The sequence below is a fragment of the Mobula birostris genome, chromosome 12 (genome assembly GCF_030028105.1).
Source record: "Mobula birostris isolate sMobBir1 chromosome 12, sMobBir1.hap1, whole genome shotgun sequence".
Taxonomy (NCBI): domain Eukaryota; kingdom Metazoa; phylum Chordata; class Chondrichthyes; order Myliobatiformes; family Myliobatidae; genus Mobula; species Mobula birostris.
Window position 1 is genome coordinate 20,822,040 of NC_092381.1, and position 144,179 is coordinate 20,966,218.

Here is a 144,179-nt window from a genome sequence, read left to right on the forward strand (position 1 = left end):
GTATCTTTGAAATGCCATAGAAACCATAGAAAAACTACAGCACAGAAACAGGCCTTTTAGCCCTTCTTGGCTGTGCTGAACCATTTTCTGCCTAGTCCCACTGACCTGTACACAGACCATATCCCTCCATACACCTCCCATCCATATATCTGTTCAATTTATTCTTAAATTTTAAAAAAGAACCCACACTTACCACATCTGCCGTCCAAACTCATTTTTGAAATGATTGAAATAGCTGAGTACGCCCACAGGAAAAAGAAACTCAGGGTTGTATGTGGTGACATGTATATATACAGATAATAAATTTTACTTTGAACTTTGATGTGTCTGCCAATACTACTCAAGCAAAAGGAGATGCCTCGGACTACCTATCACCCAACCTTTCCCCTTGAGGGAGGTAATCTAACCGCCAATGGAGAGACCTAATGCAGTCTGGTTACATGAACTCCTATGAAGATAGATTAAAATCCATTTTCGGTGTATTAAAGCGCGTTTGTCATTGTACCTGTAACTCAACATATTTTGTCCATATTGAGAATTAATTCGATTTGGGATTGAATTTCATCATGGAAGTTTTCCGCGAGCCATGGAGAGCGATTTGTATTTTCCAGTGGTGTCGAAGAGTGATGTGTTGGAGTGCGACAGGCAGAGAACCATTTCACCAGATGCCCCAGCGAAGGTGTTCTGATATGAGTTATACAGAGTCCTGGGCGTCGACGCGTGTGCGTAATACAGATGGAGGGGCGTGGCTGCGTCAGTTTCGGCGGGGAGTTTGTTGGCCGAATATTTGCAGGAGCGATGGCGGCGGCTCGCAGGGGTTTCCGAAGCGTGGGTACAGCTCAGTGACGACTTGTGGTTACCGGTAAGGGTCTGGCGGCGCACGGCGGGCTCGGAAAAGTGGGCACAGCTCGGTAACCGGCGGTGGACCGGGGTTTGGCTTTATTGGCCGGCGGCGTTGTTTGGGGTTCAGTATGGCCGCTCCGGTAACAAAGCGCTGGCCCCTCGTTTGTTGTTGGGATGGCGCCAGGTCGTGGGAGGTTCACGTTTAATTTAGATAGGGATTAAAAGTAATGGAGAACAGAAGATCAGCATGTAGCACGGATACACAATGGGCTGCAGGTGCTGGGAATTAGTGTATTAATGGGATTTTATTTGTAAATGTTCTTCTTGGTAACTTAGATGTGTATGACTGTCATGAAACGTCAACATTTTTAGATAAGAGGAACTTATCTATAATTTAAGCAGGTTGTGTTTGTCTATTATTGTGAGTTAGATGAAGAGCAGACCATATTTTATGAGTGGTGAGAACCAGGTAATTCCAAAGGGTTTGTAAACTTTTGCATGCAACTGTAGCTCTTTATGGCTTAAGTACAAAACCCATACTTTAAAGGCCTCTCATTTTTACTATAGTGAAATGTCCTCTTAATCGTCATGTAGCCTTATGGCATAGAAGGAAACCATTTGAGCCTTCTGACCGCTGAGTCTGCTGTCTCAGAGTAATCTCATTAATGACATAATTTCTCTCTGACCCATACCTCCACCTCTACTGTACTCCTGTATGAGTCTGCTCAGTGTGCACTGGATCACATTCTTGCCTCATTCTGCTGAATCCCAACTCCTAAAGAGTTTCTGAACTGTTAATTCAGGCCCAGGAAATTTGTTGAAGCTCGATGGCATTGGCATATTTGTGCGATTTGCTTGCACCACTACTTTCCAGAAAGTAACCTTACTTTTAATATTCAAATTTCAAAGTAAATTTATTATCAAGGTACGTACAGAACTGTGCAAAAGTCTTAGGCACATATAGGGTGCCTAGACGTGCACAGTACTGTATTCATCAATGTGGAGCAAAGAGCAAGTTTGTAAATGTGATGGATGGAAAGGATGGTGGAGCACCGCAGGAAGGATGTGGGACAGGTGGCAGAGAAGGATTGCCAAGGGCGGGAGTGGTATGGGTGCAGACACACCGAACCTTGAGACACTAGGCAAGGTCATTTGATTCCAAACAACTGGTTTACTGATCTTAAAAGAATGTCTCTCTGGTGCTTCCCACTCCCTTCCCCTTTTCCCAGCCATGATTCCCCTCTCCCTGTCACCTTTGGCTCTCAGTCCACAATAGAGACCCAAATCAGAATCAGGTTTATCATCAGTCACATATATCATGAGTTTTTTTTCGCAGTGGCAGTACAGTGCAATACATAAAATTACTACAGTACTAAGTAAAAGTCTTGGGCTATATATATATATACTTTTGCACAGTACTCTATATGTCACCATATAGAACCATGAGATTCATTTTTTTTATGGGCTTTCACAGTAGGTATAAAGAAACACTATAGAATCAATGAAGAACCGCACATAAGCCAGAAAAACAACCCATGTGCAAAATATATTTAAAAAAGCAGTAAATATTGAAAATATGAGATGAAGAGTAGTTAACAGTGAGTCCATCAGTTGTGGGAACATTTCAGAGTTGGGTTGAGTGAATTTCTCTCCTCTGGTTCAAGTGCCTGATGGTTGAGGAGTATTAACTGTTCCTGCACTCTGTGGTGTGGGTCCTGAATCTCCAGTACCTCCTTCCTGATAGTAGCAGTGAGAAGAGGGCATGGCCCAGTTGCTGAGGATTGATGACGGTTGCTGCTTTCCTGTGATCATCATCATCTTCAGGTGCCATGCCCAGATTGAGCTTTGACTGTCATGGCCCACAAACTCCGGTTTCGGGTCAAGTGGATCAATTCATTGGTATTCATTTCCAGTTCTCTGGCTGCTGTCTCCATCATCACAAACATGAGGAAATCTGCAGATGCTGGAATTTCAAGCAACACACATAAAATTTGCTGGTGAACGCTGCAGGCCAGGCAGCATCTCTAGGAAGAGGTACAGTCAACATCTTGGCCCAGAACGTCGACTGTACCTCTTCCTAGAGATGGTGCCTGGCTTGCTGCATTCACCAGCAACTTTTATGTGTGTTGCTTGTCTCCATCATCATTTGTCTTTGCCTTCCTTTTGCTTTCTTCCCTTCAATCTTTCCCATAATTACCATGCATTCTAACTCCTCTTTCCTAATCACATGTCCAATGAAGTTACGTTGCCTTTTCATGATCTCATACATTATTTCTCTTTTTGTGCTTGCTCTGTTCATGACATCCTCGTTAGATATTTGTTTTGTCCATGATATTCTTTGCTTCCTCCTCAAAAACCACATCTCTGCTGCTTTAATTCATTTCCTCATGTTACTAGATATTGTCCAACATTCTGAGCCATATAACGTAACATTTCAGTGCTCTGAGGTGGATTGTCGTGCCTACGTTAGTGTTGGTCAGTATACTCTTCATTCTTGTAAAGGTGTCTTTTGCCATTCCTATTCTTCTTTTGATGTCCATGTCGCACCTGGCATCTGATGTCACCCAGCTTCCTAAGTAGCAGAAGTCCTGTACTTGTTTTATGTCTTCCCTGTTTATTTTCAGCCTGCAGATAGGATTCTCCTTCTTTTTGGATATCACCATACATTCTTCTTTCTGCGATTGATAGACCCATTTTTGCACTTTCTTCAACAACTGTATCAATTAAGTTTTGTAGTTCTTCCTCCGTATTTGTAATTAACACAGTGTCATCCGCATATCTGAAATTATTAATGTTTTCACCACCAACCTTGATTCTCAGGATGTCTCTCTTTTTTTGTAATATTGTTTCACTGTACACATTAAATAAATCAAGGGAGAAAACACACCCTTGTCTAACACCTCTTGATTTTCATAAACTGACTTGACTTCTCCATCTATTCTTACAGCGGCAGTTTGTTCCCAGTACAGATTTCTGATTAGGCGGAGGTCTTTCGAATCTAGATCTAGAGTTTCCTGTAATATTTCAAATAACTTATTGTGCTTTATCAAATGCTTTTGTGTAGTCGATAAAACAAACAAGCAAATCTTTTTGCACTTGAATAGCTCATTCTGATAGTATCCTTAACATCAATATCACGTTTCTTGTACCTTTGTCTTTCACAGAACCACATTGTTCTTTACCTATTTCAGCTTGTATCTTACTCTGAAGCCGTTCAGTGCTAAGTCTGCTCTTTGCTTCAGGGATGTGGTTGGCCAAGTCCATCATGGAAGAGCTGGGCTCGGGCTCGTCCCAAAGGATCCTCAATGGCACAAGGCAACATCAGTGCAGAAGAGGTGGCTCGTGGTGGAGGAGTTGAGAAGACAGGAGGAGGCAGAGCGACACGCCAGGGGCGTCTCATTGGCCAGGCAGGGCCAATGGACTAATTGGTAGAGCTTGGAAAAGAGGAAACTTAGCTGGCGTGACATCTGGGAGATGGAGAGATCTCAGCTAAGTTTGGTCATCAGATCCACTTATGACCTCCTACCCACACCCCAGAACCTGAACCAGTGGTGGGGAGAAGATCCCGTTTGCTTTCTTCGTCAGGCACCTGGATCACTAAGGCACATTTTAACAGGATGCACCACGAGCCTCACCTCACCCAGGGGTGGTACACTTGGCGGCATAACCAAGTTCTCAGACAGCTGGCATCTATCTTGAAACAGAGGCGAATCACCACAAATGCTCTCCCACAAACATCGGCAGGAAATGTCCACATCACATGATTTGTACCAGCAGGCCAACCTCCAGAGCACCATATAACATCAAAAGATGTAAGTATTCTGCAGGTTGCTTGGGATTGGAAAATGGACGCGGACTTGGGGAAAAAAGCTTGTGTTTCCCCCAGACATTACGGCTACAACACTCTGGCCAGACATGGTCCTGTGGTCCACAACAGCCAAGCTGGCATATGTTGTGGAATTGACAGTACCATGGGAAGATGGTGTCGAAGAAGCTTATGAGAGGAAAAAGACCAAGCACCCTGAACTGGCAACTGAAGCTGCCCAGAATGGCTGGAAGACCAAGATTTTCCCTGTAGGACTGGGATGCAGGAGATTCGTTGCTACATCCACGACCAGTCTATTGAAGGAGATGGGGGTGAGGGGTCACTCCCTCCAACAAGCAATCAAGTCCTTGTCAAATGCAGCAGAAGAAAGCAGCAATTGGATTTGGATTAAAAGGAAAGACAGCAACTGGGCTGCAAGATGAAGACTGGAGGATATGGAACTGAGGGGGGTGTATCTGGGATGCCAGGTAGCACCGTTGAGCCCTCTGGAGCGTCGTGGGCTTATCAACGAAACGTCAAAGAAGGAGGGTGCCCACCTGATGACCCCGATGACGTACCTACCATCCCTCCTTGTCACCACTCTAAACCCACTGCCAACATCGAGAGTGCCAACTTACCATAGGGATTGAAACATCAAGGCCTAGTAGCTTTACTATATTACTAACTCTTTACTATATTACTATACTCAAAATTCTTAGAAGTATCTTGGTGATGTGACTCAATAAACTTATGGTCCTATGTAATTCACATTTTATTGCTCCAGGTTTCTTAGGAAGAGTGATAAATACTGATGTTTTTTCATCTCTTCTGGTATTATTCCAGTCTCATAAATGTCATTGATTAAATCAGTAAGTTTTTCAATTCCATAATCTTCAAGGGCAATACCAATTCATCAGGACCTGCTACCTTTCCTTTCTTCATCTTATTTATTGCATGACAAACTTCAGATTTTAAAATACTGTGATACACTTTTTAGATGTGCTCAACAGTGGGGAGGGCTTTACCTGTGACAGACTGGACCATATTCACTACTTTTTGTAGGCTTTTCTGTTCAAGGACATTGGTGTTTCTATATCAGGCTGTAATGCAACTGCACACCTATAGAAGTTGGTCAAAGTTTTAGGTGTCATGCTGAATCTTCTCCAACTTTGAAGAAAGTAAGGGTGCTGGACCCAAGACAGATTCTCTGAACTGAAAATACTGTGGAATTTTAAAGTTGCTGACCCTTACCACCTCTGATTCCCCAATGAGGACTGGTTCATGAAATTCCAGTTTACTACTGTAGTCAATAATCAGCTCCTTGGTCTTGCTGACATTGAGAGGTTATTGTTATGGCACCATGAGCCAGATTTTCAATCTCCCTCCTATAAGCTGATTTTTAACCACCATCAATTTGGCCAATGAGAGTGGTATCATCTGCAAACTTAAATATGGCATTGGAGCTATGCTTAGCCTCAGTTGTAGGTATAAAGTGAGTAGAGCAGGTGGCTGAGCACACAGCCTTGTAGTGCACATGCGCTGATAGTGATTGGCAACAATATCTCCTGCACAATCCAAACTGACTGGGGTCTGCAAATGAGGAAATCAAGGATCCAGATGCACAGGGAGATATTGAGGCCTAGGTCTTGGAGCTTATTAATTAGTTTTGAGGAGATGATAGTATTGAATACAGAGCCGTAGTTAATGAAGAGCATCATGATGTATGCATTTTTACTGTATGCATTTCCATAGTTGAGTAAAGATCCAATGAAATGGTATCTGCTGTTGACCTGTTGTGACAGTTGTGATTCACAACTCTCTCAACTTCAACCCTCTCTTCTTGTGTGCCTGGATCTTGATGAACGTTTCCATGGCCTTGCTTGAACTTTGTTAGAGTAATCTAGCTTTTCATACTCTGAGATTTAGTATAGAAACAGAAAATGGTATTTGCCTATTGTGCCTGTGCCACCATTTTATGGCTTTCAACTAATTGAACTCCTGGCTCTTATAAACATTTGGGTATTGATTATAACTGATGTTTCGATGACAAACCTTGCCATCTTACTCAGGGATGATAGGGTTTATAATCGATACCTGTACCCAGTTGGAAACCCGAGAAGTGTTTATTCATCATATATGCTGGGAATGTACTAGATCCTTTTCATTTGGGTATTTCCTGCTATTCTTCACTTCTAGTATTCTTGATGCTGTACCACATGAACATCTCTTTAAGTAACATTTTTACCAATCTTTCCTCAGTTTTTAATGTCTGTTTTTATCTAGAGGCCTCTCCTTTGAAGGCCACTTCAATCGTCTGGTAGCAATGTATCTGGTTTGTATTCTGTCCATCCCATATTCAAAGTTTGTCTGCTGCTGATGTTTTTCTGTTTGCTGATTGCCTGTAGAGTTAATCTATACATACTTCAGCAAAATCCATCCCTGCTGGCCTACTCCGACACCTCAATTTTCTTTGCTGATTTCACTTGTAAACTTAACTGCATCAAGCCAGCCACAATGCATAAAAACAAGAGCACAATGTAGATATGCTAAACTGAGGCTTTAGGTACACTGATCAAGTGTTTTATCTAATTATTTTTAATAAGTTTACACAATTAGTCATTTATCTGATATAATTAAAAGAAGATTAATGTCTGAATGTTTTTGTTAAGTAGATTTATTAAAAATAATGACACAATAAATCCCTAACATGAGATTGTACAGATGCTGGTCCAAAGTAACACACACAAAATGCCAGAGGAATCCACCGGGTCTGGCAGCAACTCTTGTTACTTGCTGAGTAGTAGTAGTGGTTGGCCAGTGTGTGCTGTGCAAGGCGGCGGCACTTTACATTAGCTCCATTTGTTTGCTTGTCTTAATGTTCTTTCATTTGTTTTTGTACTGGCTGGCAACACTGCGAAATAGCAATGGACATTAATCTGTTTAAGAACATTTTCATTATCCTTCTGGCTCTTGGGATACTTTATTACATCGAGTGCTGTGACTAGTAACGGAGGCAATATTGTATATACGAGAGAGCAGCCACTAGTAGCCTGGAAGTAGCAGAAGCTTGATATTCCAGATGAGCTGAGATGGAGAAACTAAGGCTGCAGATCAGGTAAAAAGCAGCGCAACGAGAGATGGAGATAAAAACCATATCTCCCATCTATCATTGGGGAACATAAGATCACTGGCAAACAAAATGGAGGAACTAGCAATACTCACGAGGACACAGAACGAATATCAGGAATGCAGCATTATATGTTTCACTGAGACATGGCTACATGAGTAATCCCAGATTTCAGCGCTAATATGAATGGGTTTTCAATAATAAGAACAGACAGAGTTAATTTATAGTGCGGTAAGAGGAAGGGAGGTGGGTTTGCTGTGCTTGTGAACAGCAGATGGTGTAATCCTGGTCACATTTCTGTGAAAGAACGAATCTGCGGTCCGGACATCGAATTGCTTGCTGTGAGTTTACGTCTGTATTATCCACCGCGTGAGTTCAGCCACGCCATATTCCTCATTGTTTACATTCTTCCTTCCAGATGAAGTCCTGATGCTGTGTGTGAGGTCTCACACACACTACTATCGCGAGTTCCATACTCTGCACCCCAATGGTTCAGAGAGTATCGGGAGAGTTCAACCATGTTTCTCTCTTGACAACTCTACCTACCTTTGATCAGTTTGTGAAGGATCATACAAGGGAAAATAAAACACTGAACCTCTTGTATGCAGTATTAAAGATGCACACAGCTCTCCCCTCACTTGGAAGATCAGATCACAGCCTGGTTCACCTCATGCCCTTGTATGAGCCCAAAGTATAGCAACAGCTAATTACCACTAAGACAGGAAAGAAATGGTCTCCAGACGCCATCAAGGCTTTGAAGGGCTGCTTTGTGGTTACTGACTGGAATGTGCTTTGTGAACCATATGGGGAGGACATTAACAGACTTGCTGATTGCATCACTGGCTCCAATGTGTGTGGACACTGTAATACCATCAAGGACTGTTTGCTGTTTCCCTAACAACAAACCATGAATCACCAGTGATCTGAAGGCTCTTGTCAACCGCAAAAAGAGAGCCTTTACATCAGGAGACAGGAATTGAAACTTGCAGAGGGAGCTAAAGCAGGAGGTCAAGGTGGCTAAAGGGAAATACAGGAGAGAGCTGGAGAACAAGCTTGGGCAGAGTAGTGCAAGGGTATTGTGGAGAGGCATGAAGAACATCACTGGCTTCAATCAGCCTGGCTCTAGAGCCTTGAAATGCAGCCATGAATGGAGTAATGAGTTAAACCAATTCCTCAGTAGGTTTGAAAATTGCCCTAATGTTCACACCTCCCCCCAGCACACCAGCCCAGGTGCTGAGGCACCCAGTACTTCCTCAGCACCAATGCCTTCCCCTTCTCCCTACTCCCCCCTCATGGATGACACATGGATAAAACATGAATAAACACCACAGGCTACCACTCTCTACACCCTCTCCTTCCCCTACATCTACTATCCACACCTCCACTTACCAACTACTATCATCCCGATCTTCACCTCCCCCAGTCCCCACCTTCCACCAACTGCCCAGTTATCATGGACTTGCCTTCACTGCTGAGCAGGTGGGAAGGGCTCTGGGGAGACTCAGACATGGCAAAGCATTGGGACCAGATGGTGTGACCCCAAGGTCCTGAAGGAGTGTGCTGAGCAGTTGTTTGGAGTTCTCCAGGGCCTCTTCAATCTGAGCCTCAGCCTGGAAAGCGTCCCGACTGCGTAGAAAACATCATGAAGGGCTGACGAAAGTCTTGAATGACTACAGTCTAGTGGCCCTGACCTTACACATCATGAAGACCCCAGAGGGGTGGGTCTGGTTCACCTCTGACCCCTGGTCAGATCAGCCCTCGATTCCCTGCAGTTTGCCTACATTGGAGTTGATGATGCTGTCGTCCACCTGCTGAACAGAGCCTACTCCCATCTGGATAAGCAGGGCAGCACTGTGAGGATCATGTTCTTCGATTTCTCAAGCGCTTTCAATACTATGCAGCCCTCATTGCTGGGGAGAAGGTCTGTTCAATGCAGATTGGCATTTCCTGCATAATGAACTAACTAACTGGCAGACTACAGTTTGAGTGGCTTCAGAGCTATGTTTAAGACATGGCTATGAACAGCACTGGGGTCCCACGGGGGACTGTATTGGCTCCCTTTCTGTTTACCCTTGGTAGCCAGAAGAAACTATAGTATACAATTAATGGATTTGATGAATCCATTAATCAATGGACAGGGTGTTTCTTTCTCCCTCTCTCCCCCATTTTATGGACTCATCTGATTCTTGCTGTGGGCTAATATAATCAGAGCAATTGAATGTGGACACAAGGAGCTTCAGGTGATGACCCATAAACCTGAGACCATTCTCAGATGAGTAGATACTAATGTAAAATGCCAGACGTACCAAAGAGGCAATCTGTAATCTCGTTAGACTATGTCTGGGTCATCTCATTTAACTGGTTTGGATCAGTCAGAGTTGAAAGACCAAATACACAATGCTGGGGTGGGCAGAACCATGAAACAATGTTGGTTGTAGTCCTGGACTAGATAGAACCAGTAAGAAGGTGATCCCTGTAGTCACGTGACCTTGAGCCAATGGGCTGGAGATGAGGAAGACTATAAGAGTTAGGAGCTCCAAATATGCAGGGGTGATAACTCAACAGCGACCCGAGACCAACCATCGCGGATAAGAAGGACCCCATGGACCCGTGGAGATCGGAACCATGAAGAACACGCGGTCAGCGTAGACCCCTTTCCCAGGTAATACCTCTTCTCTTCATTGACTGTTCACGGAGGGTCAGGGGTTCTAGTGGGGTGCACACAGGTGGGTAGTTTGTGAACCCACCTGCTTTTTAGTTGAGACGGTAAAAGCTACTTGTGGGCAAATACAGATTTTCTGTGCCTGAAGCGGTGATTCTTGTAACACCCTGTATACCTCAGACATTAGATACAAAATTGAGTCGTCACCTGCAGAAATTTTCTGATCTCAGCAATAGTTGAGTGTATAAAGGGAGGATGAACACAGGGCCTTGGTGGAGGGCTTTGTCAAATGGTGCAAGCTGGATCATCTGCAGCTCAACATCAGGAAGACAAAGGAGATGCTGATGGATTATAGAAAGACTAAGCCTGCACTGCTCCCTGTTACTATTGATGGTGAGGATGTGGTGAAGACCCACAGGATCCTGGGGCTGCACCTGAATGACAGACATGAGTAGAGCACCAACACAGAGGCTGTGTACAAGAAGGGCCAGAATTACCTCGACTTCCTGAAGAGGCCGAGGTCATTTGGTGTATCCAGGCTTCTCCTTCGCATGTTCTACCAGTCTCGTCGCCAGCGCAGTCTTCTATGCGATGACGTGCTGGGGCAATGGCATCAACTCGGGTGATGCCAACAGGCTCAATAAACTGATTAGAAAGGCTGGCTCTGTTATAGGAGTCAAACTGGGCATACTGGAGACTGTGGTAGAACAAAGGACCCTCGGGAAAATCCTGGCAATTCTGGACAATGTTTCTCACCTTCTGCCTGCCACTTTGGCTGAATAGAGGAACACTTTCAGTAATAAACTAAGGCAACTGCACTGCTCCAAAGAGTGCTGTATGAAGTTATTCTAACCCTCGGCCATTAGTCTCTTTAATGAATCAACCTGCAATGGGGAAAGTGATGACCCCCTCCTGTTTGACTGTTTTTAAGCTCTGTTTACCACACCTTGCTGTGACGGACTCCATGTGCAATACTACCATAACTTTTTATCTGTACAGTGTGAATGTGCCCCCATTACTGTATAATAATATAGTAATTCTTGTACTACCATCTTATCAGTGAGAACTTGGAAATATTGTAAATCCTGCAATATTTGATTTGTAATTCTTGTACATTTCATTTTTAAGGTAACTTATTTTTTATTCTAATTTGTATACCCGTGCACTTGTAATGCTACTGTGACACTGTAATTTCCTTTGGGATCAATAAAGTATCTATAAATCCATCTTTTGGAAGGGAATAGAGTCAATGTTTCAGTTCGAAATACTTCAGGACTGGTAAAGAGTTTGGCCCAAAACATTGACTCTTTATTCCTTTCTATAAATGCTTCCTGACCTGCTGAGTTCCTCCAGCATTTTGTGTGTATTATAATACTTAACATATTGCCCTCTTGATTCTCCAGAAGTAAAGAGTGATGAGCTTTTCGGGGAGTGTAATTTTTAAGAAAGGATACCCTTCATTTCCATAGCCTCGAAGCTGAGAATTTGGAATGGGTAGTTTGAAATGTAAGGTTTAGGACATTCTAAAATTTTTAAATTACATTTTTACCAATCTTTCCTCAGCTTTAATAGAACATAGAAATCTACAGCACATTACAGGCCCTTTGGCCCACGATATTGTGCCAACCATGTAACCTAATCTAGAAACTGCCTCAAACTACCATCCCACATAGCCCTCTATTTTTCTAAGCTCCATGTACCTATCCAAGAATCTCTTAAAAGACCATATTGTATCCAGTTTCACCGCTGTTGCTGGCAGTGTTTTTTTTTATTATACGCACCACACTGTCTGGAAAAACTTGCCCTCTGTCCCTACTTTCAAACGCCATAAACTGTGACTCCTCATATTAGCAATTTCAGCCCTGGGGAAAAAGCCTGACTATCCACATGATCAATGCCTTTCATCATCTTATACACTTCTATCAGCTCACCTCTCATCCTCTGTCACCCCAAGGAGAATAGGCCAAGTTCACTTAACTTAATCTCATAAGGCAACACACATAGAAGTTGCTGGTGAACGCAGCAGGCCAGGCAGCATCTCTAGGAAGAAGTACAGTGACGTTTCGGGCTGAGACCCTTCGTCAGGACTAACTGAAAGAGCTAGTAAGAGATCCACATCCTTCCTGTAGTGAAGTGACCAGAAATGAACACATGCTCTTGAACTCAAATCTCACGGCTGATGAATGCTAACATACCATACGCCTACTTAGCAACACTGTCAACCTGCACGGCAGCTTTGAGTGTCCTGTGGACAGGGACCCCGCGATCTCTCTGATCCTCCACCCTGCCAAGAGTCTTACCATTAATACGATACTGTCTTCAAATTTGACCTACTGAAATGAGCCACTTCACGCTTACCTGTGTTGAACTCCATCTGCCACTTCTCAGCCCAGTTCTGCATCCTATCGATGTCCTGCTGTAACCTCTGACAACCCTCCAGACTATCCACAACACCCCCCAACCTTGTGTCATCGTCAAACTTACTGCCCCCCCCACCTTCTACTTCTTCATCCAGGTTATTTATAAACACAAAGAGGGGACCTAGAACAGATCCCTGTGGAACACCACTGGTCACCGTCCTCCATGCAGAATATGAAACACCTGCAACCACCCTTTGCCTTCTGTGGGCAGGCCAATTCTGAATCCACAAAGCAAGGTCTTCTTGGATCCCATGCTTCCTTGAATGAGCCTTGCATGGTGAATCTTAGCACATGCCTTTCTGAAATCCATTGCCATACCTAATAATTGCCATACCGGAAACCTTGGATGAATTATGAGGTCAAGTCCCTTTTAAAGGCTAGAGCTGCGGCTTTTAGGTCCAGGGATACCAGTGGCTACACGGAATCCAGGCGTGAACTCCAGAAAGTCATTAAGGGCGCCAAGAGGCAATATTGAGCCAAGTTGGAAGCCCAGGCTAACCAAAGGGATGCCAGTAGACTATGACAGGGTCTAAATGAGATCACTGGACACAAAGAAAAGGCTGGAAATATCAATAACTGTGGCGCTTCTCTTCCTGACGAACTTAACATATTCTACACAAGATTTGAACAGAAGAGGAGCGTCCCGCTCCCTCCGGATGAACCGGACCTAGTGGCATTGAGATTCATCGTCACTGAGGAGGACGATAGAAGGGCCTTCCTGAAGATAAATCCAAGGAAGGAGACGGGCCCGGATGGCATCCCAGGACAGGTTCTCTGGGCCTATGCAAGCAAGCTAGCTAGAGTGTTTGCTAACATCTTCAACTGCTCCTTACTTCAGTCTAAGATCCCCTCATGTTTTAAGAAGGCAACGATAATCCCAGTGCTGAAGAAGAGCAAGGTGGCATGCCTGAATGACTATCGACCTGTGGCTCTGACATCAATTGCTATGAAGTGCTTCGAGAGATTGGTTATGGCACACATCAACCACAGCCTACCGGTCAACCTCGACGCTTTGCAATTCGCCTACCGGAGCAACAAGTCAACGTCAGATGCCATCTCTCTGGCCTTACATTCCTCCTTAGAGCACCTGGAGAATAAAGATGCATACATAAGGCTCCTTTTCATTGACTACAGCTCTGCCTTTAATACCATCATTCCCAATAAACTGATTCCTACGCTCCGGAACCCAGGCCTTAGCACTCAGATCTACAGCTGGATCTTCAACTTCCTCACAGACAGGACCCAGGCTGTAAAAATAGGGGACAAGCTGTCCTCTACAATCACTCTGAGCACCGGTGCCCCACAAGGCTGTGTACTCAGCCCCCTGCTGTACTCACTGTACACGCATGATTGTGTAGCCAAGTTTCCATCAAACTCAATATACAAGTTTGCTGATGACAACAACTGTAGGCCATATCTCAGGTAACGATGAGTTTGAGTACAGAGAGGAAATTTAGAACCTGGTGGCATGGTGCGAAGACAGTAACCTATCTCTCAACGTCAGCAAGACGAAGGAATTGGTTGTTGACTTCAGAAGGAGTAGCGGACCGCACGACCCAATTTACATCAGTGGTGCACAAGTGGAACAGGTCAAAAGCTTTAAGTTCCTCAGGGTCATTAGGAGGTAGTGACCATAATATGATAAGTTTTAATCTACAATTCGAGAGGGAGAAGGGAAACTCGGAAGTGTCAGTATTACAGTTGAACAAAGGGAACTATGGTGCTATGAGGGACGAGCTGGCCAAAGTTCAATGGAACAATACCCTAGCAGGGATGACAGTGGAACAGCAATGGCAAGTGTTTCTGGGACTAATGCGGAAGGTGCAGGATCAGTTCATTCCAAAGAGGAAGAAAGATCCTAAGGGGAGTAAGAGGAGGCCGTGGCTGACAAGGGAAGTAATGGACAGTATAAAAATAAAAGAGAAGTAGTATAACATAGCACAGACGAGTGGGAAGCCAGAGGATTGGAAAACTTTTAAAGAGCAACAGAAGGTAACTAAAAAGGCAATACACGGAGAGAAAATGAACATAGAACAGTACAACACAGTACAGGCCCTTCGGCCCACAATGTTGTGCCGACCCTCAAACCCTGCCTCCCATATAAGCCACCACCTTAAATTCCTCCATATACCTGTCTAGTAGTCTCTTAAACTTCACAAGTATATCTGCCTCCACCACTGACTCAGGCAGTGCATTCCACACACCAACCACTCTGAGTAAAAAACCTTCCTCTAATATCGCCCTGGAACTTCCCACCCCTTACCTTAAAGCCATGTCCTCTTGTATTGAGCAGTGGTGCCCTGGGGAAGAGGCGCTGGCTATCCACTCTATCTATTCCTCTTATTATCTTGTACACCTCTATGATGTCTCCTCTCATCCTCCTTCTCTCCAAAGAGTAAAGCCCTAGCTCCCTTAATCTCTGATCACAATGCATACTTTCTGAACCAGGCAGCATCCTGGTAAATCTCCTCTGTACCCTTTCCAATGCTTCCACATCCTTCCTATAGTGAGGCGACCAGAACTGGACACAGTACTCCAAGTGTGGCCTAACCAGAGTTTTATAGAGCTGCATCATTACATCGCGACTCTTAAACTCTATCCCTTGACTTATGAAAGCTAACACCCCATAAGCTTTCTTAACTATCCTATCCACCTGTGGGGCAACTTTCAGGGATCTGTGGACATGTACCCCAAGATCCCTCTGCTCCTCCACTCTACCAAGTATCCTGCCATTTACTTTGTACTCTGCCTTGGAGTTTGTCCTTCCAAAGTGTACCACCTCACACTTCTCCGGGTTGAACTCCATCTGCCACTTCTCAGCCCACTTCTGCATCCTATCAATGTCTCTCTGCAATCTTTGACAATCCTCTACACTATCTACAACACCACCAACCTTTGTGTCATCTGCAAACTTGCCAACCCACCCTTCTACCCCCACATCCAGGTCATTAATAAAAATCACAAAAAGTAGAGGTCCCAGAACAGATCCTTGTGGGACACCACTAGTCACAATCCTCCAATCTGAATGTACTCCCTCCACCGCCGCCCTCTGCCTTCTGCAGGCAAGCCAATTCTGAATCCACCTGGCCAAACTTCCCTGGATCCCATGCCTTCCAACTTTCTGAATAAGCCTACCGTGTGGAACCTTGTCAAATGCCTTACTAAAATCCATATAGATCACATCCACTGCACTACCCTCATCTATATGCCTGGTCACCTCCTCAAAGAACTCTTATCAGGCTTGTTAGAGATGATCTGCCCTTCACAAAGCCATGCTGACTGTCCCTGATCAGACCATGATTCTCTAAATGCCTATAGATCCTATCTCTAAGAATCTTTTCCAACAGCTTTCCCACCACAGACGTAAGGCTCACTGGTCTATAATTACCCGGACTATCCCTACTACCTTTTCTGAACAAGGGAACAACATTCGCCTCCCTCCAATCCTCCGGTACCATTCCCGTGTACAACGAGGACATAAAGATCCTCGCCAGAGGCTCAGCAATCTCTTCTCTCGCCTCGTGGAGCAGCCTGGGGAATATTCCATCAGGCCCCGGGGACTTATCTGTCCTAATGTATTTTAACAACTCCAACACCTCCTCTCCCTTAATATCAACATGCTCCAGAACATCAACCTCACTCATATTGTCCTCACCATCATCAAGTTCCCTCTCATTGGTGAATATTGAAGAGAAATATTCGTTGAGGACCTCACTCACTTCCACAGCCTCCAGGCACATCTTCCCACCTTTATCTCTAATCGGTCCTACCTTCACTCATGTCATCCTTTTTTTCTTCACAAAATTGAAGAATGCCTTGGGGTTTTCCTTTACCCTACTCACCAAGGCCTTCTCATGCCCCCTTCTTGCTCTTCTCAGCCCCTTCTTAAGCTCCTTTCTTGCTTCCCTATATTCCTCAATAGCCCCATCTGATCCTTGCTTCCTAAACCTCATGTATGCTGCCTCCTTCCACCTGACTAGATTTTCCACCTCACTTGTCACCCATGGTTCCTTCACCCTACCATTCTTTATCTTCCTCACTGCGACAAATTTATCCTTTACATCCCGCAAGAGATCTCTAAACATCGACCACATGTCTATAGTACATTTCCCTGCAAAAACATCATTCCAATTCACACCTGCAAGTCCTAGCCCTGTAGCCTCATAATTTGCCTTTCCCCAATTAAAAATTTTCCTGTCCTGTTTGATTCTATCCTTTTATATGATAATTATAAAGGCCAGGGAGTGGTGGTCACTGTCCCCCAGATGCTCACCCACTGAGAGATCTGTGACCTGACCCGGTTCATTACCTAGTACTAGATCTAGTATGGCGTTCCCCCTGGTCGGCCTGTCCACATACTGTGACAGGAATCCATCCTGGACACACTTAAACTCTGCCCCAACTAAACCCTTGGAACTAATCAGGTGCCAATCAGTATTAGGGAAGTTAAAGTCACCCATGATAACAACCCTGTTATTTTTGCACCTTTCCAAAATCTGCCTCCCAATCTGCTCCTCTGTATCTCTGCTGCTACCAGGGGGCCTATAGAATACCCCCAGTAGAGTAACTGCTCCCTTCCTGCTCCTGACTTCCACCCATATTGACTCAAAAGAGGATCCTGCTACATTACCCACCCTTTCTGTAGCTGTAATAGTATCCCTGACCAGTAATGCCACCCCTCCTCCCCTTTTTCTGCCCTCTATCCCTTTTAAAGCACTGAAATCCAGGAATATTGAGAATCCATTTCTGCCCTGGTGCCAGCCAAGTCTCTGTAATGGCCACTACATCATAATTCCATGTATGTATCCAAGCTCTCAGTTCATCACCTTTGTTCCTGATGCTTCTTGCATTGAGGTACACACATTTCAGCCCTTCTCCCTTACTGTCTTTACACTGTTTATTCTGCTTCTCTTTCCTCAAAGCCTCTCTATATGTTAGATCTGGCTTTATTCCATGCACTTCTCTCACTGCTCTATCGCTCTGGGTCCCATCCCCCTCGCAAATTAGTTTAAACGCTCCCAAGCTATGCTAGCAAACCTACCTGCAAGGATATTGCTCCCCCTCGAGTTCAGGTGCAACCCATCCAATCTGTACAGGTCCCACCTTCCCCAGAAGAGATCCCAATGATCTAAAAATCTAAAACCCTGCTCCCTGCACCAACTCCTCAGCCACACATTCAACTGCCATCTCCTCCAATTCTTACCATCTCTGTCACGTAGCACTGGCAGCAATCCTGAGAACGTCACTCTTGAGGTCCTGTTCTTCAGCCTTCTGCCTAATTCCAGAAACTCACACTTCAGGACCTCATCCCTCTTCCTGCCTTTGTCGTTGGTCCCAACATGTATCACGACTTCTAGTTGCTTTCCCTCTCGTACCAGGATGTTGTGCACCCGGTCAGAGACATCCCGGACCCTGGCACCCAGGAGGCAACAAACCACGCGGGTGTCCTTCTCACGTCCACAAAATCTCCTGTCTGCTCCCCTGATTATAGAGTCTCCAATGACGACAGCTCTCCTCTTCTCTGTCCCACCCTTCTGCACTGCAGGGTCAGACTCAGTGCCAGAGGCCCTGCCACCGTGGCTCACACCTGGTCGGTCGTCCCTGCCAACAGTATCCAGGATGGTAAACTATTAACGCAAACACGAGGAATTCTGCAGATGCTGGAAATTCAAGCAACATACATAAAAGTTGCTGGTGAACGCAGCAGGCCAGGCAGCATCTCTAGGAAGAGATGCAGTCAACGTTTCAGGCCGCGACCCTTCGTCAGGACAGCTTCCTAGAGATGCTGCCTGGCCTGCTGCATTCACCAGCAACTTTTATGTGTGTTGGTAAACTTATTATTCAGGGGAATGACTACAGGGGTGCTCTGCACTACCTGTCTGCTCATCTTTGCTTTCCCCCCTCTGACTGTCACCCAACGACCTGCTTCCAACAGCCTAGGTGTGACTACCTCCCTGTAGCTCTCATCTATGGCTGCCTCATTCTCCCTTATGAGTCAAAGGTCATCCAGCTGCTGCTCCAGATTCCTTACACGGTCTTCCAGATCGCCCAGCTGTATGCACTTCTGGCAGATGTGACTCTGCGGGAAAGGGGAGTTCCCCCAAGACTGCCACATCTCACATGAGAGGCACATCACCGTCTCAGGAGACATTGTAAAAACTAACTGCGAGCTAGCTTGCCCTCCACCTCTTCTAAGCCTCTCGAGTCAAAGCTCCACTCCTTCACTGGCTGCTTTGCTTGAGCTATCCCTCTATCTGTTTGAACTTTTCAAAATGTTAGGTCACCTGACCTCGACTGCCCAATCAACTGCCTTCTGCTGAGTCTGAGCTATTCAAATCTTGATTGTCTAATCAACGGCTTTCTGCTGATCTATTCAAATCTTGATTGCACAGACCAACTGCCAAAACTGCTAGAATCTCTCGAGTCAAAGCCTTAAAGCTCCACTCCTTCACTGGCCCACTCACGCTCTCAGGTATGAAGGTAAACTAGCCAAGAATATAAAGGAGGATAGTAAAAGCTTCTTTAGGTATGTGAAAAGGAAAAAAATAGTTAGGACCAAAATTGAGCCCTTGAAGACAGAAGCGGGTGAATTTATTATGGGGAACAAGGAAATGGCAGACGAGTTGAACAGGTACTTTGGATCTATCTTCACTAGGGAAGACACAAACAATCTCCCAGATGTAATAGCGGCCAAAGGACCGAGGGTAATGGATGAATTGAATGAAATTTATATTAGGTAGGACATGGTGTTAGATAGGCTGTTGGGTCTGAAGGCTGATACATCCCCGGGACCTGATGGTCTGCATCCCAGGGTACTTAAGGAGGTGGCTTTAGAAATTGTGGACGCATTGGTAATCATTTTCCAATGTTCTATAGATTCAGGATCAGTTCCTGTGGATTGGAGGGTGGCTAATGTTGTCCCTCTCTTCAAGAAGGGAGGAAGAGAGAAAACAGGGAATTGTAGACCGGTTAGCCTGACGTGGGTGGTGGGAAAGATGCTGGAGTCAATTATAAAAGATGAAATTACGATACATCTGGATAGTAGTAACAGGAGCGGTCCGAGTCAATATGGATTTACGAAGGGGAAATTGTGCTTGACTAATCTTCTGAAATTTTTTGAGGATGTAACTATGAAAATGGACAAGGGAGAGCCAGTGGATGTAGTGTACCTGGACTTTCAGAAAGCCTTTGATAAGGTCCCACATAGGAGATTAGTGGGCAAAATTAGGGGACATGGTATTGGGGGCAGAGTACTGACATGGATTGAAAATTGGCTGGCTGACAGAAAACAAAGAGTAGTGATTAATGGGTCCCTTTCAGAATGGCAGGCGGTGACCAGTGGGGTACCGCAGGGTTCAGTGCTGGGACCGCAGCTGTTTACAATATATAATGATTTAGATGAGGGAATTAAAAGTAACATTAGCAAATTTGCCAATGACACAAAGCTGGGTGGCAGTGTGAAATGTGAGGAGGATGTTATGAGAATGCAGGGTGACTTGGACAGGCTGGGTGAGTGGGCAGATGCAGTTTAATGTGGATAAATGTGAGGTTATACACTTTGGTGGTAAGAACGGGAAGGCAGATTATTATCTAAATGGAGTCAAGTTAGGAAAAGGGGAAGCACAACGAGATCTAGGTGTTCTTGTACATCAGTCACTGAAAGCAAGCATGCAAGTACAGCAGGCAGTGAAGAAAGCTAATGGCATGCTGGCCTTCATAACAAGGGGAATTGAGTATAAGAGCAAAGAGGTTCTTCTGCAGCTGTACAGGGCCCTGGTGAGACCACACCTGGAGTACTGTGCAGTTGTGGTCTCCAAACTTGAGGAAGGACATTCTTGCTATTGAGGGAGTGCAGCGTAGGTTCACAAGGTTAATTCCCGGGATGGCAGGACTGTCATATGTCGAAAGATTGGAGCGACTGGGCTTGTATACTCTGGAATTTAGAAGGATGAGAGGGGATCTGATTGAAACATGTAAGATTATTAAGGGATTGGACACGCTGGAGGCAGGAAGCATGTTCCCGCTGATGGTTGAGTCCAGAACCAGAGGCCACAGTTTAAGAATAAGGGGTAGGCCATTTAGAATGGAGTTGAGGAAAAACTTTTTCACCCAGAGAGTGGTGGATATATGGAATGCTCTGCCCCAGAAGACTGTGGAGGCCAAGTCTCTGGATGCTTTCAAAAAAGAGATGGATAGAGCTCTTAAAGATAGCGGAATCAAAGGTTATGGGGATAAGGCAGGAACTGGATACTGATAGTGGATGATCAACCATGATCACAGTGAATGGCGGTTCTGGCTGGAAAGGCCAAATGGCCTACTCCTGCGTCTATTGTCTATTATCACAAATGACCTGACTTGGTCCGACCAAGCAGAGTTCACCACCAAGAAGGCCCAACAGCGCCTTTACTTCCTGAGAAAACTAAGGAAATTTGGCCTGTCCCCTAAAACCCTCACTAATTTTTATACATGCACTGTAGAAAGCATTCTTGTAGGGTGCATCACAACCTGGTATGGAAGTTGTCCTGTCCAAGACCGAAAGAAGCTGCAGGAAATCGTGAACACGGCGCAGCACATCACACAAACCAATCTTCCGTCCATGGACTCACTTTACACTGCACGCTGTCGGAGCAGTGCTGCCAGGATAATCAAGGACACGACCCACCCAGCCAACACACTTTTCTTCCCTCTTCCCTCTGGGAGAAGGCTCAGGAGGTTGAAGACTTGTACAGCCAGATTTGGGAATAGCTTCTTTCCAACTGTGATAAGACTGCTGAACAGATCCTGACCCGGATCTGGGCCGTACCCTAAGTACCCTCCAAATATCCGGACCTGCCTCTCGTTTTTTTTTTGGCACTACCTTACTTTCCATTTTTCTATTTTCTATTTATGATTTATAATTTAAATTTTTAATATTTACTAATTTTTACTATTTTTAATATTTAATATTTGTAATCCAAGGAGAGTGAAGCGCAGAATCGAATATCGCTGTGATGATTGTACATTTTAGAAGCAATTGTTTGGCGACAATAAAGTATAAAACCAACAGCATAATACAGGCCCTTCAGCCCACAAAGCTGTGCCAAACATGTCCTTACCTCAGAAATTACCTAAGATTACCCATAGCCCTCTATTTTTCTGAGCTCCATTTACCTGTCCAGGTGTCATAAAAGGAGACGTTAAAGCTGAGGAAAGGTTGGTAAAAGTGTAATTAAAAAGCTGTTCATGTGCTACAGAAGTGCTGCGGGGAACTATGGTAGGTGACTTAAAAGGTACTATATGCATAAGGTGCCGTGTAATGAGAACAAGTTGCTTTTTATGTACTTGGCTAAAGAAATACTGGCTTGTTCATGTCACTCGCTTATACATTTTCAAGGTAACAAATAAAGCCAGGGAAAGTGGATCATTATTCAAGGAGAAAAAGCCAGTTCAAATTTATTGTACTCAGCCATGCACATGTACACAGCTAAGCAAAACAAGGTTCCTCTGGGACTAGTTTGCAGGACACAGTACATGTGTCACACACAAAAATAAAGTAATATTAACGCATCTCAGAGGACCTATCCTGGACTCAACACACCAATTCAATCCCAAAGAAGGCTTCGTTAGGAGTTTGGGGAGATTTGGTATGTCACTGAAGACTAAAAATTTCCACATGTACAACGGAGAGTATTCTGACTAGTTGCATCACCTCCTGGTATGGATCCTCCAATGCACAGAATTGCAAGAGACTGCAGAGTGTTGTAGATTCAGCCAGTTCCATTACGGTTACAAGCCTCCCCACAGTTGCTGACATCTTGAAGGGACAGATGGCAGCATTTATCATTGAGGACCGTCACCCTCCATAACAAGCCCTCTTTTTCCTATGATCATGGAGGAGGTATAAGAGTCTGAAAACCCACACTCTGATTTAGAAACTTCATCTTTCCCTCTGGCGTTAGATTTTCAAACCAGTCCACGAAGCCATGAATGTTACTTGGTTATTCCTTTCATTGCACTGTTTATTTTTATAGTTGATTGGGTTTTTTTTTGTCTTTACACTGTTCTGGGGCCACAAAGCTAACTTCACATTGTATGTCACTGATTCTATTCTATTTGGCTGAGTATAGATTTGATGGTCTTTTAATTGTTTTGTACATTCATATGTATACACAGATCTTTCTAAACCCGTACACTTGAATTGATTTGTGAACCGTGTATTAATTTAGTGGTTTCTTATAATCTTAGTTGATGGATTTCTAAGACTCATAATTTCACCTTTGTTCTGAGACAGCCCATCGTGCTGTTCACTGCATCTTCTGGCTTTGTCTTTCCTCAATTCTTATTTTTTTTGTTCTTCAGTTCGCTTTGGTTTTGGTCTCCAAAGTTCCCCCTCTGTAGGTTTCTTCATTCCTCTCTTAAAGGAATCATTGGTGACCGTATTTGCCCAATCTTGTCCCTGTTCCTCTTTCACTCACCCTCATGTCACTGGTATGGTGTCCACTGTTCTATGCCAACTTTTTCTATGTAGTAATTTCTCTAGAAATATAGGTAGCTATCTGATGTGCAGCATTTTAATTAAACTTGTGTATGAACCTGTTGCCAAGATCCAATGTGTGTGGTTTAACCCCTGTTGTGATCCATTCTTTTCCATCTGTATTTTTGGTAGAATTATTCAAAATATTTCATTGAAGAAGAATGAACGAAAGAAGAAACTAGAATTAATCTGTGCTTATACTCTCATTCAATTGGTGATAACATATCCTCCTCGCTGACGATGAACACTGACGCACCTCGGGTGTGTGGTTAGCCCATTGCTCTACTCTGTATATACATATGACTGTGGCTAGGCATAGCTCAAATACCATCTATAAATTTGCTGACAATACAACCGTTGTTGGTAGAATCTCAGATGGTGATGAGAGGGTGTACAGGAGTGAGATGTGCCAACTAGTGGAGTGGTGCCGCAGCAACAACCTGGCACTCAGCGCCAGTAAGATGAAAGAGCTGATTGTAGACTTAAGGAAGGGTAAGACGAAGGAAAGCATACCAGTCCTCATAGAGGTATCAGAAGTGGAGAGAGTGAGCAGCTTCAAGTTCCTGGGTGTCAAGATCTCTGAGGATCTAACCTGGTCCCAACATACCGATGTAGTTATAAAAGAAGGCAAGACAGTGGCTGTACTTCACTAGGAGTTTGAAGAGATTTGGCATGTCAACAAATACACTCAAAAACTCCTATAGTTGTGCTGTGGAGAGCATTCTGACAGGTATGGAGCACTGTCTGGAATGGAGGGGCTACTGTACAGGACCAAAAGAAGCTGCAGAAGGTTGTAAATTTAGTTGGCTCCATCTTGGGTACTAGCCTACAAAGTACCCAGGACATCTTCAGGGAGCGGTGTCTCAGAAAGGCAGTATCTATTATTAAGGACCTCCAGCACCCAGGGCATGCCCTTTTCTCATTGTTACCATCAGGTAGGAGGTACAGAAGCCTGAAGGCACCTACTCAGTGATTCAGGAACAGCTTCTTCCCCTCTGCCATCTGATTCCTAAACGAACATTGCATCTTTGGACACTAACTCACTTTTTTTAATATACAGTATTTCTGTTTTTGCACATTTTGCAAATCTATTCAATATATGTAATTGATTTACTTGTTTATTATTATTTTTATTTTATTTATTATTTTTTCTCTCTGCTAGATTATGTATTGCATTGAACTGCTGCTGCTAAGTTAACAGATTTCACATCACATGCCAGCGATAATAAACCTGATTCTGATTCAACTGCAGCTCTTTTGTCATGAATTTATGCTCCTCTAATCCTCTTCTTTCAACTGAAGGATCTTTTTAAGTTTATCCTTTTGCATTGCTTTTGTTCTGACCTGACTCTAGTCTTTTCCCCATGCTGGAATTTTCTAGTATTGCTCAGCTACTTTTCCATTACTCAGCTTGCACCAGCTTCCTTGTCCCTGTCGATTTTAATTCTTATGATTTTTTTTCAAGGGATGTTGAGAGCTGAACTGGTGTACCACTCCAAGAAAAACCATACATACATACTGGTGTCTTAAGTCACTGCATTTCCTTATGATATGTGGTAGGTTTTTTTTTGTTCAAGATTTCTTTAATCAAACATGTCCAAAGCAGAGTAGATGAAGGCAAGTTTATTTTGTTTTAGAAAAAAAAAGTTGCTTAAGAAGTTCTTTCTTTTCATTGGCACGCATTCAACCTAGTTTCTTGCCAAAGAAAATTGTTCAGAGATGGTATAGGAAGGCAAAAGTTAAGTGTTGAGAATGTGCAATGCTTCTGTTGTTTTTTGGTCTTGAAGGAAAACTTCTCATGGGTTTTGAGGATTTGGATCATTTCCCAAGGAATGTAGAGGAGATATGTTGCACTGTTGCCGTTTTTGAAGGCTGTTCAGTTATCCCAAATCTTGATTTTTGTTTCACAACAAATGCTGTAATTAGGACTTGTGGGAATTTCAGCCACGGTGCTTGGGTAGAATGAATGCGTCATTTTCACTACTATACTATATTATATTCTCTACTATATTCCGCATGCATAACATACATGCCTATGTACATATATCAATAATATGCCTAGAGCAAACTTGATGACATTCTCCATTTCCTAAACCAGTTATTCTGTGGCTTCTGAGTGAGATTATGACATTGGTGGGTTTGAACTGTGGTTTTGAATGCATTAATTAATGAACCAGAGTTATTTTGTGCTGACAGAGTAGTTTAGATTTGATTTCATTTTCTTGTTCTTGTCAACACACACGGATCATGGAGAGCCCCACAATTTTTACTCTGGATTATGGTGATCGTATGTCAGTAGCTCTTTTGAATATAAACTTGCAACAATGCGAGCCAGATGGAGTGTTCAACAGTCCTAAAGGTTTTACTGCTAAGAATTGATTCAGATATGCTCTTCCATCTGTCAGATTGTATGTAAGCAATAAGTAGGTGAAGTAGTTGTATGCTTGTGGAAAAATAACCTTGAGAAACTTTGATTGCAGCCTAATGCTGTTTGGTGCATTTTGTCTCCATTCTCTTAGATCCTCCTATTCATAAAGTTATTGCCACATGAATGATAAGGGAAATTAAAAATCAAATTGAATGGAAAATGATCAATGGAATTATACTATTCTTTATCTTTAGTGGTGTTGTTTCTGTTCTTTTTCCAAACCAAAATTGGTGAGGGTGAACTTCAGCAGTTAATGTATCCTCTGCTATGTGAAAATATTCTTCCTAGACACAGTAGCAAAATCTTAAATATGTAAGAATTCAACATGTTTCTGAATAAATGACTTTCAGAATCATTGGAAAATTAATGCTGCTCATGGGAAGAGAGAGAAGAGGAATGTGTGGGGCAGCATGAATTACAAACAAGAGAAAATCTGCATATGCTGGAAATCCAAGCAACACATACAAAATGCTGGAGGATCTCAGCAGACCAGGCAGTATCCATGGAAAAGAGTACAGTCAACGTTTCGGTCCAAGACCCTTCGGCAGGCCTGGAGAAAAAGAGCTGAGGAGTAGATTTAAAAGGTGCAGGAGGGGAGAGAGAAACACAAGGTGATGGGTGAGACCTGAAGGAGGAGAGATGAATTAAAGAGCTGGGAAGTTGATTGGTGAAGGAGATACAGGGCTGGAGAAGGGGAAGTCTGGTAGGAGAGGACAGAAGGCCATGGAAGAAAGAAAAGGGGGAGGAGCACCAGACGGAGGTGATGGGCAGGCAAAGAGATAAAGGTGAGAGAGGGAAAAGAGCATGGGGAATAGTGAAGGAGAGGTGGGGAGGGCTTTACCGGAAATTCGAGAAATCGATGTTTATGCCTTCAGGTTGGAGGCTTCCCGGTCATGTTGTTCCTCCAACCTAAGTGTGGCCCCATCACAACAGTAGAAGAGGCCATGGATAGACATATCAGATTGGGAATGGGAAGTGGAATTAAAATAGGTGGCTGCTGGGAGATCTTGCTTTTTCTGGTGGACGGAGCTCAGGTGCTCGGCAAAGCGGTCGCTCAATCTACGTTGGGTCTCACCGATATACAGGAGGCCACACAGGGAACACCGAACACAGTATATGACCCCAACAGACTCAGAAGTGAAGTGTTGCCTCACCTGGAAGGACTGTTTGGGGTCCTGAATGCTAGTGAGGGAGGAGGTGTAGGGGCAAGTGTAATACTTGTTCCGCTCGCAAGGATAAGTGCCAGAAAGAAACTCAGTGGGGAGGGACGAATGGACAAGAGAGTCACATACAGAGCGATCACTGTGGAAGGCAGAAAGTGGAGAGGAGGGAAAGATGTGCTTGGTGGTGGGATCCTTTTGGAGATGGCGGAAGTTGTAGAGAATTTTGTGCTGGACATGGAGGCTGGTGGTTGGTAGGTGAGGACAAGAGGAACCCTATTCCTGGTAGGGTGGCAGGAGGGTAGGGTGAGAGCAGACAAGTGAAATGGAAGAGTTGTGGTTGAGGGCAGTGTTGATGGTGGAGGAAGGGAAGCCCTTTTCTTTGAAGGAGGACTTCTCCATTGTTCTGGAATAGAAAGCCTCATCCTGAGAAAATTAATTGTTCTTTCAGGGTCTCTGACTGGAACATAGATCCTCCTATGCTGTAAAACTGTCCAAGACTTTAAAAGAGCAATTCTGGTTTCCTTCTGTATTGATCCATTTGTTTCTAATTGTCAATATGCTTTGCTTTTTTTTTTTGCAGAAGGCTACCATGATGGCAACCTTGGAAAGCTTGTCAAAAGATTCTTTCAGTTTGCATCAAAATGGACAACCGAAGAATGATTCTGGTAAAGAAAACAAACGTGTTTACAAACTTTCAAGTAAGTTATTTCTTCTGCTTTCGGATTCTTTGATGTCTTTCAATTTGCATTAAAGCACAAAACCAGATGATTGGACTGAGCAGGGCACCATGAGTATGTTTATTTGGTATTTACTGTGGCAAGTGATGTTTTAAAAAAAACTAAAGATTCTTGAAATCAGAAATAATATTTCTGTATTGGCTTCCTTCCTGTTTATCCTGTATTAAAAGTAACATTAGCAAATTTGCAGATGACACAAAGCTGGGTGGCAGTGTGAAATGTGAGGAGGATGTTATGAGAATGCAGGGTGACTTGGACAGGTTGGGTGAGTGGGCAGATGCAGTTTAATGTGGATAAATGTGAGGTTAGCCACTTTGGTGGCAAGAACAGGAAGGCCGATTACTATCTGAATGGTGTCAAGTTCGGTAAAGGGGAAGTACAACGAGATCTAGGTGTCCTTGTTCATCAGTCACTGAAAGTAAGCATGCAGGTACAGCAGGCAGTGAAGAAAGCTAATGGCATGCTGGCCTTCATAACAAGGGGAATTGAGTATAGGAGCAAAGAGGTCCTTCTGCAGTTGTACAGGGCCCTGGTGAGACCACACCAGGAATATTGTGTAGAATTTTTGTCTCCAAGTTTGAGGAAGGACATTCTAGTTATTGAGGGAGTGCAGCATAGGTTCATGAGGTTAATTCCCGGGATGGAGGGTCTGTCAAATGTTGAAAGATTGGAGCGACTGGGGTTGTATACACTGGAATTTAGAAGGATGAGAGGGGATCTGATTGAAACATATAAGATTATTAAAGGATTGGACAGATTAGAGTCAGGAAACTTGTTCCCGATGTTGGTGGAGTCCAGAACCAGAGACCACAGTTTAAGAATAAGGGGTAGACAATTTAGAACGGAGTTGAGGAAAAGCTTTTTCACACAGAGGTTTGTAGTTCTGTGGAATGCTTTGCCTCAGAAGACAGTGGAGGCCAATTCTCTGGATTATTTCAAAAAAGAGTTAGATAGAGCTCTTAAAGATAGCGGAGTGAAGAGATATGGGGCGAAGGCAGGAAAAGGGTTCTGATTGTGGATGATCAGCCATGATCACAGTGAATGGTGGTGCTGGCTCGAAGGGCTGAATGGCCTACTGCTGCACCTATTGTCTATTGTCTATAACTTGGACTTTTGATACAACACTGAGTCATGTCATCTGCAGAAACTCACTGATGACTCAGCAATTTTGGTCTATAAAAGGAGGACAGGAAGATGAATACCGGGCCCTAGCAGAGGACTTTGTCAAATGGTGCAAATTGAATCATCTGCAGCTCAACATCTGTAAGACAAAGGAGATGGTGATAGACTTTAAGAAGACTAAGCCTGCACTGGTCCCTGTTACTATTGATGGTGAGGATGTGGATGTGGTGAGGGCGTACAAGTACCTGGGGATGCACCTGGATGACAGACTTGAGTGGATCACCAACAGAGAGGCTGTGTACAAGAAGGGCCAGAATCGCCTCTACTTCCTGAGGAGACCGAGGTCCTTTGGAGTATGCAGGCCTCTCCTTCACATGTTCTACCAGTCTGTTGTCACTAGTACGACTTCCTATACGGTGGTGTGCTGGGGCAGTGGCATCAACACAGGTGATGCCAACAGGCTCAATAAGCTGATTAGAAAGGCTGGCTCTGTTACTGGAGTCAACTGGAATCTGTGGTAGAACAAATGACCCTTGGGAAAATCCTGGCAATTCTGGACAATGTTTCTCACCCTCTGTATCTTACTTTGGCACTTTTAGAAGAGCACTTTTAGTAATAGACTAAGACAAGACAACTGTGCTACTCCAAAGAGTACTATGTGAGGTCATTCTTGCCCTCGGCCATAATGAGACAACCTATAGCTGGGGAAGTGAAGATCCCTTCCTGTTAGACTGCTTGAGGTAACTTATTTTATATTCTTTCTTCTCTTAAAATAGTTGTATATCTGTGCACTTATAATGCTACTGTGACACTGTAATTTCCTTTGGGATCAATAAAGAATCTACAGTGATGCTAGAAAGTTTGTGAACGCTGTAGAATTTTCTCTATTTCTGCTGAAGTGTGACCTAAAATGTGATCAAATCTTCACATAAGTCCTAAAACTAGATGAAGAGAACCCAATTTCATAAATAACACAAAAACATTATGTTTGTTTATTAATTTAGAAAAATGATCCAATATTACATGTATTTGTTGGAAAAAGTATGTGAACCTCTGGGGTAATGCTTTCTACAAAAGCTATTTGGAGTCAGGTGTTCCAATCAATGAGATGAAATTAGAGGTGTAGGTTGAGATGACCTGCCCTATAAAAAAGACACAAAGTCAGGTTACTAACAGAGTCTTCAGTTCTAAGAAAGGATCTGTTTATGTGCACTGTGCCTTGATCGTAACAACTTTCAGAGGACCTTGGAAGAAGAATTGTAGAGGTCAGTCCACAGTAGAGAAATTGTCTATAAATTGATGAAACTTGGTACTGTTGCTATTCTCCCTAGGAGTGGGCATCCTGTAAAGATCACATCAAGAGCATAATGTGCAATGCTGAAGGAGGTGAAAAAGAACCCAAGGGTAACAGCAAAAAGACCAAAAGAAATCTCTAGAATTTGTTAAATTCTCCGTTCATGTGTCCACTATAAGAAAAACACTGAACAGAATGGTGCCCATGGAAAGACACCACTGTGGGAACCACTACTCTCCAAAAAAAAACATCGCCGTATATCTCAAGTTTGCAAAAGACCACTTGGATGTTTTACAATGCTTCTGGGGACAATATTCTGTGGACAGATGAGACAAAACTTGAACCTTTTGGCAGAAATGCACATTGCTATGTTCGAAGGAAAAAAGGCATTGCACACCAACACCAAAACCTCATCCCAGCTGTGAACCATGATGGAAGGAGAATCATTGTTTGGGGCTGCTTTGCTGCCTCAGGGCCTGGACAGCTTGCAATTGTTGAGGAAACAATGAATTCAAAATCGTATCAAAGCATTTTACAGGAGAATGTCAAGGTAGCAGTCCATCACCTGAAGCTTAATAGAAGCTGGATAATGCAACAAGACAATGATCTGAAAGACCAGAGTAAATCAATATCAGAATGGTGTAAAAAGAAGAGAATATGTGTTTTAGAATGGAGGAGTCAAAGTCCTAACCTTAATCCTATAGAAATTTTGTGGGAGGATTTGAAGCAAGCGGTTCATATGAGGAAGCCCACCAACATCCCAGAGTTGAAGCAGTTTTGTAAGGAGGAATGGCCTAAAATTCCTCAAAGCCGATGTGCAGTACTGATCAACAGTTACTGGAAACGTTTGGTTGAAGTTACTGCTGTACGGCGGGGGTGGGGGGGGCAGTCACACCAGTTACTGAAAGCAAAGGTTCACATACTTTTTCCAACAAATACATATAATACTGGATCATTTTTCTGAATGAATAAATGAACAAGTATAATGCTTTTTGTGTTATTTATTTAATTTGGTTCTTTTTACCTAGTTTTAGGACTTGCGCACAGATCTGATCACACTTTAGGTTATATTTATGCAGAAGTGGAGAAAATTCTACGCAATTCACAAACTTTCTAACACCACTGAATCTATCTAAAATCAGAAAATACTTGAGTTAATCAGATCTCACAACGTGCAAGGAGAGAGAAAGAAGTTGATATTTTTGTTGACCGAAAGCATGAGTTTCAAGTCACAAAAAGCAGTTAAGGGTAGAGAGATTGTACAGATTGTTAATCTATGAATAAAAAATTAAGTCATTTGAAAACAGCAGGTGTGTAAATAAAACCCTGATGTATTCATATATGAAATCCATAAGATGTTCTTCACATCAAGGGAATAATTACAATATAATGTATCTAAAGTCACCCATGAATCTTTTGGACATGGTAATCCTGAAATATGAAGGACATGAAGTTGAGATGATTTAAGTCAGTTACAGTAATGTACTTCCAATGTGGAAATGTCATTGAAGTTGGTTTAAACTCCATAGGTGCATACATTGAAGTTCAGTTGAGATAGAAAGCAACTTTAAACTCCAAATGAACCTTCATTGAAGCATCCTGTGGGACCAATTTCTGGTCAAGTAACTCACAGAATGAGAGCTAAGTTCAGTCACTGCTGGCTACTTGATTCAAATATCCTCAACAAATGCTATGATGGACTATAAAAGAACAGAGCTGACATTAAAGATCTGGGAGGAAGTGGTCTAGCTGAAGACATCTTGAATAGATATTTTGTGGAGCAATTTCTGAATGAACTACAGAAATACAACATGCCATTGAAGGACAAGTATCGCTTTGCAAATGTCAATGACCTCTTCTCGATAGCCATTTTTTAAAATGATACCATGTTCCCTGAACAGAGACTTACACATGAATAAATTTTTTTTCTGAAATTATAGAGTCATAGAGCAGTACAGCACAGAATCAGACCCTGTGGCCCAACAAGTGCCCACCCAGCTAATCACAATTTACTATGTTCAGCCCACATCCCTCTAAGTCTTGCCCCTACATGTACCAATCCAAGTGCTCCTTAAATGATACTGTTGCATCTGCCTCAACAATTTTCTCTGCAGTTCTACCCTCATTATCCTCTGTATGGACGAAGTTGCCTCTTAGATGCTTTTAACTTATTTTCTGCTTTACCCTAAATCTATGCTCCATCTTAGTTATGGACTTCCCTACCCTGGGGAAACAACTTTCATTCACCTTATCTATATGCCTCTTATGATTTTATAAACCTCCAGAAGGTAACCCCTCATTCTCATTATACTACACTCTAAGGAATAAAGACTTGGGCTGGCCAGCCTTTCTCAATAATTCAGACTGGCAACATCCAAATTTAGGAGGCACAGTAGCATAGCCGTTAGCATAACTCTTACTGCACCAGCGATCCGGGTTCAATTCTGCCGCCGTCTGTAAGGAGTTTATACGTTTTCCATGTGACTCATGGGTTTCCTCCAATTACTCCAGTTTCCTCCCACCTTCCAAAGACGTACAGATTAGTAGGTTAATTTGTCACATGCTTGTAATGTGTGGCGTGGGCTTATTGGTGTGGAAAGGCTTGTTACTGTGCTGTATCTCTCCCCAAAAAAATCCTTGCAAATCTTTTCTGCACTGGTTCCAACATAACCATGTCTTTACCATATAAGTGTGACCAAAAGTACTGCAAGAGCAGCCTCATCAATGATTTGTACAACTGCAAAACTATGCCCCTATTCCTATCCTCCTTGTCCTGAGTAATGAAGGCCAGCATGCTAAACACCACTTTCACCAGCCTGTCTACCTGTGATACTGTTTTCAACAAACTGCTTTTATATTTCTAGGTTCCTCAGTTCTGTTATACTCCCAAGTGCAACACCATTCACAATATAAATCCTAAACTAGCTTGACTTTCCAAAATTCCATCACCTGAATTCTTTATCGAAATCCATTGGGCATTCCTCAGTCCACTTCCCTGACTGATCAAGATCTTGTAATCTACGATGATTCTTTTCACTATCAACGATATCTCCTAATTTCATGTCCTCCACAAACTTACTGATCAAACCTTATGTATTTGTTTCCAAATTATTTACATTATCAGAGTCCCAGTGCTGACCCTACAGAACACCAGTCACTGGCCTCTATTTTTTGATAAACAACCTTAAACTACTACCCTCTGTAGTTTTTAAATCCACTTAACTAATTCTCTCTGGATTCCATGGAATCTGTCCTCCTTAGACCAGCCTACCATGTGGGACCTTTTTGGTGGCCTTGCTGAAGTCTCACTCCACTGCCCTACTCTTATCTGCCTTTTTGGTTACTCTAAAATGTTCGTCAATTATGATTTCCCAACACAAAGCTATACTGACTCCTCTTAACTGTATTTTGTTGATGCTGATATATCCTGTTTCTCAGAATTCCCTCCAATAAATTTCCCCTTAGCAGATGAATGGCTGACCACCCTGCACCTCCTGGCTTGTCCTTGCCACCCTCAAACATTGGAACAACATTAGCCACCTTCCACTATTCAGGAGCTTCACCAGTGGCTAACGATGAAGCGGATAACTCAGCAAGGAGCTCTGCAGTTTCTTCTCTAGCCTCCCGCAAAGTCTGAGACAAATTCAGTCAGGTCCTGTGGATTTATCCACCTCTATGTACTTTAAAGCTGTAAATACCTATTCCCTGGCAATATGAATGCACTCTGAAACATCTGCACTTACTGCCCTTATTTCTAAAGCAATCATGATTTTCTTCTCGGTAAACACTGAAGAGAAATAGTCATTCAAGATCTCACCTGTGGTTTGAGACATGGTGGCCCTGCTGGTCTCGAAGTGGTCCTACTTTCTCCCTAGCCCACCTGTTACTCTTCATATAGTTAAATATCTTGCTATGGTACAATGTCCTAGAATCGATTCTTGGCCCAGGCGGTCATATCCAAGATGGTAGTTACAGAATACAAAGGTTGGAAAGGTAAAAAAAAAAATGGGAATTGCAAACACAAAGATCCATGACATCAGTTGCAGATCATGGAAATCTCAACTGTATCAGTATAGCTGTAATTACTTGATATACAGATAAAAAATGTGGAGTTCTTCAATGTGTCATCACATATGGTCAATGCAACTCAAGGAGGTATCAATTTGATAATACTCTTTCAACTGAAGAGTACTTGCATTAAACATCTAAATGTAAAACTGGGTCCTCTAAAGATAACATGGAAGAGTTGATGAGGTACTGTGGTTTCTTTAGTCCCACTGTTTATTTACTTATAGTAGAGATCAGTATGGAGCAGTCCTTCCAACCCAACAAGCTGCACCGCCCAGCAATCCACCTATTTAACAGTAGTCTAATCACAGGACAATTTACAATAACCAATTAACTTTCTAACCAGTGTGTCTTTGGACTGTGAGAGGAAACTGGAGTGCCCAGAGGAAGCACATGCAGTTCACGGGGAGAACGTACATACTCCTTACAGATGGCACTGGAATTGAACTCCACAAACTCCAGAATGGCCCAAGCTGTAATAGCGTTGTGCTCAACTGCTATACCACTGTGCCATCCAAACATCACCGAGGACCTTACGTAGTCTGTACACACGAGCTATGTGGTGAAAAAGGCACAACAGCGCCTCTTTCACCTCAGATGGTTGAGGAGGTTTGGTATAGGCCCTCAAACCCTAAGAACTTGCTACAGGGGCACAATTGAGAGCATCCTGACCAGCTGCGTCACTGCCTGGTATGGGAACTGTACCTCCCTTAAACCTCCCTTAATTGCAGGACTCTGCAGAGAGTGGTGCGGACCCAGCGCATGTGTAGTTGTGAACCTTCCATGATTCAGGACATTTACAAGGACAGTTGTGTAAAAAGATTGTAGGATCATTGGGGACCCAAGCCATTCCAATCACAATCTATTCCAGCTGCTACCATCCAGGAAGCGATACTGCAACATAAAAGCCAAGACCAGCAGGCTCCGGGGCAGCTTCTTCCACCAGGCTATTAAATTGATGAACTCACACAGACTTGAATGTACTCTATATTACATTGACTGTTCTATTTATTATAAATTATAAATTACTATGATTGCACATTTAGATGGAGATGTAATGAGGATTTTTACTCATGTATGTAAAGGATGTAAAAACTAAATTCAGTTCAATTCAAATCAAGTCTGCATATGCCTATTCTAAATTTGTTTGTGCATGCTCTGTCCTTTGGTACATGGGCAGATCACTGGGATCCAAAAGGAAGCAAAGTTCCTTGATTTAAATTCAAGAGAGAAAAGTCTGTTTAGGTGGGAAAACCGTCCATTCGGTTGGAGGCTGCTACAAAATAGGCCATTATCTCGGTAGATGAAATGACACCTAGTTTCTTTTGGTGAAAAACTTGAATCCAACTTTCTGTTCCTTACTGTTTTAACCTCACCTTTTCCCTTTGGATATCATTGGTGGTTTCTTGGCTAGAATACATTGTTAGTGTTACTGTTAAAGAACTTTTCTGGTTCGTTGTGGATTGATATGGATAATCTGCATCTTAGCTTGCTGTGCTTTACCCATGAGAGGTCAACACATTGTTCGCATATAATGGAAAGGTGTTTTGGAAGTGGCTGAGGAATGAATTTCTAGGAGGTTTGATTCTGTTATTGTAAGGCCCTAAAATTGTGTTGGACATTACAATAAGTATTCTTTTACTGTTCGGTTCCTGTTCTACAGTATGTTTAAACTTTTCATGTTAATGAGTACATGACCTGTCTAAAATTAAAACTGCTTTAAAGTCAAAGTTGCATTGCATTATTTTCTTAGATTTAGACTGATTACCATATAAAGAAAACTCATTGAAAAGATTAAGATTTTTAAATTGATATTTCAGAGTATTGCAATAACAGTTTAACCACTTTTTTTGAAGCGGAGATTAAAATGGATATCGAGAGACTCTATGAAGCAGTACCACACCTATCAAAATTTTTTTCCATTGAAGACAAAATTGGTGAAGGTATGTTTAAACAATTTCATTACCAATACTTGGAAACAACAGATCCCCTTTCATATTTATGTATTGACCTTTATATCTTTTAATTGCTTTCTGGCATACCGAGATGTGAATCTCGTTCTCTTTAGCTCTTGGCCTTTAATGGGAACTGTTTTCCTTGTGAAGTAATTCAGCATCAGGCTTTAGTAGAAGAGTTACAGACATATTTACTGAGACCCTGACAGACATATCAAGAAAACAGACCTAACATAGTATGATATTTTTTTCCTGATGTATCATGAAATGCCAATAGAACAGATAATTTAATATTTCAGTATGCAGTTCTGGCAGTGCAATGCAGATGAAATTGTGGATAGCCAGTCTTAAATTCTTGTACCAGTAATATAATCTTTGAAACTGATGAATACTCAACACCTGGCATCACCATTATCCCATCCCCATGGCCATCTTTAAATAAATATGCCAAGAAAAGAGCATGGTTAACAGCATTTTATTGCAAATCGTTGTAGTGCAGTCCAAGTCCATTTTGTCTCGAATTGACATATTCTCTTCAACCTGCATTGTAGACTGTTTACTAAAGGCAACTCTTGTACTTTCAGAAAACCATCTGACTGAACAACAGATTTAATTTCAAACACTCGTGAAATTATTATAGTTGTCTTTGTCTAAGAAGTGGTCTTCCATCCTTCAACAATATCTGTTATTCAGAGCTTGATGTTAATGACCCTGCTCCCTCCCCGTTATGTTTTATAACTCCAGAGACTAATTGAAAGAAAAACACAGGAGCCGGCATATGTTTTGTCTACTTAGTTTTTCTTTAGTGAGGTGCTCACTTATGATGTGCGGCGTAATGCCATTCATGTACTTACATGAATTAATAAAGCTTATTTACAATATTACTGAAATAGTGAATGTACTACACTCCTCCCTGCTTAGCTACAACTCAGCAGGTCAGGCAACATCTATGGAAATGAATAAACAAGTCAATGTTTGGGGCCAAGATCTTTCTTCAGGACTGGAAAGGAAGGGGGAAGATGCCAGAATAAAGAGGTGAGGGGAGGGGAGGGGAAGGAGGATAGCTAGAAGGAGATGGGTGAAGCCAGGTGGGAAGGAAAGGTAAAGGGCTGGAGAGGAAGGAATCTGACAGGAGAGGAGCGTGAGCAACAGGAGAAAGAGAAGGAGGAGGGATATACAAAATAGACATCCACAGCATAGTCAATTTTAAATTGTCCCGATCAGGCCTGAAGATTTAATCGCTGTGGAGGATTTCTTACTCTTATGGGATAATGTCTTTCTTGACAAGGGAGGGGGGGGGTGGATCACTCTGCTTGGCAGGGGAGACTTGTAGCTGTGAAACAATCTCAGGTTCTGGGACCTCCTCCGTGGACATTCTAGTAGTTCACTCCAGGACTTCAGGAAGTGGTTCTGACAGCTCTGGATACCTTTCTCCTCTGACAATTGACTCTACTCTCCTCAACTGATCATCAAATGACATGAGACACAATTTCCACTGTGTAGGAGAGTGGTTCAGTTCTGTCCCTAATCTTACCAAGTACCCACTTTTGATCATCTCTGTAGTCCTTTGCTAGGACTGCTTGACAAGAAGTGAAACATTGAACCTCCTTGTTTGAGGAGCCCTCAGTTTGCTTCAGCTGTTTGTTCTGTATCGTCCTTCTGAGACTGGGTTTAAGGAGATCCAAGTGTGAGGTCAAGGGATGACCCAGGAACAGCATAGTTGGTTGTGGAGTTTGCTGCATTACAATATGCAAAGAGGAAATTGGCAAGCCTCTGATTCAGTGTAGTATGTTCTGCTGACATGGCTTGCAGTGTGTTATTTAGATTATGGACAAACCTTTCCATCAAGCCATTTGTAGCTGGGTGGTACAGAGCGGATATAATGTCTTATTCCATTAATTTTCTGTAATGACTGAAACTGTTCTGCAACAAACTGGTCCATTGTCACTGAGTGTCCTGGAGCATCAGTTCTTGAGAAGAGATTTCTCAACATATCAACAGTGTGCGAGTTTGCAATGAAAGCCATTGGGTACAGTTCTGGCCACTTTGTAGCTGTATCCATTACTATCAAGAAATTTGTGCCTGTGAATGGTCTGACAAAATCCACCTGAATCCTCTGCTGAGGCAGTGAAGTTGTTCCCAGGTATACAGAGAAGTAAAAGAGGGGGCTTGGGACACAGAAGTAAAGGAGGGGACACCTGTGTGAAGGTCAGAGGGGCAGAGGTGAGGAAGCCCACTCTTACCACCTGCTGGCGATTTGACAGGAAGTCCAGGATCCAGATGCACAAGATAGGGTGAAGGCTGAGGTCTCTGTGCTTCTTGTCAAGCTTGGAAGGAATTATGGTTTGAATGCTGAACTGTAGTCCAAGAACAGTATTCTCACATAAGTATCTTCTTCTCCAGATGTGTAAGGACGGTGTGTAGAGCCGTGGCTATTGCATCATCTGTCAATTTGTTGTTGGTAGGTGAATTGTGGGGGAGGTCCAGTGTGGATGGTAGCATGCTACAGATATAGTCCTTGACCCGCCTCCAAGCATTTGCTTATTATTGAGGTGAGTGCAACAGGACGCCAGTTGTTCAAACATGTTACCTTGGTCTTTTTAGGTACAGGTGAGAGAAGGAAGAAATTTTAGTACACGGTCGTTATATTTTGGAGTGCACTGGCTGAGAGGGAGGTGGAGACAGACTCGTAACATGTGTGGCAAGGCATAGGAGGCTATGGAATTACTATTGGTGAATGAGATTGGTGAAACAGAAGTGTGGTCCAAAATGCCTCTGTCTTTAATATTCGGACCCTACAATTACATCTGTACAATTTTTGTCGTTTCTTAGCACTACTCAAGACTTCTTTCACCATTCCTTACAGCGTTTCAGTGTCCTAATCAATATTTGTCCCACAGTAAAAATGCATTAAAAAAAATCCAGGCCTTATCACTTTTCTATTCTTCGCATCTTACTGGTTGAATTGGATTTTTTTTTGTTTCCCCAATGAGAAGAGTGATCACATTTTGAAAGTTCATGGTGGGAAGTACTGTGTAATATCTAACTACAGCAGTTGCTTCACCCAGTCCATCACAGATAAAGCTCTCCTCTGCATTGTGTGCACCTACAAGGAACATTGTCACAGGAAAGCAGGATCCATCATTAGGGACCTCCTGCCACCAGCCAGGCCATGTTCCATTCTCATTGCTGCTATCAGGAAGAAGATACAGGAACCTAGGACCCACACCACCTAGTTATTACCCCGCAACGCTCTGGTTCTTGAACCAGAGGGGATGCCTTCACTTGCCCCATCACTGAATTGTTCCCACAACCTATGGACCTCACTTTCAAGGACTCTTTATCTCATGTTCTCAATGTTTACTGTTTATTTATTGTTATTATTATTTATTTTTCTTTTTGTATTTGCACAGTTTGTTGTTTTGCTCATTGAATGTTGGTCCATTCTGTTGGGTGCAGTCTTCCATTGACTCTATTGTGATTCTTGGATCTGGTGTGTATGCTCGCGAGATTGTATATGGTGGCATACATCTACTTTGATAATAAATTTACTTTGAACTTTGAAAAGCAAAAAGTAACATTTTTCTTTCCTTGATTGAATCAAATTTTCATTTACTGTTGTAAATTTCTTTTGTTTCAGCGACTGCATTTTAGTGTGTGGTCTGCCATCCAATGGCAGAATGAGTGTTTTTTTTTATTTTAGCTCTAATTTTATATGTTAATTTAATTTTGAACCTGTACAGCTTCTTCTCGACATCAGTAAACAATGAGCTTTTTTTCTTTGTTGTTAAATAGAACTGCCTTAGTTCAATATAACTTGCTTCTATTGATAGTTTTATTCCATCTGAACACAAGAAACATTGTTATTGCTGGAGGAATTCAGATAGCTTTTAATTTGCATTCTATAGTATGATTTACATTAAGGTATATTGTTTTTAACAAAATCCACCTGCTTTTCTTTTTCTGCTTTATTTCTGGAAGCAACTATCAGATACCTTGGCACCAGCACAGTAAACTGCAGTTTAAATCTCTCCTTTTTTTTAATATGGCATGCCAAATATGTGTTGATGTGCTGCTGATGTGTATAATTTTTACTTTTTGTATTTTATCTACAGTAAAAAATATTTATTGGTATCTAATTGTGTACTGAAAGATTAGCACCAGAATATTTCCACAAGATGTCATTACGTTTTTTTTTAGAAGATTTATTGTTTTTGTCCTTCTGCAGGTACATTCAGTTCTGTCTATTTGGCTACTGCTCAACTGAAGTCGGGTAAAGTAGAGAAGTTTGCGCTAAAACATTTAATTCCCACAAGCCATCCAGTTCGTATTGCTGCTGAACTTCAGTGTCTGACAGTTGCTGGGTCAGTATCAACTCATATACTTAACTCTTCATCTGACTGCTGATATAGTTGGTGCAGAAAACATGACAAAATTTTATTTGCCGTTCGATTACAGCTAATCAACAATTTTGTTGTCCAATAGGTAAATGAAATTTTGGATTAAATTGATAATAGGAAACATCATTTATGTTTATATTAAGGTTTTTTGAACTGATTTATTCAATAATTAATTGTTAAAATAATTGCTTCTCTGTTCAGTTGTAGAATTAACTTGACTAAAGATGGAGGTGTAATTTTAATAAAAATGCACTCTCACTCCTTTAGTTATAGAAGAACCCAAGGTGTAAAGTAAAATGCTACTGGATGTTACTTTGGCTAAAAATACATATAGTTTGCTCTAAGTTGTAAAAAATCAATACCAAAATTACATGAGAAATTTTTTCTGTTTCTCTCAATTTCCTCCCTCTCACTTGAAGGATTAACTTGCACACCTTACAAGACTGGTAATCTTTTCTCCTTCGTTGGTCCTGGACAGACTGGAAGGAGCTTGGCCTCAGTGAAGCCTCAGTTCAGCCAAGTCTCACATATTATGGAGTACTACTTTTCAGTAAGACCATTTTCTTTCACTTTATATCCCTGAGATGGAAGCCAGATAAATTCTATTGACTCAGGCTCTACAGCAGAATTCATTGGCTATTAGTAGACTCAGGATAAATACTGATGTTTTTTTGGTCTGTTGAGTACATTCACTTCCATCTCATGAGAGCTCAATCTCTCTCAAATAGAATTAGATTTGAACACTGAGTGCTTTTTGAAAATTTTTGCACTTTTGATTTTTGTTTACATATAGACCTTCATTTAGAATTCTGTTGCAGTGAACAAAAAACCAAAAGAAATTCATGAAAAATTATTGGCTGACTTTGAGTCTACCTTGACCTCTTAACAGTGACTATTGAAAACATTAATCAATACTGGAAAAAGATGCCTCTGTTTGAGGGCTATTTTACTAGGATATTTCTCCGCTTTTTTTTTTCAAGCCTATAATTTGTATCATTAGCAAACTGGCAAGCTTCTTGGTGACTTGCTCACATTAACTTGTTCATTGAAAGGAGATCAAAAACTTCAAATGTTTGATTCAGCTATTAATGTACATATTGCCAGAATTAGGATAATGAAGTAGAAGTTCAGTTCTTTCTTCTGGTCTCCAAAACCACAGAAATAAGTCTTCAAATCTAATTCACTTTGAGAGATTAGGCTTGCATGATAGTTGAGTGAGTAAATGTAAGTTACATAGTACCCGTAGAACACTACAGCCCATCTAGTCCATGCTGAACTGTTGTTCTGCCTAGCTTCATTGACCCTGCACCTGGACCATAGCCCCCCCACACCCCTCCCATTCATGCACTGATCCAAACTTCTCTTAAATGTTGCAATCAAATCCATATCCACTACTTTGGCTGGCAACTCATTGGATACTTTCACCACCCTCTGAGTGAAGAAGTTCCCTCAAGTTCCTCTTAAATATTTCACCTTTCAGTCTAAACCTATGACTTCCAGTTCTTGTCTTGCTCGATCTCAGTGGGAAAAACCCTATCAATACCTCATAGTTTTGCATACCTCTATCAAATCTCCTCTCATTCTTCTACACTCCAGAGATAAAAGTCCTAATAGATTCAATTTTTCCCTGTAACGTAGGTCCTGAAGTCTTGGTAACATCTTTGTGAATTTTCTCTGTACCCTTTCAATCTTATTGATATAATTCTGTGGGTAGATGACGAGATCTGCACACCATACACCAAATTTGGCCTCACCGGCATGTTACACAATTTCAAAATAATATCCCAACTCCTGTACTTAGTACTCTGCTTATCCTGTAGTTAGTTAACTGAGCCCTGCAGCAGCAACTGAGACTGTACGGTTTGTCTGGCTGATGTCCCAAGGAAACAGAGTGGAAGAAACAATGATCTTGCTGACTATCCAGGGCCTTGTGAAAGATAGTACTCTAACTGAATTTGCCGCAGGCAGAATCTGGTGTAACTAAAGCATCTGCTATAACAAATAACAAATATGTTTCATATAAGGAATTAAAAAAAAGAAAAAAATGTTATTATTTAGTAGCCTTAATCAAAAGCCTTGCAGTCCCTGGACATCAGTGCAGGATAAATACTGGAAATATTCATGTCGAGAAGCCATATCTGTGGGAAGAGAAACAGTTAATGTTTCAGGTTGAATGCCTTTTGTTGGAATTGCAGGAATTCCTCAGGGTGGTGTCTGAGATTCAACCATTTTTAGCTGCTTTATCAGTGACTTTCCTTCAGTCATATATCAGCAGTAAGGGGATTTGGTAAAGGATGCACAATGTTTTGCAAATCAGCATATGAAGCATACAACAAGACCTGGACAACATTTGGTCATGATCTGTTAAGTAACAGGGATGAAAGCATTGATAGTCTCAGACAAATAAGTGTCTAACCATCTACCTTTGATATTTATTGGTATTACCATCAATGTACACTCACATTATCAATATCTGTAGATCACTATTGACTAGAAACTCAATCGGACCAGCCAAAAAATGCTGTAGCCATAAGCAGATCAGACTTGGTATCCTGTGACTAGTGACTTGCTTCTTGACATCCCAAATCTTTTCCCATCATCTACAAGGCATATTACTGGGTTCCACAGGTGAAATAATCCACACCACCCTGGATGAGTGCACTGCAAGGAACTCAAAGCAAAGGCCATTGAGGGCAAAGCGGCCTACCTGATTGACACCCCGAGTGGTTGAAGCTTGTACTATAAACAATATGTATTGCAATTATTTGTCCATGCAGTTATTTGTTACTCTCACAGCACCTCCCAAACTGACAACTGCTTCCAATAACATAGACAACATCAGTAGGCACATGGGAATACCATCACCTGCAGGTTCACTTCTCAGCCATGGACAATCATAACGTGACATTTTGCAGGTCTGTACTCAGTGTTGGGTCTAAATTTTGAAATTTCCTATCCCAAAGCATTGTAAGAATACTCTCCCCAAAAGGATTACAGCAGTTCAAGGAAGTAACTCACCACTGCCATGAGGGAAATTAAGGATTTGCAGTAAATGTTGACCATACTAATGACTTCCAAATGCTGAAAATTAATTTAAAAATGGATGCTAATCTATCACAAATTGAGTATGTTAAAGAACTGTCAGCCAGTTTTCATTTCAATGTCCATTACAAGTTCACATTTGTACAGTATTGGTGACCTGTTTAATGCACCCTCTATATGTTGACTGAAAGTATATTGCCAAAGGTTAGGTAGAGCAACACATACAAAATGCTGGAGAAACTCAGCAGGTCAGGCAGCATCAACGGGAATGAACAAACAGTCAACGTTTTGGGCTGAGACCCTTCATCAAGTAATTTGGATGGTTAACACTTCTCAAGTCTTTGCAATTCCATCTATGTATCTTTACTGGCCAAGATACTTGTTCTACTTCAATGTATTCCATTTCAATTTATAACAATTTTGTAATTACTTTCATGCTGATTATAAGATATAATTTTATTTTGGAAGGCTTATTTAACATTTTGTCTTCTTTTATTGATTAACTCTTCAAACTATTGACAAAATGTTAAAATGACTACAAATGTAGAACCGGAGTTTGGTCAGCATGTTGTTGACCAGTAAATAAAGAAATCAGATTCATTTGGTCACTAAAAATTGTTGAGGATGAATCTGATTTTTGATTGGGAGTAAATTTATTTAATTATTGTTACATGTACATTGGTACAGTGAAAACCTTGTCTTCCAAGGTTATAGAACAATTTCTTACAACAGTGGATTGAGGTAGTGTAAGGTAAAACAGTGAGTGTAAAATAAAGTGTTACAGTCAGATGAAGTACAGCACATGTAGACAGTAAGATGCAAGCTCAGAGCTTGAATTCTAAGGTCAGGAGTCCATCCTTTCGCACTAGGAAAATATTCAAGTCTAGAGCACATGAAAATTATCATATCAACTTCATTAATTTCGATCATTTTCGGGATGTAAACAATTGTTTGAAAGCTTGTATCTGGTCATTTTCTGTCCCTTTTAATGGTGTAGCTAGTTTTGTCATTGTTTTTTTAAAGCAGAGAATGCTTGGTCAAGGAACACCTGTGAATATAGAATCTGAATTAAGTTCTAACAGTTCCTACTTGAAACATTAACTTGGTTTCAACCTCCACAGGTGTTGCTATTTGACTTGGACGTGTCCAACATACTCTTTTCAGATTTCCAGCATCTCTAGTTTTCTTTTGATTTTAGATAATTGCAATTTGATATTTAATATGATCCTTTTGCAACATTAAAATATGCTTATTTTATAGTATGGTAACTATTTTTGTTCAGTAGTCCTTGTAATGCTTAACTAGGTTGTTGCAAAGATGCATAAATAATACTGATCCTGCATTCTTTTAAAAACTAAATCCAAATAACTTGTGCATTTTTCTCTGTGGTCTCTTCCATGCTATCCATGGGATGTGATTACTGTATAGCATTATATTATAGTAATTGTTGGTCTGTTGATTTGGAGCTGAGCTCAGATCCCATATCAGACTGGAAATAAAAGAAAGAACATTAATAGTGTCCAGGGGACTTGTGAAAGCCCAACTGATTGATTGATATTTTGCAATGAAGGGCATTTACTGTTATTCTTAGGTCTGCCTTTTAGGTGATCCTAAACTCCCAGTCCTCTTAATTACCCTCTGAAAGGATCTAGCAAGCAACACAAGGCTATTAGAGTTGTGTGTCAAGGTCAGTGGCACCACAATCCCATGTAAAATAAAAATGGAAAGGCGTAATCCCAGAAAAACCTGCAACAGACTAATGAATCCTCTAGAGGTGAAAGAAGTGGCTTGAGATGTTTACTTTCAGGTTTTTCCCTCTTGTCCTATGATGAAATTAGTTAGCATTGCTTCAGGAATTTAGCTAAGGCTTTAGTGGGATTTTGTTGATTAAAAGCTTGCCATCTGCAGTAAATTGGAGCTCATGCTTGTCCATAGAATTTTTTTTGCAGCTGTTTCAGAAATCTATATTTTTTTTCTAATATTTTGAAGCTGCTGCTGCATTGTGGCTTTTCAGCAGTGAGAACCCAAAGTGTTGTGGAATGAACCAGAATTGATTAGAGAGCTTAAGGTAAAAGAACCCTTGGGGACAAGTGATCATAATATGATAAAGTTCACCCTGAAATTTGAGAAAGAGAAGCAGAAGTCAGATGCATCAGGATTACAGTGGAGTAAAGGGAATTACTGAAGCATGAGAGAGGAACTGGCCAAAATTGATTGGAAAAGGGCAGCAGCAATGGCTGGACTTTCTGAAACCAATTCAGGAGGTACAGAATATATATATCCCAAAGAGGAAGAAGTATTCTAAAGGCAAGGTTGACAGAACCATGGCTAACAAGAGAAGTCAAAGGCAACGTAATAGTCAAAGAGAGGGCATATAATAGAGCAAAAGTTAGTGGGAAGTTAGAGGATTGGGAAGCTTTTAAAAACCAACAATAGGTACATTTAATGTCGGAGAAATGTATACAATGTACATCCTGAAATTCTTTTTCTTTGCAAACATCCATGAAAATGGAGGAGTGCCCCAAAGAATGAATAGCAGTTAAATGTTAGAACCCCAAAGCCATTGAGCACTCAAGCATGCAGCAAAACGTCAATAAAGATACAGGCTTGCAGTACCCCAAAAACTATTTGTTCACCTGGTAATTTGAAATCTCTATCTATCTCTCTCTCTCTCTCTCTATCTATCTCTCTCTATCTATATCTATCTATCTCTCTCTATCTCTATCTCTCTCTCTCTATCTCTCTCTCTCTATCTCTCTCTCTCTCTCTCTCTCTCTCTCTCTCTCTCTGTGTATATATATATATATATATATATATATATCTATATCTATCTATCAGGGGAAAAAGGATATCCCCATTTCACAGTGAGAGAGGAGACATAACATAACAAACTTGCTGATTTATACTCGCTGTTGTGTCACGTTTTAGACCATAAGACATAGGAGCAGAATTAGGCCATCTGGCCCATCAAGTCTGCTCTACCATTCAATCATGGCTGATCCTATTTTTCTATCTCCTCCTCAACCCCAGTTTCTGGCCTTCCCCCCCATAACCTTTGATGTCATGTTCAATCAAGAACTTATCAATCTCTGCCTTAGTTATGCCCAACGACCTGGCCTCCACAGCTGCATGTGGCAACAAATTCCAAAATTCGCCACCCTTTGGCTAAAGAAATTTCTCCGCGCCTCTGTTTTGAAAGGGCGTCCCTCTATCCTGAGGCTATGCCCTCTTGTCCTAGACTCTTCTACCATGGGAAACATCCTTTCTGCATCTGCTCTGTCTAGGCCTTTCAACATTTGAAAGGTTTCAATTAGATTCTCCCTCATCCTTCTGAATGCCAGCGAGTACAGACCCAGAGCCATCAAACGTTCCTCATATGATAAGCCCTTTCATTCCTGAAATCATCCTTGTGAACCTCCCCTGGACCTTCTCCAATGCCAGCACATCTTTTCTAAGATGAGGAGCCTGAAACTGTTCACAATACTCAAGGTGAGGCCTCACCAGTGCCTTATAAAGCCTCAGCATCACATCCTTGCTCTTGTATTCTAGACCTCTTGAAATGAATGCTATCATGGCATTTGCCTTCCTCACCATTGACTCAACCTGCAAGTTAACCTTCAGGGTGTTCTGCACAAGGACTCCCAAGTCCCTCTGCATCTCAGATTCCTGGATTTTCTCCCCATTTAGAAAATAGTCGGTACATTTATTTCTACTTCCAAAGTGCGTGACCATGCATTTTCCAACATTGTATTTCATTTGCCTCTTTCTTGCCCATTCTCCTAACTGTCTAAGTCGTTCTGCATCCTACCTGTTTCCTGAACACTACCTGACCCTCCACCAGTTTTCATATCATCTGCAAACTTGGCAACAAAGCCATCTATCCCATCATTTAAGTCACTTATATACAGCATAAAAAGAAGTGGTCCCAAAACCGACCCTTGCAGAACACCACTAGTCACTGGCAGCCAACTAGAAAAGGAACCTTTTATTTCCACTCACTGCCTCCTACCAATCAGCCAATGCTCTAATCATGTTAGTAACTTTCCTGTAATACCATGGGCTCTTAATTTGGTAAGCAGTGTCGTGTGTGGCCCCTTGTCAAAGGCCTTCTGAAAGTCCAAATACACAACATCATCTGCATTCCCTTTATCTATCCTATTTGTAATCTCCTCAAAGAATTCCAACAGGTTTGTCAGGTAGAATTTTCCCTGAAGGAAACCATGCTGACTTTGTACTATCTTGTCCTGTGTCACCAAGTACTCCATCAACTCATCCGTAACAATTGACTCCAACATGTTCCCAACCACTGAGGCTAACTTGTCTATAATTTCCTTTCTGCTGCCTTCCTCTTTTCTTAAAGAGTGGAGTAACATTTGCAATTTTTCCAGTCCTCTGGCACCAAGCCAGAGTCCAATGATTTTTGAAAGATCATTTCTAATGCCACCACGATCTCTAACACTACCTCTTTCAGAATCAGAGGGTGCAGTTCCTCTAGTCCGGGTGACTTATGTACCTTTAGGTCTTTCAGCTTTTTGAGCACCTTCTCTCTTGTAACTGCACCCACTTCTCTTCCTTCACACACTACAACATCAGGCACACTGCTCGTGTCTTCGCAAAATACTCATTTAGTTCATCTGCAATCTCCTCGTCCCCCTTTGTTATTTCTCCCGCCTCATTTTCTAGTGGTCTTAGATCCACTCTCATTTCTCTTTTATTTTTTAACATACTTGAAAAAATTTTTACTATCCACTTTGATATTATTTGCTAGCTTGCTTTCATAGAGTCTTTTCCCTTCTAATGATATATTTTTTAAAAATCTGTAGGTTTTTAAAAACTTCCCAATCCTCTATCCAACTCTCCCAATCCTCTAGTTTTCGCTCTGTTGTATTCCCTTCCTTTTGCTTTTACAATAGCTTTGACTTCCCTTGTCAGCCACAGTTGTATTATTTTACCATTTGAGTATTTCTTCATTTTAGGAATACACATGTCCTGCACCTTCCTCTTTTTTCCTAGAAACAAGCCATTGTTGCTCTGCTGACATCCCTGCCAGCAGCTCCTTCCAAATTACTCTGGCCAACTCCTCTCTCATACCACTCTAATTTCCCTCATTCCATTGAAATACTGCTACATCGGACTTTACTTCTCCCTGTCAAATTTCAAGTTGAACACAATCATATTGTGATCACTGGTTCCTTTCTTTTTCAATCTTTTTATTAATTTCAAAATATAGAAACAAAACATAGCAATAATACAGATAATATGAGATGTATTGTTACATTTAAAAAAAGAGTAATTGCAAAACCAAATAGTGGAAATTACCAAGACTCCCATACATGTAGAACTGATCACGGATAATATAAAGCAAAAAAAAAGGAAAAAGACAAAAAAAAGAAAAAAAAACCCACCCCAAAAGAAAAAAAACTAAACTAAACTAAAAGACTTGGGCAAAACTAACAACTTAAAAATGGAAAAGAAGAAAACCTCAGCGTCGACGCCTCCACTCCCCTCCAACAACGGTACATAGAAATAAAACCAGTTTGGAAATGATCAAATTACATCAAATGAAAATGCTGAATAAATGGCCTCCAAATTTTTTCAAACTTAATAGAAGGGTCATAAACTGCACTTCTAATTTTCTCCAAATTCAGACACACCATAGTTTGTGAAAACCAATGAAATACTGTAGGAGGGTTGATCTCTTTCCAATTCAACAAGATGGACCTTCTAGCTATTAAAGTAAGAAATGCAATCATCCTTCGCGATGAAGAGGTTAAATTATTTGAGTCTATCATTGGTAATCCAAAGATAGCAGTAATTGGATGAGGTTGTAGTCTAGATTTAGGACCGTTGAAATAATATCAAAAATATCTTTCCAATATTTCTCCAACAAGGGACATGACCAAAACATGTGAGTTAAAGAAGCAATCTCAGACTGGCATCTGTCACATATTGGATTAATATAAGAGTAATAACGAGATAGTTTATCTTTGGACATATGAGCCCTGTGAACTACTTTAAACCGTATCAACCTATGCTTAGCACATACAGAGGATGAATTCACCAACTGAAGAATTTTTTCCCATTTTTCAGTCGGTATATTAATCTCAAGTTCTCTTTCCCAGTCAGCTTTAATTTTATTAGAGGCATCAGGACATGAATTCATAATTATATTATATACAATTGCTAGTACACCTTTCTGAGAAAGATTTAAGTCTAAGATTTTTTCCAAAGTGTCCATTGGATATGGGTGTGGAAAATTAGGAGAGGACAGTAATTAAAAAGTTTCTAATCTGTAAATATCTAAAAAAAGTGAGATCTGGGTAAGTTATATTTATTAGAAAGTTGATCAAAAGACATAAAACAGTTATCCAAAAATAAATCGCGAAAAGATATTATACCTTTGGTTTTCCAATCAAAGTAAGCTTGATCCATCATGGAAGGTTGAAAAAGAAAATTTGATATAATGGGACTTGCTAGAATGAATTGATTAAACCCAAAAAGTCTTCGGAATTGAAACCATATACGTAAAGTATGTTTAACTATTGGGTTATTCATTTGTTTATATGATTTAAAAGAAGTAAAAGGAAGTAAAGTTCCTAAAACCGAACCCAAGGAAAACCCTTGTAATGAATTAGATTCAAGATTTACCCAATGAGGGTTTAAAGATGCGTCCAAATCTTGTAGCCAAAATTTTAAGTATCGAATATTAATTGCCCAATAATAGAATCTAAAATTTGGGAGGGCAAGTCCCCCCTCCTTCTTGGATTTCTGTAAATATCTTTTACCTGACCTAGGATTTTTATTCTGCCAAATATATGAGGAAATTTTTGAATCCACGTTATCAAAAAAAGATTTTGGGATAAAAATTGGAACCGATTGAAATATATACAAAAATTTAGGCAAAATGATCATCTTAATAGCGTTAATCCGACCAATCAAAGACAAAGAGATTGGGGACCATTTGGTAAATAAAAGTTTAATCTGATCAATTAAAGGTAAAAAATTAGCTTTAAATAAATCTTTATATTTTTTGGTAATTGTTATCCCTAAGTATATAAATGAATCAGTAACCAATTTAAATGGTAAACGTCCATAGATAGGTACATGCTTATTTAAAGGGAATAATTCACTCTTACTAAGATTCAATTTGTAACCAGAAAAGTTACTAAATTGAGCTAACAGATCTAAGATAGCAGGAATTGACTTCTCCGGGTTAGAGATATATAACAACAAATCATCTGCATATAATGATAGTTTATGTATTTCATTTCCACGGGTAATACCAACAATATTTGGCGAGTCATGGATAGCAATTGCTAAAGGTTCAAGAGCAATATTAAATAGTAAAGGACTAAGAGGGCAACCTTGCCTAGTACCGCGAAAAAGACGAAAAAAAGGAGATCTATAATTATTTGTACAGACCGAGGCTACCGGGGAGTAATATAACAATTTAATCCAAGATATAAATGTCAAATTAAAATTAAATTTCTCAAGAACATTAAATAAATAAGGCCATTCAACTCTGTCAAAGGCTTTCTCAGCATCTAATGAGATAATACATTCCGGGGTAGTAAGTGAGGGGGTATAAACAATATTCATTAACCTCCTAATATTAAAAGATGAATAGCGATTTTTGATGAATCCGGTTTGATCCATGGAAATAATTTGAGGTAACACCTTCTCCAGTCTAGTAGCTAGAATTTTTGAAAAAATTTTTGAATCTACATTCAGAAGAGATATCGGTCTATAGGATGCACAATCCGTAGGATCTTTATTCTTTTTAAGAATTAAGGAAATAGAGGTTTCATAAAATGATTGTGGTAATTTACCTAAACTAATTGCTTCCTTAAATATTCTAGACAACTTAGAAGAAAGAATGGAGGAAAAAAATTTTAAAAATTCCACTGTAAACCCATTGGGACCGGGTGCTTTACCGGAATTTAATGATAAGATTGCAGTTATTATTTCTTCCTCTGAAATGGAAGTTTCTAATGATAGGCAATCTTCGGGAGATAGTTTCAGAAAACTCAATTTACTTAAAAAATCATGCATGAAATTAGAATCATGAGGAAAATCAGAATGATATAAAGAGGTATAAAATTCTTGAAAGGTTTGGTTTATCCCAACATGATCAACTGTGAAAGTATCATCCTGTTTGCGGATCTTAGTAATTTGACGTTTAACCGAATCAAATTTCAATTGGTTAGCCAGTAATTTACCCGATTTATCACTATGAATATAAAAATCACTTATAGTTCTCATTAATTGATTTTCGATCAAGGATGTTAATAATAAGCTATGTTCCAATTGGAGTTCAACTCTGTGTTTGTACAGCTCCTTGCTAGGAGAAATAGCATATTTTTTTATCAAATTCTTTAATTTTATCAACCAGTAGAAGTATTTCATTGTTAATACGTCTTTTCAAACCGGCCGAATAGGAAATAATCTGACCACGGATATAAGCTTTAAAGGCGTCCAAACAGTTCCGTTGGAAACTTCATCCGTAGTATTAGTTGAAAAGAAGAAATCAATCTGCTCCTTTATAAATTTGACAAAGTCCTGATCTTGAAGCAAAATAGGGTTAAATCGCCATTGTCTGGTAGTACAAAAGGTATCCATTAACTTGATGGAAAGTTTCAATGGAGCATGATCTGAAATAGCAATAATGTCATAATTACAATCAACTACATATGGAATCAAACGAGAGTCAATCAGGAAATAATCAATTCAAGAAAAAGAACGATGAACATGTGAAAAAAAGGAGAATTCCTTATCATTTGGATGTAGAAATCTCCAAATTTCTGAAATCCCAGCATCCAACATAAAAGAGTTGATAATAGTAGCCGACTTATTCGGTAAAGCTGGACTACTTGTGAATCTATCCAACATGGGATTCAAACATAAATTAAAATCACCGCCCATTATCAACATATACTCGTTTAAATTAGGAAGGGAAGTAAGTAAATGTTTAAAGAATTCAGGATAATCCACATTCGGAGCGTAAACATTAACCATAGCGACCTTTTTATTAAAAAGTACCCCCGTAATTAACAGAAATCTGCCATTAGGATCTGAAATGATGTCTTGATGAATGAATGTAATTGAGGGATCAATAAAAATTGAAACGCCTTTAATTTTGGCTTGAGCATTTGAGTGGTATTGTTGTTCTTTCCAAAACTTAAAGAAGCGTTGACTGTCCTCTTTCCTTACATGAGTCTCTTGAGCAAAGATAATATGAGCATTCAGTCTTTGGAATATTTTGAAAATCTTTTTCCGTTTTATTGGATGGTTTAAACCATTTGTATTCCAAGAGACAAAATTAATAGAATGAGCCATAACTAAAAATTAACCCTTTGGTGAGTAAGGGGTTAACCATAATGTGAGCTCATGAAATCGGAAGAGGAATACATGATTAGAGAGGAACCGGAAACCTCGACACTGGGGACATCTTTGTAGTTCTGAATCAACCCAATAGAAAAAATTAAAAAAGAAAAAGACCACCCCCTCCCCCAACCCCAAATAGAAACCCGAACTGAGCCAGAGAAGGCTGAAAAAAGTGCTAACTAATACTAACTTTAACCCCATTTCTGCAGGGGGCAACTCCAAAAATATATGTTAGATAAGTGACCTCCCAAAGACTAATATGTGAAAAATAAACAGTATTGTAACTTAGTCTCCATAGTAAAAATTACTAAAATATATAAAATAAAAGAAACCAGTATCAGTGCATATAATTAGTTAATTATAAACGAGTAAATAAAAAAATGCTTCCAAAATAAGAAAAATGGATTATGGGAAGAAGAAGCATAAGAACATGGCGTCCCGAAAAAAAAATTATAGAAAAAGAGAGACAAGTCGCCATTTTAATTATGCGAAAATCAAAAATAGGAAGCATACAACTACAAATGACCATCGGATCGGATCATTAGTAATAACAAAAAAGGATAAATTAAAACAAAAGGTTAACTAAGGGAAAGTGATGTTATTCACAGAAGATAAATATTCTATATAAGTTATAGAATAATCACTATAGTAAAGAACAAAGAACAAGAATCTTAAACTTATAAAAAACCTTCATCGCACAGTAGTAGAAGGTTTATTTTGAAGGAAAACACCAGAGAGAAAAAAAAATTGGTGCTGGAAGCACCCAACACAGATTAAGAGAGGGTATCTGTATCAGATGGGAAATTATCATCCAAAAAGCTCCGAGCGGCAGTTGTAGAGTGGAAAACACGACGATTTCCATCGGGAAGAGAGATTCTGAGTCGTGCAGGATACAGTAGTGCTGGTTTGAGATTTTTTTGATAGCATTCCGACATTAAAGGTTTAAAAGTCAGTCGTTCCTTCATCACTTCAGGACTGTAGTCTTGAACTATTCTGAAGGAATGCTGGTGATACTTAATCATCCCTTGTCGACGAGGGATCTGGAGAAGTTGTTCTTTAACATTAACATAATGGAAATGAAGAATAACTGGTCTGGGTTTGGAAACAGCTGCTGCCGACTTTACCCACGGTATACGATGGGCGCGATCGAGTAATGGAGGATCGTTGGGAAAAACTGAACCGAACGAATCCTTTAAAAGTTTAGCAAAGAATATTACAGGATCTCCAACCTCAACATCCTCGGGTAGGCCAATTAAACGTAAATTTTGTCTTCTCGATCGATTCTCAAGATCAATAACTTTGGATTTAAGTTGTTGGAGCTGTTTAGTAGTCGAAGCTAGATTCTTCTCTAAGATCTCAACTTTTGTATCCGTCTTCTGAGATTTAGTATCCAGCTCAGAAATTTTTGCATCGTGTTTTTGAACATCAGCATTCAGGAATTTCAAAGATTCCATGATTGATTTTAAATCTTCATTAAGGCTTTGACGATGTTGTTCAAATTGAGCAGTTAAACTTTCAGATAATTTTATCCGATGCTGCTCAAACATTTCCTCCAAACACTTCACCATAACTTCGTAAGTTAATTCCGTTGGTTTAGAGTCACCTTTCTTCTTTCCTCCATTCCCATCAGCGTCTTTCCCATCTTTGGTTTTAGATCTCGTACTCATTTCTTTAAGCTCAAAAGTTGTGATTGACAAAAGGAAGTCAATTAATCGATAATTCAGAGAGATAAAGTTTTAAGTCTTCTGGTGTACTTAAAGTTGATTAGATCAAGGAGATCATAGGTTAAAAAGGATAACGGGAATGGAGCGAAGCCAGAGAGACGACCTCACTCCATGAGCGCTCCCTGCAGAATCCCGTGATCACTGGTTCCTAAGGGTTCTTTTACCCTAATCGCCTCCGGTTCATTACATTAACACCCAATCCCAGTATAGCTGATCCCCTAGTAGGCTCAACGACAAACTACTCTAAAAAGCTATCTCTTAGGCATTCAACAAACTCACTCTCTTGTGATCCATTATCAGCCTGATTTTCCCAATCGAGCTACATGTTAAAATCTCACATGACTACCATAACATTGCCCTTTTAACTCACCTTTTCTATTTCCTGTTGTAACCTGTGGTCCACCTCCCATCTACTGTTGGGAGGCCTGTATTAACTGCCAACAATGTCCTTTTACCCTTGCAGTTTCTTAGCTCAACCCACAAGGATTCAACATCTTCCGATCCTATGTCACATCTTTGTACTGATTTGATGCCATTCCTTACCAGTAGAACCACACCACCCCCTCTGTCTACCTTCCTATCCCTCTTGATATAATGTGTAACCTTGGACATTCAGTTCCCAACTACAACCATCCTTCAGCCACGATTCAGTGACGGCCACAACATCATACGTGGCAATCTGTAATATTGCAGCAAGATCATTCACCTTATTTCTTATACTATGCGGATTTAGATACAACACCTTGAGTACCGTATTTGTTGTCCTTTCTGACTCTGCATCCCTAATGATTTGATACTCAGCCTGTTGGCTACAACTAAGTCCCATCACCTGCTTGCCCTTCCTGACAATCTGACTGCATGCTATCTTTACTTTTTTACCATCCGTCCTTTAGTGAGTTCCTTCACTCCAGCTCCCACCCTCCTACCAAGTTAGTTTAAACCCTCCTCAACAGCTCTAACAAAGCTGCCCGCGAGAATATTGATTCCCCCTCGGGTTCAGGTGCAACCCGTCACTTTTGAACAGGTCATAACTCCCGCAGAAGAGATCCCAATTATCCTAGAACCTAAAGCCCTACCCCCTGCACCAACTTCTCAGCCATGCATTTATCTGCCAAATCATCCTGTTTCTGCCCTCGCTGGCATGTGGCACAGGCAGTGACTTTTTCTGAGCTCTGTGCCCAGGGACTCAGGTCTCTGGACACACAGCCCATGGCAGCTAACCCGCTGCTCCCAATGTTCTGTGTTCTTCCGTGACGCCTCAGTCAGCTGCACTGGCCTTGAATCAACCCGTCTCCAGAGCCACGAAAATCTGGCACCATGAAGGCGCGCTAGTCTTCCAGCTGCATCCTTGGGATATCAAAACTGGCTGGTCATGAGGCCCTGAGAGCAGTTCCCATTCCCACCAAGAACCAGAGTGTAATTCCAGGTCAGGGTCTTCAAAAGAACCTTGAAAAGGAAAAAAAGAGATACCAAAGATAGAAATAGAGCCGTTTCCGAAGATGCAAGCAAAGGATTAGCCGTTCAGCACCATCATCACTTTGTCCTCGTTTCCAGAAGGCAACTTTAAAAAAAAAAGTCATTAAGGAAAAGATGATGTGAAAGTTAGCTAGCCAATAATATTCAGAACAATACCTAAAGTTTCTTTAGATGCATGAAGTGTAAAAGAGGTGAGAGTGGATATTGGACCGCTGGAAGCGATGCTGGAGAGGTAGAAATGGGAGACAAACTGAACAAGTATTTTGCATTATTCTTCACTGTGGAAGACACTAGCAGTATGCTGGAAGTTTGAGAGTGTCAGAGGTCAGAAGTGTCAAGTTGCCATTACTAGGGAGAAGGTTTTTGGGAAACTGAAAGGTCTGAAGATAGATTAGTCACTTGGCCAGATGGTGTACACCCTAGGGTTCTGAAGGAGGTGGCTGAAGAGCTTGTCAGGGCAATAGTAATGATCTTTCACAAGATTCTGGAATGGTTCCAGAAGTCTGAAAAATTGCAAATGTCAGTCCCCTCTTCAAGAAGGGAGAGGGGCAGAAGAAAGGAAATTAACCTCAGTGGTTGGAAGATGTTGGAGTCAGTTGTTAATAATGTAGTTTTGGCGCACATGCTAAAATAGGCCATGGTCAGTGTGGTTTCGTCAAGGAAAAATCTTGCCTGACAAATCTGTTGGAATTCTTTAAAGAAATAACAAGCAGGATAGACAAAGGATAATTGGTTGATGTGTACTTGGATTTTCAAAAGACTTTTGACGAAGGTGCCACAGATGAGGCTGCTTAATAAGTTAAGAGCCCATGGATAAAGCAGTGGCTGATTGGCAGGAGGCAAGGAGTGGAAACAGAGGGAGCCTTTTCTGGTTGGCTGTTGGTGACTTGTGCTGTCCCACAGGGGTCTGTGTTGGGACCGCTTCTTTTTACGTTATATGTCAATGGCTTGGATGACAAAATTCAGGATTTTGCAACATTTGCGGGCAATACAAATATAGGTGGAGGGGAAGGTAGTTTTGAGGAAACAGAGACTACAGAAGGACTTGGACAGATTAGGAGAATAGGCAAAGAAGTGGCAGATGGAATACATGCACTTTTTGTCCAAGTCTCAAGTCATGCACTTTGGTAGAAGAAATGAAAGGGTCGACTAGTTTCTAAATGGAGAGAAAATCCAAAAATCAGAGGTGCCAAGTGACTTGGGAGTCCTGTGCAGGGTTCCCTTAAGGTTAACTTGCAGGTTTAGTCTGCACTGAGGAAGGCAAATGCAATGATGGCATTTATTTCAAGAGGACTAGAATATAAAAAGCAAAGATGTAATGTTGAGGCTTTAAAAAGCATTTGGGAGGCCTCACTTGGAGTATTGTGAGCAGTTTTGGGCTCCTTATCTTAGAACGCATGTGATAACACTGGAGAAGGTGCAAAGGTGGTTAGTGAAAATGATTCCAGGATTTAATGGCTTGTTATATGAAGAGCGTTTGATGGCTTTGGGCCTGTGTTTGCTGGATTTAGAAGAATGAAGGGTGACCTAATTGAAACCTCTGTAGAGTGGATGTGTAGAAGATGTTTCCTGTGGTGGGAGAATCTAAGACCAGAGAACATAGCCTTAGAATAGAGGGTCATCTATTTTGAGTGGCAATGAGGAGGATCTGGATGAATCTGGGAACTTGTTGCCACAAGTGGCAGTGGAGTCCAAGTCTTTATGTATATTTAAGGCAGATGTTGATTGATTCTTGATTTGTCAGGGCATGAAGGGTGTTGTGTAAATGAAATCGCCAGAGAAAATTACTGGTAGATACAAAGCGCTTCTTTATTCGACAAAACAAGATACAGCAGCATCATATGGAGACGCTTTCGGTGGAAAGGTTTGCTGGCTCAGCAAATATTTATGTGCTAGACACAAAGGACAATTCCATATTTACAAAGTATAGACAATGCTTTCTTTTGAAACTACGTACAAACTTCGCACCTCCTGATTCACATCCATCCCACAGACGTCAGCATCGTCTGGACTGGGTTCCAGCTTTTAGGAATGCATTGTTCAAAATTAAATCCACAATGCAGTTTCAAGGAACAGAAGACTCGTAATCAAAGCCATTTGCTAAATGTAAATGACCTAAACCCAAAAATCACTTTAACAAAGGAATACGGGAAGAATTCAGGAGATTGGGGCTGAGAGGGAAAATAGGTCAGTAGTAATACAATGATGGGCCGAATGGCCTAATGCTGCTCCTATATCTTATGGTCTGATGTTGAATTATTAACACTAATATAATTTTGTCATTTAAGTTGGTTTACTGTTACTCAAAAGTGATGCCGCTCTCACTGTGATGATCTTACTGTTAAATAGAGGTTGAAGGCAAGAGATGTGACTTGTGTGTGCTGTCTATGCTCAAGTTGCAATTCTACCAGACTCAAATGCGTACATTTGTTGATTCAGATTTGTAATCGGTGGTACATTTAGACAGAACATGCATGTTCTGTTGATAAGGATTTATCCTGTGTCTGGTGCAGTTGTCATTCTTAATGAGAAACCTTGAAGTGAGTTTGAGCAGATGTGCTGCTGAAGTTGCCTTGATGTACTGAGGTAATCAATCTGAAAGGAAGAGAGCTGTTTTTACAAGGAGATTGCACTTCTGTTTTGTACTACATCAACTCCTTTTCTGAGAATAAGGTATTTTAACAGATTACTTTAGACTTTGTATAATACAGCAAGTGGAAGTTTGTATTGTGTTTCAACAGAAGTACTTTTCAATATTTAATGCACTTTCAATGTTAACTATTGGTTAACCTGGCTATGTCAGTTTCCTGTGGAGTCTACCTTATCATCAAATTGGGCTGCATGTAGCTCTTGTCTATTAATGTAAATAGGCTTTTGTTGCCCCCTCTGTTCCAACTCATAGTTACTTTACCATGGGTTCAATGTCAACACAAAACTCATCTTATTACGTGTGCTTGCGAGTTTTGTTGTGGTAGCATCATATACGACAAAAGAAATCTGAGGTATGGTAATTTGTAAGGTCAATGCCATTCAAATGTTACACAGTTATAATTTAATGCTACTTTAGTTAAACAAGGTCAAGAACACAATTATCAAAATCTGCTTACAGCAAACTGTTCTTTAAAAATGGATTTGTATTTACATACATTGCTATGCTAAAATATAGTATATATTTTATGTATGTTTTAATATATATTAATATAGTATATATTTTAGTATTTAATACAGCAACTGGACCAGATGGTGTACTTGTGTGGGTCCTCAGAGACTGCACTGACCAGCTGGCAGAGGTTTTTAGTGAAATCTATAACCTCTCTCTGTCCTTTACTGTGGTCCCTGCGTGCTTCAAAATACCAGCCATCGTACCAATTCCAAAGTAGTCAGTGGTAATGTGCCTTGACGACTACAGATCGATTGCGCTCACCCCCTTAGCTGCCGAGTGCCTGGAGAGCCAGGTTATGTCCCATATTAAGAATGCCATCCCTGCTACTGTGGACCAGTACCAGTTTGCCAATAGGCCAAATAGATCAACCAGGGACATCATCTCCAGTTCTGCCTTCAACACTATACTCCCCAACAAGTTGACTGCCAAACTACACAATCTGGGATTCAATACATCAATTTTCAACTGCATTCTGGACTTCTTTACCAGATGCATCCAGCAATCAGACTAGGCAAGTACACATCAACCTCCCTGACCCTGAACACCAGTGCACCTCAAGGATGTATACTGAGCCCACTCCTTTTCACACTTTTCACCCATGACTGTGCCCTTCCCTGCCTATGCCACCAACTCCATCATCAAATTTGTGGCACCACAGTGACTGGATCAATTATAAATAACATTGCAATAACATACAGAGAGGAGGTGCAGAAACTGAATGGTGCAACAACCATCACCTTTCACTCAACATCAAAAAAAAAAGAAATGATTATCGACTTTAGGGAATGAACAAGCTCCACTACTCATAAATGGTGAAGCAGTGGAAAGGCCTTCAGCTTTAAGTTCTTGGGAGTGCACCTAAAGAAGATCTCCCTTGGACCACCAACACCTCCTTGATAGTAAGGAAGGCTCAGTAGCACCTTACTATCTTAGTTTAACAAGAGCAAACCTGCCCCAAAAGCTGCTGGAAAACCTTTATTGATGTGTATTTGAGAACATACTAACCTACTGCATGACAGCATGGTACATGAGCTGCAGCATGATCGACCGAAAAGCTCTTCAACGAGTGGTCACGACTGCACAGAACATCATTGGGACACAATTATCAGATATGGAAACTATCTACAACTCACACTGTCTATGGTGGGCTTGTAACACAATGGACTCATCCCGTCCCAGTGGCACTTGTTGAATCTCCTGCCATTCAGCAGCAGATACAGAAACATCTCTGCACAGACATCCAGACTGAAACAGTTTTATCCCAAGGGCTGTAGAGCGACTGAACAATGCCCCCCTACCCACCCATAGTCCATCGGCACTATGGACAGTCTCTTAAGTGCAATAGGTGGGCATGTGCAGTATTTAGGTTTAAATGGAGCAGCTACCTTCCTTTGATATCAGAGCTCTGTTGAATTTCATCTTTAATTCTTGATGCCATTTTATATTTATTCACTGCATTTTATGACATGGGCAAGTGCAAGACTTGAATGGGGCAGCCACTATTTCTTGTTTTTAATTCACCTGTAACTTAGATGTCATTCTAAATATCTCAGATGTTATTTTAAATTTAGTCATTGTGTTTTTAGTAATTAAGTTGCCAATATGATGTTTTGCACTGAATGGAGTAGCACTGCAATCTTGTTGTCCTCAGGAATGACAACAAAGCTCTAACTAACTATAAAAATTCTTAATTCAATTCGCCTCTGAAAAAGGAAGCTTTATTGCATGTTGCTAACTATCAACATTCTGATGTTAATAGGAGAATAAATAGCTCATTAAATAATATATCTTTTATAGATAAAGGATATGAAACAGAATTATCTTTTATGTATTTTAGTTAATGCGACCAAATTATTTATTTCAGGGGTGAAGACAATGTAATGGGAGTTAAATACTGCTTAAGGAAGGATGATCATGTGGTTATTGTCATGCCATATCTGGAGCATGACTCCTTTTTGGTAAGTTTTTAGTTCAAATTGCATTTGCTGCATCTATCCTCCACATTAACTTAAAACATGAAGCTATTGATTTTTATTTTAAACATCCACATTCTTTTTCAGGATCTTCTGAGTTCGATGAAGCTGGAAGAAGTAAGAGAGTACATGTATAACTTACTGAAGGCCTTGAGACGCATTCATCACTTTGGCATCATTCATCGTGACATTAAGCCAAGCAACTTCCTGTACAATGGGTGTCTGAAAAAGTACAAATTTCTTCTTAAGAATGTTTGTGTCATGATGTAATTAAAGCACATAGTTTGGCTAAAGAGAAGCTACACATAATTTAATTGAATGCCAGAAATTTTTAGTGAGGTATTTTATTGAAAGCATGCTGTGATATAAGCCCAGTTAATACAAGTAAGTACTGCATGGATTTGTCTGAATAACGAGATTGAATTCTTTGATCTCATAATAAGGCGAGTCGATGAAGGCAGTGTGAGTGATGGATTTTATCAAGAGCTCTCAAGGTCCCATGTGGTGGATCAGTTATGAGTAAAAACTCAGAGAGAGTCAAGAGAAAGGCAGATTGTATCCAAGATTGGTTCAAAGATAGGAAGTTGAGTATTGGTTGATCGCTCTTTTTCGTGACTGGGGTTCCAGAGTCCCAGTGTTGGCCTTTTGCTTTCTTTCACTTTGTAAAGAAATTACAAAAATTGGTTGTCTGCCTTACAATGAGTAGGAAAGGTTTAAACTGCTGAAAGAGATGGGTGATGTGTTCGGTTGTGCAGAAGAAAGACAAATGACATTTAATCCACAGAAGCATGAGGTAAAGCTTCCCCAAAGGCATTATCCCTATTTTTCAGGATAACCCCACATCTTGATTACGACATATGATTCTGGTCACAGTTTTACAGAAAAGATATAAATTCCCAGGAAAGAGTACAGAGGTGATTTTTGGAAATCTCCTTACTGGAAAGTTGCACTGCAAGGAAAGTGCGCATTGGCTAGAATTGTTTTATTTGAAACAAGGGAGATGACGGAGTGAAATACGTATAAAATTTTCAGGGGCCATGTTGGAGAAGGAATATCATAATTCCTTTAGCAGAGAGGTCAAAAATGGAAGGGCCTAGATTGAAAGTAATTAGCAAAAAGGTAGGAAGAGAGGTGAGGAAAATATTTTGAACTGGGCGTGTAGGGGGCTGAAAGCTATGGTAATAAAGGAAGACATTCTTTACATTTAGACACTGGTTGAAGAGCCGTGACTTGAAAGGCGGTGGGCATCGTGCAGGGAAAGTCATAAGCATGAGAAATTCTGCAGATGCTGGAAATCCAAAGCAACACACACAAAATGCTGGTGGATCTCACCAGGTCAGGTAGCATCTATGGAAATGAATGAACAGTTGACACGCAGGAGGAACTCAGCAGGTCGGGCAGCATCCGTGGAAACGATCAGTCGACCTTTCAGGCTGGAACCCTTCATCAGGACTGAAGAGGGAAGGGGCAGAGGCCCTATAAAGAAGGTGGGGGGAGGGCGGGAAGGAGAAGGCTGGTAGGTTCCAGGTGAAAAACCAGTAAGGGGAAAGATAAAGGGATGGGGGAGGGGAAGCAGGGAGGTGCTAGGCAGGAAAGGTGAAGAAGGAATAGGGGAAAACACAATGGGTAGTAGGAGGAGGCAGAACCATGAGGGAGGTGGTAGGCAGCTGGGGGAGGGGGCAGAGTGAAATAGGGATAGGGGAAGGGAGGGGGAGGGAATTACCGGAAGTTGGAGAATTCTATGTTCGTACCAAGGGGCTGACCCCAGCACCTGCAGAGTATTTTGTGTTTATAATAAACAGTCAACGTTTCAGGCTGGAACCCTGAGTCCTGAAGACGGTTCTCGGTGCAAAATGCTAACTGCTTATTCATTTCCATAGATGCTGCCAGACCTGCTGAGTTCCATCAGCATTTTGTGTGTGCTGGTAAATCAGATTGGGTTGAGTAGATCTTTTTGGGCTAGTAGAGTTGCAATTGGCCAGTTGGGCCTCCTTTATGTTGTATATTTTCCATGATTATATAATCATGAGATTTGACTCCATTCCTTGTGGTTTTACCACAATGAAAATGTTTGTGTCCTTTTGGTTAATGTGTCGTGGTTTATGTAATGCCAGTGGAGCAGACTGTGGATTATTTTGTCTGGGTGGGTAAGTAGCATAGACTTTTGAATGCCCATCAATTAATTTCCTGGTCACTCAACAAACTGGTAATGTGCGGCTTTTGACTGAGAGAAGAGTTAACCTTTATGTCAAATTATTTTATCTTTTTACTAATTGCTTGTCTCATATGAAATTGCAGATATGCTTTAGTGGACTTCGGTTTGGCCCAGGGGACATCTGACACTAAAATTGAGCTTCTAAAGGTAGTAAAGACGGAAGACCAACAGAGAAGTTCCATAAGGAGTAAATCAACTACCAGCTCTGGAAATAAGCTTCCCTATTGTGAAACGTCGAGTAAACTCTTGGTTCAACACAGTGCTGAAAAACAACCTATTAAAAGGCCCTGGCCCCCCACGCAAGCTAAACCTGGAAAGGTTCTGTCTTTATTTTCATAACCGATTTTAGTAGAAACATAGAGAATATGGATAGGAGGGTGAGAGGGTTTTAGGCTAAATGCAGGCAAATGGGACCAGCTCAGGGGCAGCATGGATGAGTTAGGCCAAAGGGCCTGCTTTCAAGCTGTATTATTCTGACTATATAATAACAATAATAATTCTTGTTGGTTTTGTGTTTGCACCAACAATTGCTCAGTTGTTTTTGTTTAATGGTAAATGGCTAAAATGTGCTTATAATTTCATAGAATTAATTGTGTACTTCATTCTTGTGATTGGCTGCTTCCTCTAAAAGTGTGGTGGTGTACAAGATTGGTTATCAAAATACACATCCCATTATCCAGGAAATGTCTTTCAGAATCAGGTTGTTATCACAGGCATACGTCTTGAAAGTTGTTTTGTAGCAGCAGTATAGTGCAAGTTGTTAGAAAATGTATGATGTTACAATAAAAAATAAAATTAATAAACATCGCAAAGAGGAATAGCGAGTTGATGTTAATGGACCATTTAGAAATCTGATGGTGGTGGAGAGACTTGTGCCCATGATGAAGCTGGTTGAGTCTGCAGCCTCTTTTGATATTCTGCATTAGAAGCTCCACATCAGGTGATGATACAATGAGTCAGAATGCTCTCCGCAGTGCATCTGTAGAAATTTGCTAAAGTGTTCGGTGACGCACCAAATCTCTTCAAATTCATGAAGTATAGTCACTGTCATGTCTTCCTTGTGATTGTATCAACGTGTTGGACCCAGAATAGATTCCCTGAGATGTTGATGCCCAGGAACTTGAAATTGCTCACCTTTTCCACTGCTGATCCCTCAAAGTTAAAAGTAAATTTTATTGTCAGAGTACATGTATGTCACCATATACAACCCTAAAATTCATTTTATTGCGAACTTACTCAGCAAATCTGTAGTATAGTAGCTATAATAGGATCAATGAAAGATCAAATAGAGTGCAGAAGACAACAAACTCTGCAAATGCAAATATAAGTAAGTAGCAATAAGTAATGAAAAAATGAATAACAAGAGTCGTTAAAGTTAGATCATTGAGTGTAGGAACATCTCAGTGGATGGGCAAGAGTGTAGTTGTCCCGTTTTGTTCAAGAGCCTGATGTTTGTGGGATCGTAACTGTTTTTGAACCCGGTGGTGCGAATCCTGAGACTCTTGTGCCTCCTACCTGATGGCAGCAGCAAGAAAAGAGAATAGCAGGGGTGGTGGGGATATCTTGATGATGGATACTGCTTACCTTTCAACAGCATATTATGTAGAAATGCTCAATGGTAGGGAGGGCTTTACCCGTGATACACTGAGCCAAATCCACTACTCAAGTTTTCTGATCAAAGGCATTGGTGTTTCCATAACACGCTGTGATGTAGTCAGTCAATACATTTTCCACTACACATCTGAAAAAGTTTGTCAAGGTTTTTTGATGTCATGCTGACTCCGCAGATGATTAATGCTGATCAGTGTGTGTTCTTCAGACTTCTATCCCTTGAATTTCTTAGTCTTGGTGATGCTGAGTGTAAAGTTGTTGTTGTGACACCACTCAACCAGTTTCACTCCTATACACTGCCTCATCACTATCTGAGGTTCTGCCAACAGTGGTGTTTGAGCTGCGCCTAGACCGTGGTCCTGAATGTAGAGAGGGTAGGACGGTGAGCTAAGCATGCATCCTTGAGGTTAGCCTATGTTGATTGTCGGCGAGATGTTATTTCCAGTCCACACTGTTGTCTCCTGATGGGTGAATCCAGCTGCAGAGGAGGGTTCAGCGGTCCAGGTTTTGAAGCTTATTGATTAGGACTGAGCTATAATGAATGCCGAGCTATAATTAATACATAGCTGTTTGATATAGGTATTGCTTTTGTCCAGGTGGTCCAAGGCCAAGTGGAGAACTAGTGAAATTGTGTCTTCAATAGACCTGTTGCATAATCTTTGTCAGAATTTACTTCATCTATAATTTCAGAATAAGTCTTCATTGTCTTCTAGTAATGATGCCATGTCCATTCCAATATTAATTGGTTAAATCTAAACTTATATGCACTCTTCCTCTTATGCAATGTGTTCCCTCAATCTTAATATCTACTTTTTTGGCATATCGGGGCTTATCTTCGTGATAGGTTTCCCCCTGATGGGCTATTGGATGTTTAGAAAGCTCGATCCTTCAGAGATAATATGGGGTTTTTGCAGTTTTGTAGCTTGAATGTCCAAGATGAAACTTGGATCACCCAACAATGTAATTACCAAGATTTTGCTCTTGCAATCCTGTGTCAATTGTATTCAATTTTATTTCGAATGTTCTATGAGAAAATTTACCCAACATTGATCCTGCATTTGCAGTTTTGAGTCCATACTGCCACTGTTTTCATTTTCTGTATTTTCCTTTCTGTGTTCTAGTTACTGTATTATGCCCATCTTGTATTGTTTTTAAACCAAAAATATATACTGTAGTCCAGATCTCTCAAGTATTTCCTCATTGATAGTAGCTTTGTGTCTTTTTATTGCTTCCAAACCTTGCAACTGATTGGCAGAAACTGGACCTGTTTCAAGCTGTTGTCTGACCAGGCACTGCAGTCTCTTACTAGTTACAGATCTACCCCTTTTTTCCAGTTGCATACATTGTGCATTCCATTTTCCCTTTCATTTGTTTGGCACATTGTCCTTGTCATTGCATTGACTGTGCAGATGAAGGGTCTCAAGCTGAAATATCAGCTGCCCCATTTCCCTATACAGATGCTGCCTGACTTGCTGAATTGCTCCAGCATTTTGTGTTTTTTTTTGCTTCCTTTGCCCTGAATAGAGTTTCTAGTCATCTGACAGCACACTGATTATTTTTGTGTGCATATTGTCATTTATATACTCCATCCAATTCCTGCTGCTAGCCAAGTAACTAATTAAAATTATTTGGTTGATTATACTCGTAGTTGTGATTAATGGTATAACAGTATTTCATTATTTTTGTTATCATATCAGTTTGATAATGATTGTCAGGAATGTTGAAGTAAAAACAGCTTTTGCACTGGGTAATTGCTGAGGCAATTAGCAAGGCCAAATGTGGTTTATTGAAATGTTCATCCCAAACTTCGAGGCTTGTACCATTGCACAAATTTCAGCTGGATTGAATTTGTTTGATTACTGATCTATCAAGCCCTGGACCGTATGTTTGTTTGGAATTGTTACTTAGGCTTATTGGATTTACAGTAACAAGATGCAATTATATAAAATTGCTGCAAAATTGAAGCTCTGCTGGAGAAAGGAGAAACTGAATTTGCTAGAAGGATGATTGATAACCAGAGCATAGAGAATAGGAAGAAGAAGCTGAGGGGAGATCGGAATATTTTTTGCCCACTGATATTCATTCCTTGACAGCAGATTCCATGGCAGCATTCACAAGGAATTGCTTATATAATTCCCAAAATGCTGGTGGGGGAGCGGGGAAGGGGGTTGGGGAAGCAAGGAAGATGGGATGAAGTACAGAACTCTTGGCTAAAGCTATTGCTGTGTGCCAAGTGGCTGCAACCTTTACCATATGCATGGGATTCTGTTTCCCCAACATTATATGGCTCAGTTTCTTTCATTATCTGTCACTGTTTAGGGTTGCATGTTTTAAAACATTAAGTCAAAAATTACATTTAGGGCTTTGTTTGGGCTGTATATATATATGTTATTTTACATGTGTCACACCACCTGAAGCGCAAAAACAGATTTAAGTTTTTTTTATTGTAGGGGGAGTCTTCAGTTCCACGATCTGTATTTGGGGAAAGAAATATGAATGTTCGTAGTTCTGGAATTAGTGAGGGAGTAAATATAAAGGTAAGGAAACTACAGCAAGAAATTAAAAACACCTTGAATCAACTGATTTTTACATTGTATGCATTTTGGAGATTAACATCAGTTCTATTAGCTAACACCATGCTTCTATGACCTGAGTGATTTATGTGCTGTATGTAATCCAACAGCTGGATTTTTATTTTGGACAGTTAATATTAAATTAATAGTAGTCCAAACTGGATACTATACTTACTGACTTGAGTACCAACTGATTACCTTTAAATTACTACAATTTAGTAATTTGACACAACAGCAATCCTCTATTTGGTATTGAGAGCTCTTGAATTAATTCTAGTACTATTGGCTGTACAGTTAAGTTTTCATGTGACTGTCATAATAGCTAAACTTTTAAGCTGTTACTGGATGATGTTTCTTCTGTTTTGTCACTTAAACAAAGCAAAATTCATCATGGTCACTTGTTTGTTTTGCTCTCCTTCCATTTGCCTCTCCTTTTGAATCCTAGTACTTTCTTTATAGATCCCTGGAATATAAACCCAGTTAATCATTTGCATCTCTGATTTGCCACCTTGTAGCTAAAAAGCCTTCAATCACATGACTTCCACTGTTGCTGATCTGCATATTCACACCTTATCTCAACTATTGATTCCCTAATTGCACTTCAATAATTGCACTTCAAAGTCATCTCCCTCACCATGATTATTGTTCAGTTTATCTCGGTTTTAAATCCCTAGAGACTGCGTGACATGCTTGAATATTTGCAACAGACTGCAAATCTGCACAACCATGTTATATGCTATTGACCAGAGTTGCTTGGTTTTTCAGGATCACACAAAATGCTGGAGGAACTCAGCAGGCCAAGCAGCTTCTCGGGAAAAGAGTAAACAGCTGACGTTTCGGGCTACCTGCCCTGCTGAGTTCCTCCTGCATTTTCTGTGTATTAATTTGATTTCCAGCGTCAGCAGATTTTTCTCTTGTTTATTTTTCACAATCATACTGGACTCAAAGGATGATTTATTTCCTTAAAATTCTTGTCCACTGTCCTCTCTGCTCCGACTTCCAATAAGTTTTGAGCGCTTGTGCATTTGTTTGTTAAAACTGGGACCATCTGCTTGATTGCCTCTGCAACCTCCCTTACTTTCCTTAATTTTGTTATAGTATTGAAGCAGGGTGAACAGAAAAATCTCCATAATGAAACCTGATTCCAATTAGGCTTGGTTCGCTAATCTCTCTCTCACATCCCTGGTCACTGTCACTCATAAACTTTCTGAGGTGCCCAGAAAATCACCTTCCTGTGCAAACAACTTTATTCCTGTGGAGTTCTAGAATGGCTTTGTCGAGCACCTCTGCACTATCCATCATAAGCAGGACTTCCTGGTGGGCAAACATTTTAATTCCGATTCCCATTCTCATTCCAATGTGTTGATCCATGGCTGCCACTTGCGCCGAGATAAGGCCACCCTCAGGTTGGAGGAGCAGCACCTTATATTCTGTCTAGGTACCCTCCAACCTGATGATATATTGATTTCTCCTTCTGGTCCAATATTCTCTGTTCTCCCCCCCCCCCATTTCCCACACTTGACCTTTTACTTCTTATCACCTGTCTGTTATTTTCCCCTGGGTCCCTGCCTGCTTTCCTTTCTTCCACTCTCCTCTCTTTATAAGTTTCTTTCTTCTCCAACCCTTGACTTTTCCCACCCACCTGGCTTCATCTTCCAGCCAGCCTCTTTCCCCTCTCCCCACCGTTTAATTCAGGCATTTCCCCCCTTTCCCTCTCTGTCCTGAAGAAGGATCTCTGCCTAAAACTTTGACTGTTTTCTCTTTTCCATAGATGCTGCTTGACCAGCTAGCTGAGTTCCTCCAACAGTTTGTGTGTGTTGCTTTGTAGCGTTGTTGTTAACCATCTCTTCCGGCTTGGTTCCCATGTAAACTGAAATTATTAATGGTTCTCTTTTGTCAGTGGCCATCAATCCCTTCTGCTATCCACAATCATCACTTTTCATTTCAAAAAATAGAATAATTTAACCCCCTGCACTTGGAAACAGCTGCCACATCTTAAACCCGCCTTTCCTCAGCAAATCAAACCTCACAAATCTGTCTTCCCCACAACCAAAATGTTGGAATTCCTCCAATTAGGTTTCTGTTGTTGCCATGGATGCTCCTAGTAAGTTACAAATAATTATGAAGCTGATAAACAATCCCTTCTTGGATTGTAGCCCATCGCAGTCTTTGGCAATCAACCAGATAGATTTCAACTCTTCTCCTTTATTGTTCATAAAAGAGCAACTTTAGGGGTGTAACTGCTTCCAGTTTTATCTATTTCCAGTCATAGCCAGAGAATGATCAGTAAAGCTTTTTCTTGAGTTATCCAAGATTATCATTTTGTCCTCTTTTTATGTGTTGCTCTGGATAGCCAGCATCTGTGTAGAAATCCTTGTGTTTCTGATTTACTCTCTCTTGTTCCCCTCAGTTCTGCTCCACAATCATTGACTCAGTTCATCTAGTATCTCATACTGCTCATTTGACTTCAAACTATTGAAATTATTCCCTTCTATGCTAATGTTGGGAAGATTAGAACCATTGTCTTTAATTACTGCCATAGACTCTTGCTCCTGGCTTTTGATTTTATTAATTTTAAATTTAAAGAAATAGGAAGCTGCTTTAAAAACTTAGCAGGTAATGAGAAGGAAACACTATGTTTCAAGTTGATGGTCTTTCATCTGAAAGTCATCCATTTTCCTGGCACTATCTGTAGTTGATTTTTGATGTATGCAATGAACTGAGCTTTCAAACACTTCCTACACCTTCACTAAGACCACAGGGGTTGTGTTTGGCAGTGTAAATTCTACAGCTGTTTTTGCTCATCTGTGATATCCTCATGTATACTTGTAACCACCTGTATTCCACTATCTGCATGCTTGAAGTCATCTAGAAGTTCCACTGCTAACTCTCACCATCCTCTGCTTGCTGACTAATACTTTTTTTTCTAGTTTTGTAATTTGTCAGTTATAAAACCAATATACATTGTTTATGCAGTTTCCATTTCATCTCTATAGCCTCCTGCATCTTTCATACATTCCTTACCTTATCCCTAAACTCAGAAATTCTTTCCTTAGCACGTCTCACCCTTTCAAACATTCTTAAAAATTACCTTTCTGCCCAAACATAGGCTGCTCTATTCTAATATCTCCCTGCATGATCTGTCTGAAACTTTGTTGGTAACACTCCTGAGACGATTCAAAGTTCAAAATAAATTTATTATCAAAGTACCTGTACTGTATGTCACTGTATGCAACCCTGAGATTTATTTTCCTGAGGGCATTCAGCTTAAATATAAAGAAACACAATAAAATCAGAAACCATGCAGAAGACGACGAACAAATGTTCAAAAGACAATCTGTGCAAATACAAAAAGAAAAATAAAACCAAAATAATAATTATAATAAATAAATTAGCAATAAGTATCGAGAACATGAGATGAAGTGAGTCCATAGGTTATGGGTATAGGTCGGTGTTGGGTGAGTGAAGTTATATTCTCTGTTTCAAGAGCCTGATATTTGAGGGATAATAACTGTTCCTGAGCCTGGTGGTGTGGGTCCTGAGGCTCCTGTACACCATCGTGACGGCAGCAGTGAGAAGCGAGCATGGCCTAGGTGGTGAGGGTCCTTAATAGATGCTGCTTTTCTGCGACGGCGCTCTGGATACATGTGCTCAATGGTGGGGAGGCCTTTGCCTGTGATGGACTGGGCTGTACCCACTACTTTTTATAGGTTTTTCCAGGTCTTGTTGCAACCAGTCAGTATTGCACATCTATTGAAGGTTGTCAAAGTTTTAGATGACATACAGAATCTTCGCAGACGACTGAGTAGAGACGCTGCCGTGCTTTGTCCCCCAACCAAGAATCCCAGCGACTGAGCTGAACTTGGCAGAGCCCACATGGCGGGGGTTCAGGATATCATAAAGAGAGTAAAGTCATCTGCTGCCCCAAGGCCAAGTGGTATACCCTACAAGGTGTATAAGAAATTCCCAAAGCTCCTCCAGAGGTTGTGGAAGATGATGAGGAAGATTTGAACCAAAAGCTGTATCCCACCAAGCTGGAAAATGGCTGAAGTGTGCTTTGTTCCCAAGGAAGAAAGTTCCTCTGCAATCACTGAGTTTAGGACAATCTCCCTCCTTAGCGTGGAGTGCAAGATATTCTTCTCGGTGCTTGTGAAAAGGCTGACCTCTTACTTAAGGGAGCACCATAATATCAGCACATCCATCCTGAAAGATGCCATTGTGGGTTTTTCTGGGTGCCTTGAACACACCTGGAATCAGCCATTGATCCGCGAGTCCGGGCAGAAGAAAGGCAACCTCACAGTCGTCTGGTTAAACCTAGCCAACACTAGCGGGCCAATTCCACATATCCTCATCCTGGACCACTACCATATCCTGCCAGTAACGTGAGACAGGATTACCAGCTACCTGGGAGGATTCAACTCAGCCATAGACCAGGTAGTGAGCCCCCTTAAATTGAGAAAGATCATTGGCAGCCCATGCCTGGGACGGCAAGGCCTCGGCTCTGCACACTTCCAACAATGGGGGAGTGCAAGTGCAAGGGGTAGGCATGACATGGTCCAGGCAGAGGCACAGAACCGTGACGGCGAAAAGCGGTTATCGAAGGCAGTGGAGTTGGGGGTCACAGGGTGCCTTGACGAAATGGGATCTTCCCAAGCACAAGATCACTTGGCCAGAGCTTTGGAGTCTGGAGCTGTTTCACATGTCTTTCCTCCTGCGATTCATATATGATCCTTTCCCTACACCATCACAGTTGCACACATGGGGGAGAGAGAGCTGCAAGCTTTGTGGTCAGTGAGGTTCACTGGGATGTGTACTGTCAGGATGCAAAACAGCTTTAACGCAATGAAGGTATGGGTGGCGCCATGACAAGGTCCTGCTGTCCCTTGCTGACCTACTGGAACAGGAGAGGTGTAAAAAGAGACCAGTTGGCAGAGAGGCAAACAGGGCAGTCATTTTCATCAAGGAGAGGGTCACGCCAGTCATACAGTATTAAAGAGGCCTAAATCCAATCTGCTGAAAACTGCCTGATTATGGGAGATGAGGGTCAATGTGAGGAGGAAGCTACAGTTCCTGGAAGTGGTACAAGCAACGCCTTGACCAGACATCGTACTGTGGTCCACTGAAGACAAGAAAACCATCTCGGTGGAGCTCACAGTACTATGGGAGGAAGGATGCAAGGAGGCTTACAAGAGGAATGCTTCGCAGAACCAGTCCTTCGTCCAGGAGTGCAGGGATAAAGGATGGCAGCCATGGCTATTCCACTGCAGATTGGCTGTAGAAGATTCCCAGAAAGTTTGGCATGGAGGTTGCTGTCTGCGCTGGGCCTTGATGCTTGATGAAAAGAGCAAAAACCAAGCAGCTCGCAAGATGGGGGAGGAAGCAGAAAGAGCCTCTTCCTGCATATGGAGCAGGCAAGAGGAATTGAGCTGGAAGTCAGGAGCAGATGGGCAGTGACTTGGCCACCACTGCTGACCTGCCAACTGGAGAGTGTAATAATGTTTACGCGTCAAAACATGAACCAAGCAAAGATCTGTCACTATGAACTGAAAATTGAAGGTAATTATGAATATTCAGAATATTCTGGTTGCAGAAATTGAAGAATAGGCATGGCTTTAAATTTTTGTAAAGATTTTAAAGATAAAACATTTACCGATTATGAAGCAGCAGAGAAATTCATTAGTTTGCCAAGATCGTCGCTGATAAAAATCTAACACCAGAACAAGTCTACAATGCTGATTGTTTTTGTACCTTACATAAGCCTAAAAAAAGTAAAATACAAATACAGTGTACTGTAACCTTGTTGTCAAAACACGATATCTTAGGTGAAGACTGAAAGCCTGCCGTTGTTTGTTGTTTAACAGCTTATTCAGGTAATCTCCCAATGCTGCTGTGCTGCTTTTCTTATCCTGCACTCATTATGTTTACATTATATTAATGGTGGGTAATAATTTTTACTGTTAACTACATGTGCGTGATGAACAAGTATAAGACAAATACTGCTTTCTGGTAGCGCATAAATTCCAAGTTGGAAATGTTGGCTAACCCAAAATATCTCAAAGTATATTCCAAAGTCCAAAATCCCAAACACTTCCAGCCCCAAGCATTTTGAATAAGGTTTACTCAACTGGTATCACCAAAGGCTTTGAATTGAGAATGCCCAATAAATTTAGTTAATTAAATATACTTTAAATTTAGTGATTCTGATATTAATATGAATGCTATTCTTATGTGTCAGGTAATATTTGAAGAGAACAAAACAAATCTGTTAAATGTCCTCAGAGCAACATGCAGAAGAGTTTTCTCTGAGGTTGCAAATGGAAGTTTGTGCAGGTTGAACTGAAGTGAAACTACACCTTAGTTTCTGTGCAAACTAATTTGTATGAACCATTATTTAAAATAGGATGTGAATTAGTTCATTCAACTGATTATTGACTCTGCGATGATTAATAATACTATTGTTCTCATAATATGAATCTATGGGATTCAGTAAATTTTTGAGAAGCAAAAAAATAAATTGCCTTTAAGAACTGCTGTTTACTGAGTGATATATACTTACTGATATTTTGGGATTTTAGTATTGCATCTTCATAACTTGCTTGTGACTTTCAAAGTACTCAGGAAAACTAGATTGCAAACACGTGAACAGATTGGGCAGCCATTTGGTGACTGCTGGTTTAGATACTTACTGAATTTGCTTATGAGTTTCTCCTTTCTTGGACTCAATTTTTGTTTTACAGCCAGCAAGATCTACAAAGACTGCAGATATAACCTCCAGGAAAATATTAGTGGCCAAACGCAAAGTGGGATCACCAAAAGGTGCTTCAAGTTGTTCAATCCGGAAGCCCAGCATTTGTCCAGCAAACCTGACCTGTGATTGTTATACCACAGACAAGATTTGCAGTGTTTGTCTTTCAAGGTAAAGTAAAATGTACTACTTAAGAATTAGTTCTTTGTTAAGAAACATAAAATAGCAAAATGAATTGTTTTGTCAAAATACCAGAACCTTATAATTTAAAAAGTCAGTCTTATTTAAATATTTGAGGCAATTGTATAATTGTGCACACGAGATTCTGCAGATGCTGGAAATCTAAAGCAACACACAAAATGTTGGAGGAACTCAGTAGGTCAGGCAGCATGAATAGAGAGGAATAAACATTCAACATTTGATGCCGAGACCTTTCATCAGTACTGGAAGAAGGGCTTCTTCCCCCTTCCTTCTGATCCTAATGAAGGGTTTCAGCCTGAAACGTCAGCTCCTTATTCATTTCCATTGATGCTGACTGACCTGCTGAGTTCCTCCCACATATTTGTGTTGTGTAATAGTGCAGTAAGATTGTAAACCATACTTACCAGAAATTTACTTAATATTTGAAACATAAACTGTTATGTTATAACATGGACTAAACTCAAAATTAAGCTTACGGTCTCTATTAATATCTAACGATGTCAACCTCCCTTGCACTTGACACTTCTTTATGAACTAGTATCTTTGACTTGCAGGTTAGTACAGATTAAGGACAGTAGCCCTCATGTACTTGAGCCCACAATGGAAAAGTTAGATATTCCTTCAACTCATTTTGCTTACTATCGTTGAAGGCTTTAGTTCTGAGTTTGAGAACAATCTTGGATGTTTAGCTTCCTGATCCACATTCAGTATTCTATTACCCAATCTGTTTAGAATAGAGGAAACTCTGGTTTTTTTGTTTCCATCTTCCTCTCGCATTGTATCTAGTCCTGCATGAACTAACTGCATTCACTGCACTAGGTGGCAGTCTGCTCAAAGTTTAACTTATTTAGATGTGAAGCTGTTGACCTTAAGGTTATGGCCAAAACAAACTTATCTAATTCTGGCAATTCAGCAGAGAACCACCAGCAAGGTCCACTTGGTGGGTCAGCATGTTCCTGACTTGCCACATGTCATTGCAGAAATCAAAAGCATGTCTGCTCTCCGCAGTTCATCTCCCTTCCTCTGCAGCTGAAATCTGCGCTGAATCCAAGAGCAGAATGTAGACGTACTAAGCAGAGCCATTGGATATGCTTGACAATTATACAGTCACTGATCAGCAAGTGCTTAATCTTCTTTAGTTATATCAGATAAATGTCTAAATGTGTTTAAACTTAATAAAGTAAATCCCCACTATTTTCAGATGATATGAGGCATTTGGATGTCTTTGATTAATAGGAGCATTTAGAAACTTGGGAAAGAAAGAGTTGGAGTAATATTCATTCTCACTGTAGGCTCAAGCTCATAATTACATTAATGGAGAGTCATTAGGGCAAGGTCTCAGGATCCACCTCTTAAGGTCTGAGAGGGTAGTTTGGGCTGTGAGGCCTGGGGCTCCATTACAACTGCCAAGAGAGGAAAAACTTCATGCAGCTATTTAGAATGTAGTTGAGCACAAGGTGTGGGCTGTGTTGAGTGTAATCTAACCTGTCCTTATCCCTCATTCGTTGTACCATTTACCACTTGCCTGCCCCAGACATTCACATCATCATTTTGGCTTTAATCCAGCAGTTCTCAGCCTTTTATATGCCATGGGCCAATACCATTAAGCAAGGGATCCGTGGACCCCAGGATGGGAACCCCTTCTTTAAGTATTAAACCACACCTTGTTCGGTCCACCCAGTACTCTCTTCTTTGAAAGTCACAACACAGCTGTATTTTCAGCTATCTACCCTTTATCCTATTTTCGCATGTCATTCCTGTAACCATAAAACTACTTTAAACAAATCTTTGCTTCCATCTCAAAGTTCAAAATAAAATTTATTATCAGTGTACATACATGTCACCACATATTTGCTCAAATTCACCTTTAATCTTTTATTTTCTAATTACAGTTCTGTTTTCTCTCACTTTGGCTGGTGAGACACAATATTTTGCAGTCAGCTAATAAAACTAATAACTATTCTATTAAATATACTTTTTCTGGACTATGATCACTACAATCCCACAGCCTGTAATTTCCCTTTGGGAGTTGTGCTTTTGAACCATGTGTATGACCTGGTGTTTTGCAGTATCCTGAAGGATTTGGTGAACTGGATTCTCGGGAATACAAGTATGACTGCACCGGCCATTGCTGGAGTGGACTCTGGGTCAGATTAAAGTGGCAGGGCCCAGGCCAAGAACAAAAACACTGACTGATGTTTAACTGATTTTAAGTGCCAAGCCAGATTAGAAAGATTAAGGCATTGAGGCCAAGGTTGTTAAGGCAAACTGACTCACTCCTACGTAAGGCTTTGCTCACCTCAGCTCTGAACTGGTTCCATGGCTGTGGACTCACTTTCTGCTGGTCATGTTCTGTGCATTATTTGTTTACTTACTGCGTGCATGATTTGTTCTTTGTTCATACATCAGATGTTTGGTGGTCTTTATGGTGTAGTGTTTTCTGTGGATTTGATTGTATTTCTTTGTTCTGATGCTGCTTGGAAGAAGATGAATCTAATTGTATACAGTATACTGTACATACTTTGATAAGAAATGTATTTTGACTTCTCCAATAAACAGAAGTCTATTCAAAGGCATAGTAGAACTAGATTCTTACCACTAACATTCCTGGGGTCATGATTGATCAGACATCAACTGTACCAGCCACATAGTAAAGTAGATCTAAGAATGAGTCAGAGGCTGGGTATCATATAGTGAGTGACTCACCATCTGAAACCTCAAGCTTTCCCACCATCCACAAGACAGGTCAGGAGTGCGATAGAATGAGTGGAGTGCCATCAACTCTGTAGAATCTCAACATTGTCCAAGGCAAATTAGACACTCCAACAACCTCCCTTAGCATTGATTTCCTAAACAGTGGCTAGTAAGTTTGTACGATTTACAAAATGCATTGTAGTTATTCACCTAGATTATACCAAAGACACCTCCAAGACCGGCAATCTCGTGAGATCATCAGGCATATGGAAGCGCCACCATCTGTAGGTTCTCCTCCCAAGTGGCACAGCATCCTGACTTGGACCTGTATCAATGATCCTTCATTGTCACTGGGTGTAAGTGCTGGAACTAACTAACCAGCAGCATTGTGAGAGTAACTTCACCACGAGGACCACAGTGGTACAAAATGACTGTTCACCAGCTTCTCAAGGGGATTAGGGATGGTCAGTAAATGCTGGCTTTGCCCGTTGTGTCAGAATGAAAAATTTAAGAGGAGGTCATTAAGATGGCTCACTCCTGACATCCCAGAAATGTTCCATTATCTGCAAAACCAAACTCAGGAGTGTGGTTGAATACCACAGTTATTGTGGATTTCCAGCATTTGCCGAATCTCTAGTACAGGTGCACAATCCCTTATCTGAAATCCTTGGGGCCAGTTACATTTCGGAATTCAGAATTTTTAGGATTTCAGACCCCTGCCCCCGATACCAAAAAAACACGTGTGCTCAAGTCCCTTATTTAACTTGTCTCAGTCGGGTGGACTTTAGGACCCAGCGGAGCACCAAACGTACGCACATCCTCCCGTATACTTTCAATCATCTCAAGATTACTTTTAATACCTAATACAATGTAAATGCTATGTAACTAGTTGTTATACTCTATTGTTTAGGGAATAGTGACAAGAAAAAATTTTATTTCCAACAGAAACATTCAATAAAACATAAAAATATACAGCTTTAAACAAACCGAATCAAACACATGGTAAGTGACTTATTGGAATAAATGTAGAACGTCACTGTCACCATAAAACTTCAGTAACTTGTCTTTCTGTTTATTTAAATCATACACAGTGGTAGTTCTGACACTATTCAGTAAGACGCTGCACAGACACACCACGATCAAGCTTCTGCAATAACTCCACTTTCTGCGTTATTGATAATGATAGATGCTTCCTTCTCTTTTTCTCATTGTTACCCATAGGGGTATCTGCAGCTCTTTTTGACATTTTCACAGTGAAATTAAACACAAAGTCAACAGTGAACACAAAATATCAGCGAACAGCAAATGTACGTGTAACCAGTACGAGCACTGAGCCACAACTGACGAATGGCGGCCTCTGCTAGTGGCTGCCACATCACACCTGAATGACGTCAGCTGTGGCGAAAAAAGCTTTGGTTTTCGGAGTGTTTTGGATTTCAGAATTTCGGATAAAGGAACGTGCACCTGTATTTATTAATTCCCTTCAGCATTGCCACAAGTGACAAAGGTGTTTACCTTTTCCAAAACACTCCACATTTTGTACACATGTTCTACATTCATAACCTCTGTTCCCAAATTTACACGGTAAGAGAGTGAATTGGAGCAGTGCCACTGGAAGTTACCATCCAAATTGCAAGCAATTCTGATGGGCTAAATCATGGAACTTCCAACCCGACTGCTTTGTGAGACAACATTCTTCAGGACCGCATTGTTTCAAGGAGGCAGCTCAGCTATACCTGCTCAAGTGCATTTGGAGATGGGGTAATAAATGCTACCCTTCCCAGTGAAATGAATACTGAAAAATTGAACTAAAGTCTGGGGCATAATTAAAATCACAAAGAAGTGAAATGGAAAATCTACTAATCCAAAACTTTATTGTACTAAGACAATCCAAGTGCATTTGTCAGAAATGTGAAATATGCTGGGTGGTGGGAGTTGTTGTTTTTGCTGTTGCTTGAGCTTGTGAGGGGGAGGAGGGGACACTTTGGGGTTCTAATGTTTCCTATCATTGATTCTTTTTTTTTCTGTTTCATCGATGTCTGCAATGAGTAAGAATTTCAGGTTGGATACTGTATACATTCCCTCATCTTAAATTGAATCATTAAAACATGTTGAGGCTTATAATCTGAGTTTTACAACAGCCAACTTAATTGATATGTTATAGTGGGGGAAAAATTAACTTAATCGTTGCTTGATTCTTGAGAGGTTATTTACAATGCAACACACAAAACAAGGGAGGAACTCAGCAAGTCAGGCAGCATACATGGAAATGAATGAACAGTTGACCTCTCTTCAGGACTGGAAAGGAAGGGGGATTTCTGGCATCTTCACCTTTCCAGTCCTGAAGAAGGGTCTCAGCCTAAAATGTTGACTGTTTATTCATTTCGATGGATGCTGCCTGTCTGCTGAGTTCCTCCATCGTTTTGTGTGTGTTGCTTTGGATTTCCACCACCTGCAGGCTTTCTCATGTTTGGGTTACTTGCATGTTATCAAATAAACCTAACTTTATTTTTGTTAGACGTCAGCAAGTGGCACCAAGAGCAGGTACTCCAGGATTCAGAGCTCCAGAAGTCTTAATGAAGTGCCCTCATCAGACTTCAGGTATGGAAGGGTTAAAATAATTTTGTTTTGGTTTCAGTAGGAAACCAAGCTTAAGTAATGTGGGAGAAAGGTGTGTGGGTTGTTTCAGCATTTATGTTAAATCACCCTTTTCCTTAAAATTTCTTCAAAACAAAGACTTCTTGTATGTTCCCCTTGAGAGGAAACATTTGCCTGTGCAGGTCATAAAGCAATTGGGGATAGCTCAACACGCTGGTCTTTTCCTTCAAATAGACCAATTTTGATGAAATATTAGGAACTGTGACTTCGGCCAGGTGTTGTGACTGTAATTGTTGGCATTGAGTTTTTTTCATTGGAACTTGCTTGGATGCGTTATTTACCCCAAATTTGAATTTCATGGACTGAGAAAAGTACAAAGGAAGCAACCGTGTTTAGTACAAAATTGATAAAGTTCTCTTTCAAGTTTGTAAGGGAACACCAACAGATGTTTGGTGTCATTTATAGTCTCTTAACATAGAAACATAGAAAATAGGTGCAGGAGTAGGCCATTCGGCCCTTCGAGCCTGCACCGCCATTTATTATGATCATGGCTGATCATCCAACTCAGAACCCTGCACCAGCCTTCCCTCCATACCCCCTGATCCCCGTAGCCACAAGGGCCATATCTAACTCCCTCTTAAATATAGCCAATGAACCGGCCTCAACTGTTTCCTGTGGCAGAGAATTCCACAGATTCACCACTCTCTGTGTGAAGAAGTTTTTCCTAATCTCAGTCCTAAAAGGTTTCCCCTTTATCCTCAAACTGCGACCCCTCGTTCTGGACTTCCCCAACATCGGGAACTATCTTCCTGCATCTAGCCTGTCCAATCCCTTTAGGATTTTATACGTTTCAATCAGATCCCCCCTCAATCTTTTAAATTCCAACGAGTACAAGCCTAGTTCATCCAATCTTACTTAATATGAAAGTCCTGCCATCCCAGGAATCAATCTGGTGAACCTTCTTTGTACTCCCCATATGGCAAGGATGTCTTTCCTCAGGTTAGGGGACCAAAACTGCACACAATACTCCAGGTGTGGTCTCACCAAGGCGTTGTACAACTGCAGTAGGACCTCCCTGCTCCTGTACTCGAATCCTCTCGCGATAAATGCCAGCATACCATTCGCCTTTTTCACCGCCTGCTGTACCTGCATGCCCACTTTCAATGACTGGTGTATAATGACACCCAGGTCTCGTTGCACCTCCCCTTTTCCTAATCGGCCACCATTCAGATAATAATCTGTTTTCCTATTTTTGCCACCAAAGTGGATAACTTCACATTTATCCACATTAAATTGCATCTGCCATGAATTTGCCCACTCACCCAACCTATCCAAGTCACCCTGCATCCTCTTAGCATCCTCCTCACAGCTAACACTGCTGCCCAGCTTCGTGTCATCCGCAAACTTGGAGATGCTGCATTTAATTCCCTCATCCAAGTCATTAATATATATTGTAAACAACTGGGGTCCCAGCACTGAGCCTTGCGGTACCCCACTAGTCACTGCCTGCCATTCTGAAAAGGTCCCGTTTATTCCCACTCTTTGCTTCCTGTCTGCTAACCAATTCTCTATCCACATCAATACCTTACCCCCAATACCGTGTGCTTTAAGTTTGCACACTAATCTCCTGTGTGGGACCTTGTCAAAAGCCTTTTGAAAATCCAAATATACCACATCCACTGGTTCTCCCCTATCCACTCTACTAGTTACATCCTCAAAAAATTCTATGAGATTCGTCAGACATGATTTTCCTTTCACAAATCCATGCTGACTTTGTCCGATGATTTCACCGCTTTCCAAATGTGCTGTTATCACATCTTTGATAACTGACTCCAGCAGTTTCCCCACCACCGACGTTAGGCTAACCAGTCTATAATTCCCCGGTTTCTCTCTCCCTCCTTTTTTAAAAAGTGGGGTTACATTAGCTACCCTCCAATCCTCAGGAACTAGTCCAGAATCTAACGAGTTTTGAAAAATTATCGCTTAATGCATCCACTATTTCTTGGGCTACTTCCTTAAGCACTCTGGGATGCAGACCATCTGGCCCTGGGGATTTATCTGCCTTTAATCCCTTAAATTTACCTAACACCACTTCCCTACTAACATGTATTTCGCTCAGTTCCTCCATCTCACTGGACCCTCTGTCCCCTACTATTTCTGGAAGATTATTTATGTCCTCCTTAGTGAAGACAGAACCAAAGTAATTATTCAATTGGTCTGCCATGTCCTTGCTCCCCATAGTCAATTGCACCTGTTTCTGTCTGTAGGGGACCTACATTTGTCTTTACCAGTCTTTTCCTTTTTACATATCTATAAAAGCTTTTACAGTCAGTTTTTATGTTCCCTGCCAGTTTTCTCTCATAATCTTTTTTCCCCTTCCTAATTAAGCCCTTTGTCCTCCTCTGCTGAACTCTGAATTTCTCCCAGTCCTCAGGTGAGCCACTTTTTCTGGCTAATTTGTAGGCTTCTTCTTTGGAATTGATACTATCCCTAATTTCTCTTGTCAGCCACGGGTGCACCACCTTCCTTGATTTATTCTTTTGCCAAACTGGGATGAACAATTGTTGTAGTTCATCCATGCAATCTTTAAATGCTTGCCATTGCATATCCACCGTCAATCCTTTAAGTGTCATTTGCCAATCTGTCTTAGCTAATTCACGACTCATACTTTCAAAGTTACCCCTCTTTAAGTTCAGAACCTTTGTTTCTGAATTAACTATGTCACTCTCCAGCTTAATGAAGAATTCCACCATATTATGGTCACTGTTACCCAAGGGGCCTCTCACGACAAGATTGCTAATTAACCCTTCCTCATTGCTCAAAACCCAGTCTAGAATAGCCTGCTCTCTAGTTGGTTCCTCGACATGTTGGTTCAAAAAACCATCCCGCATACATTCCAAGAAATCCTCTTCCTCAGCACCTTTACTAATTTGGTTCACCCAATCTACATGTAGATTGAAGTCACCCATTATAACTGCTGTTCCTTTATTGCACACATTTCTAATTTCCTGTTTAATACCATCTCTGACCTCACTACTACTGTTAGGTGGCCTGTACACAACTCCCACCAGCGTTTTCTGCCCCTTAGTGTTACGCAGCTCTACCCATATCGATTCCACATCTTCCCGGCTTATGTCCTTCCTTTCTATTGCATTAATCTCATCTTTAACCAGCAACGCCACCCCACCTCCTTTTCTTTCATGTCTATCCCTCCTGAATATTGAATATCCCTGAACGTTGAGCTCCCATCCTTGGTCACCCTGGAGCCATGTCTCCGTGATCCCAACTATATCATAATCATTAATAACAATCTGCACTTTCAATTCATCCACCTTGTTACGAATGCTCCTTGCATTGACACACAAAGCCTTCAGGCGCTCTTGTACAACTCTCTTAGCCCTTATACAATTATGTTGAAAAGTGACCCTTTTTGATTCTTGCCCTGGATTTGTCGGCCTGCCACTTTTACTTTTCTCCTTACTACTTTTTGCTTCTACCCTCACTTTACACCCCTCTGTCTCTCTGCACTGGTTCCCATCCCCCTGTTGTGAACTAACCTCCTCTCGCCTAGCCTCTTTAATTTGATTCCCACCCCCCAACTATTCTAGTTTAAAGTCACCTCAGTAGCCCTCGCTGATCTCCCTGCCAGGATATTGGTCCCCTTAGGATTCAAGTGTAACCCGTCCTTTTTGTACAGGTCACACCTGCGCCAAAAGAGGTCCCAATGATCCAAAAACTTGAATCCCTGCCTCCTGCTCCAATCCCTCAGCCACGCATTTATCCTCCACCTCATCGCATTCCTACTCTCACTGTCGCGTGGCACAGGCAGTAATCCCGAGATTACTACCTTTGCAGTCCTTTTTCTCAACTCCCTTCCTAGCTCCCTATATTCTCCTTTCAGGACCTAGCTCCCTATATTCTCCTTTCAGGACCTTATATTCTCCTTTCACATGCCATGTACGCGATAAAATATTGAAAGACAGATTGGTATGCTATTGCATGCAACAGTTGAAGACAACTCAGAAACTTGGCTTTTCAGTAACTATTAGCTTCCCAGTGTTTCCCTTACTACTGAAAATAGGCATAAAGTTAAAATTGAGAACTTTTACATCAAACTGGATAGTCTTAGGTTATCATCAACAGTGGACAGGCAAACCTTGGGGAGCAACTCATCAAATTTCTCATTCTCAGGGAGGAGACATTTTTTGTTGTGAGGGCCTAATTAAGCTTCTAATTATCAGGCCAATAGGATGTATTTTAATGCTGCAGATATTTGTTACACTGGATTTTACTGACATCAGTTTAAAAATGTTTTGAGGTTCATTTTGCAAATTTAACTAAGAGATAACCTTGTACAGCAAATGACATTTGTAATGTGTATGTGTTCTTTACAGTCTAATAAAACAAATACTACTAAAAATAATTTTGCTGTCACGACATTCAGATGTGACATGGATAATTAATTCTTTTATTAGGTATCATAATTGTGTTGGCAAAGTCAAATCCATTTCAGTAAAGGAAGCTCCCTACAGTACATATTGAGCTAGCAAATACATATAAACTAAGTTATGCCGTGTATGCATGCCTTGTGTTTTTCTTTCAAATAAGAATCAGTCATCCTTTACAGTAAGAATTTTTAATGCAATGTTTGTCACTGTGGAGTTTTCATTAAGTAATTCAACTGGTTGAATATTTCAAACTAAGAATGCTTCAAATGAACACATGTTCATTTTGAGTTCCGAAATCCACTTCTATTTTCCATTCAATATGTTCTATTCAAGGCGATCCCTGGGACTTGATGGCATGCTTCCTGGCATGCCAAAAGAGATGGTTTTGGAGATAGTTGATACTCTGGTTTCATCTTCCAAAATTCCGTTGATTCTGGAATGTTCCCCAGAGACTGGAAGCTAGCAAGTGCAATCTCTCTCAGAAAAGAGACAAACACAATAGGAAACTGCTGAATAGTTAGCTTGACATCATTAATGGAGAAAATGCTAAAATCTTTTGTTAAAATAAAACTAAACACTTAAACTGATGGTAGGATGCGGCAGAGTATCTTGGAATTATGAAGGAAGTAATTTTTGAGAAATTTTGAGCTTGAAACAGAGTTGAAACGTGAAATAATTTGTGTGGTGTGTTTGGAACTACAGAAGAGCTTTGATATGGGGCTATGTGAAATTGTTAAACAAAATGAGAGAACTCAGTATTAGGAGTAATCTACAGGCAATCTCCCCAAGGTTAATGGACAGAAAACAAATCAGTTATTTTTGAGTTTTGAGGCAGTTTAGTTGGGATCAGGCTATTCAAACTATAAATAATTTGACAAAGTGGTATGGATAAAATGTAGTATTTCCAAGTTTGCTAGTGATACGAAACTGCATAATTTCAGAGGGAGGTAAACAGGTTAAGTGAATGGGTAAGGATGGTATGTAATATGAAAAAAAATGTCATTCACTATGGAGAAAAGATACAAAGTACATTTTAAATTGTGAAAGATTTAAAAGTTGGTGATTTTCAGAGGGACCTAGCTGTCCATGTACATAAATCAACAAGATTAACATGAGGCACAATAGAGGTTAAAGGCAGCAAGTATATTGGACAAGCAAAAGAATGCAGATGGTATAATTTCATATATTGCAAAAGGACTTGAGTACAATTGTTTTGTATGAATTGTTTTGGATTTTGTTTAATATTTAAATATCTTTTTGAATATCAGAAATTTTGAACATTTGACAGCTTCCCCACTTACCTCACCTCACCCTACCCAGCACTACATACTGCATGTCATATGTCAGCATGCAGAACCTCTCCACTTGTGATCTAGCCAACCCTCTGGGAAAATTTTGGTTGTCTGGATCAGTCCAGGCAATTTTGTGGCTTGTACAGTAGAAACCAGCTTGCTTCTGAATTCAGATTCTGGGTTTTTAAGTAAATTACTGGTCACATAGTTGTCAATGTTCTGTGTCCATATACCATAGGCACCAACTTGTACATTAGAGGGAAAGTGTTTAACTAACACAAAAGTATTTAGTGGGTTGAAATAGAATAAATATTAACCAGTCCAACCAAACACCCATTTTGTTAGTTAAAGACTGATTGAACTTTGCAATTTGTCCCCTTTTTCAAATCAATGTAATGCGATATGTACAAGTAACAGTAAATTGAATGACTTATTTGATCATGGCATGGCAAATGAAAGGCAGCTTTTCATAAGAGCTTCAATATCAGTGTCATCTTGTGGGATGTAAATTTTAAAATTTGTATGTGACAGCACCTTTTATGTTAGAGTTTTTTTGTTTGTAGATCAAAGTTTATAAACTTAGAACAGTTTTTTAAGCTTTGTAAATTCTATTGTAGTGGTTTTAAAATATGTGTTAGGAAATAAATTACCTTTAGCCTGGCTTTTTATGTGTGGACCCAGGTTATGCTTTTGTTTTGCAGCTATCGACATGTGGTCTGCAGGCGTTGTCTTCCTTTCCTTACTGAGTGCCCGTTATCCATTTTTCAAAGCCAGTGATGATTTAACTGCATTGGCACAGATAATGACTATTCGTGGATCGAAAGAAACCATCCAGGCTGCTAAGTTATTTGGTAAGTAATATGCATTGTAAAATCATTTATTTTTAAGATCATTGAGTGTTTTCTTTGTTTCTTGAAAATGTTAAGACAGATCATAATTATTTTTAAATATCCAATAATTTCATGTCAAAAGCAATGTTTGGGCATAGTTGTATTTGTCACAGATTTTTTTTTAAATAGGCTTTGAATATCGACTAGCATTTATGCTCAGGAGTTTTCTTTCTATGCGGAACCAGAGCATTAACATTGACAATTGAACAAAAATATACATTTTGACAGAAATATTTTCTTCTGTCGTCACAGCCCCTTGTCACTCAGCTCATTTTATTCTTCGGTAATTACATAAGAACATAAGGAATAAGAGCAGGAGTAGGCCATCCGGCCCATCGAGCCTGCCCCGCCATTCAATAAGATCATGGCTGATCTGTCCGTAAACTCAGCTCCATCTACCTGCCTTTTCCCCACAACCCTTAATTCCCCTACTATGTAAAAATCTATCTAACTGTATCTTAAATTTATTTAGTGAAGAAGCCTCAACTGCTTCCCTGGGCAGAGAATTCCACAGATTCACCACTCTCTGGGAAAAACAGTTTCTCCTCATCTCTGTCCTAAATCATCTCCCCTGAATCTTGAGGCAATGTCCCCTAGTTCTAGTCTCACCTACCAATGGAAACAACTTTCCTACTTCTATCTTATCTGTCCCTTTCAAAATTTTGTATGTTTCTGTAAGATCCCCTCTCATTCTTCTGACTTCCAGAGAGCATAGTCCGTGACGACTCAATCTCTCCTTATAGGTTAACCCCTTCATCCCTGGAATCAACCCGGTAAACCTCCTCTGCACTGCCTCCAAAGCCAGTATATCCTTCCTCAAGTATGGAGACCAGAACTACACACAGTACTCCAGGTGCGGCCTCACCAGTACACTGTATAGTTGCAGCATGACCTCCCTGCTCTTGAATTCAATCCCTCTAGCAATGAAGGCCAACATTCCGTTTGCCTTCTTAATAACCAGTTGTACCTGCAAGCCAACTTTTTGCGATTCATGTGCAAGCACTCCCAAGTCCCTCTGCACAACAGCATGCTGCAATCTTTCACCATTTAAATAATAATCTCCTCTTCTATTGTTCCTTCTAAAGTGGATGATCTCGCATTTACCAACGTTGTATTCCATCTGCCAGACCTTGGCCCACTCACTTAACCTTTCTAATCCCTCTGCAGACTCTCCACATCCTCTGTACAATTTGCTTTTGCACTTAGTTTAGTGTCATCAGCAAATTTTGCTACGCTACACTCAGTTCCCTCTTCCAAATCATCAGTATAAATAGTAAACAGCTGCGGGCCCAGCACCGGCCCCTGCGGCACCCTACTCACCACTGACCGCAAACCGGAGAAACACCCTTTTATACCAACTCTCTGCCTTCTATCAGTTAACCAATCCACTATTCATGCCAATACACTTTCTCTGACTCCATGCATCCATATCTTATTTATAAGTCTCTTGTGCGGCACCTTATTGAACGCCTTCTGGAAATCCAAGTCTACGACATCCACCTGTTCCCCTCTATCCACTGCACTCATTATGTCCTCAAAGAACTCCAGTAAGTTTGTCAAATAGGTCCTGTCCTTTCTGAATCTATGCTGTGTCTGTCTAATGGAACCACTCCTTTCTAAATGTTTTGCTGTTTCTTCCTTAATGACAGCTTCAAGCATTTTCCTGACTACAGATGTTAAGCTAATTGGCCTATAGCTGCCGGTCTTTTGCCTACATCCTTTTTTAAAAGAGTGGCATGACATTTGCTGTCTTCCAATCTGCCGGGACCTGCCCAGAGTCTAGAGAGTTTTGGTAAATGATTAGCAACATGTCTACTATAACCTCCGCCAGTTCCCTCAGCACCCTGGGGTGCATACCATCAGGACCAGGGGACTTATCTACCTTCAGGCCCTCTAGTTTGCTCATCACTATCTCTGTAGTGACAGTGATTTTATCGAGGTCCTCACCTCCCATTTCGTCCATAACATCCTTCTTTGGCATATTAGACATGTCCTTCACCGTGAAGACCGACATAAAATAGTTGTTCAATGCCTCAGCCATTTCCTTATCACCCAATATCAATTTTCTCTTATCGTCTTCCAAGGGACCTACGTTGACTTTAGCCACCCTCTTCCGCTTTATATATTTATAAAAACTTTTGCTATCTGTTTTTATATTTTGTGCTAATTTACTTTCATACTCTATCTTCCCTTTCCTTATTTCTTGTTTAGTTGTTCTGTGTTGCTTTTTAAAGTTTTCCTAATCCTACAGTCTCCCACTACTCTTTGCAACTTTGCACGCATGAGCTTTTAATTTGATACTACCTTTTATTTTCTTGGTTATCCAAGTAATTCCAGTCAGACCTCATGCTAAACGTCCTCCCCAAATTTCCCTTTTCAGATTTCATTATATCTGCATTTGTTTGGTGAATCTACTTGGCTTCCCTAGTGGGAATATACTGAACTTCAGCTTTCCAGACAACCTTGCTCTGACTGCATGCCTAGGTTCTGCATATACAAGTTTGTAGATGATACCACTGTAGTGGGCTACATCTCAAATAAAAATGAATCTGAGTACAGGAAGGAAGTAGAGCTTAGTGACATGGTGCCATGACACCAACCTTTCCTTTTATGTCAACAAAACAAAGGACCCTAGTCATTGACATGCTCTTGTCGAATTGAACAATTTTAAGGTTGAGAACTTCGACTTCCTAGATTTGAACATCACCAATAGCCTACCCTAGTCTAACTACGTTGATGTCACAGCCAAGAAAGCTCACCAATGCCTCTACTTCAAGAGGCTAAAGAAAGTTTGCATGTCCCTATCAACTCTTTAAATTTTTTATTAATGCACCTTCGAAAGGATTCTATCTGAATGCATAACAGCTTAGTATAGTATCTGCTCTGCACATGACCGTAAGAAACTGCAGAGAGTTGTGGACACAGCTCAGCACATCACAGAAGCTGTGCGGGCTTATTGATGCCTCTCATTGCTTCAGTAAAGCACTAGGTGTAATCAAAGACCTCACCCACCCTGCACATTCTCTCTTGTCCCGTCTCACATTGGGCAGAAGAAATGCAAGTCTGAAAGCATTTACCACCAGGCTCAAGGATAGCTATCCCACTATTATCCAAGCTGTAAACAGACCTCTTGTACAGTAAGATGGACTCTTAGCCTCACAATCTACCTCATTATGATTTTGGACTTTATCGTTTACCTACGCAGTACCTTTTTGGTAGCCTTTACACTTTATTATGCATTGTTATTGTTTTAGCTTATTCTAGCTCGATGTACTGTGTAATGATTTTATCTGTATAAGTAGTATGCAAGATAAGCTTTTGGTAATGGTCGCATCATACATAGAATCCGATTTATTATTGCTGACATGCATCGTGAAATTTGCTTTGTGGCAGCAGTACAGTGCAAAATATAACAAAGAGCGTGCTGGTTCTTGATACATTTGACAATAGTAATCCAAAATTTCAGCAGAGTCGGTGAGCTTTGTGATGGCTTTCTAGCCTGTGAATCATCGAGATTTTGCCTTTCTAGTTAAAATGTTGAGAATCAACTTTGGCTGAGGTATAGCCTCATGCTGCTAATGTTTATGAAATTGTACTTCAACATTAACATCACCCTCTAGGCAGAATAGAGAAAGGAAGAGATTGTAGGGCAGAATAGAGAAAGAAAAAAATTGTAGGAAGTTGTAATCACTGTTTTCTCAGCAGGGTAGCAGTGGAGCAACACTACATCTTGAAGTTGTACACATTTATCATGGTGTATCTTGTGTTGATTCACCCATGTTACAAACATTATTACAGTCAGGGAAGAGCTGAAGGAGCCTGAAAATCCTTAGGAACAGCCTCTTCCTGCCTGAAATCAGATTTCTGAATAGTCCACTAACGCTACCTCATAAGGGCCGGCTCGTGGCGCAGTGGCATCAGCGTCGGACTTCGGAGCAAAGGGTCCCAAGTTCGAATGCAAGTCGGGCCACCCCCTGAGCATGCTTTCCATCCATGCCGGGTTGAGCGTCGAGCTAGCCACTCTGCCTGGTTAAAAAAAAAAACAAGGGTCAAGTCAGGAACGTTCATATTGGGACCTGGTTAATCCGAAAGGAGACCAATCCTGACACTACGCGCCAGACTAGAATGGCTGACTGTCTGGTGCGACACGCTAGGAAGGACTACCTCATAATTCCTTTATCTTTTATGCTGTTTACTTAATGTGTTATTAATAGTAATGTAATGTCTTTGTACTATACTGCTGCAGCAAAACAAGATTTCATGACATTTAAGGCAGTAATGATATACCTGATTCTAATTCAAATATGGGACAGATGGAGCTTCTCTGAATTGCAGGAAAAAAAGGTTGACAACATATACAAGTTGTTGACATCGTTCTGTCTCGAAAGACAGTGGGTAGGTAGCACTGTCAGCTGGTGGTGATGCACTTCCTAGAGTGGTTGAGAAGTCCTGCTTTGGAGTGGCAGACTCTTCCACACCACCTGCAGGTGAAGGAAGATGGACGTCCTGTTGGAGCGGCTCTCCTCGTCTTTCAAGTTCTCTTGGCAGCCAGCTTGTTAACGTGGGTATTTTCTGCTCTTTGCATGCCCAATGGAACTGCCAAACTCCAGGCAGCCTGCTCGTCTCCCACATCTTCCCAGCTGTTCACATCAATGTTGGTCCGCTTCAGATCCTTTTTGCAGTTAATGTTGAAGCGAATTTGTGGGCGACCAACTGGGCATGCACCCCCTGCCAGCTGCCCATACAGCAGGTCTTTCAGGATTCAGCCAGAGTCCATTCACCTGCTATGTCCTAACCATCTGAGCCACCTCTGGCTGAGGGTAAATGTGCTGGGGATACCTGTTGTAAGACCTCTATATTAGTGGCCCTGTCCTGCCAAGCAATGTGCAGGATTCATGTGAGCCAGCGCAGGTGGAAGCTATTCAGTTTCTTCTCATGAGTAGCATAGATTGTCCAGGTTTCTCTGCTGTAGAGGAGAGTGCCAAGAACACAGGCTTGGTACACACACAGCTTGGTTTTCTCAGTCAGATGGCTGTTGCTCCACACTCTTGTTCAGCCTAGCCATGACAGCTACAGACTTGGCAATTCTGATGCTCAGCATTACGTGACAGAGTGTTTGTGATGGTTGGCCGAAGATAAGTGAAGTAGTCAATCACCTCTAGAGTGTGACTATCGATTGCGATGGATGGGGGGAGTCAGTGTCCTAGGGCATACTTGTTATCTTCAAGTTGATGGTCAGCCCAAACTCCTTGCAGGTATGGGACAGGTGGTCAATAAGATGCTGCAGTTGGGTTCTGTGTGGAACTCAATGCTGCGTCATCAATGAACATCAGCTCACGAATAAAGATCTCAGAGCGAAGGCAAGCAAAGTTGAAGAGGTTACCATCAGCTCTGGTATGTAGGTAGATGCCGTCAGCTCATTCTCCAAAAGCATACTGAAGCAGCATGGAGAAGGTGATGCTGAGAAGTGTTGAAGCCAGAATGCAGCCTTGTATACTCTGCTTCTCACTGGGAAGGCTTCCAAAGTTGTGCCATTAAAGCAGACAGTACTGTGCGTCTCTTCATGGAAGGAAGTAATCATGCTCAGTGGTTTGGAGGGCAGCCTGTCTTCTGCAGTAACTTGAAGAGCCTACTTTTGCTGACCAGAACAAACACCTTTGTCAAATTAATGAATGTGATGAAGAGTGACAAAGTGGGAATTGTAGTAAAGAAGCTGCACCACTGTAAGAGGAAGAGTTAACTACGCATCAACATTTGCTGTGCATTCAGTGCCAAACAAATTTATTGACTACTTTGAAGAGACTATGGGAGTCTCCACCTCTGATGACAGCTCAATCGAGAACAAGTTGTCCTGTCTCTATAATACCATCTACACCATATAATACCATATAACTGCGTTCAGTAAGAGGGAACACACGCAAGCAGACTGGCATGAGGAAAGTTTGGGCGGAAATGGACCCAGTGACTGAAGCTAAACAAAGAGCCCTCCTTGCCTACAAGAATGATCCCAACCCCTGCACCTGATACACGAGAAACAAGGCCCAGAAGACTGCCCACCGCCACGCCAACAATTACTGGCTGAACTTGTGCAGCAGTGTCCAGACTGCTGGAGACACAGGGGTTGCACGAAGCATGTATGAAGGCATCAAGAAGGCCCTCTGACACCAAGGCTGCCCCTCTGAAGTCTAAAACTGGAGAAATCTTATCTGATCAAGGCAAGCTTTAATGCTGCATTGAGCACTACATAGGGTTGTACTCGGCCCAGAATGTGGGCATAAGCACTGCATTCGGGGCTATCCCAGATCCAACAGTCATGGAGGAGCTAAATGCACTACCAACACTAGAAGAACTCCGCAAAGCCATTGACTATCTTGCTTGTGGGAAGACCCCTGGAAATGGCGATATCCCTCCAGGAGACCCTCTGAAGTTCTGGGAAGACCCTCCAGAAGTCTTGAAGAATGGCAAACAAGCATTGCTGCACCATCAGCACAAGCTCCTCTGTCTGCTGGGAGAAAGGCTACGTACCAGAAGACATGAGATACCAACGTAGTCACCATGTAGTGTCCAATATTAAGGACCCCCAGCACCCAGGCCATGTCCTTTTCTCATTGTTACCATCAGGGAGGAGGTACAGAAGCCTGAAGGCACACACTCAGCAATTCAGGAACAGCTTCTTCCCCTCTGCCATCCAATTCCTAAATGGACACTGAACCCAATGGACACTGCCTCACTTTTTAAATCTATATTATTTGTTTTTGCATGTTTTTTAATCTATTCAATATGCATATTCTGTAATTTATTTATTAATTTATTTTTACTTTTTTCCTTCTCTATTATGTATTGCATTGAACTGCTGCTGTTAACAAATTTCATGCCAGTGATAATCAACCTGATTCTGATGTACAAGAACAAGGGTGACCACAGTGGCAGTAACAACTACCTCAGCCTTGTGGGAAAGGCCTTTGCCCGAGTCTTTTGGGCTGAACGTATCTATGCAGAGTTGCAATGTGGTTTTAGAGCAGGCAGATCCATTGTGGCTATGATCTCACTATGCCAGCTGCAGGAGAAATGTTAACAGCAACATATACAAGCATCTCCCATCATATTTAGCTGAAGTTCAAGATTTAAAGAGTAAAGAGCATGCAGAGTTGGACCTCCAGGACTTCACTAGGAAATTAATACCTGGTTTTATATTAAAAATAATGTTGGCTTTCTGAAAATTGCCTGGCAGTATTGAAAAGTTTAATATAAATGTTTCAAAACTGAAGAAAGTCCTGAGCTGGAAAGTTTTGACAAAAACACAATATTTAACCAAGTAAACTGGCCAGATGTTTTGCTAGAAGTCTTTATACTAAATGTGGAGGGGGGAGTTCTGAGAAATCTTGCATAATTGACATTGAAATTGAAAATAATATGTAGTTTATTAGAACACAACAAGTGTGTGCCTCCTTTTACTAGAGTTCATTTGAAGGAAATTTTAGCATCAGGTCTATGTATCATTTGAAGCTCCTGATAATGACTAAATTTGTTCCATATTTGATCCACTTGAGACTACCACATGCAAAGAACACAAGTTAATGTTTCTTTCATGGAAAGTATGCCTTTAGTTTGAAACTGTACAGGATTTTTAAAATATTACATTGTTATTGCATGAGTATGGGTTGTTTATTGGGTCTGTTTGCATATGGGCATGTTTAATTCAATAAATTGCTCCATGGAGTGGTTGGTCATCAAATCAGCACACTCCCTTTTTAGGTCATAATGATGGGCTTTCTCATTGCCAGATGTAATAATTTCTTTCTGAAATGACTTGTACATTTTGATGCAGTTCCTTGTGGGTGCACAAACATGTTTTATTAATTATATATTTGTAAGACACTGCCTGTGCATGGAGCACATTGCCTATGGGTGTTTAGATTGCCAGATGTAATGGCCTAAGTGAAAGGAATTTCAGATAATTTGATGCAGTTCCTATTGGGTGAAAGCTGGCAACAGGAAGATATAATTGCAAACAGAAAAGTTAAACTGGCATAATATATTGCATTGTCCACCCACTGAGTACAGTGCGTAATATTCTGTAACAAATGATGTGGAAAAGTTTCAGAAAGATTTGCATGAATGTCATTGTAGAGAGGTGCTGACCATAAAGAAATAAACAGCGATCCAGGTCTGTTCTCCGTTATTTTGGGTGCTCTATGGAGACCTTTTAAACTATGAAGAATGCGATAGCATTCATATGCAGAAGAGGTTTTCATTTGTGAGCAAGGAACAAACCCAAAGGAAGTAAATACAAAATAGTCACTAATGAAGCCAAAGAATTCAACGAGGAAGTGAGACTTGCATGTCTAGTGCTTCTAATGATCTCAGGGTACACAAAGTCACCTCAAACCAATACATTAGGTTTAAAATATGGTTAATGTGATCTTACTCCACAAACGCTAATTGATAATTGTCTCAGTATTGGGCCAGGTCTTACTTGAGCAGCTTGACCTGCGCTTCCCCGGAGGAGGTTTCCATTTAAGAACTTCATTGGGATGGATAGTGCTGACCTGTTCAGCAAGGCCACAGAAATCCTCTGACAGCCTTTGAAGCCATGCTTGCAGATGGAATTGGCTATCAAGCAATTTGAATGAGTATGTGTCTGAACTTCACCAAAGTTCCAACCTTAAATGTGCAATTAAAAATTGTGGACTTGAAACAGATGATTAGTTATGTGGGACTGATTGCTTTCTGCAGAAATTTCAGAGCAATATGTTTTCAGTAATCTTGATCGAGGTGCCAGAAGAAGGCAGTGTGTTGGGATATCTACCTTGCTTTCTTTGAAATGGTTCTGCTTGCGAAAGCAGATCTACCTAGGTTTAACATTTCATCTGAGAGGTAGCTGCAACAACATGAAGTGTCAGCCTTTATTCATCTGGTGAGTGCAAAAACCTAGGCTAATACCGAAATAATTTTGAGCTCTGCATCTTCTGACCACATGCCTTCAGTTGAGCCAGACTGACACAAAATTATTTTTTATTGTCATAAAGGAATTGGAATGTGGAGCTTGTGTGACATTGGACAAATTGTGCAGCAGCAGCAATTTTGATGATTGGGTAACATAGAAAACATACAGCACAATACAGGCCCTTCGGCCCACAAAGCTGTGCCGAACATGTCCCTACCTTAGAACTACCTAGGCTTTACCCTTAGCCCTCTATTTTTCTAAGCTCCATGTAGCCATTCAGGAGTCTCTTAAAAGACCCTATCGTTTCCGCCTCCACCGCCGCCATCAGCAGCCCATTCCACGCACTCACCACTCTCTGTGTAAAAAAAACTTAACCCTGACATCTCAGTGAGCCTAACATTAGTGAAAAGAAATAAGGGGATGGAGATCACCTACACTTGGGGAAGCAGCAGTTAGTCAAACTTTAATGCATGGCTTTGTTAGGGAGTGATCATGTCGCAGCAACTTGAATGACTGAACATTTTGAAAAAGTTGCGAAGTGTGTTGATGAAGGCAGCATGGTCTTGAGGCGTACAGTACTGTGCCTAAGTCTTAGGCACGTGTATAGCTAGGGTGCCTAAGACTTGCATAGTACTGCTGTCAAAAAAAAAAACAAATTTCATGACATATGTGAGTGATAAACCGGATTCTGATATGGGTCTATTGTGGACTGAGAGCGGGAAGGGGCCAGGGAGGGGGAATCATGGATGGGAAAAGGGGAATGAAGAGGGGAGAGAATAGGAAGCACCAGAGAGACATTCTGTAATAAACCAACTGTTTGGAATCAAATAACCTTGCTTGGTATCTCAGGGCTGGGTGTGTCTGCACCCCTCCCCCCCCCCAGCACTGTCACATGTCCCACATCCCTCCCGCAGCGCTCCACCCTCGCCATTCCCAACATTCTTTGATCCCGCCAGATTTGCAAATTTGTTCTCTGCCCTATGTTGGCAAATACAGTACTTTCCAAAAGTCTTAGGCACCCTAGCTATATATGTGTGTGCAAAAGATTCTTGCACAGTACTGTACGTGGACTTCAGTAAGACCTTTGACAAGGTCCTGCATGGGAGACTAGTGCCAAATGAGATCCAGAGAAAGTTGGAAAATTAGATCCAAAATTAGTAGTAGTGGTAGTAGCACAGTCACTCAAGTAGAGTATGATCTCATAAGGGGTTGTCTACTCCAGTGCAGTGTGGAAAGAGTAAGTGATGGCTGTGGTTAGTCATTAGATCTTTTAGTTCATTATCTCCTTCTGCAGTTGCTGTTCGTTCTCTGAGGCACAGTAGAGGTCTCTCTTGAACAGATTTCCTCCAGGTGTATAGAACATAGAATAGTACAGGCCCTTCGGCCCACAATGTTGTGCCGACCCTCAAACCCTGCCTCCCATATAAGCCCCCACCTTAAATTCCTCCATATACCTGTCTAGTAGTCTCTTAAACTTCACTAGTGTATCTGCCTCCACCACTGACTCAGGCAGTGCATTCCACGCACCAACCACTCTCTGAGTAAAAAACCTTCCTCTAATATCCCCCTTGAACTTCCCACCCCTTACCTTAAAGCCATGTCCTCTTGTATTGAGCAGTGGTGCCCTGGGGAAGAGGCGCTGGCTATCCACTCTATCTACTCCTATTATCTTGTACACCTCTATCATGTCTCCTCTCATCCTCCTTCTCTCCAAAGAGTAAAGCCCTAGCTCCCTTAATCTCTGATCATAATGCATACTTTCTAAACCAGGCAGCATCCTGGTAAATCTCCTCTGTACCCTTTCCAGTGCTTCCACATCCTTCCTATAGTGAGGCGACCAGAACTGGACACAATACTCCAAGTGTGGCCTAACCAGAGTTTTATAGAGCTGCATCATTACATCGCGACTCTTAAACTCTATCCCTCGACATGAAAGCTAACACCCCATAAGCTTTCTTAATTACCCTATCCACCTGTGATGCAACTTTCAGGGATCTGTGGACATGTACCCCGAGATCCCTCTGCTCCTCCACACTACCAAGTATCCTGCCATTTACTTTGTATCTGCCTTGGAGTTTGTCCTTCCAAAGTGTACCACCTCACAGTTCTCCGGGTTGAACTCCATCTGCCACTTCTCAGCCCACTTCTGCATCCTGTTAATGTCTCTCTGCAATCTTTGACAATCCTCTACACTATCTACAACACCACCAACCTTGTCGTCTGCAAACTTGCCAACCCACCCTTCTACCCCGACATCCAAGTCATTAATAAAAATCACGAAAAGTAGAGGTCCCAGAACAGATCCTTGTGGGACACCACTAGTCACAATCCTCCAATCTGAATGTACTCCCTCCACCACCACCCTCTGCCTTCTGCAGGCAAGCCAATTCTGAATCCACCTGGCCAAACTTCCCTGGATCCCATGCCTTCTAACTTTCTGAATAAGCCTACCGTGTGGAACCTTGTCAAATGCCTTACTAAAATCCATATAGATCACATCCACTGCACTACCCTCATCTATATGCCTGGTCACCTCCTCAAAGAACTCTATCAGGCTTGTTAGACGCGATCTGCCCTTCACAAAGCCATGCTGACTGTCCCTGATCAGACCATGATTCTCTAAATGCCTATAGATCCTATCTCTAAGAATCTTTTCCAACAACTTTACCTCCACAGACGTAAGACTCACTGGTCTATAATTACCCGGACTATCCCTACTACCTTTTTTGAACAAGGGGACAACATTCGCCTCCCTCCAATCCTCCGGTACCATTCCCGTGGACGACGAGGACATAAAGATCCTAGCCAGAGGCTCAGCAATCTCTTCTGTGGCCTCGTGGAGCAGCCTGGGGAATATTCCGTCAGGCCCTGGGGACTTATCTGTCCTAATGTATTTTAACAACTCCAACACCTCCTCTCCCTTAATATCAACATGCTCCAGAACATCAACCTCACTCATATTGTCCTCACCATCATCAAGTTCCCTCTCATTGATGAATACCGAAGAGAAGTATTCATTGAGGACCTCGCTCACTTCCACAGCCTCCAGGCACGTTTTCCCACCTTTTTCTTTAATCTGTCCTACCTTCACTCCTGAGTATATTGAGTGCAATGTCTTCCCAGTTTTTAGATGTAATGTTGAGTTTCTTCAGGCTGATTTTTGATGTTATCTTAGAAGCATTTCTTTTGCACACCAGGAACTCACTGTCCTTCCTTCAAATAGGAGTAAAGGAGTTTGTGGTACGTCAGTTAGGCGCCACTATCCATCGGAGTTGGCATTGCTTTATCGTGGTGCAAAATTGGTGTGGTATTGAATGATACAGGGTTGTTTTTGCAGTTGGAACTAATGGAATACCTGGGAATTGCCTCTGGGACCTTTTACCCTTTGTTAGCTATGAATATGTGGATTGTGAATGTGGGAAATATGGTCCTACATTTACAATCCAGTAAGTCAGCTGACATGAAAAATATATGGTGTTAATAGTGAGAGGCTAATCCCATACTACAGTGCAGTATTGATGGACACAGCATTGGCAAGTACAACTTAACCATGATGAAAATTAGGTGATGCATTTTTGTTATGACTCGTAAGGCAAGGATATATATGTACAATAAATGGTGATACCCTACTGAAGAACACTGGTACCCTGGTAGACCAGTGCAAGGATGCTTGAAGCAATTTGCTCAAGTATACAAGGTGATCAAGGAGTATGCGATATTTGTCTTCATTAATCAGGACACAGAATGAAGAACTGAGGTTATGGTACAATCTTAAAAAAGGGGTGGTTAAGCCAAGCTGAAGTGCTGTGTTCGGTTTCGAGTGCTGCACTACAGGAAGGATGTGATTGTACTAGAGAAAGGGTGAAGATAAGAGTTATGATGAGAGGCTGGATAGCTGAGAGACACCTGACTAATTATATGCATCATGAAGGCAATAGATAGGAAAGAACATTTTGCCCCCATTGCAAAGATGTGAAGGAATACTGTGCATACATTTAAGAGGTAGGGTGGGGGTCTGACTAAACAATTATTTCTCCGAGAGAGTGGAGGCTGAGTCTCATAGTGGAATTAACAAACAGTTTCCAAGAGGATCTCAGTGGGTGAAGCAGCTTCCATTTGTTGGGGGTCTGGGGGAGTGTTGATAAATGAGTTCCACACGGGTGTAGTTCATAACACTAAGGCACTCATCAGTGTAACCGAAAGAGACAGGGAGTAGTGCCAGAGGAGGTATGGCCGAAGGACAGTGGTTATAGAGGTAGAAGTGACAAAGATTTCAACACCTTGATGGGCCTGGAACTTGTAGAGTAGTGGGTGAAGGGATACAGAGGCAAGCTTTCCATTGATGACTGATTGCTCGGCATCAGAGAGGTGGCAAGAGGAAGTCAAAGTAGATATATTATACTACCCTGAGGTTCATTTCATTGCAGGTATTTACAGGAAAATAAAGAAATACAATGGAATTTATACATAAAGACTGGCAAACAACCACTGTGTATTTTGAGGCTAGCTGAAAACTTGAGTCACCAGAGCACAGAAATCTGTGAAAAATGAGAATAGTACAAGTGGATACATGATGGACAGCATGAATATACTGGGCCTAATGGCCTGTTTCTGTACGTTGGCTCTAAGAAAATAATGTTTCCATAAACTACCAGGTGCTCAGTTACAGTTTATCCTTCCAAAGATATAAGACTTCCAAAAATAACAGATAGACATCAAATCTGGAGGCCTAGCTTAGCAACGCAATCTAATGAATTAAACATATCCCTTTCAAAATAAGGGAACTTGTGGAATTTAGTTCAAGTATTTGTTGAACCACTGGCTCCTCTGTGCCACCCCTTTCAGAAGGCTCTAGAATCTTGGGAGGTCAAAATGTCCTTCTTGGCAAGGTCCAGATTATTAATAGAAATGTCAGTGCTTGCAATGTATTAAATAATTTCTGCTGCTGGCAAAATTTCCTGAATGTATAAGATTTGAGGAAGTTATCATTTTCTTGGAGGCCACTCTAGACTTTGCATGTTTGTTTACCTGCAGTGCATTTTAACTATAACGTTAAATTCTGCATTCTGTTTTCTTCTTACTACTCATTGTATTTGTGCATGACAGAATCTGAACTTTGGATGTCGTAAAGTCATAATCATAGAGAAGTACAGTACAGAAACATGCCCATTGGCCCATCTAGTCCATGCCAAAACCATTTAAACTACCTTCTCCCATCAACCTGCACCAGGACCATAAACTTCAATATCCCTTCTATCCATGTACCGATCCAAACTTCACTTAAACGTTGAAATCAAGCTCGCATGCTCACTTGTGTTGGCATCTCAATCCATGCTCTCACAATTCTGAGTGAAGGAATTTCCACTGTGTTTGATTTTAACAGATGCGAGGTAATGTCACAGCTTTATAAAGCCCAGGACTAAGAAGTCATACAGTATTAGCTTTTTGCAGGATAGAAGCTATAAAATGGATTGCAAGTAGTGGCATTGTTTCTTTTCCCAGTCTGCTGATACAGTTCCCATTGTCTTTGCCAGCTATGTGTGCTGGCAGTTTGCAGATACATGGATTCAGTTTAAATGAGGCACATCAGGACCAGTAGATTTTGATGCGAATAAGTGGCTGCTTCAATTAGTTGAAGATTCATGGAAATAGTTAAAAAGGTATAGAAAAAAAAACTGAGTAACAACTTGTGTACTTAAGTGAAATACAGAACAAATTAGAACACTCTCAATAGTACTACTGTATTAGTTCTGAATAGTTATCAATGGAGGAGGAGTTCATCCAGTGTATCCAATGAACAAAATCAGCGCAGACACCTGGTGCAGATAATGGTCTACCTTCATAAAATACTATCGTTAGTTGCATCGTCCAGATGTTCGTTTTCATTGTAAGATGACTGTTGATACCTTCCAATTCTTTGTAGCCCTCTACTTGCTGAAGTAGTGAAATTGTTTCATTTTCACTCCCACCTACTTGTGGCGTCTCCAAACCTGAATGCTTGAAACTGCAGTGAGCAAAACAGTTCTTGCTGCTTATGTCTTGCCAACTATCAGTGGCAGAAATCACTGCTTTTTGAATACAAGTACGCAAAACTGACGCTATTTAAAAAACTGTTCGCTCTTAGCACGGTAAAGCATCTAACGGCCACACAAGTGTGTGTGACTGACGCCAGTTAGAATCTACTCGGCCAATCTCCTGTCCCAATTAAACAATATAGTGTCCCAAATCAATTTTCTCGATTAATTTTTGTTCTATAAGAGGTGTTCCAAATACGAGGGGTGATTGATAAGTTTGTGGCCTAAGGTAGAAGGAGTCAATTTTAGAAAACCTAGCACATTTATTTTTCAACATAGTCCCCTCCTACATTTACACACTTAGTCCACTGGTCGTGGAGCATACGGATCTTGGACCTCCAGAAAGTGTCCACAGCAGGGGTCGTTGATAAGTTCGTGACCTAAGGTAGAAGGAGATGAGTTATACAATTCTCGTTACATGCACATGCAGTTCAACTCTTTGAGTGATTATGCCGAAAGTTTGAAGTTAATAACTCATCAGGGATGACTGATAAGTTCGTGGCCTAAGGTAGAAGGAGATGAGTTATTAACTTCAAACTTTCTGCATAATCACTCAAAGCGTTGAACTGCATGTGCATGTAACGAGAGCTGTATAACTCATCTCCTTCTACCTTAGGCCACGAACTTATCAATCACCCCTCATAAGTGGCTGCCACAATTAATCGTTGGCCCAATTAACCAAAATCTACTGTCTTTGGTAACGTCTTCGCTAAGAGCAGTCAGAGTGCAGGTCACACAGAATTACCACCTTGTACACAGCAAACTTCTGATGATGATATCACACTTAATCATTGGGTCATGTGTACCATTGGACTGGTTGCCTTTGAGAACAACTGTTTGTACAAACTATTCCACTTGGAGTACAGAAAAAAACGTTTGTTACATCCCTGCATTCCTGTACTTTTCATTAGCAGATACTTGCAGCTCCCAGTAGGAAGCCTGTTGTTTCATATCTGGAGGGGGGGGATACTGACAGCTCCAGTAACCTTAGACACTTTTATCCAGATACAAAAAAAACTAAAATTACTTTTAAAAAAATCAGAGTACACAAAATCTGCTTTGAATCATTTAGGTAGAGGTGCTTTAAGATAGATTACAGATTGTTATGGAAAATAGATAAGGATGGAAAAAATGTGATGGGAGCTGTAAGAGACCTGGAGCTAGTGTTGGGATTTCCCTCCCCACCCTCCATTTACTTACTATGTTTATTAAAATGTAAAACTTTTGGTTGCAATGTTGGTCAGTGTTTGCATTTCATCCCCAAATGTAATTTCACAGCAGTAGTTCATTTGGATATAGTGACTGATCCCTGAGAATGAAGACTCTTTCAGGATAGTCATGTCTATAGTACTGTCATACCTCAATGTTGTTCAGCCAAAATATTATTTTTATGCATCAGAAAATTGATGTTTTGTTTTCCTTGTTTAATGAAAATATACTGTCTGAATTTAAAGGATTAGAATCGTATCTAGTGGCAGCACTGCAGCATAGCGGTTACCCCAGTCATTCTAAAGCACCAGCAATCACTGATTGGGCTTCGATTCCCACTGCTGCCTGTAAGGAGTTTGTATGTTTTCCCGTGACCACGTGGGTTTCCTCCAGGTGCTCCGGTTTCCTCCCACATTCCAAAGATAAATGGTTAGGGTTAGTGAGCTGTGGACATGCTGTGTTAGTACTAGAACTGCGACAACACTTGTTGTAGCACAATCCTCACTGAATTGATTTGATGCATGTTTTGATGTACGTGTGACAAATAAAGCTAATCTTAAAGCTTATTTCTAATTTCCAGGTAAGGCTGTGTCATGCAGCAAGGAATGTCCGAAGCTGGATTTGAGGACTTTGTGTGAAAGGCTCCGAGGAACGCACTGCTCCAGTAAAAGAAAGTCAAACCAAAGGAGTGAGCAGGTGGATTGTTTATATAGCTCGGGCACAGTGCAAGTTCCAGATGCCAAGAATGATGAAACAGAGGGTGCTTCCTTGTCATGCACACAAGAGGTTCCAAACCAGCCCAGAACAGTGAAACAGGATATTCAGTGGAACTCTGATTTCAAAAGCAAAGCCAAATCTTCAGACACAAAGAACTGGTGTGGAGTCCCAGATCTGGCCTATGATCTTCTAGATAAGCTTTTAGATTTGAACCCGGCAACCAGAATAACTGCAGAAATAGCTTTGAAGCATCCATTCTTCGAAGGCATGTAATTGTTTTTAGGGTACTTAACGATCCGTATTGCATCTGTGGTTAACCACTGAAATGCACGCCAATACGTTCAGAATTTTCTACTAAAACTAACCAGCCTCTTTAGGTCAAGTTTTTCTGTTTCTTGACATTACTTGTGAAAACTGCTGTTTCTTCAGTCACTAGCTCTGACTTGATAGTGAATCTGCTTTTTATTAAAAGGCATGAAATTCGGGCCTTTAGTGATTTTATTTAAAATTTTAATTTTCTCCCCAAGATCTTCAATACCAAACAGTTTCTCCTCCAACCAAGGGAACGCAAGGACTGATAGCATGGTGCAAGGGTCAATAGCAGTCTATGTGTCTACACAAAGATTGAAGGTTTTGGGCGAGTTTTCCTAATGAGAAAATGTATCTAAATTTTATTTGAAAACTGAATGATTTGCACGCTTTATTACCAAAAGCTCAGTCATAACCAATGTCTTGTTTTCCATTTACACCCTTACTGCAAAGCAATGATCGTCAATAAAATGATAGTTTATTGAAAAATGGTGTTTGTCACATTTCTTGGTCACAATCATTGTTAGTTACACTGATACTGAGGGTTGCATTGATGCTGATGCAGAATTAGCTGAAGTTTTTGCTAACAAATGATTGGGCACTAGACCCAAATCCAAATAAAACCCATTTATTTATGAATTGTTGGTAATTATCATTACAGTCACCCGTCAAGCGCTTGGTAAATGTGCTTAAATAGTTACGTGAGCTTTTTAAGGACAATGTACTCCTTAGATTTGAGGACAAATTAGCTACCAAACTGTTCATAATCTTATTTCGGATGCATATTTCCCCAAATATTAAACTATATGAAAATCCCTTTTGTTTTTGTTTATTGCATATGTACTTGATACAGATCAAGGCACCTGTTTAGGAAGGAAAAGCAAAGAGGTCCTGAAGAGAGAATTTAGAGGGCTAGGCAGAAAGCTGAGAAGCAGGACTACCAGGGTAGTAATTTCTGGATTGCTACCTGTGCCATGTGCCAGTGAAGGTAGAAACAGGATGATCAGGCAGATAAATGCGTGGCTGAGAAGCTGGTGCTTCAGGTTCTTGGATCATTGGAATCTCCTCTGGGGGAGGTACTGTATTACGTGTGTGTGTGTGTGTGTGTGTATAATATATATTTTTTAAAAAGGGGGGCGAGTTGCGTCTGAACCCAAGGGGGACTAATATTTTTGCGGGCAGATTTGTTAGAGCTCTTGGGGAAGGTTTAAACTAATTTGGCAAGGGGATGGGTACCAGAGTGAAGGGAATCAGAACAGGACAGATGGTAAAAAAGCAAAGATAGCGTGCAGTCAGACTGTTAAGAAATGCAGGTAGATGATAGGATAACATTGCAGCCAGCAGGGTGAGTATCAGTGCGTTAGAGATGCAGTTATCAAAAAGGGTAGCAAATACAGTACTAAAAGTGGTATAGCTCAATGCATGGAGTATAAGAAATAAGGTGGATGATCTTGTACTTTTCCAGATTGTTGGGAATAGTGATGTGGCCATCACTGAATCATGGCTGAAGGATATTTGTAGTTGGGAGCTGAATGCCCAAGGTTATGCATTGTATCAGAGGTATAGAAAGATAGTTAGAGAGGGTGGTGTGGCTCTACTGGTAAAGAATGGTATCAAATCATTAGAAAGATGTTGAATCCTGGTGGGGTGAGTTAAACTGCAAATGTAAAAGAACCGTGATGCCAGTTATATACAGGCTTCCAAACAGTGGCTGGGATGTGGACTACAGAATACAATGGGGAAATAGAAAAGGTGTGTCAAAAGGGCATTGTTATGATAGTCGTGGGAGATTTTAATATGCAGGTCGATTGGGGAAAATCAGGTTGGTAATGGATCTCAAGAGGGTGAATTTGTTGAATACTGACGAGATGGCTCTTTAGAGCAGCTTGTCATTGAGACTACTAGGGATCCATTATACTGGATTAGGTGTTATATAATGAATTGGAGGTGATTAGGGAGCTTAAGGTAAAGGAACAATATGATTGAGTTCCAACTTGAAAGTTGATGGGGAGAAAGTAAAGTCTGATGTAGCAGTATTTCTTTGGTGTAAAGGAAATTACAGTGATATGAGAGAGGAGCTGGCCAAAGTAAGTTGTGTTACATGCTCAAGGAGATCTGTTTTTTTTGTGAGAATGATGTAATGGTCTTTTGGAGGTTACCTGATGTGACTTTCCTGCCGATGTGAGGTCACGTGATGACATGTGCCCCGTGACTATATAAGGGTCGACTCAGGTGACTCAGTGGGATTTTTGAGTTTGTAGATTTCCAGGTAGAACGTGTTGTGCGTCCGTTTCTGTTGCGTTTGTTTTTGTGATGCAATTTCATTTTTAAAACGGAAGCTGCGTTCTCTTACAAGATATTGTATTATTGGACTGGAAATTTTTGCTAGATGTGTTGATTTACTCAATTCCAACATTCGAAGGGAGAGTGAAGAATTCATCGAAGTGCAGGATCGAGAGGAGTCGGCATCGTTTGGCAGTTTAATAAAGGATCGACCTTATTGAGTCTTCGTTGGAGTAGTAGCTACCTGCATCGAGATAACTCTTGCCAGAAAGAGCAAAGAGTTCATGCAAAAAGGTGCTCTCTCTCTCTAAAGGAATTTAAGGTCAGTCGATTTAAACTGTTTATTTTCAGCATCGTGAATCCTGTGGACAGAACCAGCAGTAAAGGTGCGTCTGTGAAGAAATCTTTCTCCAGAGAAGTCTCTCCCAATTGAACATGTAAATCTGTTGGACTTACGAAGTTATCGCTTTAAGAACTATATCTAACTGTATTGCTTTAAGAACTGTTTTCGCATTTAACGCTTTAAGAACCAGAGCGGAGTGGAGTTGGTGAACGGCTGCATATCTGTTAACTTCCGGTTAAAGTTTTCCTTTGTTTTTTTCCCTTATCGTTTATACATATTTAATAAATGCTTGGTTGTTTTTATATAACCTGTCTCGATTAATATTCATTGTTGTCGGTTATGCAACAGTTGAAAGGAGATGCTGGCAGGGATGACAGCAGAGCAGCAGTGGAGTGAATTTCTGGGCAAAATGAGGAAAGGTGCAGGATAAATGTACTCCAAAAATGAAGAAACACTCAAGCGGCAAAATAGCACAACTGTGGCAAGGGATATCAAAGATAATGTAAAAGCAAAAAGAGAGGGCATACAACAAAGCAAAAATTAGTGGGAAGATAGAGGGTTGGAAAGCTTTAAAAACCCCACAGAAAGCAACTAAAAAAATCTTTAGGAGGGAAAGATGAAATATGATAGCAAGCTAGCAAACAATATCAAGATGGTTAGGAAAAGCTTTTTCAAGTATATAATAAAAATAAAAGAAATGGAAGTGGATATAGGACCACTAGAAAATGAGGCCAGAGAAATAATAATGGGGGACGAGATGACAGATGAACTAAATGAGTATCTTGCATCAGTCTTCACTGTGGAAGACACGAGTAGTGTGCCAGATGTTGAAGGGTGTGAGGGAAGGAAAGTGAGTGTGATTACTATTACGTGGGGGAAGGTGCTCAGAAAGCTGAAAGACCTCAGGGTACATAAGTCACCCGGACCAGATGAACTGCACCCTAGGGTTCTGAAAGAGGTAGCGGTAGAGATTGTGGAGACAGTAATGATCTTTCAAGAATCATTGGACTCTGGTATGGTTCCGGCGGACTGGAAAACTATGAATGTCACTCCACTCCAAGAAAGAAGGGAGCCAGCAGAAAAACTAGAGACTGGTTAGCCTGACCTCAGTAGTTGGGAAGATATTGGAGTCAATTGTTGAGGTGATGGAGTACTTGGTGACACTGGACATGATAGAACTAAGTCAGCATGGTTGCCTTAAAGGAAAATCTTGCCTGACGAACCTGTTTGAATTCTTTGAGATTACAAGTAGGATCGATAAAGTGGATGCAGTGGATGTTGTATATTTGGACTTTCACAAGGCCTTTGGTGAGGTCCCACACATGAGGCTGCTTACCAAGTTCAGAGCCTATGGTATTACAGGAAAGTTAATAGCATGTTTAGAGCATTGGCTGATTAGTAGAAGACAGCGAGTGGGAATAAAAGGTTCTTTTTCTGGTTGGCTGCAGTAGTGTTCTGCAGAGGTCAGTGTTCGGACGACGACTTTTTATGCTGTACATTAATGATTTAGATGATGGAATAGATGACTTTGTTGCCAAGTTTGCAGATGATACGAAAATTGGTGGAGGGGCAGGTAGTGTTGAGGAAACAGGAAGGATGCAGAAGGACTTAGATTAAGAGAATGGACAAGAAAGTGGCAAATGAAATACAATGTTGGAAAATGCATGGTCCTCGCACTTTGGAAGTAGAAATAGATGTACCGACTATTTTCTAAATGGGGAGAAAATCCAGGAATCTGAGATGTAAGGGAATTAGTCCTTGTGCAGAACACTCTGAAGGTTAACTTGCAAGTTCAGTCAATGGTGAAGAAGGCAAATGCAATGTTAGCATTCATTTCAAGAGGTCTAGAACATAAGAGCAGGGATGTGATGCTGAGGCTTTATAAGGCACTGGTGAGGCCTCACCTTGAGTATTGTGAATAGTTTTGGTATCCTTATCTGAGAAAAGATGTGCTGGCATTGGAAAGGGTTTAGAGGAGGTTCACAAGGATGATCCCAGCAATGAAAGGATTATCATATGAACAATGTTTGATGGCTCTGGGTCTGTACTCACTGGAATTTAGAAGGATGAGGGGGATTCCAATGAAACACTTCAAATGTTGAAAGGCCTACTTAGATGTGGAAGGGTGTTTCCCATGGTGGGGGGGGAGTCTAGAACAGGAGGGCACGGAGTCTGGATAGAGGGGCGTCCATTTAAAACAGAGATGTGGAGAAATTTCTTTCGCCAGAAGGTAGTGAATCTGTGGAATTTGATACCACAGGCAACTGTGGAGGCCAGGTTGTTGGGTGTATTTACAGCAGAGATTGTAGGTTCTTGATTGGCCACGGCATCAAAGGTTACAAGGAGAAGGCTGAGGAGGGGAAAAAAGGATCAGCCATGGAGCAGACTTGATGGGCCGGGTGGCTTAATTCTGCACCTATGTCTTAGGGTCTGTTTAATTTCCAAGTTGTGTATTTGTGAATAAGAAGCGAAACTGCATTTCTGCCAACTTTTAAATGAAAAGGATTGAAACTGGAGCTTCAAAGGGCACAAACTCAACTTTCAAATGTTATTTGTAAATACTGATGGCTATCCGTTTGTTTTGGGAACTGCATGTGTAATAGGTGTGTATGTTTGACTTGGAAATGGTTTGACTTTAGTACTGCTGCTACTCCTGCCACTGGACAGTTGATCGATGAGCTGTTAGTTAAATCAGAACTTTTCACTGGATAACTACCCAATAACCTCCTAATATCTCTCCATATCTGAAAACTGGTTATTTTCCAATCAGTCTTTCAATTGTTTTATTTTTTTTTATTGAGAGATACAGCGTGGTAACAGGCCCTTCTGCCTATTGAACTCACACTGCCCAATTACACCCATGTAACCAATTTAACCTACCATCCCATATATACTTGGAAAGTGGGAGGAAACCCACATGGTCACAGGAAGAGTGTAGAAACTCCTTTGGAATGAACCTGCCTGTTACAGTGTTATGCTCACCACCACATTATCGTGCCACCCTCATCTTTCCATACTAGGCCCCAGCAACTACTTTTATCTCTTCCATAAAGTGCCTCTGAATGCCTTGTCCTGCATGGAATAGACTATATATTCAAGTTGTTCCATGCCTCGTAGACACTCGATGGCCAGAGGAGGTATCTACTAAAGTGGCCACTGAGTGTGGCTAAGCGGCAGTGAACAATGTGCTTTGCCGTTAGATCACTATCAGCCACATTTAATGAGCTGAATGTAGTGACTTCAGTGTTCATTATATTTGTCATTTCTTATGATTACAGCTCCAGATTAGTGAAGTTCCAAGGTTGCGGTTCAGCTGTTCAGTTTAAAGCAATAAAATACGTCAGTGGAGCTGTGACAGGATGAACTGGCTGGGAAGTGGGCAGCAGTATACTTGGCAGCAGTAAGGTGGGTTTTGTACCGGACAATCTAGTGATTGAAATTAACCACTGTAATGGGAAACTGATGTTAAGTTGATAGTATTGTGTTCTGAAATAGTGAATTTATAATAGACATGTGGTTCTCTAGACTTCCTGGAGCCTGTAATCCAAACTTTCTCTCTCTCCCTCCCCCCCACCTTCTGCCCCTCCCACCACCATCACTCCTGCCAAGATAAAGTGTATACAGCATCTGGAGTTTAAAGTCATTCATCTAATACACTTCTGAAATGGAGATTGAATCTACAAAGAATTGGGTATCTGTTCCACTTTGTAATCCACTGTTTCTTCAAAGTTCATTTTGAATTTTGCTTTTCATTCACATTCGCTTATTATTTTGCTCGAAGTGCATGATGATGCATTCGTTACAAACAGGCTGCTAACTACCTGGATGACCTTTTACGAAAACAAACTAGCGCTGTAATTCCTCCTGGAGCTTCTCATTAGTAAGGACTGTACTGTGAATGCTGTTTGCGCTCAGAACTCAAATTATTACAGACTGCAAGTGCAATCAAAGTGCACCCACTCTTTTGCATCATAAATCTGGGACTGAGGCAGGTGAACATGCTTCTCAATTAACCTATATTTTGCAGAATACTGAAAATAACACTTCCCGAATTAACCATTTCTGTCTGTTTCACTGGTATCACTGCCCTAGTTTGTTTACTTTGTCTTGCACTGCTTTCCATACAATTGCTTCATTCTCTGGAATTTTGAAGGTTACGTGTTCATTTGAAGGAAGTTTCAAGATATTGAGGGGCATTAAACAGAGGATTTAATGACTGTTTGCTGACAGAGCAAAAATTAGATTCAGGCATTTTGCAAGTGAAGTTAGGGAATAATTCTACACTCAGAGTGATAGTAAAAGTTTGGAATTCACCTCTGCAAATGCCATTTGATATTATGCCAATTGTGAATTTTAAATTTTAGATTTTAGTTCACCAAGGGAAATGTGGAAAAGGCAGGAAATGAAATTAGCTTACAGAGCAGTGCTAATCAGCGGAATGGCAGCATATGCTTAAGGGCAGGTCTGTATCATTTCATGATATATGAGGACTATAGTTAGGGTAAGTGCAAGTAGGCTATTTCCACTGAGGTTGCATCAGCCTAGAACTAGAGAATGAAGGGTGAAGTATTTAAGGGAAACATGAGGGGGAACTTCTTCATTCAGTATGATGCCAGTAGAAGTGTTTGATGTGAGTTTGATTGCAACATTTGTATAGGTACATGGTTGGGAGGCTATGGAGGGCTATGGTCCAGGTGCAGGTCAATGGGACTAGACAGGAAAACAGTTTGGCAAGGATTAGATGGATGAAAGGTCCTGTTTCTATGCTGTAGAGCTCTATAACTTAAATATGATAATGAAATGGGAATTACATTGGGTCAGAGTAAGAGATACTTGTTCTTATGGTACAGAAATGTACCCTTGTTGTATCTTCCGAACAGCCAATATGATCAAAGAGATTAAATTTGATACAAGGGGTCAGAATATGTGGAGCTTTTTGAAACTACTCTAAGAGTGTAAATGACAATAGACAATAGGTGCAGGAGTAGGCCCTTCGGTCCCTTTGAGCCAGCACCGTCATTCACTGTGATCATGGCTGATCATCCACAATCAGTATCCAGTTCCTGCCTTATCCCCATAACCTTTGATTCCGCTATCTTTAAGAGCTCTATCCATCTCTTTCTTGAAAACATCCAGAGACTTGGCCTCCACTGCCTTCTGGGGCAGAGCATTCCACATATCCACCACTGTCTGGGTGAAAAAGTTTTTCCTCAACTCCGTTCTAAATGGCCTACCCCTTATTCTTAAACTGTGGCATCTGGTTCCGGACTCAACCATCAGCGGGAATATGCTTCCTGCCTCCAGCGTGTCCAATCCCTTAATAATCTTATATGTTTCAATCAGATCCCCTCTCATCCTTCTAAATTCCAGTGTATACAAGCCCAGTCACTCCAATCTTTCAAAATATGACAGTCCCGCCATCCCGGGAATTAACCTTGTGAACCTACGCTGCACTCCCTCAACAGCAAGAATGTCCTTCCTCAAATGCTATTGATATGCAAAATTAGCAAGTCAATTTGCAACAAAGGTTCATTTAGTATCTAAGTATGCAACGCTGAAATCCTCCTGGTAGTCATGAAATTAATAAAGAAAAAAAAGGCAGCACAATCAAAACCTCCCAAATCCTGCCCCCCAACTCCCCGCACAAAAGAAGAGCAAAAATGGAACAGGCACATCAACCCTCAATCCTTCCTCCTGGACAAAAAAGCTAGCAAAACAGGCAGGCACATCGACCCCCCAAATCCCCCTCCCCACACGCAAAAAAAGAGAAAGATCGGGTGAAAAACACAATATAAAAACCTAGAAAACTGAAAAATGGTCTATAGTCCAAGTCCATATCCAAAACGCAGAAGACCCGTGTAACGTTTTCTGGGCACAGCGGCAGGCTCCCCCATTTCCGGTAGCAGAGTGATCAGAAGTCAGGCAGCTTGCACTCATCTTCCCAATTCGCCTCGATGTTTCAATCTCCCTTGTTGCTTTAATTGACGCACAATGGAGTCAAATATTCAAAGAGAATAATGTTATGGTACCTACAGAAGAAAAGTGTGTGCAGTGAATTCCGGTTAATTGGGCCATCAGTTAATCGGAGCAGCTGCTTATTTGGGACAACTCTTAAAGAACAAAAACTCATTAAGAAAATAGCCGGGATTATAGATGAGTATAGGAATAGAATGAGGTGGAGGATAAATGCGTGGTTGAGGGATTGGAGCAGGAGGCAAGGATTTAGATTTCTGGATCATTGGGACCTCTTTTGGGGCAGGTGTGACCTGTACAAAAAGGACAGGTTGCACTTGAATCCCAGGGGGACTAATATCCTGGCAGGGAAGTTTGCTAAGGCTACTGGGGAGAGTTTAAACTAGAATTGTGGGGGGGGTGGGAACCGAACTAAAGAGACTGTGGAAGAGGCAGTTGGCTCACAAATAGAGAAAGCTTGGAGACAGTTTGTGAGGGAGGATAGGCAGGTGATAAAGAAGGGACGAGCTCAGACTGACAGTTTGAGATGTGTCTATTTTAACGCAAGGAGTATTGTGAACAAAGCAGATGAGCTTAGAGCATGGATCTGTACTTGGAGCTATGATGTGGTGGCCATTACAGAGACTTGGATGGCTCAGACAGGAATGGTTACTTCAAATGCCAGGTTTTAGATGTTTCAGAAAGGACAGGGAGGAAGGCAAAAGAGGTGGGGGTGTGGCACTGTTGATCAGAGATAGTGTCACGGCTGCAGAAAAGGTGGACGTCATGGAGGGATTGTCTACGTAGTCGCTGTGGGTGGAGGTTAGGAACAGGAAGGGGCCAATAACTCTACTGGGTGTTTTTTATAGGCCGCTCAATAGTAACAGGAATATCGAGGAGCAGATAGGGAAACAGATCCTGGAAAGGTGTAATAATAACAGAGTTGTCGTGGTGGGAAATTTTAATTTCCCAAATATCGTTTGGCACCTCCCTAGAGTAAGGGGTTTAGATGGAGTGGAGTTTGTTAGGTATGTTCGGGAAGGTTTCTTGGGCACAATATGTAGATAAGCCTACAAGAGGAGAGACTGTACTTGATTTGGTATTGGGATATGAACCTGGTCAGGTGTCAGATCTCTCAGTGTCAGAGCATTTTGGAGATAGTGATCATATTTCTATCTCCTTTACAATAGCATTGGAGAGAGATAGGAACAGACAAGTTAGAAAAGTGTCTAATTGGAGTAAGGGGAACTGTAAGGCTATCTGGCAGGAACTTGGAGCTTAAATTGGGAACAGATGTTCTCAGGGAAAGGCACAGAAGAAATGTGGCAAATACTCGGGATATTTGTGTGGAGTTCTGCATAGGTACGTTCCAATGAGACGGGGAAATTATGGTAGGGTACAGGAACCGTGGTGTACAAAGGCTGTAGTAAATCTAGTCAAGAAGAAAAGAAAAGCTTACGTAAGGTTCAGAGAGCTAGGTAATGTTCGGGATCTAGAAGATTGTAAGGCTAACGGGAAGGATCTTAAAAAGGAAATTAGGAGAGCCAGAAGGGTCCATGAGAAGGCCTTGGCGGGCAGGATTAAGGAAAACCCCAAGGCATTCTACAAGTATGTGAAGAGCAAGAGGATAAGACATGAAAGAATAGGACCTATCCAGTGTGACAGTGGGAAAGTGTGTATGGAACTGGAAGAAATAGCAGAGGTACTTAATGAATACTTTACTTCAGTATTCACTATGGAAAAGGATCTTGATGATTGTAGTGATGACTTGCAGCAGACTGAAAAGCTTGAGCATGTAGATATTAAGGAAGAGGATGTGCTGGAGCTTTTGGAAAGTATCAAGTTGGATACGTTGCCGGACCGGATGAGATGTACCCCAGGCTACTGTGGGAGGCAAGGGAGGAGATTGCTGAGCCTCTGGCGATGATCTTTACATCATCAATGGGGATGGGAGAGGTTCTGGAGGACCGGAAGGTTGCAGATGTTGTTCCCTTATTCAAGAAAGGGAGTAGAGATAGCCCAGGAAATTATAGGCCAGTGAGTCTTACTTCAGTGGTTGGTAACTTGATAGGGAAGATCCTGAGAGGCAGGATTTATGAACATTTGGAGAGGTATAATATGATTAGGAATAGTCAACATGGCTTTGTCAAAGGCAGGTCATGCCTTACAAGCCTGATTGAATTTTTTGAGGATGTGACTAAACACATTGATGAAGGAAGAGCAGTAGATGTATTGTATATGGATTTCAGCAAGGCATTTGATAAAGTACCCCATGCAAGGCTTATTGAGGAATTAAGGAGGCATGGGATCCAAGGGGACATTGATTTGTGGATCCAGAACTGGCTTGCTCACAGAAGGCAAAGAGTGGTTGTAGACAGGTCATATTCTGCATGGAGATCGGTGACCAGTGGTGTGCCTCAGGGATCTGTTCTGGGACCCCTTCTCTTCGTGAGTTTTATAAATGCCTGGATGAGGAAGTGGAGGGATGGGTTAGTAAGTTTGCTGATGACACAAAGGTTGAGAGTGTTGTGGATAGTGTGGAGGGCTGTCAGAGGTTGCTGCGGGACATTGATAGAAACTGGGCTGAGAAATGGCAGATGGAGTTCAACCCAGATAAGTGTGAAGTGGTTCATCTTGGTAGGTCAAATGATATCGTTTCCGTTAAATAGGGGCCCTGGACAATTAATTCTGATTTGATGGAGACAGACATGAAAGCACAGAGGAACATCTGGAGAAATTTCTGAAACGCTCATTCGCTGCTGTCGTTATTGCACGGTCGGGAATCTTCCGGAGGGAAAGCCTCAAAATCCCTGGCTTTGCCTGCTGTTGGCGACTAAGATTGAGGTCGAATGGTTCGGACAGAGAGGGCGCTCAGTACTCGGTGTTGGAGAGCTGAATCGGAGGCCCGAAGTTTTCGGATGACTCAGAGTCGGGTTGGCATGGCAGGGAGAGTTTTTCTTCCTTCTCCCGTCTGCATGAGATGTGGGACATTTGAGAGACTTTGAACTTTTCACTGTGCTCATGGACTTCTTCATCAAGTTATGGTATTGTTGCACTGTTGTAACTATATATTATAATTAAAATGTCCTGACGAAGGGTCTAAGCCTGAAACATCGACTGTACCTCTTCCTAGAGATGCTGCCTGGCCTGCTGCGTTCACCAGCAACTTTGATGTGTGTTATAATTATGTGGTTTTGTTAGTTTTTTCAGTCTTGGCCTGTCCTGTGTTTTGTGATATCACACTGGAGGAAATATTGTATCATTTCTTAATGCATGCATTACTAAGTGACAATAAAAGAGGACTGCGTGTGTTCATAATCTAAATACGATGTCAGAATATAGTATTAATGGTAAGACTCTTTGCAATGTGGAGGATCAGAGGGATCTTGAGGTCCAAGTCCATAGGATGCTCAAAGCAGCTGCGTAGGTTGTCATAGTCATAGTCATACTTTATTGATCCCAGGGGAAATTGGTTAAAAAAACTGTGAGAAAAAAAATACAACAAATAACCTAAGTTTAAAAAGTAAGAAATGGAGCAACTGTAACAGGCTGCATGCATGACCGGCGCATGCGCACAGGTTTCACTTGGTGGTTAAGAAGGCATACGGTGCATTGGCCTTCATCAATCGTGGAATTGAACTTAGGAGCTGAGAGGTAATGTTGCAGCTACATAGGACCCTGATCAGACCCCACTTGGAGTACTGTGCTCAGTTCTGGTCACCTCACTACAGGAAGGACATGGAAACCATAGAAAGGGTGCAGAGGAGATTAACAAGGATGATTAGATTAGATTAGATTCAATTTTATTGTCATTGTGCCGAGTACAGATACAAAGCCAGTGAAATGCATTTAGCATCTGACCAGAAATGCAAAGAATAGTGTTATTTACAAAATAACTGCGAATAAAAAAAGTGCTACAGCTCACAAATATAAAAGTATTGAGACAGTACGATACATATGCAATAATGCTTACCGCTGTGATGCTAACACTGTGTCGCTGTGAGGTTCAGCAGGGTCACAGCCTCAGGGAAGAAGCTTTTCCTGTGCCTGCTGGTGTGGGAGCAGAGGCTCCTGTAGCGCCTACCGGATGGGAGGAGAGTAAAAAGTCCATGGTTAGGGTGAAATGCATCCCTGATAATGCTTTTCGCCCTGACCAGGCAGCGTTTATGGTAGATGTTCTCAATGGTGGGCAATTGGGTGCCGATAATCCACTGGGCAGCTTTCACCACATGCTGGAGTGCTTTGTGGTCCGATATGGGACAATTGCCATACCACACTGAGATGCAGTTGGTGAGTATGCTCTCAATGGTACAGCGGTAAAAGTCCATCAGTATCCTGGGACAGAGGTGAGCTTTCTTCATGCTCCGCAAGAAATAATGGTTGCCTAGATTGGGGAGAATGCCTTATGAAAACAGGTTGAGTGAACTCGGCCTTTTCTCCTTGGAGCAACGGAGGATGAGAGGTGACCTGATAGAGGTGTATAAGATGATGAGAGGCATTGATCGTGTGGATAATCAGAGGCTTTTTCCCAGGGCTGAAATGGCTGCCACAAGAGGGCACAGGTTTAAGGTGCTTGGGAGCAGGTACAGTCAGGGGTAAGTTTTTTACGCAGAGAGTGGTGAGTGCATGGAATGGGCTGCTGGCAATGGTGGTGGAGGCGGATACGGTAGGGTCTTTTAAGAGACTTTTGGATAGGTACATGGAGCTTAGAAAAATAGAGAGCTATGGGTAACCCTAGTAATTTCTAAAGTAGGTACATGTTCGGCACAACTTTGTGGGCCGAAGGGCCTGTATTGTGCTGTAGGTTTTCTATGTTTCTATTATTTGGGACATTATGACACTTAATTGGGGCAGGAGACTGTTGCTGAACAATTTCCAACTAGTGTCTGTAACATGCACGTCGTATGATTGTTACACACTACACCTTGCTTAGAACAAGCAGTTTTTAAATAGCGTCACTTGTGTGTTTGTGCTCAAAAAGCAGTGATTTTGTCACTGACAGTTGAGAGAGTAATTAACAGTAAGGCAATTCAGAACTGTTTTGCTCACTGAGGTTTCAAGCATTCAGGCTTGAAGATGCCAGAAACAAGCTGGAGTGAAAATAAAATGATTTCACTACTTCAACAAATTAGGAACTACAAAGAATTTGAAGGTATCAATAATCCTCTCGAATGTTACAATGAAAATGAAGATCTGGAGGATGCAATTGTTGAAGTTATTGTTTGGTGACAGTCCACTATTTGCACCAGGTGTCTGTGCTGATTTTGTTAATTTGCAGTCAATCAAAAGAACACGTCAGCTTACGCTGAATTAATTCCTGCATAGATAACTAATAGGAACTAATAGTTTTATAGTACTGTAGTAGTTCTGGTGGTATTCTGATTTATTATGTATTTCATTTAAGTTCATAATTTGTTACTCAGTTAAACAGTAGTTCGTCTTTTTTATACCTTCTTCACTATTTCCATGAAACTTTGGCTAATTGGGACAGCTGCCTATTTGGGCCAAAATGTACTGGTCCTGATGAGTCTCAATTAACCAGAATCCACTGTATTTCATATAGTGTTTAGGAAATGCAAACACGAGTCAAATCGAAATGGATTCCAGTGACAGATCTTGTTGCTGAATGGCTTTTCATAGAGTTGAGTAACAATTTTTCAGAACACCAAACGGGATAAATCTTTCAAGATCAGTAGCATTGAGTTTTTCAATAAATACAGAAATGAGAACAGCTGAGGTCACAATAAAAAGTGGTTTCAGATAACAGAACCAAAGAAAAGGTGCCAGTTTACTTGGCTGTGAAAAGTAACATTAAGAAATGGCAAAATTAGGTACTTTAAATTTTCTCCTGCTTCATTACTTTCCAGAGGATGTCTCATAGGGTTCAGTGTTGCCCTGGGATATGATCTAATAACCATGATTTTTGTCTAACTTGGATAATATTTGGACACATTTGAATTAGTGGGGTCTATTTGTTCTGTGGAGGCTATTCCTCCTAATGAGGCTATTGGGTAGAGGGTAAGCATTTGCAAGATTGGTTTGTGTTTCTTACCCTGACATTTTCACAACCTGTTTTAGCTATGGCAACAGTAACTGCCCCCTGCGTTGCTCTACCCAGTGCTGTGCAATTAAATCTGATTACTTTGCACTTATTTGTGGCCTTTTTTGGGGACATGTGTCCTGTCCACAAGAAACAAGATAATTATTATCAGGCCAGTTACAGATAAGTAAAAAGCTGCAGGTGCTGGATATCTGAATCAAAAACTGAAATGCTGCAAATACTGAAAGCAAGAAGCATCTGTGGAGAGAAAATCCTGATTAGCATTTCAGCCTTTCATCAGAATGGGGAGAGTTAAGGGGAGAAATGGACAGTATGTGGAGAGCCAGAGACACTAGATGACATGATGTGCCAGCCTGAGAGGGAGGAGAAGACTTGTTAATCATAGAGCACAGAAACAGGCCCTTCAGCCCATCTAGTCTGTGCCAAACCATTAATTGCCTCGTCCCATTCACCTGCACCCAGACCATATTTCTCTATAGCCTCCTATCCATGTAGTTATCCAAATTTAGCTTAAATGTTGAAATCAACCCCACATCCACCACTTCCACTGGCTGCTCATTCCACACTCTCACCATCCTTCTCATTTTCCTTAAACACTTCACCTTTCACCCTTAACCCATGACCTATAGTTCTAGTCTCCCCCAACCTCTGTGGAAAAAGACTGCTTGAATTTACCCTATCTATACCCCTCATAATTTTGTACGCCTCTATCAAATCTCCCTCATTCTTTTACGCTCTCGGGAATGAAGTCCTAACCAATTCAACGTTTCCCTATAACTCAGGTCCTCAAGTCCTGACAACATTCTTGTAAATTTTCTTTTCACTCTTTGATTCTTCTTTACATCTTCCCTGCAGGTAGGTGACACAAACTGTACACAATACTCTGAATTAGGCCTCACCAACATCTTGTGCAACTTCAATATAACATCCCATCTCCTGTACTCAATACTTTGATTTATGAAGGCCAATGTGCCAAAAGGTTTCTTTACAACTGTATCTAATTGTGACACCACGTTCAATGAACTGTAGGTTTGTTCTCCCAGATCCCTTTGTTCTACCACTCACTGTGTAAGACCTATCCTGGTTAGTGCAACACCTCATACTTGTCTGCAATAAATTTGATCTGCCATTTTTTAGCCTATTTTTCCAGATGGTCCAGAACCTTTGCAAGCTTTGATAGTCTTCCTCGCTGTCCACTACACCCCCAATCTTGGTGTTACCCACAAATTTACTGATCCAGCTCATCATATTATCATCCAGATCCTTGATGTATATTTCAAACAGAACAGACCCAGCACTGATCCCTGCGGCACTCCACTAGACACAGGATTCCAGTCAGAATCAAGATTATTATCACTGATATGTGCCATGAAATTTGTTAACTTAGCAGGCAGCAGTACAATGCAATACGTGATAATATAGAAAGAAAAAAATAAGCAAATCAATTACAGTAAGTGTATATAAAATAGATTGAAAATTGTGCAAAGCAGAAGTAATATTAAAAAAGTAAGATAAGTGTTTGGGGTTCAGTGTACATTCAGGAATTGGATGGCAGAGGGGAAGAAGCTGTTCCTGAATCACTGAGTGTGTGCCTTCAGGCTTCTGTATCTCCTACCTGATGGTACCAATGAGAAGAGGGCATGTCCTGGGTGATGGGGGTCCTTAGTGATGGACGCTGCCTTTCTGAGTCACCGCTCCTTGAAGATGTTTTGGAAACTACGGAGGTTAGAACCCAAGATGGAGCTGGCTTATTTTACAATTTTCTGTAGCTTTAGGTTCTTTCAGAGAGGCAACCATCTACTACCACTCTTTGGCTTCTCCCACAAAGCCAATGTCTAATTCAATTCATTATCTCAGCTTGAATGCCAAGTGACCGAATCTTCTTGACCAAGCTCCCATCTTATCAAAGGCCTTGCTAAGCTCCTTGTAGACAACATCCACTGCCTTGCCTTCATCACCTTTCTGGTAACTTCCTTGAAAAAATCTATAGGATTGATAGGACACAGCCTACCACACAAAAAGCCATGTTGACTATCCCTAATCAGTCCCTGTCTATCCAAATACTTCTATATCCGGTCCCTTAGAATACCTTCCAATAACTTACCCACTACCAATGTCAGGATCACCGGCCTATAATTTCCTGGCTGATTCTTAGAGCCTTTCTTAAACAATAGAACAATATTAGCTATCTCCCCAATCCTCTGGCACCAAATCTGTGGCTAAGGACTTTTTCAATATCAGACCACAGGAACATAGGAGCAGAATTCATCCCGTTGAGCCTTCTCTGCCATTTTATCATGGATGATTTATTATCCCTCTCAAACCTATTCTCCTGGCTTCTCCCCATAGCCTTTGGCACCCTGACTAATCAAGAACCTATCAACTTCCACTTTCAATATATCCAATGACTTGGCCACCAGCAAGCCGCCTGTGACAATCAATTCCACAGATTCACTACCCTCTGGTTTTAGAAATTCTTCCTCAACATTGTTCTAAATGGACATCCCTCTAGCCTGAGTCTGTACTCTCTGGTCCTAGACTCACCCACTAAAGGAGACAGCCTCTCTCTGTCCATTCTGTCCAGACCTTTCTATATTCGGAGTTGCGTTGAGATCTCCCATGACTATCGTAATTTGCCCTTTTTAGATGCCTTTTCTATCTTCCATTGTAATTTGTAGACCATGTCCTGGCTACTGTTCAGAGGCCTGTATATACAGTAACTCCCATCAGGGTCTTTTTACCCTTGCAGTTTCTTAACTCTATCGACAGGATTTTACTTCCAATCCTACTGTATGTCACAAACAAGAGAAAGTCTGCAGATGCTGGAAATCCGAGCAGCACACACAAAATGCTGGAGGAACTCAGCAGGTCAGGCAGCATCTACAGAAAAAAGTACAGTCAACATTTCGGGCCTAAACCCTTTGGCAGGACTGGAGAAAAATTGCTGAGGAGTAGATTTGAAAAGTGTGGCGTGGTGGGGTGGTGGGGGGGGGGAAGAAACGCCAGGCGATAGGTGAAACTTGGAGGGGAGGGATGAAGCAAAGAGCTGGGAAGTTGATGGGTGAAAGAGACAGAAGTCCATGGAAGAAAGGAAAAGGAGGGGGGGGAGAGCACCAGAGGGAGGCGATGGGCGGGCATGGAGATAACATGAGAGAGGGACAAGGGGATAGGAAATGGAGAAGGGGGGAGGAGGCATTACTGGAAGTTTGAGAAATCAATGTTCATGTCATCAGGTTGGAGGCTACCCAAACAGAATATAAAGTGTTGTTCCTCCAACCTAAGTGTGGCCTTATCTTGACAGTGGAGGAGGCCATGGATGTCACCTCTTTCTGAGGCTTTTACCAACAGAGCCACCCCAACCCCTCTGCCTACCGGCCTGTCCTTTCGATACAGGGTGTATCCTTGAATGTTAAGCTCTCAACTATAATCTTCTATTAGTCTTGACTCATGATGCCCACAACCTCATACTCGCTAATCTTTAACTGCGCTACAAGATCATCTGCCTTATTGGATATACCTTCAGTCCTGTATTCATCACCCTTTTCAATTTTGCTCCAATGTTACACTTCCACACATTCCACTAACTGTCATCTGCATGTCCTTCCTCACAATCTCACTACATACTGCATCGGCTTGTATACCAACTGCCCCATCCTTAGTCCTATCACTCTGGTTCCCATCCCCCTGCCAAATTAGTTTAAACTCTTCCCAACGGCTCTAGCAAACCTGCTCGCAAGGATATCGGTCCCCTTAGTTCCAGCTGTAAGCCGTCCTCTTTGTACAGGTCATACCTTCCCCAGAAGGGATCTCAATGATCCAGAAATTTGAAACCCTACTCCCTGCACCAATTCCTCAGTCACACGTTCATCTGCTAAATCATCCTATTCTTACCCTCACTGGCACGTGGCATAGGCAGCAATCTAGAGGTTAGTACCTTGGAGGTCCTGCTTTTTAGTTTCTACCTAACTCCCTATATTCTCTCTTCGGGAATTTATTCCCTTTTCCCATCTATGCCATTGGTACCAATATGTACCACAATTTCTGACTGCTCACCCTCCCCCTTTAGAATGTGTTCCAAGACATTGACCCTGGCACCTGGGAGGCAAAATACCATCTGGGTGTCTTTTTCACTTCTACAGGATCTTCTGTCTGCTCTCTCAGTTATCACTACTGCATTCCTCTTCACCCTCCTTCCCTTCTGAGCCACAGAGGCAGACCCAGTGCCAGAGACCCGCTCACTGTGGCTTCTCTCCGGTAGGTCGTTTCACCCAGTAGTATCTGAAGCAATATACTTATTATTGAGGGGGACAACCACAGTGTACTCTGCACTGGCTGCCTATTTCCTTTCCCTAGCTACCCGCCTCCTGCAGCTTAGGAGTGACGACCTCCTACCTTCTACCTATCACCTCCTCATTTTCACGTATGAACTGGAGGTCATTCGAGCTGCAATTCCAGTTTCTAATCTTTGCTAGGGCCCCTGCAATTTCTGTAGTGGCCTCCCACAAGGTCCGAGGACCACCTTGTCAGGCCCTGAGGAATTACTCCCCCTGATTTGCCTCAAGAAATCAAACACATCCTCTTCTGTAATCCGAATACGCTCCATGACCTCACTGCTGCTTTGCCTCGCTTCTATAGACTCTGGGTCCATCTCCCAAGTAAAAACTGACGCAAAAAATCCATTTAAGATCTCTCCCATCTCTTTCGACTCCATGCCTACTTGGATGACTACTTGGATTTCCAGTGGACCAATGTTGTCCCTGGCTATCCTTTTGCTCTTAATATATCTGTATCTGTAGAAGCCCTTGGGGTTCTCCTTCACCTTGTCTGCTAGAGCCACCTCATGCCTTCTTTTAGAACTCCTGATCTCCTCCTTAAGTGTTCTCTTGCATTTCTTATACTCCTCAAGTACCTCATTTGCTCTGCTCCTATCTTCCTATACCTGCTATGCTCTTCTTCTTTTTCCTTAACCAATATCGTTCGAAAACCAATTCACTAATCCTGTTAATGATCATTGCTGATCTGTTGGGAATACGTGTATAGAGAGTGTGCCATGCTCTCTACTCGCCACTACCATTGGGAAGGAGGTACAGGAGCCTTAGGTCCCAAACCATCAGGTTCAGGAACAATTATTACCCCAACCATCAGGGTCCTGAACCAGCATTGATAACTTCACTCACCTCAACTCTGAAGTGACTCCTCAGCCTATAGACTTGGTATGTTGGGCTCTACAACTCATTTTCTCAGCACTATTTAATTACTTCTTTTACTTATTTGCATGATGTTTTCTTTTGCACATTGATTATTTGTCAGTCTTTGTTATTTACAGTTTTTCAGAAATTCAATTGTATTTCTTTATTTTCCTGTAAGTGCCTGCTAGTAAATGGATCTCAAGGTAGGATATGGTGACATATACATACTTTGATCATAGATTCACTTTAAACTTTGAACTTTGAAGAGCGAGGGTGGAGGGCAATGCAGAAACACAATGCTGAAACTGTTGCACACAGAACTGAGTTGCTGGATGTTGTGTATTTCATATTTCAGTAATCTATCCCAATGAAGGGTCTTAGCCTGACATATCGACTGTTTACACTTTTCCATAGATGCTGCTTGGCCCGTTGCGTCTTCCTTTTCCTCTTCTCGCATCTCGTTCCCTTTCCCCTGATCTGCTTCTCCCTGAGAACAACCACTTTCCTCACAGCATTTTGCCACTCCTCCACAGCAATGCAACCACCTGTTCTTTTCCCCTCTTTCCTTCTCACGCTCCAGGGACACCAACAGGATTAACCTCCACTTCCAGTCTCATGTAACGCAGTCAAAGTAAATTTATTATCAAAGTGTATACGTCATGTACTACCTTGAGATTGTTTTTTATTCGGTCCAGTACGCCACGGGTAGAGTCATTGAGCACATCTACATGAAACGCTGTCGTTGGAAAGCAGCATCCATCATTAAAGGTCCTCACCACCCAGGCCGTGCTTTCTTCTCGTTGCCACCATCAGGTAGAAGGTACAAGAGCCTCAGGACTCGCACCACCAGCTTTAAGAACAGTTACTGCTCCTCAACCATCCGGCTCTTGAACAAAAGGGGTAAACTACACTCATCTTTTAGGATGCTCCCACAACCAATGATCTCACTTTAAGAACTCTTTATCTTGTTATTTCATGTTTTTGTTATTTTATTTATATTTGCAGTTGCACAATTTGTCTTCTATGCTGCACTTGATCTTCCATTGATCCTGTTACAGTTACTATGCCCTCAGGAAAATGAATCTTAGCGTTGAACGTGGTGACATATATGTACTCCGATAATAAGTCTTACTTTGAACTTCTTTTGCAGGAAAAAATTACAGAATTTATGAAAAACAATACATAGACAAAATCTGACAAACTGGCATTCAGTGTTCACAATGCGATCTCCTCTGTAACGTAGAAACCAAAATCTGATTGTGTGGCTAGTTTGTTCAGCCTCCAGGGGTTACTCTGAAGTTCTTGTTGCCTGACACTTTAATTCTCCATTCATTCACACAATGACCTGTCTGTGTACTGTTGGCATATTAAAACAGTGTCTAACTGCCTTATCTTCCATCTGAACACGTTGCAGCATTCTGGACTTGATACTGAGTTTTGCAACTTCATGTAACCTGCTTATGTGTAGTTACATCCATCCATGATGTTAAATCTGACTTTTCTCTCTTTATAACCCAGCCTGACCTACTAAAAGTGTCTGTGTTTCTGTCCTCACTGTTCAACTGCCCCTATCTCACAAACACAAGGGATTCTGCAGATGCTGGAAATCTTGAGCAAAATGCTCAAGGAGCTCAGCAAGTCAGATGGAGGGGAATTAACACTCAGAGTTTTTGGGCCGAGAGCCTTCATCAGGACTGGAAAGGAAGGAGGAAAAAGCCAGAATAAGAAGATGGGGGGAAGGGAATGTGTATAAGCTGGCAGGTGATAGGTGAGACCAGTTGAGGGGGAAGATGGGTGTGTGAGTGAGGGATAATGTTCCTTTGTTCTGCTTCTCTCTCATTGCCCCCAGCAACCAGAGCACCTTGTTTGTGAATCATCTCCATGGTACTCCTGTGGAATCTTGTTATAAGTTTGTGGTTTTGTGTATGAGGACACCTATCATCCTGAAATCCAATGATATTCCAATCTCTCAATCATTTAAAATGTACTCCCCAGAAACATTTTTGTATCATAGTGCATAATTCCAGTTACTTTCACATTTTATTCATCTAGCATGCCCTTGCTATTTTTATTAATTTAATTTAATTTATTTAGTGATACAACACGGTAACAGGCCGTTCAATCATATTGAGCCCAAGTGCACCCATGTCACCAACTAACCTACTGACACATACATCCTTGGAATGTGGGAGGAAGCCAGAGGAAGCCCTAGTGGTCACAGTAAGAATATGCAATCTCCTTACAGACAGCAGTGGAAATGAACCGAGGTCATTGGCGCTGTAATAGTGATAACTGCTATGCTACTGTCTCTTAGAAACATAGAAACAGAGAAAACCTACAGCACCATACAGGCCCTTTGGGCCACGATGCTGTGCTGAACTTGTACTTATTTTAGAAATTACCTAAGGTTACCCATAGCCCTTTATTCTTCTAAGCTCCATGTACCTATCCAGGGGTCTCTTAAAACACTCTATCATATCTGCCTCCACCACTGTCACACCTTTATGTAAAAAACTTACCCCTGACATCTTCTATGTACCTGCTTCCAAGCACCTTAAAACTGTGCCCTCTCACGTTAGCCATTTCAGCCCTGGGAAAAAGCCTCTGACTATCATCATCTTATACACCTCTATCAGGTCACCTCTCATCCTCCGTCGCTCCAAGGAGAAAAGGCCAAGTTCACTCAACCTATTCTCATAAGGCATGCTCCCCAATCCAGCCAACATCCCTGTAAATCAGAACTGAGCACAGTACACCAAATGGGGTTTGACCAGGGTCCTATAAAGCTGTAACGTTACTTATAGGCTCTTAAAATCAATCCCAACGTCGATGAAGGCCAATACATCATATGCCTTCTTAACCACAGAGTTGGCCTGCGCAGCAGCTTTGAGTGTCCTATGGACTCAGACCCCAAGATCCCTCTGATCCTCCGCACTACTAAGAGTCTTACCATTAATACTATATTCTGCCATCATATTTGACCTACCAAAACAAGTCAAGTCGCTTTTATTGTCATTTCAACCATAACTGCTGGTACAGTACACAGTAAAAATGAAACAACGTTCCTCCAATGAACCACCTCACACTTATCTGGGTTGAACTCCATTTGCCACTTCTCAGCCCTGTTTTGCATCCTATCGATGTCCCACTGTAACCTCTGACAGCCCTCCAGACTATCCACAACACTCCCCAACCTTTGTGTCATCAGCAAGTTTCCTAACCCATCCCTCCACTTCCTCATCCAGGCCATTTATAAAACTCACGAAGAGAAGGGGTCCCAGAACAGATCCCTGAGGCACACCACTGGTCACCGGCCTCCATGCAGAATATGACCCGTCTACAACCACTCCTTGCCTTCTGTGGGCAAGCCAATTCTGGATCCGCAAAGCAATGTCCCCTTGGATCCCATGCCTCCTTACTTTCTTAATAAGCCTTGCATGGGGTACCTTATCAAATGCCTTGCTGAAATCCATATACAGTACATCCACTGCTCTACCTTCATCAATGTGTTTAGTCACATCCTTAAACAATTCAAACAGGCTCGTAAGGCACGACCTGCCCTTGACAAAGCCATGCTGACTATTCCTAATCATATTATGCCTCTCCAAATGTTCATAAATCCTGCCTCTCAGGATCTTCTCCATCCTCTTTCTTAATGTCTACATGCTCGAGCTTTTCAGTCGGCTGTAAGTCATCCCTACAATCGCCAAGGTCCTTTTCCATAGTGAATATTGAAGCAAAGTATTCATTAAGTACCTCGGCTATCTCCTCTGGTTCTATATACACCTTTGCACTGTCACACTTGATTGGTCCTATCATCTTCTTCTTAAGAGCATAAGACCATAAGATATAGGAGCAGAAGTAGGTCATTCTGCCCATCGAGGCTGCTCCACCATTCAATCATGGGCTGATCCAACTCTTCAAGTCATCCCCACTCCCCTGCCTTCTCCCCATACCCTTTGACGTCCTAGCTAATCAAGAACCTATCTATCTCTGCCTTAAATGCACCGAATGACTTGGCCTTCACAGCCGCTCGTGGCAACAAATTCCACAGATTTACCATCCTCTGACTAAAGTAATTTCTCTGCATCTCTGTTCTAGATGGACGTTCTTCAATCCTGAAGTCGTGCCCTCTTGTCCTAGACTCCCCTACCATGGGAAATAACTTTGCCATATCTAATCTGTTCAGGCCTTTTAACATTTGGAATGTTTCTATGAGATCCCCCCTCATTCTCCTGAACTCCAGGGAATACAGCCCAAAAGCTGCCAGATGTTCCTGATAGAGTAACCCTTTTATTGCTGGAATCATTATTGTGAATCTTCTCTGAACCTTCTCCAATGTCTGTATGTCCTTTCTAAAATAAGGAGCCCAAAACTGCACACAGTACTCCAAGCGTGGTCTCACAAGTGCCTTATAGAGCCGCAACGTCACATCCCTGAACCTGAGGGATTTTCTTGGACCCTCAGTTCTCAGTGGAGCAAAGGACATTGATGACACCCCCCCCCCATCTCCCTAAGACCATAAGACATAGGAGCAGAATTAGGCCATTCAGCCCTTTGAATCTGCTCTGCTCCCTCATTCAATCATTCGATCATGACTGATCCCGAAGCCCACTCAACCCCATACACCATATCCTTTGATGCCTTGACCGATCAGGAAACTATCAACTTAAATGTACCCATGGACTTGGCCTCCACCGCTGTCTGTGGCAGAGCATTCCACAGGTTCAGTAGTCTCTGGGTAAAAAACTTCCTCCTTACCTCTGTTCTAAAAGGTTGCCGCTCAATTTTGAGGCTGTGCTCTCTAGTTCTGGATACCCCCACCGTAGGAAACACCCTCTCCACATCCACCCAATCTAGTCCTTTCAGAATTCGGTAGGTTTCAATGAGATCGCCGCACATTCTTCTAAATTCCAGTGAGTACAGGCCCAAAGCTGCCAAACGCTCCTCATATGTTAACCCCTTCATTCCTGAAATCATCTTTGTGAATCTCCTCTGGACTCTCTCCAATGGCAACACATCCTTTCTGAGATATGGGGTCCAAAGCTATTGACAATATTCTAATTGCGACCAGACTGATGTCTTATAAAGCCTCAGCATTATCTCCTTGCTTTTATATTCTAATGCCCTTGCAATAAATGCCAACATTGCATTTACCTTCTTTACCACAGACTCAACCTGTAAATTAACCTTCTGGGTGTCTTGTACGAGGATTCCTAAGTCCCTCTGAACCTCTGACATTTGAACTTTCTCCCCATTTAGATAATAGTCTGCACCATTGTTCATTTTACCAAAAAGCATTATCATACATTTTCCAACACTGTATTCCATCTGCCACTTTTTTGCCCATTCTTCCAATTTCTCTAAGTCCTGTTGCAATTGCATTGCTTCCTCAGTACCACCTACCCCTCGACCTACCTTCGTATCATCTACAAGCTTTGACACAAAGCCATCAATTCCGTTATCCAAACCATTGACAAACAAGGTGAAAAGTAGCGGTTATAATACTGACGCCTGAGGAACACCACTAGTCACTGACAGCCAACTAGAAAAGGCCCCTTTTATTACCACTTGTTGCCTCCTGCCTTTCAGCCATTCCTCTATCCATGCCAGTTTCTTTCCTGTAACGCCATAGGGTTTTATCTTGTTAAGCAGCCTCATGTGTGGCACCTTACCAAATACCTTCTGAAAATTCAAGTAAATGACATCCACTGCCTCTCCTTTGTCCACACTGTTTGTTACATCCTTAAAGAACTCTAACAGATTTTTCAGGCAAGATTTCCCTTGACAGAAAACATGCTGACTTTGACATATTTTATCATAAGTCTCCAAGTACCCCAAAATATCATCTTTAATAATAGACTCCAACCCTTTCCCAACCACTGAGGTTAGACTAACTGGCCTATAATATCTTTTCTCTTACCTTCCTCCTTTCTTAAAGAGTGGAGTGACATTTGCAATTTTTCAGTCCTCTGGAATCATGCCAGGATCAAATGATTCTGGAAAGATCATGACCAATGCATCTGTTATCTCTTCAGCAAGCTCTCTCAGGATTCTGGGACGACGTCCCTCTGGTCCAGGTGACTTATCCACCTGAAGACCTTTGAGTTTGCCTGGCACTCTATCCTTTATAATAGCAATGGCACTCACTCCTTCTCTCTGACACTCATGGACCTCTGGCACATTGCTAGTGTCTTCCACAGTGAAGACAAATGCAAAGTACCCATTAAGTTCATCAGCATTTCTTTGTCCCCCATTATTGCGTCATCAGCATCGTTTTCCATTGGTCCAATATCAACTCTCAACTCTATTTTACTCTTTATATACTGCAACTGAAAAACTTTTAGTATCTCACTTTATATTAATGGCTAGCTTGCCCACATATTTCATCTTTTTTCTTTTTATAGCTTTTTAGTTACCTTTTGTTGGATTTTAAAAGCTTCCCAATCATCCAACTTCCCACTCACGTTTGCTACCTTACATGTCCTTTCCTTGGCTTTAACGCAGTCCTTAATTTTCCTTGTGAGCCACTGTTGCCTACCCCTGCCATTTGAGAACTTCTGTTTCTGTAGGGCATATCTATCTTGCGCCTTGTGAACTATTCCCAGAAACTCCAGCCACCTCTGTCATCCCTGCCAATATCCTCCTCCAATCCACCTGGGCAAGCTCCTCTCTCATGCCTCTGTAATTCCCTCTATTCCATTGCAATAGTGATACATGTGACTTATGCTTCTCCCTCTCAAACTGCAGTATGAATTCAATCATATTATGATCACTGCCTCCTAAGGGTCCCTTTACGTTAAGCTCCCTAATAAGATCTGGGTAATTACATAACACCCAGTTTAAGATAGCCTTTCCCTGAATAGGCTCAAGCACAAGCTGCTCTAAAAAGCCATCTCATAGGTGCTCAAGATACTCCCTCTCAACCCCACATCTTGGCCACTATTTGGAGGCCTGTATATGGTTCCCATAATGTTTTTTTTACCCTTGCAGTTTCTTAACTCCACCCACAAAGATTCGACATTCTCTAACCCTATGTCACCTCTTTCTAAAGATGCAATTCCATCTCTTACCGACAGAGCCACACCATTGCCTATGCCTTCCTGCCTGTCCTTTCGATACAAAGTATATCCTTTGATGTTAAACTCTCAACTATGGCCTCCTTTCAGCCACAACTCAGTGATGCCCACAACATCATACTGACCAATCTGTAATTGCACCACGAGTTTGTCCACCTTATTCTGAAGGCTACACGTATCTAAATACAGCACCTTCAGTCCTGCATTCTTCGCCCTTTTGAATTTTGCCTCTGTGGTACAATTTAACTCTTTGCTCTGTCTGCATTTGTACCCAGTCATTGGCTTCTCCTTCCTTGCATTCATGTTACATCCTGCTAGCTCATCCTCAGCTCTATCATACTGGTTCCCATCACCCTGTCATATTAGTTTAAACCACTCCCAACAGCTCTACTAAACCTGCCCGCTAGAATATTGGTCCCCCTTGGATTCAAGTGCAACCTGTCCCTTTTGTGCAGGTCCCACCTGCCCCAGAAGAGGTTCCAATAATCTAGAAATCTAAATCCCTAGACGCGGCTCCAATTCTCCACCACGCATTTATCTGCCACCTCGTTCTCCTCCAATTCTCCACCACGCATTTATCTGCCACCTCCTATCCTCACTTTTGTGTGGCTCAGGCAGCAATCCTGAGATTACTGCCTTTGAGTTCTTGCTTCTCAGCTTCCTCCCTAACTCCCTGTATTCTTTTTTTTCAGGACATCATCAACTTTCCTAACTATGTCATTGGCACCAATATGTACTACAACATCTGGCTGCTCACCCTCCCTTTACAGGATATTGTGGACACATTCAGAATCATCACGGACTCTGGCACCAGGGAGGCAAACTACCATTCATGTTTTCTTTTTACGTCTACAGAATTGCCCATCTGTCCCCTATTACTGCTGGCATCCTCTTTAGTTCCCTACCCTTCTGAGCACAACGCCAGACTTAGTGCCAGAGGCACAGCTGCTGTTGTTCCTCCAACAATACTCAAAATGGAGTACTTAGCGATGAGGGGGATGGCCACAGGGGTACTCTCCACTATCTGATATTCCCCCTTCCCTGTCCTGACAGTCACCCATTTATCTGTCTCCTGTAGCCTTGGGGTGACTACCTCCCTGTAGCTCCTGTCTATCACCGCTTCATTTTCCCTAACAAGCCGAAGGTCATCGAGCTGCAGCTCCAGTTCCCTAACACGGTCTCTAAGGAGCTGCATCTCGATGCACCTGGTGCAGATGCGGCCACCGGGTAGGCTGGAAGTCTCCTGGAAATCCCACAACTGACACTCTGTGCAGAACAGTGGCTCTGTAGACATACTGCCTATTTTCTCAAGATTTAAATAAGAAATAAGTAACGAACATACCTACTTACTTGTCTCTGCCTGTTCTCATCGAAGCCTTGTTGAGCCGAAGCCTTACTACTTTTCCTCAGACTAGTCTGATGACGACCTCTCCCACAATGACTGCTCTGCTAGACTGTACCTCTCGTTTATAGAGACTGGGTTTTTAAAGCTCTTTGCCAGACGTGCGGTAACGCTTCTGTGGTATCTGCAGAGTACTCCAATCAATGACTTCCATTGAAAAACTTCCTGCTTTTTAAAGTTCTTTGCTGGATCTGTACGGGAATGCTTCTGTTGCGTCTGTGCAGTACTCCAATCAACGTCGAAGATCAATGGTATAGTTGGAGCTCGTCAATGTATCTGTAATCCATTGTATCCATTATATAGGGGATTGGCCTATCCAGCCTCACCAGCGTATGCTTCCACCTCGCTGTTTTTCTGCTGTGAGGGAGGGGTGGGGAGTTTTAGGATTTGCGAGTTTTGTTTCTTTATCTTTTACGTGTTGGTGGGGGCACTTATGGCTTTTCTTTTCAACAGCTCCCATGGTTTTTCTGTATTTCATGGCTATCTGGAGAAGACAAGTATCAGAGTTGTACTGTATATGATATCTATATATCCTTTGACGTGGCCAAGTGGTTAAGGCATTGGACTAGTGATCTGAAGGTTGCAAGTTCGAGCCTCAGTTGAGGCAGCGTGTTGTGTCCTTGAGCAAGGCACTTAGCCACACATTGCTCCTGCACGTTTATAGCCCAGCGGCGGTGGTTGGTCCTGTATGGACAAGGCAAGACAATAAAATGAACCTTTAAGCCAATGAACCTCTCTCGACGGGTCCATAGGGTGGACTTTGAGTGACCTACATCACTGTGCTACTCCTAAATAAAAGTTTATTATTTTGTCTTTTGCACTTGGTAACATCTAATGCACTTTGTAACTATTAGATCTGTTTTGCTTTAACTTGTGAACACGTTGGCCCTCTGCTTAATCCAGTCCAACTGTTTATTACTTGACGTAGTGTATCAAATGATTCAAGAGTTTACTGCTGCCCATGCTTAAGGCCTCCCATGCCCTCCAGCATAGTTGGCCAGACATCCTAGAAATCACAAAAGTAATTAGGGCTCTTTCCTTGGCCACAAGCCAATGCATACTTATTCAACTAGCAATAAGGAAGGGCTCTCAGTAATTACACACTCAAACATATCTCCTCTCCTGGCACCAAGGCTATCCAACACAGACAGAGTCTCCCCAACCCCAAACCCCCTACAGTCAACACAGAAAAAGGCTCTTTGGCCCATCAAGTCTATGCCGAACTGACACAACTGAGATGACTGTTCTGTGTGGAGTTGAACAAACAGTGAGGTTTGTGAGGCTGCTTACAGCAGGGTGCCTCCAACCCAGCCGGAGCTCACAATAGCAGACAAGCTCCGTGGCCGCGTGCAGGGAAACCAGTTCATGCTCCAAACTGAGGTGGGTTTGCTTCTCGTGGGAACTTCCACAGCTATTGAGCCTCCTTATAATCTACTAAGATGTCTGAAGATAGGATGACCTCGCTCACTTGTTAATTTCACTGTGATCTGTCCTCACTGGATTTACTATTTGCAGTGTATTTACTTGAAAGTTATGACCATAAAACCTAGGAGCAGAATTAGGCCATTCAGCCCACTAGGTCTATCCTGTCATTCCATCATGACTGATTTACTATCCCTCTCAACCTCACTCTTCTGCCTACTCTCCTAAGACCTAAGATGATATAAATCAGGGTTAAATTACAGTCTATATAATGAAAGTGAAAAGTGAATTCACAGTTTTTTTCCTCAATCTGCAGTATTTTAATGAGAGTAAAGAGTCAAACTTGGGACTTGACAATATAGCTGCTTTTTCTTTAAAGTAACTTTCACTTTATCTGTACAATGTGCTTGAAAACTTATTGCTGTCATTTCCAGAAATGCTCTTCGTGGCAATCTACCAAACTTCCACATATGGTGGAGACACAAAGCAAATGAAACAACATCTATTCGTTTCTATGGGAGCACAGATGTGTGCTCCATGATAGCTGTGTTTAGCTGAAGTGCAAAGATTACCATCTTGGTTAATGGAATTGTATTCCTATTCCATATTTCAGGAGCTCTTGAATAATTCTCGTTTCAGTCTTGATCGAGGCCTAAGAAAAACCTGGAGATTGAAGCCTGTTGGCTGTAGCTGAGGTAGCGAATCTCTGTGAGTCTGCTGGGGAGGTGGAAACCCAGTGTCTGCAGGTCCGTGTCCAAGTCTGCTGGAGGCTGAAGGCCTTTCCTGGGGTTAGAGGATTGTGCATGTGCTTAGGTGAGAGGGAAGAATGTGTCATGCTCCGGTCCGTGAAGTCGGTATTCCAGTTCATGGTCCGGTCCATCGTTCCTTCTTACAAGTTTTCCAATTTTCCCTTGTTCTGTTGGTTGCTCTAATGGAGGCACCTGATTCTCATTTTGAGCTGGTTTGTTCTGTCATAAGTGGGGGGCGTTGATGGCAGACACAAATGCAAGACACAGACACTGAAGTACTAAGAATAGGACTTGACAAGAGAGCTGGGACAAGAATACAGACTTGGGCTAGGACATTGGCTAGGCAAGCGGGACCAGGACAAGGAACTGGGAAATGGGAGCCTGGGCTTGGACTCCGAGCCAGGGACTGGACAGGGACCCAGAATCTGTGTCTTGACTCGGGCTCGGACCCCAGACTAGGCTCGGACATGATGTGGCTACAGGACTGGACATGGCTTGGGTTCCTTAAGGCTTGGGGTCTTCGTGGCTTGGGTTCCTCGAGGCGAGGACATGATGAGGCTTGGGTTCCTCGAGGCGAGGACATGACGAGGTTTGGGTTCCTTGAGGTGAGGACATGATGAGGCTGGGGTTCCTCAAGGTCAGGACATGACGATGGTTGGGTTCGGACTCCAAGCCAGAAACTGGACAAGGACCCAGAACCTGGGTCTTGACTCAGGCTCGGACTCCGGAAATAGGCGTAGAGACGACGTGGTCTTGAGGAACCCAAGCCTTGTCATGTCCTCCCCTTGAGGAACCCAAGCCATGCAGAACCCAAGCCTCGAGGAACCCAAACCATTTCCAGTCCTGTAGCCACGTCATGTCCTCGCCTACTTCCAGGGTCCGAGCCCGAGTCAAGACCCAGGTTCTGGTTCCCTGTCCAGTCTCTGGTTCGGAGTCCGAACCCAGGCTCCCAGTTCCCAGTTCCTTGTCCTGGTCCCACTTGCCTAACCGATGTCCTAGCCCAAGTCTGTGTTCTTGTCCCAGCTCTCTAGTCAAGTCCTGTTCTTAGTACTCCAGTGTCTGTGTCTTGCATTTGGGTCTGCCATCAACAACCCCCTTATGACAGAACAAACCAGCCCAAAATGAGAATCTGGTGCCTCAATTAGAGCAACCAACAGAACAAGGGAAAACCGGAAAACCTGTAATAAGGAACGATGGACCGGACCGTGAACTGGAATACCGACTTCATGGACCGGACCATGACATAATGGGCTTGTAGTGTTCTGTGTTGCTCTGCCGAGCATGCTGGGCATCCTGGGTTTGCGCCGGAACATGTGGCGACACTTGCAGGCTACCGCCTGCACACCCTCGGGTGTGTTGGTTGTTAACGCAAATGATGCATTTCACTGTATGTTTCAAGTTAAAGTTCAAGTTTATTGTCATTCAACCATACACATGTACACAGCTAAACGAAACATCGTTCCTCCGGAGGCAAAGTGCAAAACACAGTGTGCATAGTCGCACAGCACATATAGTTACAATCCAACACATACAGTCACTAAATAATATTAGTACAAGCCCTGGAGTGGCATGGCCTGAAGTTGGCATTAAGTGCATGTTTATGTGAGATAATTTTGATGTACACATGACAAAAAAATTTGAATCTTGAATCTTCAGTCTTCCATATAATGGAGCTTCGGCCAATTGGAGCAAGCCACTTGCAAAACCAAATACCACATTATGAAGGGTTCACTCCACGCTCTACAAGTAATCAAGTACAGGAACAAAGGAGCAAAGTGACTTCCTCCCCTAGAGCCCCTGAAGCATTCTATGTTAAAACACGTTGGCTGCATTCAGTAGGAACGAGAGAGGGGAAGGTTCTGGGAAAAGAGTAGCTGATCCCCAGAACAAGGACAGCTTGTGCAGTGCTAAGCAGGAGGAAGTTAGCATTTCACAAGAGTTTGGGAGCATGTATGCTCTGTGAGAAGGTGATGCGTTCTGGCAGATGTCAGGCTTCAAGGGATGGGGTGCTTGTTATCTCTGCCTGTTTATCCTTCCTAACATATTAGTATCAACTCCTGGCCAAAACAATTTTCCTCAGTCTGCTACAGTTTATTTTCGAACAGAATGTTCTCTGCTGATCTGACTCTTTATGATAAGTTGTTCTGAAACAGTAAAATATTTAGCAGGAGGGCAGCTGGATGAAAGCAGATGTTTATTCCGAAAATCATTTTGTTATCCTAATGTGCCTCGATCTCTTTCCTTCTAATTTGCACAAATGATGAATTGTGCTGGGTAGTACGTGTGACTGAAGTGACTGCCAGATGACAGGAAATGTTGATATCCTGGATAATTTACCCAGTAATCCTAGCTGACTGAATCTGAGATATATTCTGTGGTGCAAAAGCATCTGGATTTTCAGGCAGCCTGTTAAAACCATCAGGTTCTTTTAAAACTTGCTGCGTATGCAACATCATATCTGCTTCAATTTACTGGAGTTTGTTGCAGAAGAAAAGTTTAAAGTTCAAAGTAAATTTATTAACCAAATATGCACACTGTATGTCACCACATACAACCCTGAGATTCATTTTCTTGTGGGCATTCACAGGAAAATAAGGTACAATAGAGTCAATTGAAAGCTACACACAAGTGCAGACAATTAATATGCAAAAGAAGATAAACTGCAAACACACAAAAAAAAAGAAAAATAGATAGTTAGATAAATACCTACATGGAACGTGAGTTATAGTGTCCTTGAGAGTAAGTCCATAGGTTGCGCAGTCAGTTCAGAGTTGAGGTGAGTGAAGTCATCCACACTGGTTGAGGAGCCTGCTGGTTGAAGGGTAATAGCTCTTCCTGAACCTGGTGGTATGGGTCCTAAGGCTCCAGAATCTCCTTCCCAACAGCAGCAGCAAGAAGAGAGCACGTTCTGATGGTGGGGTGGATTGTTAGGTTAAAAATCAAAGTTTTGGAAGAGTTTGAAATTGGGTAAGGCAGGAGAAAGGTGATAGGACTACTGTACACAAACTCACCAATGCTCAGTATTTCTTCCCCTCTGCCATCAGATTTCAAACAGTCCATTAACCCATGAACATTTCCTCGTTATTCACTTTTTGCTCTATTTACATATTTTTATAAGTTATGTGCCTTGCTCTGTATTGCTGCTGGGGTCAATGGACCTCTTGTTTAATGGTATTGGTACATGGCATAAAATAGGTTGAGAACTCCTGGTCTAGAGTTTACCCCCCCCCCATCCTCACCCACCTCTCCTGTTACGACACCATCACCCACCCCTCTAACCCCCATCACCCACTCTTCCTGGTACCATCCTCACCCACCCCACCTGTTACCCCCCTCACCACTTTTCCTGTTACTCCCATCACCTACCTCTCCTGTTACCCTCATCCTCACCTACATCTCCTGTTACTGCCCATCCTCACCCACCCCTCCTATTACACCCATTACCCATCCCTCCTGTTACCCCATCACCCACCCATCCTGTTACCCCCCCCCAATCACAGTAATGTAGAGATGTAGGTGAGGATGGGGGTAACAGGAGAGGTAGGTGATGGGGTAACAGGAGAGGTGGGTGAGGATTGGGGTATCAGTGGGGTGCAAGATGGAGTAACGGGAGGGGTAGGTGAGGAGGAGAAACTGGGTTGCTGGCAACTCACAGAGAGTATAGAATTTGGCACAGGGTAAAGAAAGTCCCAACAGAACTGGTAAACCTACTAGCTGGTTACCAATTGTCATTTTTGGCAAGGTCAGGCATGTTGGGGAAAAGCCCCAGTTCTGAATCACACTGATGTCACCTCAGTAAACAGTATTAGTACCACAGGGTTATACGGTCTGGAAGCAGGAGTTCAGCCCAGCTCATCCATGCCTACCGAAGCTTGTCCCATTTGCTGGTGCTTGTACAGTGATTGTGGTCTTTACCTACCACAACACCTCTGATCTATCGGATCCTTTCTCAAGCGTCTGTTGTATCGGAGATCAAGGGCTATGGCAGCATAGCAGCTAGCACAATGCCATTACAGCTTGGGATGTCGGCGTTCAGAGTCAATTCTGACATCATCTGTAAGAAGTCTGTACGTACATGGGGTTTTTCCTAGGTCATATTCCCACCTAACACTCTTTGTAGTAACCTCTCCCCTCCTTATCCTTATTCCCACCTAACACTCTTTGTAGTAACCTCTCCCCTCCTTATCCTTATTCCCACCTAACACTCTTTGTTTTCCCTCATTCTTGTGGCTCTCTCACCCCCTTCCCCACCCTCATGACCTCCCTATCACCTCCCTCCAGTTTCCCACCGCCTTCCCTTTATTCCATGGTCTAATAGCCTCTCTTATTCGAATCCTTCTTCTTCAGCCCTTTACCTCTTCCAGCTATCACCTCCGAGCTTCTCACAACCTTCCCTTCCACCAACCCTTTCCCACTCACCTACCTTCCCCTTTACACCTGGACTAATCTGCCAGCTTGTGTTTCTCCCCGTCCCATACCTTTTCACGCTGACTCCTCCCCCCCCCCTTCTATTTCAGTTGCAAAGAAGTGTTATGACCCAAAATCTCGACTGTCCATTCCCCTCCCGATGGGCTGCATTCCTCCACTGCTTTTTGTGTGTTGCACTTGCATCATTTGTTAAGATCAGTGTTGATCAGGTAACCCCTCAGCCTTGAACCATCCACTGATTGGAACAACTTTCATTTTCTAAACCCCTACCCAAACTAGTCATGCTTGGAGCTCCTTTTATCAAAGCATGTAGGAGAAGATGGCAGCACGACACAGCTTGCACGGCCACTCCGGTGAATGATATCTATAATCTGTCAAGTAGGGTGCCGTGCACAATCCTGATTTGATGGAAACAGATGTGAGAGAACAGAGGAACATCTGGAGAAACTTCTGAAATGCCTTTCTCGCTGCTGCTGTTACTGTGTGATCCAGAATCTCCGGAGGGGAAGGTCCCGAGTCCTCGGCTTTGCTTGTTGTTCGGCGGCCGGGGTGGGGTCAAAGCGCTCGGCAGAGATGGTGCTCAGTACTCAGTGTCAAAGGGCTGGTCGGAGGCTCAAAGTTTTCGGACAGACTCAGGGTCAGCTGTGGTTGGGTGTTTCTAATGCATCGACAGTTGTCGGTGGCTGGAGGTTTATGGTAGGGAGAGTTTCTCCCTTCTGCCGCCTGCTATCGGGGACTATCGGGAGTCGATCGGAACTCTGAGACTTTTTTTTACAGTGCCCATGGTCTGCTCTTTATCAAATTATGGTATTGCTTTGCACTGCTGTAACTATATGTTATAATTATGTGGTTCTGTCAGTGTTAGTCTTTGGTTTGTCCTGTTTTTTTTGTGATATCACTCTGGAGGAACATTGTATCATTTCTTAATGCATGCATGCATGCATTTCTGAATGACAATAAATGAGGACTGAGTGTCCTCATAATTTAATCTAAAATCTCCTTGGAATATTGTGTTCAGTTCTGGTTATAAGATACAGAGTGAATGCAGAGGAGGATTACCAGGATGCTGCCTGGATTAGAGAGCAATCTTATGGGGATGGTTGAGTGAGCTCAGGCTTTTCTCTTTGGAGCAAAGAGGATAAGAGGTGACTTGATAGAGGTGTACAAGATATATTGAGTGGGCAGCCAGAGACTTTTCCAAGGGCTGAATGGCCAAGGGGGCATAATTTTAAGGTGATTGGAGGAAAGTGCAGGGGGTGTCAGGGGCAAGTATTTTGCATAGAGAGTGGTGGGTGCGTGGAACGCCCTGCCGGGGATGGTAGTAGAGGCAGATACATTGACAAAACTCTAAGGTGATAGAAAAGTGGAGGGCTGTTTAGGAGGGAAGGTTATATTGATTTTAAAGTAGTTTAAAATGTCAGCTCAACGTCTTGGGCCAAAGAGCCTGTGCTGTCACAAACAAGGGAAAATCTGCAGATGCTGGAAATCCGAGCAACACACACAAAAGCTGGAGGAATTCAGCAGGTCAGGCAGCGTCTATGGAAAAGAGTACAGTCGCTGTTTCAAGCTGAGACCTTCCGGCAGGGCCTGTGCTGTGCTGTAATATTCTATGTTCAAATAAATCAAAGGATGCTACAAAATATTGAGCGAGATCAGGCAGTAGCTTGGGAGAGAGAAACAGTTAAAGGGCTGGATTGCACTGGCAGCCCTGGAGGTGCCATGTATGGGTTTGTGCCTCCCATACTTCATCATTGAGTGTCATATCCTGAGTTGAGGATGCGCTTCCCATCTGGCCCCTCAGCTCCGTGGCAGCCCTGGCAACCATACATGGTGAAGCCCCATTCACACACATTCACTGACAATAAAGGTACAATAACTCTTTTTTTATTTTGCTTTAGCAAATGCCAGTACTTTAATTCCTATATCCCAAAACTGAAAGTAAATTTACTATTTTTAAATTCAGTTTATTCTTCTTCAAGTTTTAACATTTTTTTTTATTGACTTAAGTTCTTTGGGTCACTGCCACTGAATGAGTCTTCCAGAGCAGCACTGTAGTGTAGTGGATAGCATCACGTTGTGCAGTGCCAGTGACCCAGGTTCAATTCCGCCTCCGGCCTGTAAGAAGTTTGTATGTTCTCACCGTGACCGCATGAGTTTCCTCTGGGTGCTGCAGTTTCCTCCCACAGTCCCAAGTTGTATGGTTTCGTGAGTTGTGGGCATGCTATGCTGACGCTGAAAGCAAGGTGACACTTGCGGGCTGCTCTCAGCACATATTTGGACTGTGCTGGTCGTTGTTGCGAATGGTGGCGCATTTCACTGTAAGTTTCGATGTGTCAAACAAAGGTAATCTTTCATGTTTATCTTTAGCTTTTTTCAGTCATTAGCGAAGTGATAGGAGCTGCCACTGACTGTGTTGCCAAGTTTTCCTGATTATTCAATAACATGCTACCTGGTGCCAAATGTATACCAAGGAATTTCAGAGATTAGGTGAGAATGACTACCTTTGGCACTAAGTTAAGGAGTCCTGGTAAAACTGAAGCCAGTAGTTTAAGGAGAATGCAGTCCAAAGGCTGGAGTCAGACTTCGCAGATAGGAAAATGGTTGTGGTTTTAGGAGATCAATCAACCCTGTCCCAGGATATCACTGTAGGACTTCCTGGGATGAAGCCTTAGGCCAACCATCTTGTGCTGTTTTAGCAATGACTTCCCTTCCATCTTAAACTCAGAAATGGGGATGTGCAGTGGTTAGTGCAATTGTCTTACAGCACCTGTGATCACTGATTGGGGTTTGATTTCCACTGCTGTCTGTAAGTCACAGTCATAGAGTATAGAAAAGCACAGCAAAGAAACGGGCCATTCGTCCCATCCAATTGGTGCCAAACCATTGTACGTTCTCCCACAACAGCATTGGTTTCCTCCCACATTCCAAAGACCAGCTGTTAGGGTTAGTTGTAGACATGTTGGTGCCAGAAGCATGGCAATTCCTGCACCCAGCAAAATCAGTGCATTGTTGATAGTTGATGCAAAACTACGGATTTCACTGTATTCTTTAATGTACATGTTACAAATAAAGCTACTCTTTATCCTCCCAGTTCCTTTCCTTTGCTTTTGTCACTTATAATTAATTATAAGTGTTACCCTGGCTGTATTGTCGATAAATTCCAATTGGATTAATGTTACTTTGATTGAATTCTACCATAAAGCTCATTCAGATCATGCTCACTGGGATGCTTGATATTTGATTTTTTGATATGGTTCACTGTCATAAAACATTGTTTCCAGTTTTAAAGAGCTAAGGACGTTACACTTAGAAAGTGGAGTCATAGGGCACTACGGCACAGAAACAGATCCTTTGGACCATCTATACTGTGCCGAACTATTATTCTGCCTAGTCCCATCGACTTGCACCTGGATCACAGCCCCCCATACCCCTCCTGTCCACGTCGTCAAGTTTATTGTCATTTAACTATATACTTATATACTGTCAAACGAGACAACATTTCTCCAGACCAGGGTGTAAAGCACTGTAGTACAGACAACACACATACAATATTGTACGGTACAGGACAGATTAATTGGTGCTACTTCCATGAACTTACTCAAATGTCTTTTTTAAATGTTGAAATTGAACCTACATCCATCACCTACGCTGGCATACTTCCATACTCTCACCACGCTCTGAGTTAAGAAGTAAAGACATTACATTTTACATCCAATTACATTTACCCTGTTATATTGCAGTAAAAGATCAATCATTATGATGGTGAAAAAGACACGAAGAGTAGACTGGTCAACTCCTCCGTCTGATGTGTTGGAATGGATATTGAACACTTATTCAAAAATCTGCACAATAGATTCTGCAAATGTTGGAAATCCAGAGTAGGACACACAACATCAGTATGAACATTGATTTCCGGTAATTTCTCCAACATCCACTTTCTCTCCTTTTCCATTCTCTACTTTGGCTTCACTCTTACCCCTTCTCTTCAACCGCCCGTTACCTCCCTCCAGTGCCCCTCCTCCCTCCCTTTCTCCCATAGTCCATTCTCTTCTCCTATCAAATTCCTTCTTCTCCAGCCCTTTTGCCAGCCAGCTTTTCACGCCATCCTCCTTCCCCACCCACCCATCTACGTTCCCTCTCACCTGTCTTCATCTTTCACCTTCTAGCTTGTACTCCTTCACCTTCTAAACCCACTCCCACCTTCTTTTCCTGGCTTCTTCCCGTTTCCTTTCCAGTCCTGATGAAGGATCTCGGCCCGGAATGTCAGCTGTTCATTCCTCTCCATAGATGCTGCCTGACCTGCCGATTTCCTCCAGCATTTTGTGTGTGTTATTCAAAAATCTGCAAGGTCTTATTTTTCGTCTTGCCACAAGCATTGGCAATTTCCTGTAACCTTACGGATAATATTATTTTATGTATTGTGGCGTTGTCCATATGAGTCCGTTAATTGCAGTACATCTGGATTAGGGCCACCAAGTGCTGGCAAGGTTGACTGGTGATTATTATCACCTTGCAACTTAATCCCATTGCGCAGAATTCCTGAGGGAATAGTAACATAGTAATTAAAGATCTTGGGAATTGTATTTGTTTATGTAGAATTAAGTTCATGCAAGTGAAAAACTTAAACTTTAAACTCCCTCACCTCTTACTATTTGTGTGAGAGCATCAAATAATTCAGCTAAGCAACACACCTAAATTTTGGAGGAACTCAGCAGGTCAGGCAACATCTATGGAAATGAGTAAACAGTCGATGCTTCGGGCTGAGACCCTTCATCGGGACTGAAAAGGAAGAGAGAAGAAGCCAGAATAAGAAGGTGGGGAGAGGGAAAGGAGTACAAACTGGCAGGTGATAGGCGAGACCAAGTGAGGGGGAAGGTGGGGGAGTGGGGGAGGGTGTTGAAGTGAGAAGCTGGGAGATGATAGGTAGGAAAGGTAAAGGGTTGAAGAAGAAGGAATCTGATAGGAAGGGAGGGTGGAACATAAGAGAAAGGGAAGGAGGAGAGGAACCAAAGAGAGGTGATGGGCAGGTGAGGAGAAGGGAAGGGGGAAGAAGGGAGCCGGAATGGGGAATGTAGTAAGAGAGAAGCAGGATGATGATAAGAAAGTTAGAGAAATCAACGTTCATTTTCAGAATCTGTAAAATTTCGTGTTTTTTTAAATGCAGGTAAATGTTGAGAGGCTGTAATGAGCTGGGACAAGAACGTCAACTGACAGAACATGGGAAGTAGACCATAGGAATAGGATCAGAATTAGGCCATTTGTCCCATCGAGTCTGCTCTGTCATTTCATCATGGCTGATTCATTTTCCCTCTCAGCCCCAATCTCCAGCCTTCTCCACCTATCCCTTCGTGCCCTGACTAACCAAAACTCTATCAACCTCTGTCTTAAATATACTCAGTGACTTGGCCTCCACAGCTGCCTGTGACAAAGAATTCCACAGATTCACCAC

At 41.8% G+C, this 144,179-nt stretch overlaps 1 protein-coding gene across 1 annotated transcript; it reads left to right on the forward strand.

Moving 5' to 3' along the window:
• Positions 1-770: 770 nt before the first annotated feature.
• On the forward strand, positions 771-104,288 carry cdc7 (cell division cycle 7 homolog (S. cerevisiae)). Its single transcript, XM_072273416.1, has 12 exons — positions 771-862; positions 27,542-27,659; positions 36,039-36,125; positions 40,366-40,501; positions 61,191-61,284; positions 61,387-61,529; positions 63,598-63,832; positions 67,576-67,662; positions 74,436-74,614; positions 79,857-79,939; positions 86,378-86,527; positions 103,377-104,288. Exons 2-12 carry the CDS (start codon positions 27,551-27,553, stop codon positions 103,784-103,786), a joined length of 1,713 nt encoding a protein of 570 aa, XP_072129517.1. The 5' UTR covers positions 771-862; positions 27,542-27,550; the 3' UTR covers positions 103,787-104,288.
• Positions 104,289-144,179: the final 39,891 nt, after the last annotated feature.

What these genes read in the sequence shown, in the direction of transcription:
- cdc7 (XM_072273416.1), top strand. Translation starts at nt 27,551, where the DNA reads ATGATGGCAACCTTGGAAAGCTTGTCAAAAGATTCTTTCAGTTTGCAT. An exon ending in TGGAGCATGACTCCTTTTTG is followed by an intron (nt 61,285 to 61,386) that starts GTAAGTTTTTAG and finishes ATTCTTTTTCAG; the next exon opens with GATCTTCTGAGTTCGATGAA. An exon ending in GTGAGGGAGTAAATATAAAG is followed by an intron (nt 67,663 to 74,435) that starts GTAAGGAAACTA and finishes TTTGTTTTACAG; the next exon opens with CCAGCAAGATCTACAAAGAC.